Source organism: Sinohyriopsis cumingii, chromosome 3 (assembly GCF_028554795.1).
Source record: "Sinohyriopsis cumingii isolate HCF-2022 chromosome 3, ASM2855479v2, whole genome shotgun sequence".
In the NCBI taxonomy this organism is placed as follows: domain Eukaryota; kingdom Metazoa; phylum Mollusca; class Bivalvia; order Unionida; family Unionidae; genus Sinohyriopsis; species Sinohyriopsis cumingii.
Genome location: NC_142963.1, coordinates 50,693,282 through 50,837,460, shown reverse-complemented (window position 1 = coordinate 50,837,460; position 144,179 = coordinate 50,693,282). Strand labels below are relative to the sequence as shown.

General features: G+C 36.6%; 3 protein-coding genes across 8 annotated transcripts; 1 reads left to right on the top strand and 2 right to left on the bottom strand.

Annotated features, from left to right (window-relative positions):
- Nucleotides 1–33,326: 33,326 nt before the first annotated feature.
- LOC149802841 (uncharacterized) lies at nucleotides 33,327–35,238 on the bottom strand. Its single transcript, XM_089952295.1, has 2 exons — nucleotides 34,947–35,238; nucleotides 33,327–34,641 (listed from the first exon to the last, which is right to left on the bottom strand). Exons 1-2 carry the CDS (start codon nucleotides 35,216–35,218, stop codon nucleotides 33,654–33,656), a joined length of 1,260 nt encoding a protein of 419 aa, XP_089808421.1. The 5' UTR covers nucleotides 35,219–35,238; the 3' UTR covers nucleotides 33,327–33,653.
- Nucleotides 35,239–38,035: 2,797 nt separating this feature from the next.
- Nucleotides 38,036–92,251, bottom strand: LOC149802840 (putative RNA-binding protein Luc7-like 1). 6 transcript variants are annotated; one of them, XM_089952294.1, is made up of 12 exons: nucleotides 92,073–92,245; nucleotides 86,513–86,571; nucleotides 85,977–86,060; nucleotides 79,140–79,234; nucleotides 76,307–76,405; nucleotides 74,059–74,169; nucleotides 69,993–70,136; nucleotides 66,889–67,065; nucleotides 55,846–56,042; nucleotides 51,976–52,098; nucleotides 45,344–45,565; nucleotides 38,036–39,752 (listed from the first exon to the last, which is right to left on the bottom strand). In XM_089952294.1, exons 5-12 carry the CDS (start codon nucleotides 76,400–76,402, stop codon nucleotides 39,731–39,733), a joined length of 1,092 nt encoding a protein of 363 aa, XP_089808420.1. In that variant the 5' UTR covers nucleotides 76,403–76,405; nucleotides 79,140–79,234; nucleotides 85,977–86,060; nucleotides 86,513–86,571; nucleotides 92,073–92,245; the 3' UTR covers nucleotides 38,036–39,730. The 6 variants fall into 6 exon arrangements, with proteins under 6 accessions (XP_089808420.1, XP_089808419.1, XP_089808418.1 ...); XM_089952293.1 differs by having other exon boundaries at nucleotides 85,986–86,060; XM_089952292.1 differs by lacking the exon at nucleotides 85,977–86,060.
- Nucleotides 92,252–123,459: 31,208 nt separating this feature from the next.
- On the top strand, nucleotides 123,460–143,388 carry LOC149802839 (NADH dehydrogenase [ubiquinone] 1 alpha subcomplex subunit 6-like). The gene is made up of 3 exons (XM_089952288.1): nucleotides 123,460–123,640; nucleotides 134,241–134,356; nucleotides 143,083–143,388. Exons 1-3 carry the CDS (start codon nucleotides 123,511–123,513, stop codon nucleotides 143,209–143,211), a joined length of 375 nt encoding a protein of 124 aa, XP_089808414.1. The 5' UTR covers nucleotides 123,460–123,510; the 3' UTR covers nucleotides 143,212–143,388.
- Nucleotides 143,389–144,179: the final 791 nt, after the last annotated feature.

Sequence of the window (144,179 nt, the reverse complement as noted above, 5' to 3'; positions counted from 1 at the left end):
TTGGTTTCAGATCTAAGGCAAACCTGTATGAACTGCAAACAGACAGATGAGCCTTTGCCAAAAGTAGGATAAGATGGGCATTTGGAATAAAGAGTGGTCTCCATACAAAAAATAATGGCTCCATTTAGCAGCAACCCCACCCCCACTCCAACTTTTACCCTTCTGCTCATGCACGAGTCAAATAGCCAATGAAAAACGATGTTTCTAACACAACTAGGCAGTATGTTATTCAAAGATGACCGGGGGTTTGGTGTTTTCGAATCTATTCAGAAATAGCTTTCAAAATGTGTTTCCTACTCGATTTTCAGGCGAAAATGACAAAAGGCTCCAGAGGTTAATGTGTTAATAGTTCTCGACATTTATGTTGAATGTAGGGTCAGAGTCAGTTAATTGCAATTCAAAAAGATGAAATTTGCCGTGCGGTGGTGGCATATGGTAGCCGCTTACCAGAGGACCTAGCAAACATGCTCTGGTACATTGAGTCATACCTGCATGAAATCGATAGTAAAATGATTTATTGTTCTAAGAAATTGCGAGTATTTTAATTGTTTTATCTTTAATCCACTGACAGACAAAGCGAAATTACATTGTTGATGAAGTCTGACCTAGTACTCGCCATTTCTATTTCTAGTCACATTTCTAACAAATCTCGCAACATACATGTGAATGTCATCACAGGTCCAAAAGTCACCTGATATCAATAATAAACCCCTTTCCAATGTTGTTGTACAAAGATACGAACATATTAAACGAAAGTCACATACTGTCTGTAAAATAAAAGAAAGGACAACTAATTCTTAATATATTATTATGAGAACAACGAAGAGAAACATGTTGTCTCAACAGCCTGGAGAAAACCAGATTTATCAAGAAAAGAGCACGGGTCTGCGATAGTTTTGTTGTATCACTTGGCCTCCGCGTTGGCATGTGCTCTCTTCTTGATGAATCTGACTTCGTCAGACACCTTTGACTTTCAAATTACGGTAAGTTCAATCGAAATATGAAACGTTTAAACTTAGATTCACGTAATGTACCTTTATACAAATCATGTCTTGCTCACCAAGCAAAAGAAGTTTAATTTGCATACTTACAGCAATCACTGCTGACACGCTCCAGTGACTGCATAAGGGTGAAACCACAATTGGTTAAAAAATACTTGGTCCGTAACAGGTGACCCTGAGTACATGACATTTATATACGAAATTTGTCGGCGAAAATTAGAATGGCATTTGTGACCAGGTGAATGCTGAATTTTGGCAGGATAAATTCGCTGCCGAAGATTGCATGCGCTCTGTGCGGTTCCTCACTATGTGCCTTTCATGTCAGAGATATCGCGAAATTGAGAAGCTTCGCTTCTGGGGCCATCGTCGGTTATAGTCAGTTGCTCCGTCGCATCTGAAAATAGTGTAATAAAATACGCATGGGATTTGTTCGGCAACTTGCGTTGTGTTCTATTTCCGTTGTACTGTGGTGAATTTGATGCCGTTTTTGCCGGATTCTGGCACACTCGTACTCTGCGGCTTTACACTGAGTCTCCCACTGTATAATTCATGATCCTCAAGCAACTGCATGGTCACTGTACGGTAAAACGTTCGCGGACACTCTTTTATTCCCACACGTAATAGTGGACCCAGATGGGGAACTCCACTGGTAAATTAAAGCTGTCTATATTTCTCATGTCACTCAGCAACGACAAATCAACATTGACTCGCACCGATTTCGCGGAGGATGGTCGAATCGGCTAAAAGTTGCTGTTCCAAGGAAACACATTTTCGGCGATGTCAGGATGAAGTCGTTCAAATTTTCCGATGTCAGAAACCGGTATGGGAATTCTGGGCTGCTAAATTTAAGTTCAGCCATGCTCTGTTTGTATTTTAAAGGTTGATCTGTATTGTTACTCGCAGGACGCAGCACTGATAAGATCGCCTATTCGAAACATTGGTTGTCCTTGTTTTTCACAATTGCTACTGCTCGACGCGGAACACTTGCTTACGTTGAAATATAATTCTACCCGTAGAAAATCTTGGAAATAGTCAATACTAAACCTTCTCGAGTGTAATTGTCAAACCTTCTGAACATGGTTGCAAAACTTATGTCCATTTTATCCTTGATGATCCACTTTTGAAAATTATAATGGCACCATTGTGTAAACTGAAGATTTTATTTCGTCGGAACTTTAGTTTTCACGACATAAAGCGTTATAGTAAAATCCGTTCCGCAAACAATATTTACCTTGGACCTGGGCGCAAGTGGTGTTGGTCATACTTTCTGCGATGCTGACATGTGTTTCTGATTCGCTTGTTTGTATTTGGAATGATTGCCCGGTAATCTTCGAAATCACCAACGCGCTGAGAAAACTTGAATTCGAGAACTTTTTGACGACCATTTGCGACAGCCTTAGTGGCAGTAGTAGCGAGGCGGATGTGGTTTTCGTTATTGGCGACCACATGCAATATCAGCTTAGTTGGTCTGTGAATCAACCTTGCTGTTGTACGAAGCTGCCTCACAGACGGACGCGGCTGACCAGAAGGAAGCCCTAATAGTGCAAGTAAATCTGTCTGTTTTCGCTTCCTTTCTTGCATATTCATTCCGTGGTTTTGCGTTAATTGCTTGAGCCAATTTACGGTAGGCGTGCCTATATAAAAAGAAGCATCATCTTACGACTTATTCAGCAATGAAACATGTTAGTATAATTTTTACTTTACTATGATTACAAATTGCAGTCGCTTCAATCCTGGATATTATTTCATTCACTTCATTATCTTTTTCCTTAACTACATGCACGAGATTATTGGCATTTTTCTTAATGATATCGTCCATTTTTTTCCACATTCATGTTGGCAAATCTTTGCCGGTGCGCGCGATAGTACTCAGATGAGGATTTTTAAAAAGTCGGCATAGCTGATTACGCCCTTGTTTCGATTGCTTCACAGTATAATTGACCTTTCTATGTACACGCAACGTTATTTAATTGAATACTTGGGTGCTTCTTACTGTTCTTTTCTTATGTCTCCTTCGTTTTATCTCACGTGCGTACGGTGGTATCTAAATCAGGAGGAAATTATATACCTGTTTGGTTAGAATTCCATCAAGCGTCTTTCAATATTTCTGTGCTATGATAATTTGAATCTCAGCTTTGGATTTTGCACCACTGGACTTCGAAACTGCTTTGGACATTTTCTCGCCTTATATTGCTGCATTGTTTCTGCGTCGTATGACTCATGAAAGTAAGGCGTGGATCCCATTGATATATTATATGCCGAAGCCATTTTTCAAATCCTCGGATCTTTCACTTTCTTTGCTGTCTTCATTGGTAATTATACTCTCTTCGCTTGGTATTTTGATACCTTTGCTGGATATTTGCTGGGAGACTCAGTCAACATTAGCGATTTAAAGTTTTGTTGCACAACACAAACCAGCGACTTTTCACGCTTTTGCTATATTCTTCGTCAAGTTCCTCTCGTGCTCGCTCCAACGCGATCCCCAACTCGATTCATTTATCAAGAGACTCTGGATACGTATTTGAAAAATCACACATTATCTTTTGGGTCTCCATGATGAATCAGTCTAATGCATTTCAGCTAAACTATGGTTTAATCTTTTCTGTGACGTTACATACGTTGGTATGGAAATGCAATTATTGCCTTAGATACAGCCTGGATTTTTTTTCGCAATACGGTATGTGTCAAATTGTGCTACTGATGGAGAGATTATGTGTATTCATTGTAGCTATTTCTGAAATATAATATTCTCATACAAAAGGAAACAGTCTTCGTTCGAGTGGTTCCTGTCGATAGTATTTCGTTGAGAATGAATTAACACAGAATCTCCATTTCTGGATTAAACTGTCCTCTTACAACAAACTCGTGAGACAGAACACTACCGTTCCGAGAATTATAAATGATGCAGGTAGATCAGTGATCAATGAAGCAGCAAGGCTCTCACGGGAGGCTGTCTCCTGCGGATTTTAGATTTAGATTTCTGATCACATTTATAATTTTAAAAAAAAAAAACAGGTTGGAGACCCGCGTTCGTCGCCGTGGGGATTCATAGACGTTTCCAAAATTGGTAACGTGATGGGGTTTGGAAGGGGTGAACCTTGACAAGTAATAAAAATTCAAAGTTTTATTTTCTATCTGCTTAAGCATTCGTGGGATCTACTTTAAATAACATAAGGTCCTTTTACTCAAATGTCCTGATTCGCATTTTATTTAGAAACTCAAAATATATAAAACTTTAAAAATATAAAACTTTAGAGTGAAACTAGAGCTACTACGGCTCTCTGCTCATGTTCACTTTGTATTATACTTTTATTTTCACATGTTCCATTTACTAGATTTTAAAACATTTCATTTTCATTTTAACTTATCGACTGCTTCTTTTCTTGAGGCAAACTTGTCCAACATCCATCAAATATGTCAAATGTTCCAGGCAGCTATACGGTGTTACGATATAAATAGTAGTAGGTGTCAATGACTTTATTAATTTTACACGACGAAAATCTTTCATGAAAAAGATGACTTTGCGGAGAAAAGAATTTGTCAGGCTATACTGTCAAGTAATCGTTTCTCTACATAAATTGTGTCCACCCTGGCTGAACATGTAAACAATTGAATAGATGTTTCGTGAAGTAACTTGTTTTGACAGGGCATATTTCTTCATATTGAAAGTAGCATGAAAACGTTTTCAATGCGAAGAGGGTGACTTATCGTGGGAAAAAGACCCGTTTTCGCTATGAAGGCTTTTCTTCATGAAGATTCACTATATTGATGACATGAACGACACAATATCAAGGTTATTTCGGTCGGAGAGAGAGAGAGAGAGAGAGAGAGAGGGGTGGGGGTGGTTGTCGTGGTCAGACAGTTTTACTTATTATTTATCATTATTTTTAAACTGAAGGCAATGGCAGTGTGTTCAAAGAGATTAACTAATAGAATTAGCAATTACATATTAATCGAAAAATCAAAGCATCATTGAGGGAACGTCTTAAAGAATTGATATAGTTCATTCTGAATTTAAATGTTCTGTTCTTTATCACATTGTTCTTTTAGTCTGAGGTAGTCTATTAGTCTCGAGTTTATTCTGGTCTTCCTACCAAAACAAAATTTAACAAAAAATGTATCTGTCCTGAGACTGGAAGGTCGGAGGAAATTAAGAAAAGGTGATTCTGTGTTACGTTTCCTTTCTGCCATCGTGCGTGATCGGCATACTTTGAAACAAATAATATAAAAATTGTTAAATATAAATGAAACAATATACAACCTATTTCGTCAATGGGCTTGATTTTTTTCGTATTTATTATTTTCAAAGTATCTTATATGCACTATTTCTTGCTCCGATATGGTAGCATCAGTGTTTCCATCAACACGAATTGATTCCGGTTATTCTACTATAGATGTAATTTCAGTCTCTATTTTGATAATAAAGAAATACAAATGCATAGACTTGTCTTTTTTTTTATAATTATATGCTAACTTTCCAAAGTGATTTAGTAATTGTTTAATTATAATTACATCAAGACAGTACAATTTTTCTTCAGTTGAAATCTAACTTTGGACGCTAGTACTGTTGACTGCTATCTGCCGACGTTTGGATTTGGCCCCCTTTATTATACTCATTGAAACCCGTTGTTAAAGAATCAAGCCCTAAATTACGTGTAGCAATATATTTGTCACATTATTATCATAGTGGAGAAGAAAAAAGTGCATACAAAATTAAAGGAAAGCAATAATTCTGGCTGATGAACATGGACAGTAATATACAATTCTGATAGCTGTACGGATATAAATTAAAGGTAACATTTCTTGTTTAACAAGATGAAGGAATTAATGCATTTTAATGTATTCAAGACTGATTTCGTGAAATACTCATTTAGATACGCTATGTCTTGCGACAGCAGACAACAGACAGCAGTCGTATTGTCTTTCGGAAATCTTCGCAACTTTCAATTGTTTCTTTAACATTTCCATATTTTTCTTCCTTAAAATTAAACAACCTTGGACGAGTTCAGTAACCTGTTGTAATTCTGACAAGGGCAAATAACTTCAATAAGGACATGCTTACGACTGATCATAATAAATTACGTGTGTATCGTTCTACATGCCATCTTTTAACAGCGACACGTTCTAGTTTCCCGTGCTTACCCATGACGTGACGCACAAATTGTTTTAAATTGAAGTTTTCAATGTTATTTGTAAATGAATTTAATGTTGTCGATATAATTATTCTCTGTTTATCCTTGATTCATATATATATCTTTATATATTAGCCATTTCTTCTTTTTTTAGGTATTCTTCGCCGTTTGCTTCTTTGAACCCTCGATTTTTCCTAAAATATTTTGTCCATAGTCAAAATTCAGTAGTGGTAAACTAGTTAGCACCTTTTTTTATTAACTTGTCTAAACAATTCCCAAGCTCTTGTATGTAATCGTTTTATTTCATGTCCTTATATTGTTATGTATATCTATATTTGTTAACTCCTGGTACATTATTTTATTTAAGTTTTGTAATGTTTATTCAAAGTTTTATACTGTACATAATATCTTTAGTTAGATATTGCCTACTTGACACTGGGTCTGTTAAGAGCGTAAAATTACATAGGATCTATAAATAGATGCTTACATGTGTTGGCAGTTACCAATAATAATTATCGTAACAATAAGACTTAACGAGGCCTTTGATTAATTTCTCACTGGCTGATGGGGTTTGGATGGTTTTAGAAGGGATCAGTAACTTCTCATTAGTTGGGCTAGGTCATATGTATTGGAGATTTCGAGATAAATTGAGTAGTAAGATCGGTCACGTGGGATATATTGTGAAAAATGGTCGTAATAGAATGTTCTCATTTATTTTGTTCCTGTTTTAAGTCTGTAGACGTGTTTTATGTTGTACTTAGATTTTCTAGAGGAAAAATATTTGGAAACAGAAAATGCTCATTATTTTGGACCATGTTATTATTCTGGAATTTTTGTGAATTATTCAGAAACGTTCTGGACGACGCCATCTGGACAACATCGCGATTCTTGGCGAACTAGTACATTTTCGGTTTCGAAATACATACGGAACTTCTCATTCATTTGGGCTTTCATAGAAGTTTGTCAGGATTATTTTGGACTCATTTCATAATACTGTATGCTCCTTTCACATCTTCACTTATAACTTTGATAATTAAATTATTTGTTAAATTTTACAAAACATTTTGGTTTTGCTTAGTGTGTGATTGATACACGCCACGCGCAGAGATGATGACAGAACCAAACAACCTGTAACCGTATGGCGTATACAGTGCAACTGCTGTTATTATATTGTTTGAAGGTCAACTTGTGTAGTGTAATTTCTTGTTCTACAAGAAAAATTTACTTTGAGCTTTACATCGTATACGATTTAATCCCATGTATCTTCTTGTGACTTGTCGATGGAAACGGTAAGTTTTAAATTGCATTACTAAAGGAGTAGCTGGTATAAGGGAGATAATTCTTTATTATTTAATGGCCGTAACGCTTCAATAGTACATTTGTATATCTGTTGCAAAGCAATTCTAAAATCAATTTTAATTTAGTGCAAGGTCCACAAATGGATACAAGAAATGACTCAGAAATAACACACACACACACACACCCACCCACACACCCAAGATAAGGTAATTTTTTTAGGGTCCCCTTAGTCCCCATGTGTATTATCGTTCTTGACTTGAATCTGATTAAATCCCATATTTCACGCTTCTGGGCCAATGAAACTAATACAAAAACGTATCACTTTGTGATTGTCTTAGCACTGAGATAGGTTAGTTTAAACTTTGTATTTTTTTTAATCATTATTGTACTTTTTTGCTTGGTTAAATCCAGACAGGTGCTCAAGCAGCAGAGGGTCACTAAGAAAATCATAATATGGTTTAATTAATTCAGTAACAAGTAGAACATCTTAACGAAGGAATCAATATAAAAAAATTCAGAACTGTATGAAAAATTGGGAACATTAGGAATGATTTAAAAAAAAAAAAAGCCAAACAGCCCCCCCCCCCCCCCCCCGAATGAGATTTAAGATATGATGGGTGGAGAAGGGCGGAAAAAAACCAACAACCCCGCAATATATTTAGAAAACAAAATAAATTTATTAAATACATTGGTATATTAGAAATGGAGAAGTTTTAACAGAACGAGAAAACTTTCTTTTAGATAAATATTTGTGCTCATGAAGAAGGGGACGCTATTAGTTCTGAAGAGCTGAACCAAGGAGACCATCCTCGTCCGTCACCCGTGTGGCCATTTAAAGGTAACATTCGGAATTTTAAATCTAACACGTACTAAAATTAACGCCTAACGAAAAATCATTTGAAATTTGTGTGATATACACTGGAATTATATAAAAAGAATCTGGCGAGATCTCGATTTGTTTCTAATGAATTATTTAAACTAAGCATATCAATCAGATAAGATGCAACTTTACGCAAGGTTTAAGAGAACGTATTCCTAAAGAAAATAAACTCTGGCAATATTTAAAGAACTGGACACCCACAAGACTACTTTTAGTACCTTGAACTCTATCGGGAATTTTTTTTATAACAGCACTTTAAGGTAATACCATTTCTTCCTCTTAACTGTTGAGTATTGATGCCGTCTCTGATATTATTCAGTGAGAAATAAGAGTTTTAAATTAAATGTTGTGGTCCACGTATTGTCAGCTTGGCACGATTTTCGTTTTGTTCAAAGAAGACATCATAAAAAATCCATGTTGTAATATCATCCATTTAGGAAGAGTAATGACACGTTTTATGATAGTTGTATTGGGAGCCATATTGGATATACGACTGGAACCATTTTCATTCAGGACCACCTAGGTATCACAAGAAGTATATTGATGAAAACCCATGTTGATATACCATCTATTTCGAAGTCAGAGATAAGAATATTTTCAAGATATGACTTTCCATTCAGGACGAAGCATTAACATGGTTTTCAAGATTGCTACTGTGGCGGCCGTAATGGACGTCAAATCGGCACCAATTTTATTTAAGATCAATTGGACGTCAGCAGATCTTCTGACAAAAATTCCACGCCAGTATTAATTTCTGTTTAGGCTGAGTTGAGATAATTTTAATGGCGACCATACTAGATCTCAGATTACCACAAAATTTTTATTTAAGACCAACAAAACATAAGAAGTCTTCCATCCAGGAATAGCCAAGACACGATTTTCAAGATGGTTGCTATTCCTGCCGTATATGATCGGCTCCATTTTCCTTTAGGACAAACGAGACATTATAACAATTCTTTTAGTGAAACTCCATGCTCATATGACCCTTCTAATGTAGAAGTAACAATAACGAAATTTTCAAGATAGTGGACGTCAGATCGGCACCATTTTCATTTAGGACCAGCTAGATATCATAAGAAATCTTACAGTGAAAACCTCAGGTTGATACCACCATCCATTCAGGTGTAACAATAACAATAATTTAAAGATGGTCGTTGTGTGGTGGTCATATTTAATATCCGATCGACATAATTTTCATGCAAGACAAACTGGACATCCTAAAAAGTCGCCTGGTGAAAATGCCACGTCCATACTTCTATTTAGGTAGAGAGGTGATATCAAGATTTTTTTTAAAGATGGCAGCCGTAATGTGTGTCAGATGGACGCCATTTTTATTTAGGACCAACTAGAGATTATAGTAAGTCTTTCAGTGAAATCCCGATGTTGATATGACCATCCATTCAGAAGGAGTAGCGATAATAAGATTTTCAAGATAGCAGCATTGGTGGACACATTAGACATCAGACTGGCACTAATTTGATCTAGAACTAGACAGCATAAGAAGTATTTTAGCAACACCCAAATATTGATATAACCATACGTCCCCGTGGAGTAGCAATAACATTTTCAAGATGGTCGCCATATAGGATATCAGATCGGCTCCATAGGATCAGCTAGACATCATGTCTTTCAGTGAAGACTCCATATTGATATGAACATCTATTCAGGACGAGTCGCGATAACAAGATTTTCAAAATGACTGCCATATTTGATCTCCGCGCTGCACCATTTTAATTAAGAACAAACTAGACCACGGGATGAGTGCGCATCTGTAGTTTCATGGCAATTCTCCAAATAGTTAAGGAGTAGTGGTAAGAAACGTGTTCATGAACGGATGAACAACGGAAAACAGACCATCCCAGATGTACTCCGCCCCCCTCCGGCCAATAATAAAGAAATAACAGCTTCATGTTGCACTGCCAACATAATTTAAAAGTTTTAATTTCAGAGAATCAAAATAAATTCAGTAAGGATAGATACATTGGAGAAAGCATTCATTCATGTAAATTCTATAATTTATACACAAATGTAAAATATCTGGTTATTTAGCATTTAAAGGCTTGGGAGATAGCTTTTCATGCAATTTTCATGGTCATGTATATCCAAAGTTTTGAAATGCTTGAAGTTTGTAGCTTCTAACTGTTGAAAAGCCTTCTTTACTAACATCACTTCGACTGAGATGCAGGCTGACTTTCTATTGGTTTTTGAGGTTGAAAGATGTAGACAGCGACCCACTGTCTTTTCTTTTGTTATTGTAGGTGTCAAAATATTATCTAAAATTTTTTAAAAAAAATGCGTATATATTTTTTAATATCAAACGATATCAATATTAAAGCTATGGGGCAAAGGATAATTGACAGTGTAGAGCAAATTCACATTTATTAAAACGGCTCTTTCAAAACTAATTTAATTCAGACCCTCCAGAATCCATCATATGTTGTGTTCGATGAAATCATTGAACTTTATTTTGGCAGTAGAAAAGATTAATGAAAAGGGGTCAAATGATTCAGAAACTATTGGGATGAAAAAAAATAAAACTGGTAATAAGCCTATTCGACAACTCCCATGAAATAGGAATAAAAAATAAGTGTTGAACAAATTGATGGCTGTATCGTGCCGAGAAAAGGGGAGATAAGGCCGTTTCCCAAGAATTAAACATTTACATGAATTCAAAACGTTCTCACCGATTTGATAAAGAGAATCAACATTCCGTTTTGGAAAGATGTTCTGAAATTGTGGCTGAACGGATGTGATTCAGTGTTGGTACTGTAACAAAGACGCGCCCATCCATACATTATTCTATGAAGAAAAAGAAAAAGAAAAAGAAAGGAAGAAAATAAAAAAGGAATCAGAACTGTACGAAACTTGTAAGATGAGCACGGACAATTTTTGTCTTATGATAATTTCTCTTTCTAATATAACTGCACATCTATTTATCCGAGTTATCATGGACTTGCCGAATTTATCTGAGTTATCATGGACTTGGCGCTAGAAGAAATCGTGCAGTAACTGATGTTGTAAGATTTCCAAAACATTTCATAATATTAGAAGAACAATCTCCAAGAAATCATATTACACTGGAACATGTACTAATTAACTGTAATGCTGAATGGTCCATAACTCCTCAATGATTTTACAGACTCTTTTGACGTGAAGACGAGATGGTTCCAATAGCGCTAAGTAAACAATATTAGGTATCAACTCAACTATTTTATGCATAAAATCAATTCGACTAGTATTTCTTTGTATAACCTCTGCAATGACGACAGTGAAAGTACAGAACATCTTTTTACATAAAAAAGCAGCTTGGTCGTCCGTTACCACTTTTAAGACTGGAAGACAAATACAAATATAAAGATGCCGGAGTATGCTCTTTTATTTAGACAGCTACTTGGATAACTTTTGTAATAACAATTTATGACATAAAATTATAGCGATGCCCAGGTGATTTATACTGGCTGAATAAAAGCCTGCATCTCGTCGTGTAACCCTCCTAATGATCATTTATTTCATTTAGAAACACTTTTCTGCAAAATGTCAAATGGTTCGTCTTAAAACAACGTAAACTGATCGACTAGTCATCATAACAACTATCTAGCATTTTATTCTCTAAATGTGAAGACTCTTGACAAATATAGGGCAAAAAAAAAAAAAAAAAATAACCAGTATTTCTTTCCTTTCTTTATAATGCTCATTATTATACATCTGCTTCCCCCTTGCTCTAACGATACATTTCAAACTAAAATAATTCTTGAATAATAATCATAATAATCAACATTTTTTAAGATGTACAGTGGCGGATCCAGATATATCGGTTTTTTCGGGGCGGGGGGGGGGGGACTTAAGCAGGGCATAAATAGGCGAGGGGTCTATGTTATGGAAGTCTGGTGGGGGCCTAGGAGGCAAAGTCCCCGAAAACTCTTGCATTTTAAGCCTTTCCCCGGCATAATTTGAACCATCTGTGAAGAAAACAATCTGTAAAACTTTTCGTTGTTTCGCGCTCGTGGGGGGGGGGGGGGAGGGGAGGAGGAGTACCCGATTCGCCTCTGTTGTGGGTGACTGCCGAAAACCCAACCGTTTGCTATGCCCGTTATCGTCCTTTTATGCAAATTTGGCCAAAACTGGATGTTACATTTTTGTATTACGCATTTTTAGAGCCTTTCGTTTTCGAATTAAATTCAAATGGAAGCTGAAAATGTCTTGCATGACTTTTAAGTATGTTGTCTATTTTGAATGCTTATTAAAAAAAAGTGTTATTCAACGAAAAATCGGGAATGCTCATCTTGGCTGTGTGTGTGTGAGAGAGATTTGGATTTTTTAACGTGGCTTTAACAATTTTTCAGTCATATCGCTACGATGTCTGCAATATGGCAGTTTATAGTATAGTGATGTCTAATACTGGTGCAACCGCAGACGTAGCAAGCAGCAGGGAAGTTTAACAGACCTTTGCGTTTCGCCAAAATAAACCTTCCTACGCGAACTTTCTCCGTAGAAGCCTCGGATTTCATTTTTACGGCCTTCTACGGGAGCTAATTTTCATGCATTTCAGACTGAGTGCATCGGGTGGTCGCGCCGGTGTGTTAGTAAATATAGCGTTCGAGACAGGAAAAATAAATTAAGGGAATAATTTTTTGTTTTTTTGTTGTCATTAGGGGCTGCTTTGGCCAATTTTACGTCGCATTAAAATAATATACTTGAAAATAATATGAGTTCGAAAACTAGTACAGTTGGAGAGCCTCATTCTGCAAGATTAGCGCGAGAACAATTAGCGGCACTAAAGAAACTTATTCCAGTAAAAGAATTATTCAAGGAAAAGGTCCGAGCACACGAAGATGCAGAGCAGGGATTTACCGAGTTATCGTCGAAATTATTGAAGCCAGTTACCGAAGTAACCGAAAGAGTCTTTTTTGGCGACGAGGACGATCCGGATATCAGGAAACGTGGAATTCTTCCCGTGTTGAAAGGTATCGAGGAACACTCACGAGAATTACCGGAACGATTAGCAATACTAGCACAACAACACGGGCAACAACCAGGAGGAGGAACCCCTGCAATTGGTTTTAAAATAAGTAAAGGAAAACCTGGAGTAGGAAAACCTGGAGTAGGAAAAAAAGCGTTCCATCTCGAGAATTTAAGAGAAAATTTCACCGAGGAGGGATGGGGAATAATATCACAGCCGCTCTCGACGTTGTATAGTAATATAGATCAATTTGGTGAATTTGCGGAAAATTATTTTGATATTCGAAGAGGATATCTGACTGATATAGGGAAAAAAAGATACGCAAACCGTGAAAATTGGTATAATATGTTATATAAAGTTTACTCGGGAAAATCACAGGCGAGAGAAACGGATCCATATTACAGAAGATTTTTAACAGCCGCAAAGGAAACGTATAATTATAATAGGAGACAGGCGGAAGAAGGAAGGCGACAAAGGGAAGAAGAAATTCAACAAGCGAAAGAAAAAAGAAGACAGGAGAAAGAAGAAAAGCCTAAACCTTCACCAAGAAAAGTAAAACCAAAAGAAAAAGTTCAACCATAGGAGGAAGATATTCAACCACAAGAAGAAGATATTCAACCACAGGAGTTTGAATTTCGACCACAGGTGTTAAAAGAAGATATTCAACCACAGGAATTAGGGGCCAGACCAAAAGAAAGAATTCAACCTCAGAAAAAAGAGAGAAAACCAAAGAAAAAAGATAAGAGCGACCAGGAACCAATAGTTCAACCAAGCGACTATAAACGACCTGCGAGCGAGGGAGTTCGAACAACTGAGGAAGAAGTTTAATCTCATTTAAGAGGAAAAGTTGATTATACTAAACCTGCTAATATTTATTTGAGAGAAGACCATATCGATAAGCTCAGTAACGATGGCGAAAGATTAGATACCGCTGCGAATTATACTCCAGCGAATAAAAGATACTACTTGAAAAAAGAGTATATTGATTCATTTGGACCAGGAACATGGCCGCAGTTAATTTATTTTGGTAGCTTAAGAAAGCCCATGGATTTATTCGATATCGGATATTCAAATTTTAAAAAGGAGGTCGATGAATATAAAGAAACAATTACAAGAAGATCATCATTATCACAATATCCTGGAAAAACCGCGACACCAGGGGGGGATCCCCCCCCCCCCCAAGTACACCACCACCGCAAGATACCAAAATAGGAAGCGGATATACCGTTTGTCCTGACAGCGTTGTCAACGACGTATCTCGCCTCGAAATATTAATCGGAGGAAAACGAGCCGGAAACAATTCTTCTGAAATAATCAACGAGGCCTCAGATATTTGTCGGCGATTATTTCGCGGTGGCGTCATTGATTCTCACATTTACAAAGAACTCGTTGACGAACTCATCGATTAAAACAACACAATTGAAATAACATGATTGTTCACAAACATCAACGCAGACCTAGACAGGTCCGCATAGTTAACTCTCGATTGCCCGTATATAAATATATTCACGGTAACGGATTAGGTGATATTGTTGGAAGCCTCGTCACGCGAGTAGTCCCTAAAATCGGACCCGCAGCTAAGCAAATTGCATCAAAAGCAATAGGAAAGATTGGCGAGACTGTCATTTCTGGTATTGGTAATTTAGCCAGTAAAGGCTTCAATGTTGTCAAAAGCAAAATATTAAACTTAATGCGCAAAAAAAGCAGCCTGTCAAATTACCTAGCACCAGCGAAATGCCCGCTGATGTCAGTAAAGTTATAAACGACGCAGCAAATAAAAAAATAAATGATCTAGTACAGGAAGTTGCAAATACAAGTTTTATTTCGGGTAGCGGTCTTCGTTTTAGACGATAATTCTTAATAATAAATGTTCGCACAAGTGTCAAACGAAGTGTTCGACATGGACGAGCCTGTAGGTAGAGACACATCCGTGCGTGATTTCCAGTATTTTTCATACGACGCAGTTGAACCAAATACACCTAATCGTTTGGAAATTCAAGTTCACGATACGACAAGATATTTTCTTCCATCTGAGGCGTATATCGAAGTTACCGGGGAAGTTATTAAAACGGATAATACCGCCTATGCAGGAGATTTTAGGGTCGGATTTGTTAACAACGGCATTATGGCATTATTCAAGAGTGCCACTTACATGATCGACGGAAGAGAGATTGAGTCAATTACTAATGATGTTGACTTAGCAACAACGATAATAGGCCTAGCTAGATACTCGGATGATTTTACTAGATCAGCTGGCCCTAGCATGATGTTCGCCAAAGATAATTCTAATAACGCTGATCATAACCAGTATACCATCAGAAGACCGAATAATCACGCTGGTAATGCTCCCGCTGATGTCGAAAATATGATTATTGATATTAATCCTAATTATAATCTCGGATTTGCCACGCGAAAACTTATGCTAGAAGGAGGTCGAAGAAGATTCTCTTGTGCTATTCCGTTATCCCATATATTCGGATTTTGCAGACATTTCAGGAAAATTATCTACGGAGCAAAACACACCGTAACATTTGTCAGAAAAGGAAATAGCGATGATGCTATCTGGCGGGAAGGTACTATTGATCCCGCTACTAATTTGCCACATGCCAATGATGCCGCGAATAATGGCGGCCAGGTAAAATTACTCAAATTTACCTTGTGGATGCCAGCGATAACCCCATCAATAATCGAAGAAGAAAAATTATTGTCATTTATGAACCAAGGCGGTAAATCTGTCATGTCATGGCTGACAACAACAACAGATTCCACAAATACCGATATTGATGGTGATTTTACCTGGCGTATTGCATCGCAGCAAGGTACCTCTGCACCTAGGCATATCTTTATCGCTTTTTTGCACACGCGAAGGTATCATCAAATGTACAGCCACATGATATTTGATAGTATCCACGCAACAAATGTGTCTCTAAGAGTAAATGGCCAACAAGAACCATCAGAGGAAATATCAATTAATTTTGAAAATTATTCGACAGCTCGCGCGTATCATCGCTTGTTGTGTTTCATGGGTCGTGATCAAAATATCGATACCGGATTGCAAATATCGCAGCTGGATTTTAATAAATTTTATCCTATCTATTACTTTTCCCTGGATCATCTCGATTTGGTAAAACAATCCGTCGTCGATATCCATTTCAAAGCCAGAATTCGCACGGGAAATAATTTATATAAAGCAATCGCGGTGATTCTCAGCGATAGAACAATGATCTTGGAAGGCATCAGCGGTAGAATGAGAGTCATCGACGCTCCCGTCGAGAAAATGTAACAAAATCGAAGATTTTTAAGATTTCTAAATTTAGATTAAACGATTATTAATATGCCATACGAACACGTCAGCGTAACTCTGACCCCGGGTCAGATGAAAAAACTCCAAACAGCAACAGCAAAGCGATGCGGTGTGAAATTAACCCTGAAAAACGATCAAATTCAGGGCGGGCCTAACAAACGGTCGCTAACTAAAAATCAACGTGAACGTTTCACCAAAGCCAAATCAGCGAATTCTGGCGTTCATGTGAATCTCAGTATAGGTGCCATCAGAGATATGGTCAAAACGGGCGGAATTTTCCCTTTCCTAGCCGCTATTCCTGGATTATTATCCGGGGCTCTTCCGGCAATTGCAAAAGCGATAGGATTAGGTGCGGCCGGAGCTGTAGGCTACAAACTAGTACACAAAGTAATGGGAGGGCGATATGGTAAAAGAAAAGGGAAGCGGCCTTTATCTAAGACGCCCCCCGTACGGATCCGGCCTAAGATTAGCACGGCCTATTCAAATTTAGATTTATTCAACGAAGCAAACAATAAAAAATAAAATTTTTCAGAGGCGTATTTATGCGGGATCAACTACCAGAAAAACCAAACCCCACCGAGACAGGAATAATAAATCTCGATTCAAATACCGGCCCTGGCATACACTGGGTCGCCTACGCGATTAATCCTCGCGAAGTTGTTTATTTTGACTCGTATGGACTAGCTCCACCAAAAGAATTCGTCAATTACGTGTCAAAGTTAAATATTCCAATTTGGTATTCGACACTTCCAACGCAGACGTTAATGGATCCACCGATATGCGGCCCAGAATCTATTGATGTCCTCGACGCAATTTCAAAATCATCCGATCCGTATCACAAGATCGTATTTAAATACGCCGTAGATAAATATCATGGTTGATATTTACGGTAGATTTATCTACAGGAAGAAGGAAGCAGAAGTGACTGACGTCGATCTATCAAAATTCGCAACCAGGGATGATATTAATAATCTTCTATCGCTGTCAGAAGTAGATCCTGGCGAAGTTGCTGTTTTTCAGAGCCGCGAAGGAAGATTACAAACAAGCAACGTCAAAATAACTGATATAATCAAGCGAGACGAATATAACGATCGCATTAATCAATTTACTAGCCTGTCAGATTCGGTATCAAAATCCATCGCTGATATCGTCGATATTATAGCGAAGTTACCCCTGAAGGCTAATATCGCGGATGTGGAAAAAAAGGACAACGAGTTATCAGCAACGTTGCTTCTGAAGGCTGATAAAGCATTACACGATGATCTTCAAGAAAGATTGACAAAAAGATTAAACGGGCTAAATAGAGATCTTAAAAAACTCGACGATACCTTAACCAAATTTAGCAAAAAAATTGACGAGGATATAAAAACATCCGTCGATAATATCTCCACCGCCGCAGACGAACTTGCAAAGAAAAAAGCCGATAAAACATCGCATGATGATCTTAGCGATAAAGTAAGAAAAATCAACGATGATATTACTAATATTCTCGCCGATATTACCGAAATAAATACCGTAATGAGTCAGAAAAGCGATAAAACATCGCACGATGATATCAGCGAGAAAACGAAAAAAATCAACGAGGATATTATCAAAATCAACGAGGAAATTAACGTGGTACGTGAATTGGCGCGTCAAAAGGTTGATATATCGTTATACGACGGAGAAATTCGAGATTTAAGTGCAAAACTTCTCGACGCAACCACAAAAATTAGCGATATTAACACGAATCTTATCTACGCAACTAAAAGAGCCAACGATGCCTTAACGAATCTTATCTACGTGAATTCAGATATTGCCAATATTAAAGATGATATATCGTCAATGAATCTTGGAAGATTAGCGCGTATTTCGATACCAGCGGAGGTAGAAACAGAAAATCTTCCCTGCCATGTACCATTTGTGGTAAAAATACAAGATGTTGAGTGGACACCTGAGAATAACACATTTAGCTTTACCTCGCCAATTACTGGCGTATATCGAGTATATATTATCACCATGATGGCAAAATTCAATGTAATAATGGACGAAATTTCTGATTTTCGTGAATATTATCCTGGGTTTTTTGTTATGACTATATTTAAAGATACAACAAAAACTTTTAGGCTAGAACCACTAATTAGAACCATGATGATGGCCAATTGTCAAGTAATTTTCGAATATTTATCCGGAATACACGCAATTGGTTAGATAAACTAACTAATAAAATGACTGCATCGGACTACCGATACAATCAGGCGCGTTCATGGCAGGATTCGTTAAAAAAGCTCCTCGACGAATATCAGATAAAAATAAAAAAATACCAGCGTAGATTAATTGCCATCGATGTTGCTGTGTACGCGGTAAGTGCAATAATCGCCGGTGCGGGAATAATCTTATCCGCGGTAACAACAATCGCGCCGATCGCAGCAACGATAATAATCTCATCGACAACGACAATCGCCGGTGTTCTCAATATTATCGCAAAAAAAATATCTTCATGCACAAACGAAAAATTGTCTCTATACACGAGTAAACTATCCCAGGTCAACGAAGCGTATTCGAAATTATCGTCGTTGCTTTCTGAGAGTCTCAACGACGGCGTTATATCCGATCTAGAATTTTCTGTGATGGTAAATATCTACTCCGAGATTGAACAAATGAATATCAATAATGTCGGAACTAACTCAAATCGTGACAAACACGACACCGCCGATAACGACGCTGATATCGGCAAGCTCAACCAGGCCAGAATTTAGTATCGATTTTCCAATACCAATTAGCGTTAAGGAAATTGCGCTGTCACAGTTACGCGTCTATAACAGCTGGCCCAATGTTAGATCGAAATCATTTGGTAGATTATCATCGAATAATTCGCTTAATAAAAACCGCCCCGATGGAACTCCTGATTGGATCGTCGTTGGCATACCAACAGGCAGTTACGAAATTGAGCAAATCGATAAGGAATTTACATATAGGATATCAAATATAACCGGCGATGCTGAACCAGGAATAAAAATATTAGCACACGAACCAACGTTGTCATCGATAATCGAAGTAAAATCGCCATATGTCGTCGATATTTACCAGTCATCGATTAGGACAGTTCTAGGTTGGCCCGAAATCGCACCTCTGGCAAAACCAGAAAAATCTGATTTTATTATTCCAGGTTGGCACGAAGAAGCTCCTCCAGAACTACCGGAGCCAAAAAAATCAGATTTTACCACCGACGAAGGATGGTACGGAGATATCAAACACAAGCCTCTGATCCACAGCGCCATCAACCTCATGAATAACCACAAATTTAACCTGGTGGTGTTCGCTTTTACTTTTAGGGACGAAAGAATTCTCTCGTGGTTGCCTCTTCCTAAAATTCCCCCCGGTGTGAAAATCTTCGACGCTAACAATATTAACAGGACAATATTCCCCATAGACGGTATCTTGATAAGAAGAACCCTCGACGAATTTATTCAAGAACATAAATTACAATTAAATTTATTGCGGGAATCCTTTCATGAATGCATCTTAAATAAATCAGGTTCATGTAGCGAAATTATCGAACGCGTGAAGATTTTAAATCAACTCGAGAATGATGTTGAATATTATCACGACATGTTCATTCGGGCGATAATCGACGATATATCAATTGCCGATTATGTTCTTCCTATTAGCAAATTCGAGTTGATCAGAAATTCAGGAGAAAAACAAAAATTCATGAGAGTATTTGGATTAACCGAGGAAACTCTACCAAATTTCAAATTTCCCTATTATGATGTTGATGAAATGAGAAAATCCGTCACTGATACCATCGATGATTTATTTCCGAAATTACATGCCGCGTGGACTAAAAAAATACAATCAGAATCGATTCTCAAACATAATAATGATCCTGCCGGGCAAGGGCGGCATATCTCGCCGGGTATCGTCAATATAACGGAGGTCATCGCGATTTATCTTCACGCGGATGTCGTTGAAGGTAGCTACAACGTGGATTCGTCTGTGTCAGAGCAGGCACAGCAGGAATTTATCTTATACTCGTTTTCACCTAGCGCATCTCCGGGTTTTTTGATAATAAAGAGCCAGTAAATCCGTTTTATCTGCGATGTCACAATCGATTATTATCGAAGATAAATTTCAAACTAACCGATCAAAATGGACATTTGCTTGATATACGCGAGGAAACACTGAGTATCAACTTGCTGGTGAGATCGTAATCTTTCCGCCAAAGAAAAATGGCCAAAAAAATAAATAAAAACCAGGAAATTTTTCAAAATTAGTAAATTTCTTAATTTTGATGGGGTAAATACCCGTCAAATTGAGTAATTTATATAATTTCGTAAATCTGTTGGGGTAAATACCCGTCAAATTGAGTAATTTATGTAATTTTATGTTTTTGATGGGGTAAATACCCGTCAAAATTAAGAAAATTGCACAATTTCAATAAATAAATTATTTCGGTAAATAATAAAAAAAAATAATAAAAATTAGAATCGGAGATTCTTGAAATTAAGAAATTTGTGTAATTTTATGTTTTTGATGGGGTAAATACCCAACAAATTGTGTAATTTATATAATTTCGTGAATCTGCTGGGGTAAATACCCGTCAAATTGAGTAATTTATATAATTTTGTTTTTGTTGGGGTAAATGGTAGTCAGAAACAAGAAAATTGCACAATTTCAGTAAAATAAATAAAAAAATAATAAAAATTAGATCGGAGATTCTTGAAATTTTGTTTTTTTTGTTGATAGAAATGTTTAAGAATCTTAAGAATCTTTGACGCTAATTTTACTTTCATCGACCAGCTTTTTTAGCTGCCTGACGCGCGAGCTGGTAATTTTTCTCGCTTCATATTAGTCTGATAAACTCGACCTTACTTTTTCTACCAGCGTCGATAATTTAACGAAATCCTCGATTTGATCATCGCTGACAGTCGCAAGCGATTGGTACATCGCAATTTGGATTTTCTTTATAAACTTATATTCGGATGGTAGCGTGTACCTATATTCGAGTTTCCCTTGGACGATCGTCTCAAATTCGGACCGGATTTTACCTGCGTCCAAATCTGAGGATAAATTTGTTTTTTTTCAGATCCTCGATAGCTTCGATGATGTTATTTATATTCTCCTCGTTCATTTATATTATATTTGTAATCTTCAATTTCAAAAATTTTCGATTTCATTTTCCGAATCGGATATTATTGGAATATAATAAAATTCGATCCATGAGCCGAGTTTGTAGGAGAATGTCGCGTTGATTATTTTTTCTGTTGCACGTCGCACCGAGGCTATATGAATACCAAAGTATCTTGCAGCGGCCCTCATCGATGTGAATATGATTTCTTCATTTGTTTCTCGATTTATCGATTTAACCGCCTTAGCTGGTCGATATCCGCGGCCGGTGTTGCCGGATATGCAATTTTCACTCTGAGTTACCGCGCGAAGATTGGACAGTTTGTTGTTGAGCTTATCTCCGTCGATATGGTCGATTACCAAATTATTCTTGATGGGTCCATGACAACACTCGTATATGAACCTGTGGCAGAAATAACTTGTACATCTCCGTTTTTTGCTATTATTACCGACGGTAAATTTGAGATATCCAAATCTATTAACACTACCGACATGATTCTTCGTTTTAATATGTCTGACGATACCATCGGACGACGCTTCGTATCCCTCGATCGTTCGATGAGATTTAAACTCGTGTGTCATTGTTGTTTCAGGAATCGCTGATTTCAAGTTCATTATATAATAATTATATGTCTAAATCGTTATTTGCTTTGAATCGATTAATATAATCTTCTTCGCAGGTTATTACCGACGAGGATCTTTTTTCATAATATCGTCGTAATTCTCGATAATTCTTTCCTCCGCAGGCTAAACACAATCGAGTTTTTCCTCGCGTGCCAACTTGACAAACTAAACATCGCTGTGGTCCTTTACTGCCACGTCGAATCGCATGTATATGAGCGCCGCAATAATCGCCTCTGCAGGATTTATCACAGAATTTTGTTGAACCGATTGGTATCCACTTGCATTGATTCATTATAATTTAAACATATGTCTAAAATATAATCATGGATGTATTTGATCTTGATGAGGCAGAATATATTATTCCTGAGGCTGATCTGGCTAAGAAAGAATTTTTCGATGATGGAGCGGTTCACACTTGGTCGACTTGGAAAACGAACTCTGTTGATGCTACGATGAATCTGGAGCGAGCTAAGAAAATAATCGAGTACATAAAAACCGAACACAAAGAAGAGCGATTTATCTTTGGAATAAAATTTATCGCACAAATGCCCGACGATACTTGGATTATTCGCGATAAACGAGATCCAGTGCGTGGCGGTAAGAAAAACGTTATTCTCGATAAAAACTCTAAGCCCGGATTGTTACTTGGAATCGATGGCCCTTATTACGCTAGGGCATATCCATCTAGTGCAGTTGTTTATGGAATTTATCGCCTGAATAATAATCCGGATGTGAAAAATCTACCTGCGATGAAAGAATCACCGATGATAAACTGCGTGGCTGAGCGCGTAATCGAGCATATGAAAAACGCTCGACGTGGATCTGGTTTGACTCAATTGAGGCTAGATAAAATTAATGCGTGGGCGAAGACCGTCGCCGATGGTGCATCGGTGGACGATGTAGCTGCGTTGAGTAAAAAACTTAAATTTCCGATCACGGTGAAAACGTTATCGGGAGAAATATTATACTCGTCGCCATATAAATCCCGAGGAGCACCAATCGAGATTGTCGATCACAATTCCCACGCGTGGTCGCATTCGGTAATGATATTTCCGCGGGATCGTATTGTTAAATTTTATCCCGTTGACACCGCGAAAGATAATTCCGATTCCATGTTCAAATTTATCAAAAAATTAAGCGCGTCTGATCCAATATCGATATGGTTGTTTTCGAGCGAAGAAAGATACGATCAGTTTATTTTGCCATGCGGTGATATTTACCGGGATGAGATATTACACGAATCAATGAAAAAACTTGCGGTAAAATATTCGTCGAATCCCGATCAATTATTAACAAATTGCTTTACAATTCCGTCTGTGGCCGCTCATGCCGCTAGAGAGAAAAATTCGTGGAAGCCTACGAGGAACGAATTCCTCGCTGATATTCAACTTAGCTGTATCGAGTACGGCCATGGCGGATTGTGGAATACCAGGTATGATTTCGAAGATATGATCTCCGTTGACATGAGCGCGTGTTATCCTGGAAGTTTCCTTGGATATGGCGATTGTGCAGATTATTTTGCTAAATTCGGCCATCCTACCAGCGAGATGACAAGAGTAGCGATTAACGGACCGTTGCCTGATTTTATCATGACCGCATTCGCTTGTGTTACTTCGTTCGAGTTTGCTAAAAATTTACATAAAATTTGCTACATTTGGTTTGGCAGGCATTTATCTCAGCGCCGTTGGGTTCCTACAGTGTTATTGAGATATATGCTAGATTCGTCGATGTTAGTATCGTTGACGGTGAGCGAGGCGATTATATCCTACAGAAAACAGACCGATGTGTGGCTGCCGACAGACTGTGACAACGCGAAAGATATAGGAAAATAATTGGTAAATTTACTCAAGGCGGATCTGTTGATCACAAACATCGACACGCTAGATTATTTATCAACGACGCCGAGATGGATTTTATAATCGCCGATACGGTATCACGAGGAGTATTTTGTAATAGGGAGAATATTATTATTGATGGAGCAAAGTTAGGTACCGTGATTAGCTACCTTGACGGAGAATCAGCGCAATATACGCATTTACGATCATCGATGCTCGCTTATGTTAGCATAAATTTGCTATCGATGATAAACAAATTTTCTGATATCGCGGTAAGAGTCGCAACAGATTCGTTTTATATCGATAAAAAATACCAAGATAGGTTGGAAAATTTAATTACCGACGGTAGCTCATGGGGAACTTGGAGAATAAAAAACGAGGATATTCTAGATTATTGTGAAGACGCCGCCGTTGAAGATTGCGATGAATTTCACCGAGGTAGATTTGGAGAAATATCGGCGGCCGCATCTGCATTTGACCCAATTTCACGCAGCAAATTCGTCTACCTAAATGGTCCTGGTGGTAGCGGTAAAACAACGAGAGTAATAAATTTATTTACGAACTCCGATATGATTGTATTGACTCCGACACATAGATTAGCGCGAGAAATAAAGCAGCGTGGCGTTAATTCGTGCACGTATCAGTTATTTCAAATACAGCGGTGGATCATGGGACTCGGTTCGTATGGGAGACAAATATATCAACAAGATCATTATATTCGATGAGATTTGCACAGTGAATTTAGATATTTTAAAATCGATCTTGACTTGGTTGGAAGGGAAAAATACCGCTGTGATAATGTGCGGCGATCACGGCCAACCTAATCCTATTGATGGCGAATCGCCTCACGAATGGCTCAGAAACTTCGTTGACTATTATGAGGAAATCGACGCTGATTATAGATCGACGGATATTTTGTTGACCGAATTTAAAAAATTGATTCGATTACAACCGAATAAGATTCAATGTGACGTTATGAGGAAAATAATCGACGAAACTCCGATGAGCGATTTTCTAAATTTGTGGCGTCCTGATCATTTGATCGTTGCTAGTAGGAAAATTGTTCGTGATATTATTCAGGAAATGTTGTTCAAGCTGCATTGTGAGAAATTTCCAACACTGCAGGTACCGTTATGCTACAGGCCCGCTAATACTCGACGACAAAATATTAATATTATTTTGCCATGTGGAAAGGAAAAGATTTTGGTCCTAAATGATATTATCTTCGTTGATATTAGTCTTGTTAATGACGCGATAAATGCAGAAAAATCACCGTGGAAATTAGGCTAGGCAACAACGATACACTCATCACAGGGACTGACCGTCGATGGTCAAGTTTGGATCGTCGACGATAGAATATCTTGGTCAAATTTAGTGTATTTGGCCGTGTCGAGAGTAAGAAAATTATCTCAGCTAGGACGAATTCGAGTAAATCACATAAGTGACGCTGGTGGTAGTTGAGTATCTTCTGGTACTATTTGTAATTCTTCTTTGGTAAATCCGCGTTGAGGCGCTAACGAATCTAGGATATAAATCGCTGGTCTTCCTGACGATCTTGTTACGGCGGATATTTTGTGTGTTGTAACGCTCCAGGTTGGGTCGGTTGCTCTTTTTCTTCCTCCTTCAGCCTCGCCTTCTTTATACAAATATCTGACTGTGACGCTACCTAGTACAGGCTGAATTGTGGAATCTCGCTTTAGGGGTATATTCGATTTTGTAATTGCAATTGCGCTTTCATTGCTATCGTTCGAGTTACTTCGTTATTCAGTGCGTTAATTACATGAGGCAATCTTGATACCCAATCGTGAGATCGATTATCCTGAATAAATTCACGCGCGTATTGGTATCCAAATAATCGTTCTGCGAGAGTGTTATTGAATCTTTCGACGATAGCTTGATTGTGATGAACACCTACGATACCGCGTCGGATTTTCACATTTTTTTTTTTCATCAATGAAGTAACCGCGCCAAGAAATTCTCGACCTGGATCAACCTGGAGAAGATTCGGCCATGTTAACGGGGATCGGGAATAAATTTCACTAAACGCCTTAGCGATCTCCGTTGCTGTTTTATTCGATAATGGCTCGGCTTTTTTATACCTACTAGCGATATCAACGACTGTCAGGACATATTTATATGTGACTCCGTCGACGGTATCGTAAGGAAGAAACATAAGATCAGCCTGATGGACCTCATTAGGGACACTGACGGTGAAACTCGCGTACGGTATTTTTTTAGGCGGAGGAAGGTATATTTGCCAAATTGCCTGTTTCGATAACCACGATTCAGCGGTGGATTGTTTTACTTTAGCGGCTTTAGCGAGTTTGGCAATCGCTGATTTTCCTCGCCAGAATCGTCGCGGAGAATAATATATTTGTTCCATATTATTTACCAGCACCGAATACTAATTTACCTTTCATCGCGCCTTTTATCAACCAAGTTACCAATTTTTCTTTGAAACTTTTGTCAGGAATCGCGTTTAGTGCGTGAATTAGCCTGATATCAGCGAGATGCCTTTGTTGTAGATCTCCGCTGCTATATGCGAGATCGTGGTAGTAACAAGCGCTATCGATGGCGTTTACCGGATCTTCACCCTGAAATGGTTGGTTATTATCGTCGAGTCTGATATCGAGTCTCGTTCCGGGTCCACAATAATTGTACCCTGGTAGATGCTTCTCTCCGGGATATTTCGCCCAGGGCAGCCCAGGGTGATTTGTCAAGGAGGCGGCAATGTCTCCTCCGGTTCTTCTAGTTTTTTTTTTACAAATCTGAACTTGCGTGTCTTGCAAACTTTGCATTCTCCTGCGATTGCATTTCTGTTGTTGCGTGTAACGATTTCGGTTGGATTTATCGTAGCTGTGTGTGTGCGACACTTAACACAATATAGATCCATGTATTTTAGTAACATGAATGTAATTGATTTTTCAGCCACGAAACGACGCGAGCAGGTGAAACATCATGCGGCATTACCGAATTCGATTAGAATGATAATCATCGGTCCATCTGGATCTGGTAAGACACAATTGTTATTGAATTTGATCATGCGATGGCTAAAATGGGACAAATTGTACTTGGTTGCACCATCCGTTGACGATCAACGTTGTTATCAGGTGTTAAAAGAATTTAGCGACAATACCGACGAAGGCACAATCGAATTCATCACAGACATCAATGAAGCTCCATCCGTGGAGAATTTGGACGGCGATGTTAATAATCTTGTTGTATTCGACGATGTTATGCTGGACAAGCAGACCAACCCGGCTAGGATATTCTCGCGTGGCAGACACAAGAACACCGATGTTATTTACGTAACACAGAGATATACGCAGATTCCAAAGGTGATTAGGGACAATTGCAATATTTTATCGGTATTCAATGGCGTGGACACGCACACGCTGAGAAATATTCATCAGACTTGGTGTAACGGCGACATGGATATAAATAAGTTTAAAAATTTGTTCAGCCGCGCTCAGGCAACGCCGCACAGTTTCATCACGATAAATCTTCATGATCTACGAAGTCGGTATCGAATTGGTCTTGATCAAATTTATTCATGAAAAAGCAGCCCCACCATGCAACAAAAAAACAAAAAATTATTCCCAATAATTTATTTTTCCTGTCTCGAACGCTATATTTACTAACACACCGGCGCGACCACCCGATGCACTCAGTCTGAAATGCATGAAAATTAGCTTCCGTAGAAGGCGTTATTTCTGCTTTCTGAGGCTTCTACGGAGAAAGTTCTCGTAGGAAGCTTTATTTGGTCTGGAAACGAAGGTCTGTTAAACTTCCCTGCTGCTCGTAGCATGATGTCCCACCCAGTCACATTATCCTGACACTAGGCCAACCACTCCTAACACTAACCTCTTAATGCTGAGCGCCAAGCGAGGCAGTTAGTACCGTTTTTGTAAGTCTTTGGTATGACTGCCGGGGATCGAAACCACGACCTCCCGCATCTGAGGCGGACGCTCTAACCACTAGGCCACCTGAGCGGTCATCTTGGTTTTAATAACACGATCTCACAGGTATAATATCGAGATGGGCTTTATCTATAAATTTTCTTCCAGGGGGCCCCGAGTGGCCGAGTGGTCTAAAGCGCTCACCGTTCCGGATCACTGCCATCTCACCTCTGTCTGCGTGGGTTCGAGTCCAAGGCTCGGCTAGCGTGGGTACGTGGGAAAGCCTGCCAGTAGCTTCTCGTGGGTCGGTGGTTCTTCCCTGGGTTTTCCAGGGTTCTTCCTCCACCAGTTATACTGGCCGCCATGTATAGCCTATCTTGTGCTGAAAAATGGCGTTAAACTCTAGAACAACATAAATTTTCTTCCTAGTTCTAACTGGTTTCTTTTTTAAATAAAAGGTATTGTATACAATTTGCTGTGCTCTGATTATAATTCGTCTTGTTACAAGACAATATTCACCCAGGTGATTGTATTATTTTGTGGAATCAGATAGACAGGATACGATGTTCATATATTCCTTGAGTAATATAATGCATGGATTGGACATAAATGATTTATTCTTAATGCAATATGTAATGTCAAGATAATAAAGAATTAAAATGTTGAAAAAATGTAGTATAAACAGGTTAATCCGTGTAGCTGGGACTCAGTACCGCGATTTCTCTGTACAGTTTTGCCCCATATAGGTTCTGCCACAATAGCAAGTTGTCCCCGTCGACACGACTTTTAAAACAATTAATACCCTTTGAAAGAAAGCTCAGACCCTATAATGACAACACAAGTTTAAGTTAAAAAATTCAGTACACATTTTCCCTTTCTAAAGCTAGGTGTCCATGCAAAGTGTATGGTTTCGCACTCGAATGTTGTGGTTGTTGTTGTGGGGTTTAACGCAACTTTTCAGCACACGATATGCCATACATTGCGACCAATATTAATGGTAGAGGAAGAACCCGGGAAAATCACGAAAAAAACCACCGACCCACGAGAAGCTGCTGGCAAGCTTTCTCACATACCCACATTGGCCGAATCCAAGACTCGAACCCACGCAGACAGGTGAGATGGCAGTAATCCGTAACGGAGAGCACTTTAGACAGTTTGGGGCCCCCGAATGTGGTGGTAATAACACAGCTACAAACCCGCAGTAGCTGGTATATATTAATGCTTAAACTTATTTTCACGAACTAAATCTCCTTTTACATATCCTGATTGGCCTTTCAGGGTCAAATTGAATTAAGAACTAAAAACATAAAAACACTATTCAACATAGCATAGTAGACACCAAGCCAAATGTTCCGGGTCCAAATTGACAAACTTAATAGTATATAAAGAATATACAATGCCCATTCAAATTCGTGACAGGTTAAAAACATCTTTTTCACCTCTTAATCAGTTCATAATCATCATCAACACTATCAGCCTCATGTATTTTTCATTACACACTCAGTTCACAAAATAAATATTTTAACGTTTACCAAAACAAGTTAAAAAAGTAGTATGTATATTAATGATGACAGCTATCATTAAAATCCTAACAAAACAAAACAAAAAAATAATTTTAAAAAAATCATAATATAACAATTTATTTGTTTGCTCTTTGATTGTTTTAACCGCACTTTTAACACATTATTGGTTATCTCAGACTGAGGAAATGGAAACTACGTGCTTTTCCTAAGACACAGAGGTATCACTGGATTATGATAATCATCTCCATGACTGAGCCTTTAAACACAACACAACTTCCATATCTGGCTGAGGAAATGGAAGCTAAGTACTTTTTCCTAAGACACACACAGGTAGCCAATCGAGAGTACCGAACCCATATCCTTGGATTACGAGAATTATCTCTATGACTGAGCCTGCAAACACAACACTTCTCTGTGGACATAGCTGCAAACACTTCAAAGACGGAACAGCACCAAATCGAATTGTAAAACTTTTGAAAGAAGACTACATTTATGACTTTTATCATTTCCTTCTTCACAATATTACAACTACATAATCATGTGTCATGGGGTGGGAAGATCGGAAATTACATAGACCAGTATCAACAAGCTTGTCTCTATTGCATTATGGTGTCCACAGTTAAGATTTTGAAGTGATAATAATACAAGAAAACAAGAGGTTCATGTAGGCCTAATACCAGCTTAACTTCAACCGACCATTTCACTATGCAAGCTTATGTAGTATTGTAAGAAAACAACCTATGTAAACTGCCCACCATTTTTTATCATGTTGACATTAGCTGTTTAACTACATCCTGAAAAATGTTTCTTTCTAATGATGTATGCATAATTAATATACATATGCTTGCTCATAACTTAAGCCATCCAAGATCCAGATGAAATAAACCTCATTTGATAAGTTTTTATAGAAAATGATAAATACATTCTAAGGATCTAGCGAGGTAACAAGCTGAGGCAATCATTTATGACAGAAGCACCGATTCCAAGCTTGATCAAAATCAGACCTGAAATACAGATTCACGAGTAAGAAGTGATTATCCACTGATGGACAACCAATGATTGATGTGACCATAAAGGATGCATGGCTATCCCATAAGCTCACCAAGTCTCACAGCAAGGTATGCTAAAAACATCTTCCTTTCTCGTCTATACCAGCCATAGTCCATGTGTGCACGTGCAAGTGAGAGACAGTGTGTGTGTGTGTGTGATTTGGATCTTAAACATAGCTTTAACAATTTTTCAGTCATATCGCTATGATGTCTGCAGTTTACAGTGATGTCTAGCACTGGGGCATCATGCCGCAGACATGTAGCATGATGTCCCACCCAGTCACATTATCCTGACACCAGGCTGACCAGTACTAATACTAACCTCTTAATGCGCCAAGCGAGGCAGCTGTTAGTACCATTTTGTAAGTCTTTGGTATGACTCGGCCAGGGATCAAACCCACGACCTGCCGCATCCATGGTGGATGCTCCAACCACTAGGCCACCGGAGCAGTTGAGACATAGACAGAGTAGCTGGAAGCAAAATACATTTAAGACAATGACGACGTGGCATTGATGGAACCTTAGGACCTCTTCAATGACCTAAATGCATAATTTCAGCAGCCAAAAATGGATAATACCATGATTTGTGGGAACACAAAACAGATTATACTTCAAAAGAACTATTTTAAACTCGTTTTTATTTACAGTTTATCCCATTAATAACTATACAAAAAAAAAAAACTAATTCTGAGGAACATAAAAGTTCTAGCACATTCATATGAACTGTAATCATCTGGATTTATCTGTAGCTATGGACATTCTACACATCATCCTTATTTTATTTAGTTATGAATGATTTTGTTTTATGCCACCATAACATGAGGATTATATTGTGCTCAGGAAGGTAGCATGCTTTGTCTAAGGAAACACCATGATAGCCAATCTGAGCTGATCAAATGGTGGAAATCAAACTTTTACCTATCTGGTCACGTGATCAATACCGTTACCCTTCTGGTCACATGATCAATGTTTCACTGAGGCAATGTGGCTCCAACTTGTTTTAATTTTTTTTAAATGTACAAAAAAAAAAAAAAACGAGAACTGAAACTGAAGACATCTGCTTATTGTCAGCTCCAGAAGTAGTGTTAAGTGTGATAAATAGCCAAACATATATGATCTAGGCAATAATCACTATTTTGGAAAAGAAAAGTAGAACTGCAGAACTGTCAGTGAACTAACTGTGTAGAAGAGAACTTCAAAAGTTGGTGATTGCAAACAGAAGTTGTTAAGAGCAAAAGATACAAAGATACTACCCTACTTAGTTCCAAGCATGTCAGAAGAAGAAAAAAAACTAGTCATTAGAAACAGCATGGACTGGTAGATACTAATGGAATCCAATTTCTGGTTTAAAATCTTGAGAGGAAATGTTTCTGTTTGATTTTACAACATTAAAATCTTTCATAAGATGATTATAACTAGAATGTTCTTTATAAAACATTTTCTTCTGACAATGAAGTTAACTTTGTCCAAAAAGCTGAATCCGTTTTTAAATTTACAATATTTCATTTCAAGCAAACTTTTTAAAAGATAAAAACATAACTATTTACCACACTTCTCAATTTTTAAAGTATCCAAAATATAAATGCCTCTGAAGCTAAGTTTACAAAATGAATAAAGCCATAATAATTTTACTTCAGTGACTTGCATAAACCAAAACTAACCTGGAATCAAAACAATATAACAAGTCATGGCACACAAAAAACAACAATTACTAATGAACATTTTGAAAATTCATTATTTTACTTTACTTCTGATGTTAAATTTATCACTTAACTTTAAAACAAATCATAAATATTGGCACTCAGAAATTTACCATGAAATTTAACTGAAAAGGAAAATAAAACTTAGCAGTTAAAATAAAATGCCTTCAATGGTTCATTAACGTTTTATTTTTTCTTTCTTGTCTATTTTGGAAGGGTTTATCTTCACAAAATTTGTGGCAACTTTCTAAATACATGTGTACGTGCGTGCATGCTTGCATACATATATATATACATATATGGTTAAATTATGTTGAGCAGTTCTTGAAAGTCCTTATAAAAAAATGTTTGTAAAAATGGCTGACATACTTGATAGCAGTTGTTTCAAGAACCTGAAGGAAAAAAAATGTAAAATTTCACAGATGACACATTAAAGACAAGATAATAACATATGTCCAGGTGAGCTTAAAATGACAAGATGTAAAAAAAAATAACTGCTGAGGAAAAAGAACATCATGACGGATTGACAGTCTTGAGATACATATGATAAAAAAGATCAATCTGACCAAAGTTTGATCATGCTTTACAATAAGTTCTAGCAATTAGCATGAAAGCAACAATGATAAACATGAATGTATGTAAACTTCAGCAAACAATGCCAAAATCGAAATAAAATACAAAATGAATAGATTTAAAAGTTGCTAAAAGGAGTAAATAATATTTGTAAGACAAAATGACATAACACTTCTGCTCTGATCATTAGTATGACTTTCTGTCCTGATGAGCAAGATTAACATGAGTTCAGATGTAATGATTTATAAACTCTATGCAACTTTCAAGCAACAACTTCTACAAAAGAGAAGCTGAAATGTGTTTATGAGCTGAATGACAAATATAAAGACATTTTTATGCATTCTGCTAGAGATAATTCTCTGCTTGATATCAAGATAAAAAAAACCAACAATTTCCTGACATTTTTACTGTATGTTTTGCAATCAGCTGCATAAGTGAACATATTACAGACCTGTTTACCCATATATTTTCTTGTCAGTATTTTAAGCAATGACAGTCAGTATTTTAAGATGGCAGTCAGTATTTTCATTCAGTGTCTCTAACATCACAACACAGCACACGTCACCTGTGAAACTGCTCACAAATAGTAGACACTATCAATACACTATAATTACCATTATTTACTATTGCACAACATGCAGACTATATAATATTCTATAAATAAGTCTTAGTTTGTAAAGACGCTGGTATTCAGGCAATTCTGTGTATCAAGGCAAAATCGTCAGAAATTAAACACCACTGACTTTAATGAAGGCTTTAGTTAGTCTATGGGTTTTTAATGGCTATATAATAGGCACTCTTTATCCTATCCAGCTGGTCATCTGTCAACTCTTTGGTAAAATTCTTTGCTTTTGATTTCAGGACCAATAAAGCCTCAATGGTCTGATTAGCTAGTGAGGATCTCTGATCAGTAACATTTTTCCTAACACAGCTGAAAATGCGTTCACAAGCAGCACTGCTATGAGGCACAGTGAGTAAGCTCAGCATGACATCACACAAAGACTGGAGATCAGGTTCCTTGGCAGAAACAGCAATCCAAAATTCATCAATTCTGTTTTTCAAACACATTGAGATGTCCATTGATTGGTACCGGCAAAACTGCTCTATGATGGTATCAGCAGTTACACTTGGTGGTAACAAGCATGGAAATCTTTTCAGAAAGTAATGTAAATTTATTGATTTTGCTGTTACTTGATTCCTAGGATCCACAACACAAATGTGTTGAAGCAGGGGGTCTTGTAGTGGCAGCTTCACCAAAAGATAGGCACAGATTGCTTCAAAGTAAGCCCTCACCGAGGAATAAAAGTCTGTTATTCTGCTCTTTCGCAGATGATTTTCTTCTGCTTTGCCCAGGAAATCTCTTGCTTCTCCTCCAATTAAAAGGTCTTCATCATCCTTTTGTTTCTGTCGATCTTTGAAACGGACCTCCTCCACAGTATGATTCAAAATAGCATCTGGCTTAATAAAACGGCTGTATAGATCAGTTAAGAGATTACACAGCAATGGCCGCACCTCATGGATCATGGGGTCCTCTGCTTGTAATTTCAAAAGGACTTTTTCAAATGCCTTGATGGTATAGCTGAGAAATAAACAATACAGCCTGTTTGTCGGAGAACGAACGAACTGGAAAATAACATCAACCTTCTGTGCAGAGTAGCCCCTCTCTTCAGATTTTCCTGGTTTTTTCTTCTTCTGTTCTTCATGGAAGAAATGCTTCAATGGATCCCAATTTTCAAGCAGTCTTGCAAGGCATCTGAAAAACAAGAAGGCAAAAAATTTGAGAAACTGCATAAATCAATATATTTATAAATTTATTCTGACCAGAAATTGACATTAAGGGCATTGACTATATAGTAGATTAACTATTTAAACAATGTACATGTAGCTGAAACATGGAAATGATTATTACAGTGTAAATGAATTGATGGCATATAACTAATGAAACTACAAAGATTCTGATCAGGAAGTCAACAAATCGGAACCTTTCATTACATTCAAAACCTCAACGACAGTTTGCTAACAAATATTATTGTGAATAGTAATCCATCAGTGTCATACCTTCCAATGCTCAGCCATCTGGTTCTTCCATGCTTGAGCATCTTTTTTTGTTCGACGTCATATAGTCCCTGAAGTTCTTTCAGATTTGACTGCCGGACAGTACTTTTTTTAAAGAAGTAAAAGATGTCTACCAGGACTTCATCAACTGGTGGCAGGCACTCTGCACCTCTTTTTGCTGCAAGATGAACTAGGTGAAGGGTGCAGGCAGACAAGAAGACTTCAGGCTGTTCCTTCTCCACAAAGGATAAAACTCCTTTCTTCTTCCCAGTCATTACATTGGCATTGTCAGATCCAAATGAGATGCAATTCTTCCATGGAATCCCACGGATGAAAAGCTCTTTGTGCACAAGATCAAAGATCTTTTCACCTGAAAAAGACATATACATAAACAATCAGAATGCAAATGGTGGAAAAGATAATAAAGAAAAATAACTTTAAAGAAATTTTGACACTTAATATTCTCAAAATCAATACAGAGAAGAATGATGAAATTGTTTTGAACAGAAATAACGAAATACCATATCAAGGGAACAAAATACTAATGTTGTAAAATGAAGCACATAAAGCCTATACCTTGTAACAAAATGTTCAGTCCGATCTTTAGTTTTATAGATAATGATTTAAAGAAACTAGCAAGACAACCTATCATTATCAATAATCCCGATCTGAGCAGGTGTCCTTTGAAAGGCATCACCATCTCCTCCCTGAAAAGTAGTTTTAAAAACATGTAACTAAAAAATTTCTCACCAGTAGCAGAACCTTCACATACAGGTAGTGCCAACAGCTCTGAGCTGACCTGTCCTAATTCTGACTGCTTGGTTCGAACCACAAGAGGAAACTGTGTCTTGTCACCTTCATTGCTTCCATCAGTGGCAATGCTGAATGGGAACTTTATCATGCGTGCAGTTAGGTCACTCATCTGAATTGTTGACATTTCCTTTATAACAGCAGTTGCTTTGTTGCGACAGCACCTCATTCCTAAAGAACGCCAGCAATAACATTACAAAATGGAAACCACTGGCAGAAAGTTTATATTATGAAGCCTATTATTTACCAAAAAAACCAAAGCATTTCAGATATTATTCTAATATCTGCAAACTAATTAACTAAGGACAGAGTATAGCTAAGATACATACAACTGTAATAACGTGCATAACCTGAATTTTTTAATATATTTAACATTTACACCGAGATCATTGCATTTAGTATCTACATCTATGAAATTCTATCCTATTTTGATAATTTTTTTATAGTCAATACTATTTATGGAAATATTTAATGTTTAAACAAGTTTAGCAGCTTTCATGCATCTAGCAAACACAGCAGTATGGGGGGGGGGGCGGCGATTCTTTGACCTTAAACTGTGATTGTTTAGTTTCCGTTTTAATTTTTATTTTAAAAAACTATTTTTAAAAAAACAAGTTTGGATCTGATATGAAAGGAAAAAGAACCCACATCGGTCTAAGGACAATGTGTCAATCTGAAGTTATAAGATTAAGAGTGTGCATCTGTGTTTGTGTGTGTGAGAGAGAGAGAGAGAGAGAGAGAGAGAGAGAGAGAGAGAGAGAGAGAGAGATTGTTTCTAAGTACCTTGTGCAATTCTGGAATCTGGGAACATATTTTTCATTGCTTCCGTTAACTTGTCGGCTGTGCTCAATGACAAATTCATATTTACGATAATCTCACATAAAATCGCCTCAGCACGGGTTATTTGCTTTTGAAATATGTGTTGATCACTGACTTCCTTTCCCTTCATCATCGACAGAATATTTCTATTTCCCTTCACTAATGATGCCAATTTCGCATGATTTTCGGATTCCACATGCCGTGAACAGTCATTCCTTCCACCATGTGCGCAGGAAAAATCAACGTTGCAAACAGTGCAAAGCACAAAATGTTCTCCTTTGGACGATGGTTTCAGGCATGGCCACAGAGTATGATAAACTGGAAGAAAATGCTGTTTTCTATGTTTCGACTTTGCATTTTCATCATCAGAATCCTGCTGAAACTTTCTTGTCGGCGGCATTTTCTTTGTTTAAATAACCGGATGTTGAGAATGTTAAAATCAGTGATGTGGCGCAAATTGCGGACACGGACACGGACCAAAGAGACGAGACAACGAAACGAACCGGAATTTAAAAAAACGTAAAAAATAATTTAAAAAAATAAAAAAAATAAATGCAACCTCAAATCGTATTTTCAGATCAATGACCGTAGGACCGTACGGATGGGCCTTATTCCGTACAAATACGGTAAAATACGGATGGGTAAACAGGTCTGATATTATAGCAATTCACATCATAAATTGCATGAACTGACCTTTGATCAGAGCTTGCATATCAAATCATTTCTATGTGACCTGACACAATGAAAAGATGGCAATATAATTAATTCATTGACTAATACAGACTGATTATGCAGTCCTCATCCAGTACTAATGAGTGCAGAAGAGGTATAATGAAATAACTGAATAATTTAAACATAATTATACAAGGTAAAAACATCAGTAATGCATTCCAAACAATCTGGTCCCTGCTCCATTATGTTTAAAACTACCGATTTGGTACCAAAGCAAATGACCTCTATCAACCAATCACATTTCTTTAATCTCTCAATTTGATTCTTGGATCACTGTAAAATCTGGATGATAAGCACTTATGCCAAGGTTTAATTATTTTGTATCATTATTAACAGTGATAGTCATCACAACTGAACTATATGAAACGTTTTGCTATTAATGCTGTTCAACCAGATCCAACAATACTTAATATAAAGTTGAAAAAAGAGAGATTATAAAAAGGTACAAGATCTGGAAGAAAGTGCAATCTATACCTGCTCAGAATTCAATTTCAGCTGCAAACTGCTCAGACCCAGATCTGCTGTCACACAATGAACCGGCATTTTCGGGTCTGTGCAGTTTGTTAAGAGTAATCAGTAGAAAAACAAACATAGACCCTGGTCTGCAGGTACATTATGTGATGGCAGATCATGATCTTTGTTGTTTACAGTTTGACTTGACCTATAAGTAAGAATAAATGGTAGATAAATTGTTATGCTTACTGCAGAAAAAAGAACATGAATAAAAAATCTAAATAGTCTTGTTTTAATTTCTTAAAATTTGTTTCACTTTCACATACATATTTGCTCATTATATCTGGTTGTTTATGAGTTTAATAGCATTTTTCAACACATGATGGCCACGGGAAGCTACTGGAAAGCCTGCTCACATACCTACATTGGCCAAGTCCAAGACTTTAAACTATATGGACAGAGGTGAGATGTCAGTGATCTGTAAAAGCAAGCACCTCGGACCACTTGGGCACTCCAGGCCCTCTCATTTTATCTGGAACAAAAGTATTGTGATGTCCATGTATATGCTTATTTTCACATATGGACTTGTTATTTAGCTTGTACAGAATTTAAACATTAAGTTATCTTTATGAGAATTTTACTATCAGTTATATAATCTGATTGAAAACTTAAAGGCAGGTTTCCAGATCAAATGGTCAGGCCCATAGTGGGTCATGTTCAGTAAGCATTTAGTAGCACTAAACTGGCACAATGCTAACAGCCCTAATTTAAACATTGTTAGTGATTGGTGCTGGTGACATAAGCAGCAAGTGAAGTGAAGTGGCTTACTCAGCAAATTATTCAACTTTTGTTTCACTAACAAAAGAGATTGCCAACTGATACTAGCAATGCCAGGCTAGAACAACTTTAAATATGTGATTAATTTATCTTGAATGCTGTTTACATGCATTAAAACTATTTGCTTGATGAAAGTATTAAAGACTGATGATACTAGGTAAACATACATTTACTAAAGGCAAATAAAGTTTATTTGTTAATCTGTGAGTTTAAAATTGGAAAAATTAACTGTTATGTCAACTTGATATGCATTTGTCCACTGTGATAAAAATTGCAACAAGATGCAGCAAAGTAGACACAAATTGGGTTCTAAACAAACCATGAATAATACTATTTTTAATGAATGCAGCCCATGTGTGAGGATAGATTTGGCTATCTAAATCACAGGTGTCACTTAAATGACCTAACAGGTGCCATTTCTCTTTATTACCAAAGCCAGAAAGAATATGACACAGTTCAGTCAATCCAACTTTTATACCCATCAACACTTTCTTGAAGATTCTATTCACAATTTAAAACTTGTAACTGCTGTCCCCACACAAGTTTTACTTGTGCTTCCCACATACACACACCCTCATCCAGCGATAAAAAACTCAAAGCTCTAAGATTTGTGCATTATCAATGAAGCATCCCCAATCTTATCACTAGGTCTGAAGCCTCCTTTCAAACAGTGAAAGAGGAACTGAGTGACATTATGCAATCATAAACAAATGCACCATGTGTGACATAACACTTTTTTTTATAAAGATATGATTTGAGACAACTGAGCTGAACTGATTAAACTATTTATTACATCAAATGTCAACTTCATGTACCAACGTCCGGGACAGCTGACGTACTGGTGCAAAACGTAATCTGCACAAAAACACATTCATCTTTAACTACAAAAAAATCTGATTACTTAGATGTAATTTACAACTGCTTTTTAAATTGACAAAATGAATGTTTAAAAACTGACTCCTGACATTTCATAGTATATATGAATTTTATGGACAATTTTTAGATAATCTATGTAAGGTCCCACCCCAGCCCAATGCATCAAATGCTAGCCACGTGTGCACATGTGATTGTGGACCGAAACAATGAAGACACAGTTCATGTTGCATATAAAACTGTTGATGTTTCTGTATGCTGTATCACTCTGCTGCTGCTTTTCCTCTGCAAAATAAAAGATTTAACTTCATTATCATATTCATCTTCTCCCTCTTTTTGTATACTATCTCAAGATGGATGCAAGCTCTGGAATGCATAAGACTGTGTCATTTGTCTTAAGCTGATATCTGACATCATCATGCACCAAAACTTTTTTCTAACAATGAAAGTTACAAGTCGTATTAAACAGTTAATTCAAACTAATGATTTTATTTCAACTTCAACTGAAAAGACTGCTTTTTCAAAGAATCTGCTAACACTTCAATTCAAAATTCAACCCAATTGTATGTATATAACTCTGCAGGATATTATCTACTCAAAAAAATGACACCTCTTTGATTAAGTTCAAATCTGAGAGATTTTTAGATGTAAAAAAGAAATGCTAGCTTTAAAAAATCTGAATCTTAACATAAATATCGGAATACTTTGTTATCCAATGACTTATTTTAAGCATTCATGCTCACAGATTCAAAGTGTTCATTGGTTCAAATATACTTCCTACAATCATCTTTCTTGCCATGCAAAAAGCAGCCTCAGTCCATCAAGAAAATGACTCCAAAGATGTGGCATTCTGAAAGATTACATTATGCTTCCAGCAGTTTATGAGAAAAATAAAGTCATACCTGGCAATCACCCACAGAATGAAGAATCTAATATAAAGGCTTCAATCAACTAGTGACAAACAAAAAATTCTGACCAATCTGATCACCCAGCTTTGCGTTTACCTAGTATTTGTTCCACATGTGGGTCTGTCAAGCAGTCTGCTTGAAACAAAGTGGGTCACATGTATGACTAGTACTATAGAACATGTAGTTTCTAACCTTTATAACTTCAAAATCTTTTCAAAGTTTGAACAAATTTTCATCAAATATTAAAAAACCCACAAATATTTTCGAAAGGATAAAACTCGTTTTAAGGAAAAGAAATAGTTATTGTTTGGAATTAACTAACACTACATCCCAAATCAGCATGTAAAGATGAAAAAGAAAATATCTTTCCAGCTATATAAAATAAAGAAACTAAAAATAATATTTATGGGAAGGAAGTCTTCCAAGATATTATTGTAATTACCACCCTATGTCACACCTGGGTGGCTACCTCTATACTACATATTTTTTAATTTAGCTTGAATGATACATCAACAAGGACGTTCACATTTGCAGAGAGGTGTTTGAGGGCTTAATCATGTGATTTGGCAAGTATTTCTTGGAGAAATATAATTTACAACAGAAATTCCCATTTTCTTTTGAATACATTTACCCGATCACATTAAGATTAGGAGATTAAGTGAGAAGGAGACAATGAACTAGCATCCAACCTTTAACTTGGTCAGACATTATAGTTATAGCATAGGTCCTGATGCAAGGGGAAAATCCACTCTCTGAATGAACGACTGCACAAGAGAGGGAAAATCGCTAGTGACATGTGATTACTGTGAAGCCTTAAAAAAGAATGGACAAAAGTGTGGCATTTCCTTACCTAGTAAAATTCAAGGCAAATCCAGTAAAAGCTTTAAACTCGTACCCTGGTCTTAACAAGGTTTGGTGGGTGTCTGTTAAAATGCCAGAATCAGTTCTCTGTGAGACTATATAACACATAAAAACTAGAGAAAGCTAACTCTGCATGTCAGCCAACAATCTTAATAATGTCTTCTACAAAATCTATTTTCCTGAGTCAATATTTTGATTCAGCATATCTGATCCTGTCATATCTCAGATCTTGCCGAGTAAAAATGACCCAACCAAATCTTGCCTTTGGGGATGAGACTGACACAGGCAAAAAACAGAAGTCAAGGTGAGCTAGGAGGTAATTCTTAAGCAACCTGCTTAGTTGCATCCATTATAAGGCCTCCAAACAGAAGGGAAGAACCAAAAGAAAACAACTGAAGGGCCAACTTGATAGGACTCAAGATGACAAAAGGAAAGAGTCATGTCGAACTAAATCCAGGTTGTACATAGCAGTCTGAGTCATTTGCCATTGTGTGTTGTGCTGCTCTGTTAACAACTTTTGCCATGTGGAATATAGATCCTCAAGCATAATCAACAGCTACTGTCTCCTTCAATCTGATGAACATGACAAGCCAAGTCAAACGAACACAATGTTCCTGTGATATTTCTTGCCAACCTTGATGTTGCCTGGAATACTAAACAATTTATATTAAAATGCAGCAGACATATTCATTTCAGCTGTATCTTTGCCCAAATTCAGCATGTCTACATGACAGTTGTCTGTGTGTTTTGTGTACCAATCGGCCAGGAAGAAAATGCCACTGGCAGCCAGCTTTTTAAGACGAAGGTTTTGGAGTTGTGGAATGATAATTGGTAATCTACTTAACTTAAAGAGATTGAAGGAGCAGATGGTAGAAGGGATGGTTGTCCCTATCATCTGCATTCAGAGAGGCCTTTACTGATTATGCTTGGTTCAATGATGGCAGAGGTGGGGACTAAGCTGGAGACAAGATCCAACAGATTTCTTCGATTGCAATATAAAGCTAAACTCAGGCCTCCTCTTAGTAGGATACTGGTTCATAAGTTCATCATGTTGTCCCCTCATACATGGGGGGTGGGGTGGATGTTCTCATCAAGGAAGCTTTCCACATATGCATAAATCATAATCAATGGAAGAACTGAAGAGGTATTATCAAAGAGCATGTTCTGATATCTGACCACAAAATAAACCATAAATTGTGGACCCATTGTATGAATTGGCAGGCACAAGTTGACAATGTCTGGATTGCTGAGGGAGCTGGTGGTATGACCATATGAGCAAACTAACCAGATAGATCCCTACAGTAGGTCAAAGATGATGAACACTCGGCATGTTGTTATTTCAACTGTTATATCTGACCTCTGATCAAAAGTGGCAACAGATAACCAGTTGACCAGTTGCAGAGACAGGTCAGGAGCTGGGATGGCAGCATATTACATAGCTGGTGCTAAAGTTGTTAAACTGTTGAGATCAGCAAAAGAAAAAAATACAATAAGACTTGCATTTTGCAAATGATAGCTTCAAGGGATTTCCTTTCTCACCTGTTGCTTTGCCTTTTGAATCTTACATGAATGTGACTAGAGATCTTACTTCCTCTCTTTGGTAGTTGCCAGTCATAGCCTGCATGTCTGTGATGTGGTCTCTTGGCTCAAACCTTTCATCTACGACTTGCACAGAAATGGCAAAACAACCAAATCCATAATATCCCATTCTTCCTGCTCAAAAGTCCAGTTGTTTAAGTTGCGAAATGCAAAGTCCAAGCAATCTTTGGCTAAGGATGGGGCCACAGGGGTTTCCCCAACAACACTGGAAAATGACTCAATGTTGGGATAAAATCTTAGGACTTTCCCATCTGAAGATTTCAATCTTCAGCATTTTGCCCTGCCTATCAATTATTTCTGTAGAATTGTAGATATGCTGAGAGAAATTTTCTAATGTGGGGAGGTCCCAAACACAATATGTCCAGACAGGAGGAATGGCAAACAAGTCAATGGATGATGACATATAAGGTATATGCATGCAAAATTTCAAAGAAACAATTAATGACTTTGTAACACTTTTTTGAAATGAATAAATAAGGTATCTGCATACCAAATTCAGTATGCTCAGCAGGTAAATAATCCTGTCTATTTCTTACAACTACATTTCCTCAAAGCCTATGCAAATGGAAGATCATTTATTTGCACCCCCTCATACTTGTATAAGCATCAGTTTATTTACTGTTTCAGATGTTGCTTGTTCCTCACTGTAGTTAGCATTCTGATTTAATAACTGAATCGCCTCCCAAACTCACAAAAAACTGCTTATGATCATAAAATAAATAAGCCAAAATAAACATTTGAAAAACAAATAACCTACCAAAAATGTTCAACTTGACTTCAATAATTTGACAATATTTATTGTCATATTTGTTTGTTCTCCAATACTATTGATACTGAAGTTATTTCATGTGAATGTGTCAGTGTTCACATCATAATTAAGTCACAATAATTTGACAATTTTTGCAGGAAATATATTATACTTCTATCTTTTCATAACAAATTTGTAAAATAAACACCAAAGTACATCAACTATATACAAATAATCCCATACATTCACTTGTCTTTTTCTCCACTGGACTCAACCTGCTGATATGCCAGTCAAGCTCTTTTTGCGGCTTTGGCAAATATTTATTTAGCTTTCCATTTGTCACCGCTGATTTTTTTTGCTCAATGTGTAATCGTTTTTTTCCCTTCTCAAACTGGTACATGTATTGGCGATATGCAGTGCACATATTTTGACAGAGGGCTACATCTGTTCTCTCATGCTAGAAATTTTTCTTCTGATAGTAATTAATTGCACTTTTTCCCCGATACCTTCTGAGCTTCAATTTTTTCTGTATGCAGCTTCTTTTGTAGGTGATGTTCCAAACTCTTCCAACTGCGATTACCATAATTCAGATCTTTCTTGCAGAGGTCACAAAATGCCAGTCCTCTAGCGTTCAGTATTCTTATAAACTGACCAACTAAATTTCTGTCAACTTTTTGCTCCAGACATTTTCCATTTCCATGTTTTATAAACCTTTATCTAAACTTTTTGTGTCATGGTCTCTCTCAACAACTCAGGACGCCATGTTCTGCAAGCATACTTCTTCTTCCCACTGCCATCAGTTTCAATTAAATTAAGATTCATTGCATTAATTTAAACCTCTGACCAATCAGAATACTCTTTATGAGAGTCGTGTGCTAACTAATATATGGAACAAATAATTAACCAGGGTCGTCGTGGAATGGAACTGGACAGACTGTTTTAAACAAACCAGATCGGAGATGATATAAAAAACTGACTATATCAAGATTCAAATCAGGATAAAAGCAGAATTCTGCTTTAAAATGGAGAAAAATCATGCCTGTTTATTTGTATTAAATTTCTTCAAGAACCAGAAAAGTGTAATCAATGTACGGGCAAGCGTAAGACATAATCAGGTGATACAAGTATAATAATTATGCCAAAAGCGTAATGGTTGGCATGTATGCTTTTGCTCTATAAATTTCTATTATGGCAGATCAATGGATCAGTCTGTTATACCCTTCTGGGAGACATTAAATCAGAACCCCTGGATAGTTTCTGCAAACCCACCCACCCCGATCTCAGTCATATAAATGCTTGTATTCAAACACTAAATCTACCTTAGCATTGCCTGATGATCTCCAGCAAAATGGTAGATCAAGACCTAATTTCACAAACCTGTATTTTGAATTTTTGTGTTCAAACAAAAATAAACAGCATATTGGGTACAACAAATTGAGGGATACACACATAGTTTGCATCAACCTTTTCCACTGGATTTGAGCAGTTTCGAGACTAGCATTACTGTTGCAAGAAACCAGCTATCCTGTGGCATGGCAGCATCTCAAGCAATGTATTTGACTGAGAAATAACTTAAATTAGTGGACCGTACATTTAAACATTTAAAAGTCAATGTTAATTAGTAGGAAGTACATTTAAATCTTTAGCAGCTAATGTGATTTCCTTGGTATAAAGCCTTGTGAGCTCATAGTGTTTCATCTGTCTAGGGTGTGCATGCATTTGTGTAAATGGAATCAGACACGTTCACGGACACTACTTACTCTTGGGTATCAGCTTTCTTGGGCGATTTTGATCTTGATTTAGATCTGGACTTTGTACCATTTCGCTTTGCACTGCCCGACCTGGATCTGTGCTTTCGAGAACCAGACCGCGAATGAGACCTTCTGCTCCTTTTGCGATTGGATCGGCTCCTTGACCTTTTGGACCTGCTTCGAGAACGACTCTTTCTCCGATGGGAACGAGATCTGGAATTTGATCTCCTGCTACAAAATAAAGAAGTATGAGAAAATTATAGGCTGACGATGGCCTGCATGTCAAGTCTGTCCCTGAGCTACATTCCACATCCAAAGGGACTTTGATAAAATGGTAAAGAAATAAAATTAAAAAACTAACACCGAGGTTACTCGTAAGTATGGTTTGGGAAGATATATATATGAATATGCTCAGACATGCCACATTGATCACCATATCAAGCTTCCACCTAAGCAAGCTTAAAAACAAAAACATAATCAGAGAATTTCTTAAATGTTAACTAGAAACTTCAACTCCAAGGTAGTCTAGTGTCTTGTTGACAACCAATGTAACTACCAGTAATAAAATGCTTAAGTGTTTTAAATTTGCAAAATAATGGACAGTGTCACAAATCAACATCACAACAATGTAGTCTGTTCCTCACAGCACAAAAAATTTGATCTAATCTGTAACTCAGTAAATTATCAGTCAACATCATTAAATAAAGATAAAAAAAATAGTTAGTTCCACACAATAAATTTAAAGTGATTAGGTACATGTGCCTATATTTAATGATGCTGACCAGAAATTTTAACAGATAGGATAAAATTCATGATACTGTGTGGAACAAAGTATAGTGTCAACAGACCTGCCAACCCTGACGAGTCCGTCTCACTAATGCAGTTGATTTTTTCCATATGTTTTACCAGTTTTCAGTAAGGTGTAACAAAATATCATAAACTGCTACTGTAAAGCTCGAAAACATAATTAAAAGTTCAGTATTCGAAACATGCAGCGACGATAAACATTATGTTCAACTGAAAAGCTTGTTAAGTACACTTAGATTTATTTACCACTTGTACAGTTGCATAAACTTTAGTTCCAAAGCCTATGCAGCTCAATGGCTTGTTGCTATCTCTCAACTTGACACAATTCTTGGAGATTCTTTTTCCATTTCACATGACCATGGCAATCATATCTCCCACCATGAGGCACACACAAATTGGCACGTGATGTCCAATAAACGTAACTGTGTTCCTTCCAGCTTTTTTGACACACTCAACATAAACGAAACAACTGGGTTTGACTGTACTAGCAAAATGAAGCAATTTTCAATGTCCATTAGCATATTTTGTGTTTTGAATAAAAAATATCACTACCAAGAAACTTCTAGTTTATTTTTCAGCTAGCAATTTACTGGCATATAATTGTAACCTGCAAAATGCAAGCTTGCTAGCACCAATTTCAAGACCTGATGTGATGAAATTCCAGATGTACATATATCAGGGTTCCTACCACAATTTTTACAATGATTTAAGACCTTTTCTAGACCAAAAAATAAATTTTCTTAGACCTAATAATGTGAAAAGTTTATTGACCTGCATAACCAACATGATGCTTTAGTGTCAAGTTTGGAAGGCCCTATCCAGGTTTGGAAGTCATCAGCTTCTTCCCACAAGGGTTATAGACACAATGTCCATCATCATCATCATCATCATCATCATCATCAGTCTCATGACCTAGTGTGATTGTTGAGGCACTGTGCTGCTGAACATCTGACCAGTTCCCTCCACTTGTCTCGATCATGTGCCACCTGTGTCTCCGCAAAACTTTTCCTGGTCCATTCTGTGATGTTGTCAGTCCACTTTTTTCTCTGTCTACCTCTCCTTCTGCCACCCTGGATGCTGCCCTGCAGGACTGTTGTGCATAGACTGTTGGCTCTAGTGACATGGCCATACCATTTCAGCTTTCTCTTTTTGACGGTGGTGAGGAGGTCCTCATATTGGCCCACATCGCACCTGATGGTGTTATGCACTTCTTCATTTGTGATGTGGTCCATGTAAGAGATGCCAAGGATGGTTCTGTTGCATCTCATTTCAAGTGACTGAATTCTTCGTTGTAATTCTGCTGTCAGGGTCCATGCCTCACATGAGTACAAAAAGACTGAGATGACTAGAGCTCGCAATAGTCTGATTTTAGTTTTCAGACAGATATTCTTGTCTCTCCAGATGGGTCTTAGCTTTGACATAGCTGCCATTGTTTGTGCTGCTCTTGACAAAATTTCTGCTCTTGATCCCTCTTCAGTGATTATGGAACCAAGATATTTGAACTGGCTCACTGTTTCCAATTCATGTCCTCTGACTTCGATCTTGGCTGTGATTTGTTTGCCACTATTTGTCATCAGTTTTGTCTTCTCAGTGCTTATCTCCATGTCAAATCTGGAAGATGTTTCATCCAGGTTCCTCACTAAGGTGGCTAGCTCGTCTTCACTGCCTGCCAGTCCATCAATGTCATCTGCAAAGCGGAGGTTGGTGATGTTACGCCCTCCAATGCTGACTGTCCCACAGTGGTTTTCCAGGGCTTCGCTCATGATGCGCTCTAAGTAGATGTTGAAAAGCGTGGGTGACAGAAGACAGCCTTGACGCACTCCCACTGTTGTCTGGAACCAGTCCCCCAAAGCACCTTGGGCAATTACTGCACTGGTAGCCTTGGCGTACAGCTGCTTGATGGTACTGATTAACTTTTGACCCATGTTATACTTCTTCATTGTTGCCCACAATGCCTCATGCCACACTCTGTCCACAATGCCTCATGCCACACACAATGTCCAAGCATTATTTAAATATCAGGTCCACACAAGGCACACAAAAAGATCGGTCCAAGAATGTCAAATCAAATAAAATCCAATGAAATTAAAATGAATACTCACAAGCACAACACAAAACCTAATCCATGAAACAGGGTTAATACAGATCAGGACAGCTGAAATTCAAGGACTTTTTAATGACCAGTTTCCAGGTTCAATGACTACTTACAGTATCTCGTGTTCTGCTTAAGATACTAATTTAAATACAAGAAACAAATACAAAACCAATAAAGAAATAAATAAATGTTGTTGTTGTTGTTGTGGGGTTTAACGCCATTTTTCAGCACACGATAGGCTATATATGGCGGCCAGTATTAATGGTGGAGGAAGAACCCGGGAAAACCCCAGAAAGAACCACCGACCCACGAGAAGCTACTGGCATGCTTTCTCACATACCTACATTGGCTGAATCTGAGACTCGAACCGGCGCAGACAGAGGTGAGATGGCAGTGATCCGTAACGGAGAACACTTTAGACCACTCGGCCACTCGGGGCCCCATAAATAAATGTAATATGAAAGGGAAATTGTATTTAAAAAGAAACTTGTTGTAATCCAGATGTTAGCCATAGCTCGTTAGCTTCTATACTTTCTTCTCCAGCTGCAACTCTAGTGCTTTCACTTCAGAGATGCTACCATGATTTTATCTAATGGGGGGGGGGGGGAGAACAAAAAGGAGGGAGGAGGAAATAGCCATAGTTTTTACTATGTAACTAAAAACACAATATCCATCTATCTTTCTTCAAGATACACTCTGTTAGAGCCTAATGAAATAAAAAATCTTTAAAAGATGTTACCTCTAGTTGTATATGCATTAATTGGTTGATTGTTCTGAGCTTAATTTGTTCCTCACCAGTGTATGAATACTGTTCTATGCTTAGACGCCCCTGCTGATGGGGCATATATAAAGCTAGTTTAGCCATCTGGAACAAGTTTGGAAACTGTTCCTTATGTTTATTATGTACATTTTTTCATTGCTCATAGGTAGTCTTTTTGAAACTTAGCTCCAAAATAAGATTTTTCATTAAAACTTTTCTTAAATCACTTGTTCTAATAGTGCTATTTTGATCAAACAAATATATTACTTCATAATTTTATTTTTAGATTATTTATTAAATTGATCTGAGGCTATAAGGAGCTATGCTCAAGGTAATTTGAACGATGTATTTTTAAGGAAAACTGTTAACTTTCTTGGATTTACCCTCATTATTACATATTTATGTTTTTGTTTTCTTTTTCCACTCTGACTTTAAGATATTATGCCAAAAGCTGATTAAAAATTGAAATCACAATATTCTGACTTGGGAATTAGCAAACTTGTTAAAAATATAATCTTTTTATAGTATATTAACTTAAATAAATTTGTGATATCCCTACATTTATTCAAGTGAACTGAGAAGACAGTGAAACATATACCCATGTTATTCCTATCTAGGATAATTTGGCGGTAAACCGTCCACAAATGTACGTTAGAATTCACCTTGCATTGATTTGCTCAGAAAAAAAAACATACAATCCATGTGAATCAAAGAATATAAATCCATGTTACTATTCATTGTTTAAACTGTACTCTTTCTTTTCCTGTAAGCTAAGTAGTAAAAAAAAATATCCTGGCGATACATTAAGACACTTCCTCAAGAATATGAATGAGTTAATCCGTGTTTATAAGTCCTGAGATATTTGCAAACAATCGCCAAATGAACAGGCCAGAAGTTTACACCTTGTATGCTGGTGATCAGACCTATTAAAATTACGTATCTGTGTTTTAAAAGTTATGAATTTGTTATATGGTGTGCTTCAAAATGATGTCAGTTCCGGTTCTGATTACATGCATGACCAACTTAGTTCAAAGCTCAATTTCAGTAAAGCTGCATCAGCTAAAATTATAACTTTTAACACTTTTCTAGATCCAATAATTTTATGTAATTTATAGCTTTAAAATAAAATGCCATCACTATCATCAGCCAGCAGACTAATTTGCCTAACAATCATCAAATATGAACCCCACCAGGATTTGGCCTTTAGGATTGTCTATGTAGCCCGTATTTTAAATGTGCATTTGTAAAACTTCCTCGGAGCATGGTTCGAACAATGACAGATTGTCTTTTCCAGGACCCAATATGACAATTAAACTTAGTGAAGGGAAAGGGTGTTAATGACATCATGTGAAAGGGAACACAAATTTAAGACTTTTTACAGACTTTTTAGTCATTTTTAAACTTTTCCAGACCTCTTCAAGGCCTGGAAAAGCAATTTTCAAATTTAAGACTTTTTTTCTCCAGAATTTCAGACCAGTGCAAGAATATATATATATATACACACACACACACACACTCACAACATAATAATAACCACATCAAAAACAATGTCCTCTAGTACAACAAGAAAATGGATGAGAACCAAGCTGCCCAATGCGATTCAGACAAGTCTGAAAACAAGTTAATCAAGATGAAATCTTTTGCATTAGGTTATCTTTCTAAACCAATGGATAGCATTTTAAAATAGTGATGCTAATTAAAAAGTAAATGTAAAGAATTGCAAAAAAAAAAGGAAAAACATAAGATAAAGCCTTCCAAAAATAACCTTAACATATAGAGTAGTTTCTAGCTCAAGTTCCAATTTTTCAACAATTGTCTCGCTGGGTAGAACTAGACACCTCGAACAAGGATGTGTTTCATGATCAGGTTATGCCTTTCAAAAGTTAATCACAAATCAGGTATGTGATCCTACGTACATTGTTGCACCTAGAATCTCAAGGGCAGGGGACATAATCCACCAGTACTGATTAACAAAAGATAATGTTATTTGCACTGACAGTTTTGCCACCTTTACTTTTGTCATCTGAAATGCACTATCAAGATACCTTTGGACACACCATTATAAACAAGCTATTAGTTGTGAAGTCACCCATAAAAATCATTTACATGTTCAGATATCTCCTAAGAGTGGCTCAATAGAATTTATCATTTTGGATCATGCTCTTGTTTAACTTTAGCATTCACTCATCATCTACTAGCATTTATTGTAATAATTCCCATATTTTCTTACTTAGATTTCCTTCCAAACAAAATATAATTCAATGTTTAAATGCCAAACTGTATTCTGCAAGTTTTGAATCCCAAACCCAAAGTCACATTTGTCACTAATTTAGCCTCAAAAATAGTGACAAAAAATCTTGAATGTCCTTATTGCCTAAATGCACAGGAGTAAAGATCTGGGGGTCACAGGACAAAAGTTTGCATGAAACAACCAATCCTGCCCTTAAGGTGCAATACTGTATATATAACTGACATAATAAAACATCACTGATGGGTTTTATCCTCTGAAGCTTGTTTCTATTCCAACATTTTGCCCAATATATAGAACATACTAATGTATAACATTAGAATCTTCGATTTGGAAACAGGTGAACGCAGGTTTTATGTCTGCTCTTTCATTATCCCTAATACCAATGTCACTAGGGAGCCAACAATTCAGAATACTTTTCATCAGATTGAGTGAATAATGTTAGTTCACGATTTGCAATATTAATGGGGAGGAAAAATGTGTAGGTTATGCAAGGCTTTCATGGTGGAAAAGGAATCCTAAAAGACAATGAAATTTTGGAGTTTTTTGGCTTTTCATATTAGTATGGTTGCAATATCTACCGTAAAAATGAAGCTTTAACTACAAACCAGCTGGAGATGGTACAATGGGATGTTGCAATACTATCTCTAACCCTGCCAGGAATGCTAAAAGTATGTCATTTTCTTTTCTTTAAACTTTCATCATTTGAAAATGAAAATTAAGAACATTACCTAGACTTCCTTTTGGAGCGTGATCTTGACCTGGATCTTTTGGGGCGAGACCGTGACCTGGATCGGGACCTCCTGGTTCTCTTTCTGGAATGCCTTGACCTGGATTTTGACCTAGATCTGGACCTAGTTCGGGACAAAAATTGCAAAATAATACAATGACAGTTACCACTGCAGTCATACTAATGGAGACTTGCATCATTCTATAAATAACAGCAGGTATTAAGATGGCTGTACTTAAAAAACAACAACCCAATGTTCTGGTAAAAAAAAAACTGATAGGAAAATGATTCCAGCAAGTGGCAAAAGCTGGTCTTGGATCATTCATATGGTTGGCATCTGCCTAACAGCCAACATGTAGCAGCAGTCAGCCGAGAAATCTGGGTCAGAGGCTTTCTTTAGAAATTTCATCCAAAGCAAACAAACATTCCAAGGTTTCTGTAATTTATTTTATTTTCATGCATTATATATCAACTTAATTTCTCAAAATAATGAAAGGTCCTTATGCCAGAATGTTTTCTGTTTAATTTGGTAATATTCTGCTCACTAGTTTCTGACAAGATGTAACTTGATAGATTTTCTATTTTAGTAATGGCTATTATTTCTGACAGCAGACAGACATTATTTGTAAAAAATATCTGAAAGGCCTTCAAGCCAGGATGCATTCGTACAAAATCGGACTAATTCTCCTGAGAGGTTGATCTGAAGAAGTTGTTTGAAAAAAAACAATTCTACTTTTTTTTTATTTATCTGATGGCACATTTTTGAAAACTTGTACACATTGGAACCATCTTGGATATTTAGACCAAATTTGGCAAAAAAATATTTTTATACATGTCAGAGTCAATATGATTACAAAATGTCTGTAAGTGCAGTCAAATATTCTTCACAATGGCTTTTGACCTTGAACATGGTATCATGCACATCAAATCACTTCTTCCCACATCAAGATAAAATACCCACATGCCAAATATATTTAAAACTCTAACAAGTTTATTTGGGGTCAAAATCAGTTCAGTCAAGGTTTTCATCAGATATACACCCACAAACATAGTTTGAAAAAATTCCATTTGCAGGTTATGTTATTATGCTTAGGGCTGTTCCAGTAAAACATATCCCACCCAGGATAGGCACTTCAAAAAAACTTCTGTAGGAGGATGTATTTCAAACTATTTTGATCTGTCAGTGGAAGGCTGTTAGGAAAAACACTTCTGTGGTGGGTTGTGTTAACAAAATGAGAAATTGCTGGTGGGGTTGTCAGAACAAAGAAAAAAACCCGAATATATATTTAAAATCACATCTAAAACATTGGGTCAGAAAATGATGCCAGTACACACGAGTGCATGTAATTTGCACGAATTCGCGTACTTTTAAAGCAGTGATACGCATTCTGCAAATTACGTCAATGTCGCGGATATAAAACGTGCTTTGCACAGTATGCAATTTTTTATTAAACTTTTAACTTTAAAAGTGCATTTCACGATGTAATTCACACTGCCAGTAGCAGTCTCACAGTGCTTGATGCAACATCCAGATAGCTGGATACTTCGGTTCTACATAAATGGCTGTTAAACTAAATCTGTTTGGTTCATTGGGCCCTGGAACAAGCATTTTATGGTAGTTTTAACATTACTTTCATCATGGAAGTCTTCCAAATGTGTTTCAAAGAAGGGCCGCACAGGAAACCAAAATGGCTGAATCCCAACAGGGTTTGTCTTCAGACGACGTTTTCAGTTGGCAAATACTTGCTGGTGATAGCTATGATGACAATGAATTTCATGTATATCAGTGTGTGATTTCGATTTTTAACATAGCTTTAACAATTTTTCAGTCATATAGCTATAATGTCTGCAGTGTGGCAGTTTATAGTGATGTCTAGCACTGGGGCATCATGCCGTAGATGTCCTACCCAGTCACATTATCCTGAAACCAGTCCCAACACTAACCTCTTAATGATGAGTGCCATGCGAGGCAGTTTAACGTTAGTACCATTTTTTTAAAGTCTTTGGTAAAACTTGGCTGGGGTTTGAACCCAAGACCTCGTGCTTCCAAGGCAGATGCCCTAACCAATAGGCCACCGGAGCAGTCTCAAAATACTGAACTCCTTTATGAATTCCCGTAATCACTGATGCAGTATCAGCTGAAAACCCCCATACAGTTCTGCCAACTTATGTTTATTCAAAGATTTTTCAACCAAATAAAAACGTTTTCTCTGGCAGAATCTACTGCTAATTCTGGTAATGAAAGAAGAGCACTCAGACTTTGCCCTTTCCACTGTCAAAGTCTCTTACACAGACTGGGTACAACTCTTTGTCATAATCAATACTCCCGTCTGTTGCAATACTAAATGGCCCAATTTTCATGGCTTCTGCAATTTTAAGTGACGTATCTTCTGCTAAACACCTAACAATGTTAGATGATTTTGTTCTTGCACATGCATATTTTCTGCAACTTTGGAATCAGGAAACACCCATTTTGAACAAAGGACCAATGTAGTCTTCTAAAGCTAGGGATAGCCTGTGTTTTATTAAGAACTTGGTAGATAATGCCTCTGCATTTATAAAATTCGTGTCCACAATTTAGTTCTGCTGTAAATAAGAAATTACCTTAGTACTGGAGTTAGTAAAATGAGCTAATTCAAGGTTTCTTCATTTTACCACCATGACCAATATTAGAACCCTTTCCATGCAACCTGCAAGTGGCATGAAGCTGCCCTAGAATGGAACACTATATTGTGTAATTCATGTATTCATCTCTGAATCGGTTTTTCATCTTTCTCAAATCCATTTGTTAAATTATTTGTTAAATATTTTTTTCTCTAACACACGCATCGACTAAAATAAATCTGACCTGACTCTTAGCGCCAAATACCTACAGACTGCTTCTGTACCAGATATGAATTAGAACAAAGAATCTGCGAGCAAAGATTACAAGTTAGAAAACCAGTCTGTTCTCTCCTAACTAAGCCATACAGCTGCTATAAATAGAAATGTAGGTCAAATATTGAAAGTAGAAACCAGCATGTTTCTTGGAAATAGGGCGACTGCTATAAAAAAAGAACATAATACTGTTAGAAAAGTGCATGCAAGTATTAGTCAATCAGTATGTGGGTTTCATTTATCTGACTAGCGTACTCTCATGTCGTAGTTACATAGAAGCCATCTGTTTTAGAATACGGTCTGTGGGATTATTGGGATGTTAATTAATATGAGAAAACAAATTAATTTTTTTGGAAGGGGATATACACCAAAAATATTCATTCAAATACAGTTATGGATAAGGCATAATTTAGTGAAAAAAAGGTGTAACGATTACACCAAAAGCATAATGGTTAGCATGTATGTGTCGACTATGGTGCCATATTTTAGGGCCATACCATATGATCACTTGGCCTCATAGCAAGAGGACTTCAAATAACATGGCAGCTAAAGAATAAGCTAAAGAGTAACTGAGGAATATGTGGGAAAGTCTGTTCTGGGTGAAGAATTTTTATTTCATCAGAAGGATCAGATTTTATGTACATACTATATGCTGTGACACCCCATTTGATTAGGAATGCTTTTGATAGAGATTAAAATCTAAAACCATCGAACATTATCATTAGGATTGGAATCTCAAAACAAAAACAAAAAAACACACACAGAGTTTAGTTAACCAAGAAAACATTGTAAGAAGCAATTCTAGTTTCATCCTAATCCCCATGTCCAAAAATGGAAGGTTCTTGGTCATTCTGCATGTTTGCCTTGGACTCGTGTTCAGCAATATAAAAAACTTGAGTACTGTAGCTGAATTTTCTTTTTTTAAAATAAAGTTATTGAATTTCCTTCCAAGAATAAAAAACACACCAAAATGATAAATAATGCAATCAATAACCTTCTCTTCCGACTTCTACTGCGACTGCTCTTCCTGCGACTCTGACTTCGACTTTTACTTCTCTTCCTACTCTGACTGCGGCTATTACTCCTGCTTTTCTTGACAAGTTCTTCCTCCTTCTTTCGCTCCTCCTCTCGTGCCTTTCTAAACTCTTCCCTCTCCTTTTCACGTTGTTCACGCCGATCAGCCACACTTTTCTGTGAAGGGATATAAGGAATTTAACCGACCTGTTTATAACTGTTAACAAACTACTGTAAACAAACTGACGTAATAATATTAACCTCCAATAAAGGTACAATGAAATTTGAGAATACATGGAGAAATTTCAAGACAAGTTATGAGATTTGAATTTGCCAATGTTTTCAGTGCTCAAAAACTGGATGGCATGATGCCCAATGACTCATGTATTCTAAATGAGCTCTTGTCAAAAAATAAAAAATGTTACCTAATTTGCCAGTAGAAACATTTATCATGTGAATTACGTTTTTCATTCTGAAGGACTCTAAAGGCATCGTCAAGTTAATATTTCAAGATTCCTTAACCTTGCAAAATCATCTGCTTGCATCAAAAGAAATAAACTTGTATACAAAGCCAAGTTTGTGACCTACAAATTTGTAATAATACAATTCTCTTCTAGTTTTTCATTGGTTACCTATAAATTTTTGTCCCTTGTTCATGCTGAGAGCTTTTGCAATTGCTTGTAAATTAAGCTTAACCAGCAGATTAATGACTAATCAACAGTAAACCAAACTGAAGGTAAAGTTAACATGAGCAGATGTATATGGTACAATGTTTGAAATCATGTCAGTTATGAGCCCTACTAAAGCATAATGTTAATGAGAGGGCTGTCTCATGAATACAAAACATTTAGCACATAGTACACTTTACATATAGTGTGTGCAGTTTAAATATTTGATATTACCACTCATAAACATATCACTTTAGGTGATTCTGATTGGTGTAAATAAGCCCATGAAATTCTTGCAGTATTCTCTTTACTGATTGGCTGTGATCACGGGAAAATTTTCTTTACATAAAGCTTGGGGAGCTTATTCATTTTACTAACGCTATGAACATTCTGGTGGCCATTTTTCGAATAAACTGCTCAAAGGGAATGGAGAAAAAAAATGTAATGTCTTTCTGAAGATGATGAATTTAACCCACTAGGACTTGTTAAGCATGTATTGCCTATCATGTGCTGAAAAAAACCCACCTTAAACCCCAAACAAGAACAACAACAAATAAAATTAAGAATATTGGTCAATTGATATGGTGCACAAGGGGAGGGGTGGGTGGTAATATTGTAACAAGGATTTCACACTATATACAAGAGCAGTTTAAGAAGCATATAAAGTCAACTCTGTTTATAGAAGAAAGTAGACATAAACTGGCCTATCAAACCACAGTATTGTTTAAGTGGTAAAATAGCTCAAATGATCTAATGTCTCTTATGTGATGCAATTCTGACTGCCTCCTGTTCCAAATCAATTAATGCAAATATCTGGTCTCAAATACATTACAGTAAATATGGAATTTCTTTAGCCTTTAAATTTTTTTTCTCGCATGAATGTCCAATAACTTCCAGTGACATACCTATGGTATCAACACTGCTACATTGATAGTCTAACCTCAATGAATTAAACTATCTAACATCACATGGAACTTCCATACACAATCTTTGTTGTAAAATGATGTTCTCTGAGCCAATTGTTCAATTAAATCTGAAGGATAAAGACTCTTTTGATTCTAATTTGTAAAAGAAAATCTTTTAAATTTTATTGGTTATAAAACTGCAAAAAACAAAATCAACCACGTTTGGGACCATTTTTTTATGCATAACAAATGAAAGGTAAATCTGAGTCTGAATGAACAAAATTATTTCCTCTACTTTCTATTTCCATTAAAATAAAAAAACTGTAATAATCAGAATCTCAAATTGGTAATGATTTAACATTAAATTTATGAAACTCGTTTAAAAATATCCAGTTTTTGCGACCCAAGGCATGTGCTTTTCACCATTATGCTAACCCACATCATTTCTAAGGGGCACAGAGGACGACCAAAATAATTAAGTCCACTGCTGTACTGAATAATCCTGTCGGAAACCAACTTGATGAGTTTGACGATCCAATTACATAAACATGAAGTCAAACTAGATTCTGGCTGGTGATAAACTCCATACACAGGTGGGCAAAAAGCTGGGATGGATGAAGGTCAGACTTTGTCCCAGTTCAACAGAAAAATTTGATGATTAAAAAGTGAGAGAAAATCATTTCTGACTCTGAGAAGAATAGAACTTACCATATGTTTGAGGAGGATGTCATCCAGCCATTGTTGTAAATGAAGTCAACCAGGTGATGACAAAATTTGTACCCTGGTAAAAACCCAAGGGCTGATGTTGAGGCCAAAGGGTTGGACTCTGAACTAATAAACTGTGTCACAGTAAGCACAACTGAAATTTTGTATGCAGGGTGGAGTGGGACATGAATATATATGTTGGTCAGATCGAGACTGACAGCATACTTGTCCCTTCGGACAGAGAGGCAGATTGATCTCACCGTTTCTATCTTGAATTTCAGTGGGGCAATGAATTGGTTGTGGCAAATGAAGTTGATGATCAGCCTCAACTTGTCATTCGCTTTCCAAATAATTAACAGCCTGGAACAAAATACCAGCAATTGTGGTCTTTGCAGAATCTCTACACCTGCTTGTTGATGAGTGGACATGTTTACGGGTAATAGGTTTAAAGGTAGAGAAACTTCATTTCTAACAGCTCCTGTATAACTGCCTCCTAGGTAGGTTAGACTCATCTCTTGGCACTGGGTGAGGATTGATACTGGTGCAGATCTGACTGAAAAGATCCCTTGCACCAAGGCCACTTAACAGCCCTTCACGCTGGCAGGGGTAGAGTTGTTGTAGGGTTTAATGCCATTTTTCAGCACACAATAGGCTATACATGGAGGCCAGTATTAATGGTGGAGGAAGAACCCGGGAAAACCCCGGAAAGAACCACCGACCCATGAGAAGCTACTGGCAAGCTTTCTCACATACCCAAGGTGGCTGAATCCGAGACTTGAACCCACGCAGACAGAGGTGAGATGGCAGTGATCCATAATGGAAAGCGCATTAGACCACAGGGGCAGAGTGATTCCAAACGCCTGTGTGGTTTAGCGGCAAGTTGGAGTGGCAGTTCCTGAGCTACCTGCCTCCTAAATTCTTCGATTGTTCCAAAGCAATGATGACTCAAACTGGGTTGTCCATAAAAAGAGGTTATGATGAGACTTGAGTGACATGGACTGCAGACATGCTGTATCAGGTATAAGTTGGCTGAAACTGTAAAGTCATTGGCCATAGTATGGTGAGCTGCCCGATTATTGACCCTACCAAATTTGGTCACCACCTCCGAAGCATGGCTATTGCTGAGATTTATCTGCGAGTCTGAAAATGGCAATTAGGCTGAATCTAACATTGAAGAAGTAGCAACTACATATTGAACCAGCTCTGATGTGGAATGGAACACATTTTATCCACTTTATAAAACATTGTGCTGACATATGAACAGCTGCTATATTCTTGTTAAGGGATGGGAGATCAGTATGGAAGCATTTGAGTTTTATACCAGGGAGATGAAAATGTCATCGGAACACGGCTTTCAGAAAAGAAAGACTTAGAGTTGCCAATACTACCCAAAAGCCAGCAGGACAGTGTCTCTTCCTCTCCTTGAGGTCCTCTGATTCTTAAACTTTATAGTCTTGAGCAGAAGTAGGGAATGGAGGGCATTATGAAGTAGCCAACAGCCTATAAATGTCCTTGACGGTGGCTGTAAAGCTAAATTCACTCCTTTAAAACAGTCGGACCTGAGCATGGCTGATCTGAAGGAGTCTTGTCACGCTCACTGTGTATCAAGTCACAATCTGGATCTGCTTGCAGCTCAGGAGAAGTCATTCCAGAGAGGCATCAAAGACTCAATTCCATCCTCTTTGAAAATGTTTCCAGCTCTCCCACGTGGACATGCAATGAACATATTTAAGTCTGGCACTGATTGGAACTGCAGGCTGCTTTGCCTGGCGAATGGTGGGCTGAGTGCTTACTGTATAGAAGACAGTCTGGCTATCAAAGGTACCAGCTGCTCCAACGGCCTGGTGGAATTGTCAGATTTCTCCACATAAATCTCCATTTTAGTAAGGGTATGTTGGCGATGTTGCAGTTAGATGGAAGGATCTGTCACTAAGATCCTGTAAATCACAGTTGTTTGGACCATTTCAATGAAAATATCCCCATGCTGAACAGGCTGGTGATGGTGCATTTGTATTATGCATTGGATCCAAATGATCCAGTACAAACCCCATGTGTCCTGATTTAGAAGCCTGAAGACCATGCTCAGACAAGCAGTGCAAATTGTGCTTGCTGGGCTGCCTAAAATGGGTGGTGGTGAACTAGTTGGTTGGAGAGTTTTCTCAAACGGTCTCCCATACTGGAGTCTGTGACAGCTGGCTGGCCAGTAACAGTGTGGTGGTATAATGAATTTGATCCAAGGATCCGGCACAAACCCCATGCATCCAGACTTACAGGCCTTGAGGCCATGCTCAGATATACAATGGGACTTACACCAATGGTCTGCCCGAAATTGGTGGACACTCCTCCAGTGAGTCAAACTTTAGATTGTCTTCCTAGACTTGTTCCATCTTTCCTTTCCTTCAATGCCTTGTGGACTATTGTTCTGAACTTGCATTTCATGCATTTAGTAGACATTTCTCCTAGACACAAGAGAAAACAAAGCGTAAATTAGCAATTCAGCATCTTACAAACTAGCTAATACTGTAGCCCAGACTTCCTCTGACCACATATTACGAATGCTGCATATTATAGACAATATACACTTTGTATATACAAGAGTCATGGTAGACTTCCATGCTCTGAATAGCATTTAGATGACATTCTGAGAGAAAACAAAGCATAGAGTAGTAATTCATCATGTTACTAACTCACTAAACTACAAACACACAGAGGCTTTTCAATAGATGTGTACACTCAGGTTTTGATGTATGGAATTTAAATATGGCCCATTTTGACGAGTGAAAATTCTGACTTGTGCATCGATCTTCTGGTTTAGTTTCTTACTAAGAATGTGCTGTTGATAACAAATTCACTGTATGAGGAACTGACATCTGCTCGACAACAGTTTACACTTTGACGGCCAATAATATCACACCAATGGAAGACATATATGAACAGGGCAAAGCTAACGCAGGTTAAGCTGAATTAGGTTGAATTCTTTTGAGATTACATTTGAAGTTTATGATAAAGGAAGAGGAAACAATTATGATCAAATATCAGAACTGGTATAACTGGACATCAAATTATAATCAACTGGTCAGAATTGAGCATATGGCAGCCCACGAAGCTGGTTGTCAGGGTGTGGACCAACTTAAATAATGTTACTGGCAATTAATTTGCTTCATTTGGCAGAATGTTTAAAACTTCTGAATTATTTATGACTTCACTGGATTCATTTCTGATAACATATTGCCACTTGTTTGTGCTTTAAATTATAATCAGCTAGACAAAAGGAGAATATATGGCTTCTTGTAAAGCCAGTTTTCAGCATGTGATTGTGTTTTATTGTTGATCTGCTTCAAATGGCAAAATGTCTAAAACTTCGAGTGTTTTAATTAATGTATCATTCAGAAAAAATTGAATGGACACAACACTGTGCATAAATCTGAACTTTAAGATCCCAACAGTGCAAAGTTTATTTTCTTTTCTGGCTCAGTCTTGGAAACAACCTGTCAGTGGCCCTCAGACTCCAAAGGAACAGAATGATAGTGTCAGCTCCAAGGAATAGGAGAGTCAATCTCCGTGATTTAAATTTTGACCTTTAAGATTTTGGAGTCAAGGGTTAACTGACTCTTCAGTTTTGAAATCTATTGAGAACCCTGTGTGTGTGTGTGTGTGTATATATATATATATATATATATATATATATATATAGCCTGTTACTAACGGAAAATGAAAAAGTTAGTGTTGCATTCGATACTTACAGACTATGTTTTGAACTTTTGCCTTTAATGTATTGGTTGACATTTCTACAAAAACAACAGGTGAAGGGAAAACAAAGCAGCATTATAGCAACTTGCTAAAACCAACTCCATTACTAACTCATACTGACCTTCCATGAAGTCAATGATACACAGATTGAAATAGACAAAGTCCCTAAAAGTCTCAAATCATTCAAATTTCTCAGAATTGTAAATATAATGTACACAACTTGCAGCAGAATGATTAATCCAGACACTACATTCAAAAGGAATGTTGGATGGTTCAATTAGAACACAAAATGGCCTGGATTGTTGGAGGTTAAACTGTATGATGTTACCAATACAGCACTTAAGCTAATAATCAGTGACACCTGGCAGAGGCAAGGGGAGGTAATAGGCAAGTTATTACCTTTTGTCTATAGGAGATAGAAAAGATACTGTTCGTCCTCCAGTAGGCCGAGATTCGCGAGTCATCATGCTAATATTCCTAACATAATGTGATTGAGGAAGATATATGAAGAATAGAATTTCCTGGATTCAAAATAAAACCATTTCTTTCTTTCACCGTTGAGTGCAGAAAACGTCTCTGGCATTTTTCAGTAATAACAAGACTTTCAAATATGCTGCAGTACACATACTGGACATCTACTTGGCACCATTATCATTTAGGACAAAGTAGACATTAGAAATCTTTTGGTAAGAACTCCATGTCATAATGATCATCCATTCAGAAGTTGTTGTTGTTATAGGGTTTAACGCCATTTTTCAGCACAAGATAGGCTATACATGGCGGCCAGTATTAATGGTGGAGGAAGAACCGGGAAAACCCCGGAAAGAACCACCGACCCACGAGAAGCTACCGGCAAGCTTTCTCACATATCCACATTTGCCGAGCCTTGGACTCGAACCCACGCAGACAGAGGTGAGATGGCAGTGATCCGTGACGGATAGCGCTTTAGACCACTCGGCCACTCGGGGCCCCCCATTCAGAAGTAGCAGTGAGAAAGATTTTTAGGAAGCCATTGTGGCAGCTATATTGGATGTATGACTGGTACCATTTCCTTTTAGGACCAACTAGGTAACATAAGAAGTCTATCAGTGAAAACCACATGTTGATATAGCCATTCATTTGGAAAGGAGTAGAGATAATATTTCCAAGACGCAACTCCATTCTGGATAACTAGCAATAAAAATATTTTCAAGATGGCTGCTATGGCTGTGAGCAGCAATAATTTAAGAACAACTGGACATCATAAGATGAATTCTGGTGAAAATCTCATGTCAATATGAATTTATGCTGAAGCTAAGCTGTAATAAGATTTTTAAGATGGCTGTCATGGTGGCCATATAGGATGTCAGATCAGCTTCATATTCATTTAGGACCAACGGGATATCATAAAAAGTCTTTTAGTGAACTCATGTTGATATGACCATCCATTTCTGAGGAATAGCAATAAGATTTTCAATATGGCTGCTGTGGTAGCACTACTGGTTGTCACATCAGCACCATTCTCATTTAGGACCAACTGTGCTTCATAAGAAGTCTTTTAATGAAAACATTTGTATATGACCATCCATTCAGGATAAGTACATGTCAGATTGGCTGTTTTGATTTAGGATAAGCAAGGTATCTGAAGAAGATTTTTTAGCAAAACCCCATGCTGATATGACCATCCTTTCTGGAATAGTTTTAACATTTTCTAGATGGCCACAGTGGCAGCCATATTGAATGTCCAAGCATCATCATTTTCATTTAAGGAGCAACTAAACCATGGGATAAAAGTGTGTGTAAAGTTACAAGGCAATTCTGCAAGTAGTTTAGGAGAAGTAGTGATAACAAACCTGTACTAATGGACTGAAGGATGACAGGCGGATGACAGGCTGTTTCATAAACTCACATGGTTTTCACACGATTTATGACCAGAAGAGCTAAGTATGGAGTAAACAATGCTTGTAATGAAAGTCACTTATAATTTTGTATTTTTAAGTACACTATTCTGAAAGACAACCAAAGAAAATGAGTCAGTTGAAAGCCATTTTTTTTTACATTTTTAAAAAAAAATATTAGGGATAGCCATTTTCGTGTTATTTTCATTTTCGTTTGTACAGTTGTATAAGGTCTTTATATATGGATGCTCTGCTCTGCCAGTTTTTGAGAACTAGCTGAAAACAGCAATAGTTCATGGGCACTGGTTAAACATCTGATGCCACCTAACTTGCAGCCAGTAACCCAAAACATAAGAGTGATGCTCAACTGGATGAATTTTTTCTGCAAGGAATTCAATAAAAGATAACTATTTTCCATTGTCCATTTGAGATTGAATGCCGTTCAAATTTGGAGGACATGGCCCTTGTGTTTATATATTGGTGCTCAGATCTGAACCATTTAAATACTGCAAGAAGTGTCTGAGTGAAAACAAATCCATGTCAATGTAACTATTCTTGCAAGAAGGGTAGTGATTAACACAAATTTTGAGATGCCCAATATGGTACCATGTTGGAGGTCAGATGACCACCATTTTCCTTCAGAAACAGTTACATTACTTCCAATACTGGTGTTTAGATAACACTCCATGTCGATAAGACCATCCATTCAGGAGAAAAGATTTTCAGGATGGCCATCAAGTCCGCTGTCTGGGGGTTAGATAAGCATCATGCTATGGCCATCTTTTTGGGAAATGTAGCTGTTACAAATTTCTCTGAAAAAAATCTAGGACCATCTGGTCAGAAGAACTAGCTACAACATTTTCAATATGGTTATCATCATGGCCATACTGAAGGTTTGACTGTACCATTTACAATGCGTATTTAAATAATAAAGCAAGTCGTAGTGAAAACCTTATGTTGCTAGAACTATCAATTCTGGAGATGTAAGATTTAAAAGCTGGCCACTGACTATAAAATTGTATGTCTGATTAGCACCATTTTTACTTCAGATCAACTAGGTATTATAGAAGTCTTACATGCTTGATGGACAACAGTTTCATTTCAAGCATTTTTGTGTAAACCTCCTGTCATTACAATCATCCATTTAGTAGTAGTGTTAACAAGATTTTAAAGATGGCTGCCACACTGGCTATATTGAACACCAGACCAGTACCATCTCCATTTGGGACCAACTAAACAGCATTGGACATCTTTACATGAAAATCCTATGCTGATATCACCATTGATAAAGACAATAATGCAACAAGATTTTCAAGATGGCACCCACAGTGGCCATCAGATGGGAACCATTTTCATCTATGTTGCCTGATAAAACAAGAAGTCTTTTATTAAAAAAAACATGTCAACAGGACATCCATTTAGAAAAAGCAGCAACAGAATTGTGAAGATGGCCACTGTGATGGCCATAATGGATGTCAACTCACCACCATTCTCATTTAGGACCAACTAGATCTTGTTACAAGTATCAGTGAAAATCCCATGCTGATATGAGCATCTGTTCAGGAGTAGTGACAACAATATTTTTAAGACAGCGAGTGTAGCTGCCATATTGGACATTCTAGCAGAACCATTTTCATTAGAACCAACTAGACCATTGGATGATTTTGTATGTAAAGTAAGATAGAATCCTCCAAGTAGTATAAAGAATAATAATAACAAACTTGTGCAAATGTTAAGAGTGACTGACATCAAATGAAAGGCAAACTGGCCACAGAAAAAAATCTTCTGGTTTATAAACAGAAGAGATAATACACCCCTGCCTCTCACACATCCCACCCCTATCTTATGATGGAAATGAGAATACAAAAAAGTGGAAAAAAAAGGACAAAATCATTTCTGAAACATTTCACAGCAAATCACTAAAAACTGCAAAAGCAGTTGCGTTCACAAATTCTATAATATACTGCATCCAGCTACAAGTCAATAAGAGAATTAACTCTCACTACAGGAATATAATCAAGGATTACACAGCACACCTCTAACAAGATTTCATAGTTTGTACAGCTCAGCTTCACAAATGATATGATTCTGTAGCTTTGTAAATTTTCACATGACCATCTTGAAATGTACATAAAATTAATTTGTTTTGTGCATGAATCAAATGTACTGACATAAAGATCAACACCACTTGTTTGATACGTACTGAAAAATACTTATCTGCGACATGTAATCCACCAGGTTGGTCCTGTAATTTGGGGAGTGGGGTGGTTAAAGGGCCAAATGGTCTAAGGCACATAACTTTAGAGATCACTCACACATCTTACCCCTGTCAGCATCATTCTGAATCTCAGCACAACCGATGTTGCAAGTAACTTCATGTGGAGCTGTAATTATTCCTGGGGTCTTCCCAGGTTCTTCCTCCAACAAACTGGCTGCCATGTATAGAAATGTTTTTGCTCTTAACATGTGTTGAAAAAGGCATTAAACCCAACAAAAACCTAAGATAAGCTGGAATTATTAAGAGTCCATTTTTTGTTACAGGACTGGGTGTTTATTGGAGCTTTCATGTGCCACAGGTTAACAAACATCATCTAGTCTTTAAATTATTTTAATTTCTACTTAATGTCTGCTTATATGATCTGTCTACTGAGTAAAATGTAAGCATACAGTGATTGACTAACATGAACATTTTCACATGATGACCATTATATGTACAATGTCTCATGGTGATACATTGAAAACAGATTAGTTGTGTTCAGAGGATTCTGTTAAACACTACATCCTGCTCCAAGTTAAATACAGCAATAGCTAAAATAAAGACTTGGGAGCATTGTTATTTATCAATATGTGCATCTTCTAATGATGATCTAAATATGTACCATGGTTCACAATGATTTAATGAAAACAGAGGTTTGACTTGAAAATTCCAATATGACCCCATCTGTGCTAAGACAAACCATTCTTCTATGAATCTTTTCCCACAATAGGTACAACATGCAAATATGCTTGTAATAATATATAGATGAAATGGAAATCACCAAAATGTTAAGATCTAAAGGCACAAGTGAATCTCAATGGTATCTTTGACCCCGTAAGAAAACTTATAACATTCACTCACTTTTAATTCGTCCAGCTTCTCTCTAATTGTGATGAATCCTAAGTGAAGCTTCCCACCAAAATGATCTGCAAGTCGTCTGTCATTATCATGGATACCTAGGTAGGCAGAGCACACCTCACACACACGCAGCTTCTGTTGCTGATAGCTAGAGGCAGGCATGGAGTTTCTGTACTCCTGCTGCAAACAAAAATCAAGGAAACTTAAGCCAATAGTTATATGAAAGATGAAAATAGTGTGTGTGATTTAGATTTTTAATGTAGCTTTAACAATTTTTCAGTCATATTGCTACAATGTCTGCACAGTGGCAGTTTACAGTGATGTCTAGCCCTGGAGCATCATGTCGCAGACTAGGGGTAGTCCATGTTCTATTATGAAATCTGTACATAATGGCTCTGCATTTATTAGTTCTGCTTTAAAAAAGAAGTTACAAGTTACCTTGGTATTGGAGTTAGTAAAACGAGCTAATTCAAGATTTCTTTGTTTTACCATCATGACCAATATTAAAACTCTTTCCATACAGCCTGCAGTGGGTGTGAAGCTGCCCTAGAAAGGAACAATGACTGTATTGTGTAATTCATGTATTCATCATAAATTGATTTTTCTTCTTTTTCTAATCCATCTGTGGAATTATTTGAAAAACATTTTTGCTCTAACACATGCATCTACTAGAATAAATCTGACTTTACTTTTAGCGCCAAATACCTACAGACTGGTTCTGTATCAGATATGAATTGGAACAAAGAATATGCAAGTAAAGATTAAAAATCATAAAACCAGTCTGTTCTCTCCTCATTAAGCCATACAGCTGCTATAAATAGAAACTGAGGTAAAAAAAAAACAGCATGTTTTTGTAAATAGGGCAGCTGCTATAAATAGAACAGAATAATGTTAGGAAAGTGCGTGCAAGGCTGCAGACAAGCGTACTCTTATGTCGTATAGTTACGTAGAAGGCGTCTTTTCTAGAATACAGTCTGAAAGATTAATGGGATGTTAATAAAAATAAGAAAACAAATTTTTTCATTTTTCTGGGAAGGGGACATACCAAAAATGCATAGTCCGAGTATGTTCTTGCAGATCTTGTGACCTTGACCTTTGTAGTCTCAAGATGATACATTTTCTTCCTTGCCCCATATGCATGCTAATTACATAGTTGAATAATGGTAGATGGTTGTGTAGAAATTAAATACGGGACACATGACCAAATAGATAGACATCAAAACACAAAATGCTTCATGTTAAGGCAAGCTAATTAAAAAAATGCCAACAGACGATGTGTGCCACCCCATATCAGCAAGAGCTTTCACAACTGTAAAATTAACACAGTTCTGCAATTTAATGCACAGGTACCCGACAAAAAAATCTCGGGAATACAGACCCATTAGGAAGCATTTTCGTCAAATATAATGCAACTATGAAGCTGATAAAAAAAAGTTGCCAAAAATTTGAGGAAATTAGATTTCTCCTAAGAAATTCTAAGGGAATATTTTAACTTATTTTTTTCAAGGACTCTGACGCCCAGTGTACTTTAGGTATATTTATCAAAGTTCATTTAAAGGATTAGTGAGAATGTTGTAATTTCCTCACAAGGGACTTCCTAGTATTCCTGCAATAGGCTTGAGACTTTATAATAGAGAATATTTACTTTAAAAAAATGTTTTGAGAATAACAATTTATTTCTAAGAAAAATAAATGAATTTAGATCTTTATATGAAGAAAAAAACCAACAACTATAGATTACATAGCAAATAAGGTACAGTACATTCAGAAGTTCTTTAAATTCTTAACTCCAACTACAAGTACAACTACTGGAGATCAGAGTCTGCTTGTATGACAGTCACAAGTCATCATATGAGGAACAAAATACAATGGAAGGATGCATTCAAGTGGTATCTTAAAATCATTCACCGCAAAAGTATGCATTGTGTCACATATAATTTTTTATATATCTGCTGTCACGTGATTGCTTACCGAAATTATACAGGTACATTTACCCATAGATTTAAGTACATTGTGTAGAAACCAGCCTTTCTGTTAAAAGGCATACAGCCATAATTTACGTGCAAAGTTTGGTTGCGATGCCAAAAACGTCAATAATAGACTGCCAGCAAACTTATGAATTTTAGATTATATGACGGTCAGAAGCTTGGATATATAATAAGAACAAACTGTGATCATTTTTGTGTGCATTTTTCATTATCTTTTATTTCGAGAGTTTACGACAGCTGATTCACCATGATTTAAAGTAAAAAGATGTACCGCTGCTGCAGAAAATAAATCGGCAAAGAAGAATGATCACTGGAAAAGATGCAAACTTTTAAATGCTCTCTATAATCAGGTCTGCGTGCATTTATAACAATCTGACCGGTCATGTGTTGTAAACCACCCAATAGCAAACAGTTTTATTATGATTACATGACATAATGGTATGAAAAAAACTTTCATACATTCGTTTGTAGATTAAATTTATATTTGTCAAGGACTGAGGCTTATTTACAAGTACTTTTCAAGGTAAAAATGATTTTCAAACACTTTTCAAGGATGAATCGAAATTCATGTACTTTTCAAGGTACTGTGCGAACCCTGTATATTGTGTTCTCTCTCTCCACTGACCACCAAACGTTTGATCAAATTTTTTTTGAAAATCCACTGAAATGTCTGTATATTTAAACTCTTACATCCTCCCTGTAACCCAAGATTGGTTTGCTTTGGTGTTTTACAGCACAGCAGCATAAGCAGGTTATTTAATGCCAATGCAGTTGGTTAAAGTGCGCTTGCAAGGATAGTCATCTTAGCTGACCTGGGCCAATCCAATGGTAAGATTCTAAACAGCAACCAACCATTTAGTTGTGAGTCAGGCATGCAACCTAGGAGGCAGGAGCCAAGAGTAATATCCCTTTTTCAGATGTTATCATATTAGCAAGGTATCTTCAAAGTCCTGTTCATCTCCATCCTGGTCAGACAAATGAAAGGACTAATAACACCTCCAATGTTTAATTTGTGGAAATCAAATGTGTTTTCTACACAAGTAGTATATTTTTAACATTCTACTTGCCCAGCCAAGTAAATCTTAGGCAATGTGGTATTTGATGAGGGACTAAACCCACCTCTGCTAATGTTTTACTCTTTTTTAACTCCTCCATCTCTTCCATAAGCTGCAGACTGAGTTCCACATTTCCATCAGCTCCTGCCTGTTCTGCCTTGGCTAGCTTTGTCCCTATCTGCTCCCCTAGCTGGAGGATCACTTCAGCCTTGAAAAGTCAAAAAAGTTACTTTACTGTGTGCTCAAATGTTTGCAGACTACTAAGTGTTGTAATAAACTTGTACATACCAAGCCTAGTTATTAAAAGAATACAAAAAACTTATTAAAACATGATTAATTAAAGCACATACAGCTTCTCAATTAATTAAATATATCCTTTTTGAGCATACATACTAATAAATAACAAAAGTTCTACATAGACGTTTCCCAAGAAAATAGAGGAACACCGAGTAATTTGCTCTTGTTAAAACATGCCTCTTGGAGGAGTCCATGGTCAAACAACAGCAATCAGCACATTTTACACATACTAATATTTAATGTCCTTGCTGGAGATGTACAGAAACCATTGTTCTTCTTTCATCAATGTGACCTTGACATTTGAACATCTGATCTCAGCTATTGATAGGTTTCTGCCACACTCAAAGTGCAAGCATCTGCAAAGCTTGATTCATGCTTGTAATACAGAACAAATATTACTGTTCAAAAACTGTTTTTCTTATTTCAATGAGTGAATTTAACTCGGACTTTTTGATTCCAAAATCAATAGGCTTCTGCCTTACCACAAATGGAACCCATCCACAAAGTCTGGTTAAGGTTATGTGATGTAGAACTGATGTTACCGTGATGAAAATTTGTATTCTTTCAGTCTCAGTGATCATGAATTTCTGAGACCAGTAGGAGTCTTCCCCACACCAAGATGTGGGCTCTTGGTGGCTGAGTGATCTAAAGTACTCGCCTTTGACATTACTCACATACTTCACCTCTGTCTGCACAAGTTGGAGTCTCATCTCACTCAATGTGGGTACATGAGAAAGCTTGCCAGTAGCTTCCTCCACTAAATATACTTCCCACCATGTACAAACTGATACATGCTTAAAAATGGTGTTAAACCCTACCAAACTACCCCAACTGCAAGTTAGCACAAAGTATGGTAGCTGTATATAATGTAGAACAAAAGTTATTGTGTGGAAACCATTTTACTTCCGATCTTTTGATGCTGAAATTGAGAGGGTTCTTTCATAACATAAGTGTATGCATTCTATGCAAGGCTGATAACTGCAGATAGCAGAGAAACTGGTCATTGACGAGAATCCATTTTTCTTTTTTCCAGTCAGTGACCTTGATCTTTGACCATCTAATACCTAATTAATATGGTTCTATTTATCCCACGTGCAAACTATCCACAAAATTTTGTAACTGAAATCGTGGATAACCCAAGTTACTGTGTGAAAAGCATTTCTTCTTTAAGTTAGCTACCTTTGATCATTTTTGACCCTGAAAATGATAGGGTTCTTGATGAACCCATGTGCAATAGACAGTGGAGAACTCAATTTATTGTGTGTAAACATTTTTCTTCTTTCAGTCATTCTGACTTTGACCTATGAACTTTTAAGCACTAAATCAATAGGGTTCTTGATTTACCCCAAATGGAAGCCATTCACAAAGTTTGGTAGCTGCAAGCAGCGACTAACTTGAATCATTGCACAGAAACCCAATTGGTAAAGGATAGATATGCATCATAACAAAATGCAGTCTACCATATGGTGTGTGTAGATAAAGTACACTACTCTTCCGAAAAGAGTGGGAGGACAACGAGAAATCAATATGCATATCTTCTGATGATGACCATAATGTGAACAAAGTTAAACAACAACAAAATGATAACTGCAGGAATAGTTGCATTACCAAAATTCATCATATACTGCACCCAAAAGGGGCAATAAATTTGACAAAAATAGGAGTACAAAGATTTGTCAATATGCACTTTTTACATGATGAACATAATATATGCAAAGTTTCACAGTGATGCATAAAAAACGAAACAAGCCATATGTATTCACAAGATTCTCTCATGTAATTCATTCAGCTGCAGGACAAGAAAGACAATAATTCTAAGCACATAATAATTTCTCAACATCCATGTTTTGAGATGAATGGCCACAACAAATTTTATGGTGATCCATGGCAAACTGCAAGACCTGTAGCATTCACAAGATTGTGTGATGGACTTAAGGATGATATTTGGACATAAGCATTTTTCTATTTAACACCACCTGAAAAGAAGCAGGTTTATAAATATGGTGAGAAATTTGCTTGTGTACATGTACTCCACCCTCACGTGCACCCCATCCAAATCCCCAAGATTTAGATGATTCTTAAGTACAGTACATTCTCAGTGAAAACTGCAAGATTAGTTTCCTCCAGTTGCAAGTCAAAAATGGCAAAACAAACAACATGAATATTGACTGCTCAGTAAGCCTGGCTTTTTTACACTATGACCATATTATTAACCAATTATCACGTAATTCCATCAATAAATTTAAGACTAGTTGAGTTCAAAAGCTTCTGTCATATGTTTATGGATCTGTAACATAAGTATAAAAAAAATGCAGTAGCTCACCACAAATGGTTCAAGTACTATTTGGTCAATATGCATATTATTTCGCCTGGAATTCATAAAACTATCAAGCTTGCGATTTTGCTGCAATCAAACATAAGTGAATTTAATTTTCAAATCTCATTTCAGATCAGATTGGCTAATGATGGAAACTCAATCTCACACCAGTGCTCCAAGTTTCATGATCTCCAGGCCTGATGATGACTAACATATACCAAATTTCAAAGCAAATTATTAAAAACTGCAAAATGTCAGAGTCACATATTCCTACATACACTAAATCATGCCTCAAGTCAAATAAATTAATAACAAACACAGAAATTTGTTGTAATGCACATTTTCAGTTGATGACATAAAAATTTACCAACATTCAATGCAAGGCATGAAAATTGAAAGGCTAATTGCATCCAGCTGCATAAAAGGACAAACTGACAAGAGATACCCTTTATGTCCAGCCTGCTATCCCTTTCCATATAAAGTAACAACCTTTAAACCGCTTAATCTAGGAAGTGGACATGGACAGACAGACACATGGATATATATATGTATACAGACAACTATGGAACTCCTATGTTGAGTTTCTGCCAAGACAGGCTTTACAATGTAAGCAAAGATGGATTTGACACAAAAAAATGCAGGAGCATGGCAATTTGTCTATATAAGTATTTTCAAATGACGCCCATAACATTTACAAACTTTCAGTGGCATCCAATGAAACCTTTGAGATTAATTGCATTCACAAGATTCTGCCTTACTCTAAATTCAGCTACCAAAAAAATCTGACAGAAATTTGTAAGCACAGTGATATGTAAAGATGCACCACTTCATGTAATGACCACAATATCTGCAAAGTTTCTTCCCAATCCATAAAATGCTAAGTGACTAGTTGTGTTCACAAGATTATGCAAAGGTCTGAAAGACAGATGGACCAACTGACACATGTAATCCTATCCACCAGGGCCTCAGGTGATGTGTGTTAAAATGGTCATGTAAAACATGGCTTTGCCTGCACAATGTACCATAAAGTTCTTTTTATGACTTTGAAAAACTAATACTATAAGGAGTGTTCCTTCTAAACAAAAATGGTATCCAGGGAAGGCACATTTCTTAAAAATATATGCCAGGTTACTCTGATTACTCAGAGAATGCATGCAAAAATGATAAATTCTAAATCAAGTCTATAGGTGAATAATCCATGTTGAAAATGGCTTCCCAAGTTTTATTGTAACTATTTCCAGCTCAAACCAACTTTATCAGACATATAAAGGTATCCGAAGCAAATGAAAACTCCTTTACATGTCACATTAATTAAAATTATGGTTATTGTTAATTATCACATCTAATTTTCTCTAAAATAAAATAAAAATACTTTAAATTTTACTTTCTAACAACCACAAAATTTAATATTTCCATAACTGATGAAGAGTGTGTGTGTGTATATATATATATATATATATATATATATATATATATATATATATATATATATATATATATATATTCTTTTACCAACCTTTGCATTTGCCTCCTCACTAAGTTCTTCCTGAGTTTCCTTGAGTCTTCTTTTGGCCAGCTCAGTCTTCCTGTCACACTCTCCAATGAAGTTTTGCAGGTGCTCCATTGCCTGGTAGCAATAATCAAAACAAGCAAATTAGTGTTTTCTTGCCCTCCACAAATGGTGATGAGGTCCAAAAAATTTACGGTCATGAATTCATTCTCAGAACTTTGTGACATTTGTGGGCAATGAAGACAATGAGTTAACAAGTTTCACGGCTCGAGCTCAAATAAGCATTTGAGTTTAGGAACAGGAAGTGGAAAAATCATGAGTGACATATATCAATGACCATGGCTTTGGCTGTGGAACATGTTGCACTGTCTTGTTGAAAGGTACAGCACTGTATTTCAAACTACTTTTGAAACAAAACACTTTATAGAGTTATAGATGATAGAACATCATGTAAAACAGCACACATTTGTCTGTGACCTTGGAATCAAGAAACTAAATATGCTTCACAACACAGTCAAGTGGTGAAATACACGAGTCCCTTGAAGGGACTAACACTCCCCCAGCTGCTAAGTACTAAAACCATCTGACATTCATAAGCAACATAATAAATTTTGTGACCAATTTTTTTCCTTCCATGTTTAATTTAACTTGTTCAAAAGACATCTGTATGTGCAGTAAAAAATAAATTACTGTTATCTCCTAATCCACCCCTCCATGAAAGACACCCCCCATCTTTCTATCTTTATACCCTATGAAGGGAAGTAATTCTAGCAGATTAACATCCCATGTTCTCTAAAGGTGGCCACCCATATCTTCGATGATTACTAGTTAAGCTTGAGCAAACCTTATAACAGGATGCTAGCAACTGCTGGAAAAGGTGGACAGGATATATTGTAATACGAAGTTGCGTTTGTCATCAAATACATTATCCAAACAAATTAACATTAGAAAAGGTAAGAGAAGGAAATTAATGAGCATCCAATTTCAAACAATGTCACCCTGTGTTAGCTTGATAACTGCTTCAATGAAATAATGAACTTCTAACATCAAGACAACAAACCAATTACACATACATTTGTGAAGGTAATCCCTGTGGCATCCTGTATCAGGTCACTGATTTACATGCAAGTTTCCTAGGCAAATCCAGTGAAAGTTGCTAGGTCTTGTGTGATAACTGCTTCAGTAAGGTAGAATACAAGGACTTAAACTACGACAAGTTGACCCATGATGTTCCATTTTGGGAACGAAATGTACAAGCATGGATTTGTGACGTCATAATTGGGCAAGAAGTCAAAAGATCCCTATTGCAGCCAATACTGTCTATTCCATGATGCCTGAACATGACTGAAACCATGGAACATAATCCCTTGATTGTGACAGTGGATAGCTTTTTGTCCTCAAAGAAGAAAAGAAAGTTAGTTGATTGGGAATGGAGGCTAACCATGTGATGTCATTAACATGACACCAGTTAGTACAAATGAGCCATTTCCCCTCATATGCTTTGCAAGTGGAGGGCCTTCTAACTTTTACAATCCTTTATAAACTGAAGTGCACAACTCCTTTGGTACTGAGCATCCCTGACAAGGGCTAGGTGTGAGAGTTTCTCTTGACATGGATGGAATAATCCTGACTTGAGCATCATGGGAGTGACTCAAAAATTTCTGACATGTCCATAGACAGATCAAACAGATTATCAATTCACAACCTGTCGCACTAGATTGTCCCACGATCGGACTATTTTGCAAGCATTGCCCCTCATTTTCTAGATTAGTTTTTTTAAAACAGAAATGGTACAAGGAAGGCAAATGCCCAAATCTCCTTCCTGATATCTGAAAAGGTCATCAATGGCTCATGCCTCTTGAGTCTGGTAATGGATAAATGAAAATGGGTAGTTTCTTGTTCAACCTCATCACAAAAATGTCTAACATCAATCAGCCACATATGACACTGACTTGACTGAAGACGAACATATGGAAACCACTCCATATAAAGCAGATGATCACTCCTCAAGTGAACCTGATTCAATAAATAAATACCTAGTGAATGCACAGATTACAAAAATGACCACAAAGGCAGTGTGTCTCAATTGTTGAATGATCACTTAGCTACCAGTGGTTTCAGCACTACAAGCAACACTGTCAATTAACAGACAAGATGATTCAAAATAAGAGTCGGAAAGCTTCAGTGTTATGAAAACAATCGACCAAAAACCTATTTTTTTTTTTATATATTAAGTTACAGATCCAAAACTTACATCTATGTCATAGTAGTAGTCCTTCTTCTTGGATGCAAGTTCATAGTCTGCTCGCAGGGCCAGATCATGGACCTTGGGACATTCCCCCAGGTCCATACGCTGAAAACCAGCAGAAAAAAGTAAATACGATGTCAACTATCTGGCTAGATATTAAAATCTTAATTTGAAATATACTAAAAGGGATATCAAATTTTCATATCTGAGTATCAACATGCAAAAAAAATGCTTAAATGTTTAAACACAGACACTGCCAAGAATGTCTGAACTACTTCACATTTACAACAATAATGCTCATCAATGCAATCTATAGATTTAATGTTCTTTGCTTCTATTGCTAAGTTTCAAGATTGTTAGGCAAGGAATGAAAAGACACCTTTTAACAGGTATTTTCACAAAACTATCGTGTAGCTGGAATTATGTCAAGGAAGAGAGCATTCCATGGCATACTCCGCTAATGTTTAGCCTACTAGGTCTCACAAATAACATCAAAGTTCACACTATCTGACCTTTCGTTTGATGAAAATAAAGGATTCTATTTGGAATATTACACAGAACGAGTTGATAGTACACTGGACAAAACTTAACAAGCATAGGATTTATTAAATTCAATGGGTTATGATTATTTTCCATATGATTCATAATTCTTGATTTTGTTTTCATAATATACTAACAAACTACACAGGAGCTAACTGAAGGACAAGTGGTTAATTTAATTTATAGTTGTCTGCCTAACCAAAGACATATATTAAGGATGCAAAAGATCTTTACATGGCATAAAAAAGCTTCAATACAATTTAAGTCTTCACTTTCATCCTGTAATAAATAATTTGAGTTATGGTTTGAACATCAAGAATTCAAGTGGGGGAGGGGTGGGCAATAAAAATGAGTTACTTTTTATAATTGATTTAAAGACTTCACAATTAATCCTCCATCTATCTGATTGACTATCATAATCAGCAATGTGCTGTTCTACCTATTAATCCAAATCTTATGAAAAAATGTTACAAAAATGCTGACAAGCCAAGCCAATCAGATACACCTCATTAATGCCAATCACACTCATCATTGAGCATGCCCAAGATTTTGATTAAAAAAACATTTCAAGTCTAATCAAAATTGGATAACAAATTCAACCACAAAAATGGTAACAAGCTCAGACTATCAGATGCAAAATCACCTATTTAATATCAGTGCTCATGCTCATTATCCAACTTGTCAGAGATCATGATGAAACCAGCTAATACTCAAGTACAATTAAAATTAGTTCAAAAATATGATCGCTCATGATTGAACATGTGCAAGATCTTTATTTAAAAAGCTCACATTCCAAGTTAAATCAAAGCTGAATTAGAAAATTGGCATCCAGAATACCATGGAACTCAGCCTACAGCATTACATGTAAAACTAAGAAATATGCATAAATCTTGCTCGTTATCCAACCTGTCAAAGATCTTGAGGATAATAGCATACATGACAAGTTTGATCAAAATGAGAAACAAATGTGATCTCCAGAATGCTGACAAGCTCTGCCAAACATGTGCAAGATCATCACATTAATATTCATTGATCTCATTTATTACCAAACCGATCCAATATCTTGAGAATACAAGCGTACATTCTAAATTATGATACAAGGCGAGGCAAAAATAAGGTCTACAGGATGTCAACAAGCTCAGCCAATATCATTAATATGCATGAATCTCAATGATTATCAAACTCGTCCAAGATCGTGATGACGGAAGCTTATATTCCAAGTGGGATCAAAATCAAACCAGAAATGTACCCTCTAGTCTTAACTTGATTTACCAGTCACATGCAAGATCATTATTATTGATGGATCTAACTTACTACTGAACTCAACATGAGATCTTGATAATATCAGTTTATATTCCATGACTGATTGAAGTCAGACAAGAAATAGTGCCTCAAAGTGGTTAACAAGCTTAACCAATCAGATGCAAGGTTCCCTTATTACTATGTGTGGATTTAGCTCATTATCAAACTTGTCCAAGAACTTGACAATATGTGCTTATATTCTAAGTTTAATAAAACCAGAATGGTAACAAACAATTGTTGAGAGATGGACAGCTGACACTAGGTCATACCATAGCTTACATAGCAGTATAGTCAAGTGATTTAATAATAACTGCTTTTAGCTACCATAAAGACGTGAACCATACATTTATAAAATATATGAGAAATACGGTTGCTATGACTAAACCCTATAAAGCAACTTTCTAGTAAGAGATACTGTACATACAAGAATTATCCATAATTTTCCCCAAAATTTGTTCTTCATATGTGTATTATTTACCCACAGAATCAGTGATGACAACAATATATGTCTTGGAAAATCAATGCTTACAAAACTGTTCCAAAATGCAGCTTATACAAAAAATGCTTCAAGGTAGCATACTTACTGTGGTAGTGCCAAGTACATCTATTCAGAGATATTACTGAAAATGATCAATTCTTAATAACTAACATATTAGTTACATATTGCAATATTATTTTAGTGAAAACGCAGTGCTAATACCACCATCCATTGAGGACAAGTAGCCATATAAAGATGTTTATGATAGCTGATGGAACATGGATCAGCATGATTTTATAATAGGAAAAACCACATTATGTCTGGGGATGAAAGTGTGAAGTTATGATAATCCTTCCAGTAGTTTCTATAACCAGTATTGATAAAAAAGCATATGTATACAGTACAGATCTGTTACAGTAAAGGACATTTCCCTTTTAAAGACTACGTACCAAATCTTCTTGCAGTGGAGAAGTGATCATATCAGTCAATAACAGTGACAATGTGCTATAAAATACTTACCGTGCTGGCTAGGATATCATGGGGACAGCAACCAAGCAGGAAACTCTTACATACCCGAGGGTCGTCAAACTTCACCCGGTACCGGTTTGAGTCGCCTAAAATATATCCAGGGTCATGAAGAAACAAACAATTACAAGCAATGAATGTAGAAGAAAACATTCGTGACTTGTTTTCACACAATAACATTAAAAATATAAAAGATTTCGTACCACTGAGCTTTTGTAAGTTAAAAAAGCAGTGCAGAAACAACAAACAGGCTTGTTGATATGGAAATCATCTCCTCCATTTCATAAAAACAAAGACTTACAAAACAATTATATAAAAATTCATGCTAAAGTCAGTCACTAGATGCACATAACTGTCATGAGTGAATCTTTTTTAATAATGCTATTACAAAAGTATTGCTCACCCCTGTACAAAAATCAACAGGATATCAGCAATAAGCATTTAAAATCATTAGCACCATGCTAGTTTTTGTTTGATAAAGAAGCAAATATACAGAACTGAGATCACAAATTGTCTATCTTTGGCCAATACAAACAACATGAAATAAAAGATAATTAAGTTTGGTTTACTGTTCCTGAAAATGAAGTTATCAACTTGGTATTTTAACTTTCATGCTCACTATAAATGCCAAGATTTTTCATATATTTATCTTTCAAAGTATTTCCAGTTACCATAGGGAAAGTTTCTTACACAGAAAAACCTTTATGTTTAACTGTATTATCAGAGCCAACCATGCTAGGCCAATATAACTATACTATTGTAGAAACACATCCTATGTAAACAATCTCTAAAGTGTTATATCATGTTGATTTATCCTATTCAACTACATCATAATAAAGCATTCTTTCAAAAAGACAAAGGCATAATTAATATGCAGTGATTTGCTAACAGGCCCGTGAACAGCCTAATGAGATAAACCCATTTAACAAGTTTAACCAATCAGATGTATGGTATCTCATTAACATGCATTGAAGCACTTGTTATTATACATACTGTGACAATTATAATATAAGCTTAAGGTGAAACAGATCAGATTGGAATTCAGTCTCTCGATTGGTAACCAGCCCTAGCAATCTGATACAAGACTGACTCCTTAATATGTGCAGATCTTGCTCATAATCAAACCTTTCCAAAATCTTGATAATACACCTATCCCTCGGTAACTTTAGTACAGTGGTGTCCAAAAACAAAGACCGCACTATAAGCTAGAGCATGAGTTACCAAGGGACCTCCTGAAAAAATCAGCTAGACATCCAGAAAAACAGGGATGGGGTGGTGGAAACTGGGCTGTTTAATAACTGAAACCTTGTTTTATAATCACATTGAGAATAAATTTCAATAAAGCACTTTTTCTGATGAAGTTGTTTGTTATTCTGTATAAATTACATTAATTTTCAAAATGTCCAACATCTAAAAGATCGTTAACAATATTCTAACTGGTTTCAACAACCAACACGAGTATGCGAAAACATTTGTGTATTACATCACTGATTTTGGTTTTGTTGATTAGTCTGGTTCCCAGAGTGGTGTAAAGTATTATATATGTCAAAGCAGTCACCAAAGCAGGGAACCAGACTAACTTGATTCACAGCCAAACAAGATTTTCTTTTATGAAAAAGATGCCAAAATAATTTCATGAAACAATCGTCTGGGTCAAAGCTCAATTTTTTTTGTTCAGTTAGTAAAATACTGATGCCATTATTTCACTGTAAGTAATAGTGAAACTTTTTATCAACCTTGAGGATATTTTTAAGTGCAAAATCAGGAATTTCTGAAACGCATTTTCCCCAAAATGGTCCACATATGTGAAACAATGCTCTTTATTTTACGAAAGATTAATTTCATTTGGCTGCCTTGCTATCTTTGATCAGTTATGACTGAGTAGGTTAATTCAACGTAGTTTCATTAGATTACGTACAAAGTAACATTTATAATGGTGTCAACTGATTAACTGAAATGAGTTCACTCGACATACAACCAAGGTCAATGGCTCTTATGCATATCAGATTTCTATGATTTTAACTTTTTTTAAAAAATTCCACCTCCTTTATTTTATTCAAAAGACTGAGTTAATTAATTCATCCAACATCCTAATCATTTAAGAATATTAACCAACTTTAATCAAAATTGTGTCAGAAACAGTCTCTAAGAGATGTAAGAAGCTCAATCACCTCATGTACGGATCCTGTGCATTACAGAGCACCTACGAAATCTTGATCAAAAGTTATATTTTAGGTCCGACAAAAATACAATAAGAAATATAGCCAAAAGAATGGTAATACATTCAGCCAATGTGTGTGGATCCTGCTCCCTTTCAAAATACATATACAAGCCCATATTCCAATTTTGATCAAAATCAACTCAGATTTACAGTTTCCTGTGTCATAATAAACCAAACCAATAACATGCAAGATAACTTCATTAATATCCATGGACATCACTTATTATCAAAATTGTCCAAGATCATGACAGTATAAGCATACATTCAAAGATTGTTCAAAAGAAAACCCAATTTTAATGATAGATAGCCAGTGTCTTGTATTCTGTTGTACTAGAAGGTCTCATAATTTCAATATTCTGATGGCTTGTTAAGTCTTGATATATGTCTGATATTATGTGTGAAGGACTAATAAAAATTATATAGGACAAGTCAGATCAGGAATACGACTTCCTGTGTTATGTAAATTTAATTTATATTATGCGCATGCCATTTGTCTATGTTTGAGGGTAGAGTGTAAGTATACCTGACTATTGTCAATTTTTAAAAATAGTTGTTTACTTGAACTTAAGTACAAGTAATGACCTTATTTATAAATTAGTGAAATTTTTCCATCCGACATGACCCACATCCGGGGCATTTTATTGTCTTAGTTCATGTGAAATTAGTACACACCAGATGAGGTAAATAAAATTATTCACTCCTGATTCAAGTTGTCTAAATCATTTTACTGCTGTGTTTAGATAAATTGAGAAGAATCATTTATTTACATTATTCAAGGGAATTAAAAACGCTCATTGACTTTTTGAAATAAAGCATTAATTTGGGATTATTCTGAATTCATTTAAAGACATTCTAGATTATATCATCGTGATACGTCAAAACTGTTGGCACATCAACATTTTAAAGACCTGGTACATCGGCACATTTGAAACACTATACTTATGGACATATCATAAAACATTTAGGATTATTTGTGATTTAATTCACAGCAGGGTAAGTTTTTCTTAAATTTTCACTTTGTAACTTATGGAAATAAATCTATTTGTTAATTTTACTAAACTTGTTGGTTTTACTTCTTACTGTTACTTAGTTCAAGAACAAAGAGTTATAACACCCGAGTAGTAGAATGACAGTAAATTAGTTGCTTGATTACATCACTCGTATGCATGGATCTTATTCATTATTGAACCCATAAGATTTTCCCAATATAAATGCACATTTAAAGTTTGATCAAAATGGGATATGAAATATGGCTCCCAGACCAGTAACATTCTGAACCAATCAGACACAAGTTCACCTAATTAGTATGCATGGATTTTGCTCATGGCCATGTGAGCTAACAAGAATTCTGCAAAAACTAATGTCTCACTTGTTAAGCTGACAAAAATGCCAGATACCCATCCTAGTCACTGGAGTGTGAAACACAGGACAGTGTGACCACCTATACATTTAAAGCCGGAGTAATTATAAACAGTGCACTTTGCCCACTAAAGACTACAAGATCTGGTTAGTTATTTGGCAGTGACTTTGCCTTCAGTCATTACTGGACTATGCACTTGACTGGTTAGTGTTATTTCATCATACTAAGTACTGAGTGAATTTTTTTCTCTCCATAACATGTCTAGTTAACAGACAGCATGAAGATACCAATAATGGAAGAAGTACCAAGTTGAATTGCAAAACTGCAGTGTAGCAATGGAGACCAATATATTACACCACAAGCCACACCATCATCACACAAAAGTTGTACATATGTCTTGCTTATGCTTCACAGTCAAGGTAAGAAGTTGGGGTATCTATCTTCCTTACAATATAAGGACTACTTTGATAAAGCATGGAAAGTGTGAGGGAACAAGTATCACTCCTTGTGATGCAGTGATCTGACTTTACATGATAGCAATACAAACACGCCAGTTACAGTATCTTCATTAATTCTAGGATGATTAAACTCTGAACTTGATTTTAATGAGAGAATTAGAATCCACCATTGTTGTGACAGTCTCCTGCAAGAAGTTACTGGCTTTGTAGTTTCTACCACTGCTTTAAGAACGAAAACCAACAGCAGATGCGAGGCTGTATGGTAATGCAGAAGACTGCTAACTGTGGACTATCATAAACATGCATTTATTTATTCTATTTCCTACATGTTAAGTTATATCATTAACAAGTCATGTATGCGTGGGTTCGAGTCTAGGATTCGGCCAATGTGGGTATGTGAGAAAGCTTGCCAGTAGCTTCTCGTCGGTTGGCAGTCCTTCCTCCACCATTAATACTGGCCGCCATGTGCTGAAAAATGGCGTTAAACCCCACAAGTCATGTAACTCGTCTATCTATGATCCAGGTATCCTCTGGCCTATGAGAGTCCGTACATGTGCAATTGTTTTAAAAACCCGATTTTATATAAATTTTTAAAAAGTTCATTCTTTTGGGGAGGACTAAAACGAATGGTATCAAACTGAATTAGATACTTTTCAATGAAAATTAAAGGCAATAAAACCAAAAGATTTGAGTTATGTAACCACTCTTGAGAAATGTACTAATGTATTGGTTGGGAGTTGGTGGTACATCTAATTAAATATATTCAAAGCTATTCTCAATAATCCAACTGAAAATGTTTTTATTACTGTGTGACAGGCAAGATTAATGGGTTAAAATAATAATAAAAAGACCCCCTGAAAAATGGAGAAGGCTCTGCCTGATCACAAGTATATCTATATCTCTACCACAGGTGGTTTAGACCAGAAACAAGATTTTTTTTTGCAAGCCATTTCGCGTTTGGCCAAGGAACCTACTCCAGAGCAAAAGTTATTCTGATGAGTTTTACTGAGCCACAACAATTCTGACCCCAAATAAAAAGGTGTCTTCCATATCTTCTGTGCAAACCCTCCATAAACTGGTCAAGGTACATGGTCTAAAATAAAGTTATTATGCAAAGATCATTTTTCTTCTTTCAAACACAATAACCATGACCTTTGGACTCCAGAAGCACTAAACTTCTTTCATACCCAACATTAAAAAGTCATCCAAAACCTATGATGAAGTTACATGGTCCATAAAATAAAATTGGTGTATAGAAGAAATATATAAATTTTTTAAGGTAAGTTATAGTGACCCTGATCTTTGACATTCTGAACCTAAAAAGACACGAGTCTTCTCTACCCCCCAGTGCACAACATCCAATGGTTTGTCCAGATCTGTCATACATAAGTACCATTTTTCTTCTGTTGGTCACAGTGACCATGTTTCATCACTTGCAGGCAAAGTCTCAAGGCTTCCGACTTGGCCCAAGTACAAGCCATCTACAAAGTTTGGTCTAGGTATGTGATGCAGAATTAATATTACTGTGCAAGAACCATTGTCTTTTAGTCAGTGACTTTCTGACCCCAAATTCAATAGGCTTCTTCCTCACCCTTAGTGTAAGCCATCCAGTGTGGTAACTATAGATGGTAGAAAACTTGTTATTATGGAGAAACCATCTTTCTTTCATTCAGTCTCCTTGACGTTTGAACCCAAAATCAATGGTTTTATTTCTTCCCTAATCTATTTATAAACTGTTGGTGATGATTTATGTTGTTGTTGTTGTTATTATGTGGTTTAATATCATTTATCACAATAATATAGGAAGCTTGTATAACTCATGGAGGAAGAACCCTGGTGAACCCAAGGAAGAACCACCAACCTACAGGAAACTACGTGCAAGCTTTCTTAAGTACCCACAGTGACTGAGCCAAAGACTTGAATCCATGCAAACAGAAGCGAGTTGGCAGTTATCCTAAATAGTGATCACTTTAGACCACTCGGCCACTCAGGGTACCTGATGATGGAGAACACGAGTTATAATTGGTACCAGACAGACACAAGATGATCTTCCACACAGCAGGCATTGAAATAAAAATAAAGGTTGGATCAGCCAGCTGAGACTATACTGTTTGCAAAAGACCTAGTGAAAGAGGTACTATACCTGTACTGTTTCATTCCTGGAATCATAATTTACCTGTATGAATAGATGCAAGTATGAAAAAAAAATAGACCAGTAGGAAGAGAGAGAGAGAGAGAGAGAGAGAAATAAATGGGCACATAGAAAAAGTTGGATTTTAATCCAAACAGACACTACATGCAGCTTGATTAATCACAACAAAAACTGGAGGACTGATTTCCTCTTGATAATAATGCAGTCTTCGTCAACTATTAGGCATCCATCCTCTAAACCTAAAACCAAGAATCTTTTATACAGGTAGTTTCTTTCAGTAAATCTTTTAATAAGCTGCTCTCCTTAGATCTATTTCAGATTTTCATTCTGAAACAAGATAGGCATGAAGGTTATAAAAACATTGTTTTCTGCAACTCAGACTGAATTCTTATTTAAGACTGGCCAATGGCCTCAAGTAAATCTATCAAACAAGCTAGCCTCAGTTGAAGCATCAAAATGTTATTATAACCTTAGAGTCTGAATGTATCTCTGTTGATAATATTACTATGCAGATCTACAATATACTTCATAATTTTGACAAAGGCGAGTTATAGAACATGTCACTGTCAAGACTCATTTATGTTTAAATGGCAAAAGAATAATATTAGTACAAAACAACTAAAATTTAAGTATGGCATACAATACACACTGCGAAGTCCTACATAGCTTCATCGAGTCACCTCGACAGATCTTTGCTTAGACGAAGTACCTGTCCAAAACTCACCTGAAATGTAAATCAGCACTTGATCGCTTCCCTTTCTACTATTTCAAGGGATAGCATCAGGTACTTGCTTTATAAAATTGACATTTAGTAAAATAAGTATACAATTCCTTTTTTGACATGAATTGTGATTTATTCAATCTCCAAACAAGTTCATACACTTTCAATAATGATGTTAACAAAATTTAATAAAAACATTTTGAAAGAAATATTGATACGAACTTTATGAGGAAAAGGTATGTACATATTGTACACTGTGATTACCTGGATGAAGCGAGTAATATATTCATCTTTCATGTAGATAATTAAATGATAAAATATGCATGTGAAATTACATCCTACTAAGAACGAAAATAAAAAGAGGCATAAAAAACAATTCGGTTTATATAAAACAAACAGCTGCCCACAGGAAGCTGTGTTCTCTGCAATAAAAAGTTACTATACGTTCAACTCACGGCTTGGACTTTCACCAGCTTTTCAAATATGCCTGGATAACACCCCATTAGATAGCTCCCTTAAAAAATAGGGATGGAAATATCATAAGTTATGATGTCTGATCACATATGGCCTACAGATGTATTAATTTGCTAACCAAAAGCAATTAAGAACATCCCTACTTTACTTGCATATAATATTATCCAAAGTATTTGGAAAGCATCATATATTTATCCCTAGCATTTTGACATCTTGGCTAACCTCACTGATGTTGGGTACATTTATTCTAAATGTCGGTATCATATTTTCTATTAATGGACTCCAAGTTTCTGACCGACTAAGGAAACTGGATACTGTGCAATCAAACATTTAATTTCACTTTTCTGCTGAAACTTTTTTCCTTAAATACCTCTGAATAAAAAAAAAAAATCATTACCAATAGTGAAAGTGGTTACCTTTTAATCTCTATAACATGCTGGAGAATGAAACATTTACATTAAAACCTCATTTATCCAAAGACATCATTGGCAACGAAAATGGCTCAGATAAATAAAGATAAGTCCAGATTTTTGAACCTGTATTGTAAATACCATATGCATGTAAGTGAATTTGTTTGGGGACTTGGCAATGGTTTTGAATGTACCCAGAAATTTGGATAAATGATTCCTGAAGATTAAGGCTTGACTGTATGTAATTCTATTATAGTCCAAAATAATCCAGACTAATGGCACTTATTGGTCCAGTAATACTTACATTAGTTACATTTTCAGAATTTAAATCACGAAATAAATTACAATGAAACAAATAGTTTTTTTCCTTTTTTGCGACTATTGTGGAATGATTTAATCATACATGTATGGAAGGCTGCTGTAACAGTTTCTCTGAATGAAAGGGTAATAAAAAAATATGTCTGGTAAATGTATAATAAATAGCAAAGTCTATGAAAAGTTTATTTTTTTCAGCGAAGAAAACCTATTACAACAATTTAAGACTCCATCCTATAAGATCAATGCAGAAACACCCTAAAAAAGCCTCTAATAATCTATGACTGATACTTGTAACAATCTTATGTTGTGACAGCAAATTCTAACTTTTACCAACCTATTTTAGTAAAGCCCAAGGTAATACTGGAAACAACAACAAAATAATAGTAATAATAATAACAATAATAACTTTTGTTGCAGAATATTGTCTTTGATAACACACTGATGCATCTGTAGTATTCCATCTTTGGAAATATTATTACCAAGAAGTTTTCAAGATTAGAAATTAGGCCTGGATTCAACAGTTTTGGAAAATATGATCAATTCAGTAACATTTTTTTAAAATAGTAATTTAAAAAAAAATGACAATTCTGCATGACTATGAAATTTTATTTCCCAACGGGACCATGGCTCCATTATTGGCTAATTTCGGATTAAGGAAAGGCCACTATGGACCAATTTGAAAGGAGTCCTAAGTATTATTCCATATGATACCTTTAGTACACATCATGTCAGAAATTTACACAAGTATTATTTGTATCTGTAAAGGTGTCTAGTGTCCCTAAATATTTAGTAGTATATTTAAATTATGTAACACATTCCATATATTATTTGCTCATCTTTATGATTAAATGACAAAAGAGCTGATTGCTGGCTTTTTTAAAAAATTAAACAGATGAAGAATGAAAACAATAAATTTTCTTAATCTACTGGATTTCTCATTAGGATTTCAAAAACTTTAGTCCAGAATTCCAAAACCGAAAAACATTCGAGTCTGTTCAAAATTGTGAAGTTCTAATATTAAGATTACAAAAAGTTATTCACTCATCAAATTTTATTAAAATTAAGAAAAAAATTATGTGCTCAAAAGAAAAAACTTGCAACGGGTACAGATTATGATCAAATTAAGTGTCAATGACCTTGAACACTTTTATGAGCTAGCAAGGACGAGTATGCAATCAAAGTGTAACTAGACTTGCCCTTCCAACCCATGGCTGACAGTTCTGTATAAAACTGACCTTAACAATAAGCTTGGTTCTTCCCCACCCAAAAAGGTTATGTGGTATGATATAACTTGTGCATGTACAGACATGTATTTCATACAATGTTATGCAAACACTGCAGATACAAAAGACATGGTTTAATTTTCATACATATTAACTTAATTTAGCACAGCTTTCTATCAAAATGAACTTGTATGCTGTAATAGGAGCAAATTCTCATTTACAGACTGTTTTCAGCGATGTCCCATTTCCAAAAACTTCAATGGTCAACAACAAATGCTTCTGTTTCATACTTATTTTTTAACTCTTTATATCAGAAAGAAAGAAAAAAATCCAGTTTTTGGGATCTTACAAGATTAGTTTACACAGCTATGAAATATCATTTAAATGTCTTACTCCTTGCTGTAAATCTAAAGCTGCCATTAGATAAAAAAAGTTTTTCAGGTCAGCCATCCATCCATTTTTCACTGCCGACCATACCACTTTTTTTTCCCCCCAGGGTAAAAAAAAAAACAATTACCTACCCAAATTTTAAAACCAGTGAAATGGAAAAACACATTTTTGAATCATGTAAAAAACCACATAGTATGGTTTCTGGTCTATATCCAATAATAACTAAATACTGGGAGAAATAGTAAGCTTCTTAATGAACATGATGTTCCTCATGAAATCATCTAAATCTTGACTGATCACAACATTCTGAAAATCTGGTATTCCTTTTTTATTTTTATATGGTCAGGATAATCTATGGTTGGAAGAAGAAAAAAAGACATCGATTGGTCAGAAACCTGAGAAAGGAAGCTATTTTTCTTTTAGGTTTACTATGATGGTATCTAAGGTAGACTCCTCTTTAAAAGATATCTCTTTAATTCCTAACCTATCTTTCACCATTCATTTACTTGATATTTGCAGCTTTAAGTCTGGAGAAAAAGAAGTGTCATTTTAATTTCATTCCGGTACCATATGATGGAATCTATGTCTCAATGTTCTCTATCTCCATTTATACTGATATAACATAAAGATAACAAGGTTGTTATTAAAATCTGACATAATCCTACTAAAAGTGCTTAAGGATTATAAATGATTTGATTCCCTTACAAACACATGGAATACAATTTTGAATGAGAAGTACTCAGAAAATTCGTAATAATAATGCCTGGTTGAACAAGGCTGTTAAATCTCTCTTTTGTACACCTATCATTCTCAAAAAAGAAATCAGTTGCCCATTTTTAGCGTTTATTTTTAACAAGACTAACAAATAAATCATTCTTTTCAGTTAAAATGACAGTTCCAGCAATATACTTCGACAGTAATGTCCACCTAGTTCTAATTCTAAAACTTTAGACTTCATGCATATCTCTAGTGGAGGCAGTAAGCTTTGCTTTGTAACCTAAACCTATCCAACATTTTAACATCTGCAGAATGTTCAACTTCATATATATTTTAACTAAGAAAGAGAATAGTTTTATTAATATTTTTCTTCTAACCTGCTTATGAGATAACAGAGTTATTGTTTTGAGTCATTCATAAATCAAGTCATGTACATGTAGAAACTATAATTATTTCAGTATTCTTTATTAAGTGCCAAGTTTTTATAAAACAATACATTAAGTAAATAGTACATAATGTACAGTAAAACCTGTCCAAATGGTTATTTGTGTTCAGCAGCCATCTGGTCACAATGTCCATTCTACTCTCCTCTCCACATATTTCCTATATAAATGTATTTTATCTACCAGTCACATGCCTTCAATGTCCAGTGGTCAGGTGCTTCCTAATCAAACAATGGTTTCACCCTGCCTTAAACAGTCACTGAATCATATCAGCAGTCACTGCTTTATGCTGGCAAATTAAATACTTCCTTAGTTTGACGATCAAGGCAATGCTTAGATACAAACAAATGATATGAATCAATGCTGAAGTTATTCATATCTCGATTGTACTTAATGTACTCTAGTCACGCTGTCAAACTCAAAGGTGTCAACATGGCTTTGAAAGAATGGCACATTTTATCCTTACAGGAGAGGATCAAAGCTATTCATTTGCTGAATGGTAGAAAAGTAGTTCGATATCGCAGCAGAAATGAAAATCACCTTTTGTGCCAAGCATTTTCATCTATTTGCCTATCAACTAAAGCTATCCCTGAAGAGTTACATTCCTTTTCATTAAGGCCAGGAGTCATTCAATATTTAAAAAGTGTTTGTAAAGGCAGATGAAGTTTTGGTGCATGGGTCATGACAAACACCTATGTACAGAGGTCACCTGAGTACAATGGCCAGTTTTCCCTTTTCCCATGAGTGACTGCTATTGACAGGTTTGACTGTACATATTATTTAAAGACAATGTAAAATAACTTCTATCAACATGTTTTTTTATTATTATAAATAGCACTGTTAAACTGACACAAAACTACAAAAAAGAACTGAGAAAAGTCCTGCAGCTTCTAGGCCATTGCTTTGGAATAGTTTGCTTCTAAATGTGTGTTTGTGTGTGTGATCTGGATTTTTAACGTAGCTTTAACAATTTTTCAGTCACATCGCTACGATGTCTGCAGTGTGACAGTTTACAGTGATGTCTAGCACTGAAGCATCACGCCGCAGACATGTAGCATGATGTCCCACCCAGTCACATTATTCTGACACCAGGCCAACCAGTCCTAACACTAATCTCTTAATACTGAGCACCAAGTGAGGCAGCTGTTAGTACCATTTTTGTAAGTCTTTGGTATGACTCAGCCAGGGATCAAAACCATGACCTACTGCATCAGAGGCAGATGCTCTAACCACTAGGCCACCGGAGTGGTCTACTTCTAAATGTGAAGGAATTTTTATATAAAAAAAATCATTAAATACTGTTTATCAAAGAATATGAAACTGGCTACATGATATATCTATATGATTAAAAAGTAAAAAAATTTCCCTATCCGTCCGGTTTCTTCCATTTTCTGTTTTCTTAAACTAAAAATATTTTAGTTATTTTTTTCTTTTCCCTCTCCTATAATTTCTCTTTAATTAGTAAAAAGAAGGCCAATTTAAAAAAATGTGTTTCCTATTGCACTGGTTTTATAATTAGGGTAGGCAGGTCAATTTTGTTCAAAAACATTTTTAATGTGACCTTTTTGTAAATTTATTTTTTTTCCATGGAAGGAAAAAGTCCTTGGTGGGATGACCAGAAACACATTTAACCTGATAAGACAATAATAAGAATTATGCTGCTGGTTGTTTAGCCGCAAGAAAACATGAAACGTGTCTCGTCATGTTGTGTTGACTTCATTTCATCCCTGATTACCTGGTTTAAAGAAGAAAAAAACGGATTATTACTTCCCTAATGCTATGTCCTGCAAAGGGAGGGAAGGAATTTATACGTTGATGCGTTCATCTTCTGTTTTTTTTCACCAAATTTGGGTCCAAACTCTGGTTAAACGAGACTAATAACATTTGCGTTTTGCCACTGAAAATTCATTGAGTTCATAATGCAAAGAAATAAAATGTAATCCAAATTTAAAATGCTAGCATTTCGTAGATTTACTGTAAGTCGACGAAATTTCGGATTACCAAAAACGCCAAAAAATCTGGTTAATTTTCGTAACTTACCATCCCTCGTCGTGCCCATCAACTCATCCAACATGGCACGAATTTGATCATGAGCCGACATTGTAGTACCTAATGATATTTCATTCGAAGTAAATGTTTAAATTTTCAAAAAGAAACGCAAACTAAGCTGTGCCACATCCACCAAAATGGCTTTCACCGTATGCGTAGAGCAGTCTGGTATACCGTTGCATTCGCTCAGTGGATTAAGGTTTTGACTATGCCGATACTAGTGTCTTGGTAGTATTTATCTAGTGCTGTGCTCGATACATCCGGCTTTTCGTTTCATAACGAAATTATGCTGATTTATTGGGATAATTCTCATAATGAAAGTAAAAGTCAGAATATAAAATGTTAAACGTCGACATCTTGGATGTGAGGGCCTATCTTTAGGACTAATTATGGTTAGGGTTGCCATTGACAGAACTCACGAATACCGGACTCTCCTTTTCACATACGCAAAAGTGATTACGTTAAGGAGATAGAATTGCCGAACACCAGACTGTATGGTATAAAACCGGACAAATGGTCACAATACTACTACTACTACTACTACTAATAACTATAATAATAATTAATAATACAAAAGTAATAACTTTTTTGTATAAGTGTTACTTATTTAGGTGACTATAATCTTCCATATAGCTAAGGAACACACAAGTATTTAAAAAAAAACAAAAAAAACATCACTAAAGCAAAATACCTTGGGCCACTAAACCTCAACGAACTATGCAAATTTCTTCTCCTAAAACTTGTCTAAACACATACTTATGCTTCTACTCAGTTAGTATAAAGGGTGACTGCAGATCTCGGCCCATAACATACATAGCTCATTCGCCAGTCAGGCCATAACAAAGTCTGTCCATTAGAGAGATTCGGTCCATACACATTTAATTAAGGAATCATGACTGTCATGTCAGTTTCAGCAAACAATGTCGGTTTCGATCAAAAGTTTGTAGTTTTATGGGCGATTCATACCTTTGATCATGTATGGTTTTGTATCACTTGTTGTTTTTGAACAATAAATATTTGTTATAAACATGTATTATACTAATTAGTTAATCAATTTGTTTTTTACCCTTCCCGTGTGTGGATAGTATATTATGGTTTGTTTTTTGCTCCTCACCTATATGTTGATAGAAATTGTGGTTAGTATTTATCCTCCCCGTGTGTGGATAGTATATTTTGGTTTTGTGGTTAGTATATTAGGGGTTTGGTTTTTCTTTCTCCTTCTCGTGTGTGGATGGCACAGTTGGGTTTTTGATAGTATATTTTGGGTTTGTTTTTCTCCTTCACATATGTGGATAGTATATTTTGGTTTGTTTTAGCTCCTTCCTTTGTGGATAGTAGATATTGGGTTTTTGATAGTACAATTTTGGGGTTTGTTTATTTTCTTCCCGTGTGTATGGAGAGTAGATAATATGTGAAGTGAGTGTAGGGGATGTTTTCCTTACGTCCGTGCTTGACAAATATAAAGTCAAAGCGTTCGTCGTTCGAGCCATTCAGCATTAAATAAACGAATATGGCGATAGAGTTATTTAACAAGTTGAAGGACAGTTGGTACAGAGTGGTCCTTTGTGAAGTGGGGGCTGAACCAACTAAAGAAAGCAGAAGAACTAATAAGAAAAATGATGGAAGAAGAAGTGAAGAAGATAAAAGGCAGGTGGTCTAAGGAAAGAAAGGAAAGAGAAAACAGAAAGAAAAAGAGGAGTTTGACAGACTAAATGAAAACTAATGAAGGTGCAGAAGAAATTTAGATTGATGAGCCATCCTAACTGGATGCCAGAGAAAGAGAAAAAGAAGAAGAAAGGAATGATTGAAAAACTCGGTAAGTATCATGCAGTCATTTTAATCATCGGCCATAAATTTGAAAATAATAATGCGACCCAATTTCCTGGTCCTGAGACAATCAGACTTGAGTCAGTTTCTTGTAAGAAACAATAACATTAGTCACATCAAGGTGCGAGAGCACTCCCGTCTTTGACCACAAACCGCAATAGCACGATAAGGACCCAGCCGTGTTAGGTGCAGCAGCCTCGTTTTCTTTATGCTTACTAAAATGATGACAAAGATTTGAAAGAGAGTACTGGGTGACAGTCCTACTCAAGGACCCCAAAGGTGGCAGGGTCCAGTTTCGTAAATTGGCCCCTGGCAAATTTCTTAACTTAAGGCTATGGTGTGACTTTTTCAGCTATTATTGTTTACTGTTTATAGATATGGATATATTTGTGGACTAGGTGTTTTGGGCTTGTGTTGTTCTTGAAATTGATGTCAGGCATGTACACCTTCCATAGTTGCTCTGCAGTATGTTGATAGTGAAATACCAATAGTTGGCTAGGAAGAAGAGCTAGCCTCCCATAGCAGTAGACACGTGGGTTCAAGGCAAGCCGAGTATCTCAAAAACGGCTTGGATGACAACTATTCTGAATTGCATCAAACTATTTAGTAGACAATGGTTTTCAAAATTTTCATCCAGGGAAAGGGCTTGCGTTTGCACTGTGAGCACTACATGCTGTCAAAAATGGTATTTGGATGTGAAAAATGCAGGTATAAAATAGGGGTTGGGGTGCATAAACCTCTTCTGCTATGAACTGCCATTGACTTCTCTGGTCAAGTGAATACTATTCTTATGCTTTGTTTTAATATAGGTATCTAAAAATATGGACCTTTTTGACCTCACTTGTGTATTTGATTTTTTATGATTTTTTATACTAGGTCGCTGATTGCGGCATTAAATTTGTACATAAAAACTGGACCCTGCCCCCAAAGCGCAGTTGTTCATGGCGTTCTAGCTATAGCCTCAGCAGCAGAGAGGGTGAACAGACAAATGGTCGAAAAACGTCCAAATGTCAAAAATAAGCCTTCCTACAAATGATCGAAAAAAAGAAAAGCGTCGACAGATTTTAAAAAAGCGTCGACACTTTCTGAGAAAATCTCTCCGGAATTTGTCTAATTAATATTACTCCATTGTCGTCGGTGATTTTTTTCTAGTTTATTATGTACCTGTTTTACGCAATTACGTCTTCGCGAGGTCCCACCCTCTCTGATGTTGTTAATTTATCCAAATATTTTATCAAGTCCAATACGATATCTTGTTCGAGGATCGTGCAAATTTATTGTTATAAATCCATGCGGAGTAGCTTGCGCTCGTGAAAAGAAGTTTTTTAATTTAATTATATCCATGTCACCGCTGCACCAAGTTTGATGAATATTTCTCATCGTGTGTGTATCAACTCCATTAAATACAACTAAAATATTACAGTTATCTCTGATCACTTTTGGTATTTGTGTGTATCGTTGAGTAACATAAATGACATCAGTGTTTTTATGTCTACCTCGAGAAAAAAATCCTAGCTGGGTTTGTTTGTTTATCTAGCATCACATCGTCGTATACAACCAAATTATTAATAAATCCGTCTATGGAATCAACTGATGGTGCTTCATCAATATCGGTTATAAACTGGATAACATCGTCATCCAGTAATTGCGCGTTTTCATTAAAATCCTTGAGCACATCATAACATCGTTGATCATCAACTCACGGGGCTACCAAATACAATTTATCCCACTTTAACCATCTCATTATAAGATTAAGTAACAACTGTGTCGTTCCACTTCCAGATGGTCCTATTATTATCATTCTGATGGAATTCGGAACGCAGGATGATGCTTGACAGGTTCTCGTTTTCTTATCGCTGAGAAATCAATTATATCCATGCTGTATAAAATATATATGGATTTATATTGTGTGAAGTGCAGGACGCGTACCCCAACGGATACACTAACAACTATTACCACAAAAAATAATAGATCAGCGCTTACGGGTAAGTGTACGCGGTGTGGTACAAAGAAATTCAAATTTATCTCCACGCAGTCAGGTGAAAAACCAAAACCAAAACCAAGGCCAAGGTCAAAGCCAAGGTCAAGTAAAAAAAAAGCAACACGGGGGTGATATTGCAGCAAAATTAGGAAAATTACCGGGAACTCCGTGGGCCAAATACCCAGGAGAAAAACATCTACCAGGATATAATTATTGCAGTCCTGGTACTCGACTCGATATCAGGCTTGATAATCAGGATCAACCAAAACCAGGCGAGGAACCAATAAACGCTATTGATAAAGCATGTCATGCTCATGATGTTGCGTACAAAAGCAATGATCTACAACATAGGCATATTGCAGATGTGAAATTAATTCATGCGCTAAATTCTATAAAAAATAAAAATATCAAAGAAAAATTCGCTAATTGGTTAGTAAGATCTGCAATAAAAGGTAAATTAGCGCTAGGGGCTGGTAATATATAAATGGAATCGATTTATTATTCTCCAAGAGCATACTGGAAAGGTAAAGCAGCAATTAGTAAACTTGCTGATGCAGCAGCGGTTAAACATTCTACTGCTAAAGCGTGGTTATCCAAACAGGCAATATGGCAAATTTACCTACCACCACCTAAGCAAATTCACTTTGCACATTTCGATGTTAGTGTTCCTAATGAAGTTCATCAAGCTGATATTCTGTTTTTACCACATGATACTGTACGTAGAAAAACATACAAGTACGCGTTAACTGTTGTTGATGTTGCAAGTAGATATAAAGATGCAGAACCGCTATCAACGAAAACAGCATCTGAAGCAGCCGATGCGTTTAAACGAATTTATCAACGAGGTGGTCTGCGATGGCCACAGCTGCTACAGGTTGATCCTGGCAAGGAATTTCTTGGTCCAGTATCATCGCTGATGAAACAACATAATACCAAAATACGACGAGGACATACTGCAATTCATCGTGATCAGGCAATTGTTGAACGATTTAATAGAACACTCGCTGAGCGGTTATTTGGATATCAATACGCGAAGGAATTTATTCAGGATACGAGATCTCGTGAATGGGTTGCAAGATTACCAAGTGTGATAGCAGCGTTAAATAATGAGATCACTCGAATAACCAACATGAAACCTATTAGCGCAATTACAAAAAAAATATACCTACACAACGACGTGATCTTTTAGCACAGCCAGTATTAGGTAATATCACTGTCAGGTATTTATACGAGCCCGGTGAACTTGAAGGCGGTAAAAAAGAGCGACTGATCCTATTTGGAGTGTTACCACACACAAGATACCCACCGTAACAAGATCGTCAGGTAGACCCGCAATCTACAGGCTGGATTCAACTGCTCCTTAACGTGGATTTGTACGTGAACAATTACAAGTAATTCCCGAGGATACACAATTACCACCGCGATCACTTAACTAGCACCCCGACGTCGATTACATTCAAGACAGGTCAACATGATATTTTCTCGTGTATGACCAAGATTGTTATTTTTTCTGTCTACGGTAAATTGTCTTGGATCATTTTTCAGATACCGCCATAACATTATACAATTACAACTTGCACATGATTATTCTGTTGTTGTTTCAACGTGCTGATATATTCAACGTCGAGATCAAATTCTCGATTATTTTTTTTTATCAGATTATTTATAACCAGCTATTTTTTTCTTATTATATCATTGTCAATATCATCTCTAATCACTGACGAGTCCATGACGATTCGTCTCAGTTGAGATATTTTTCTAACTCGAGACACTGCAAGATAAACTAAGTTCGACCATTCGACGTGATCATCGGTGAGCCAAACAACTGTATCAGAGATAGTTAATCCCTGAGATGAATGAATCGTCATTGCGTATCCAAGCGTCCACGGGGATTTATCAGCACGTAGAGCATCTTCAACAACATCAACATCAACTGCGACAATATCATTCAGCACAAGATTCTGTTTCCTTGACTCGGTCTGTCATGGTATATCAACGTCAATATTTTGTCGTCGTGTATCTGCTGGTCGATAACATAACGGAACTGGCAATGTTGGATATTTTTCTTTATGCAACTGAAACAACTCTCGTTGAAGTGTATCACGAACTATCTTTCTAATTGCAACTATTAAATCGGTTGGTCGCCATGTTTGTAGAAAGTCGTTCATGGATGTTTCTGAAATTATTCCACGCATTACTTCACACTGAATTTTATTCGGTTGTAGTCTGATTAATTTTTTAAACTGTTTCAACGTTGCATCAAGTGCTCTATGATCATCTTTCTTCGTAATAATCGACAAAGTTCTTTAGCCATCCATGTGGAGATGGTCCAACAAACGGTGGTGGTTGACCATGATCGCCGCACATTATTACAGCAGTATTTCTTGTTAACAACCAATCTAGAAATGTTTTTAATGTTTCCAACGGCACAGTGCATATTTCATCCCAAATGATGATCCTTGGAATGTATTTCTCGCCCATCCTTAAAGAAGTCCATGTATCATCCTTCCATCGGAAGAAGCTGTGATAAGTACATGATTGTACTCCTCGTTGTTTCATTTCTCGCGCGAGTCTGTGTGTTGGTGTCAGCACGATCGTATCTGATTTCTGAAATAATTCGATCGCTCGAGTGGTTTTACCAGAGCCACCCAGTCCGTTTATGTATATCGATTTATATCTTGCTATTGGATCATATACCGTGTCACGGAATGGTGTAAATGTTATTCATTAAATACATGTACTCGGGTTTCGTTCTTTTCTCTGTACAACGATACCCGAGGGTGATTATATATATGGTCTATTGTATTTCGAAATCATGAGTACGATTCGTCCTATGCCACACGTGCAAGGTGCTTTCGATACGGCAAAACGAAAAGTCTAAACGTATAAATACTTTACTGTATGTAAAGGGTCTTTACAATACTAATGGTTTCGTCAGCAAGCGGCCTGCTTAAAGGATTCGCACAACTCCAGCTGTAGGGGTAGGTAATGTTTCGGTCTTAAGTGATAACTAGTGTATTACCATATTTACCTTTGCATGTTTGTTATATAGCTTTCTTTATACAGCATAATGCGTGCATTTTTTTATTCTTGTTGCAACGTAGTACAGGATTCATATTGGTAATGTAAAGCTACATTTTTTAAAGAATTGTTTACTATAGTCTTATCGAGCAGGGGAGGTTTACTTTTGAACCTGTCACTTTGTAATTGCCATAATAATATAATCTTTATAACTTACTATGTATGACGTCCTTACGTTATTATGTCTGTATCAAGTTTAGTACACTGTATCTGGTATATTTTCAGCTGTCTGAGGGTAGGAATATCCGGGGTGCTCGGTGTTTGTTTGAGGGTAGGAATATCCGGGGTGCCCGGTGTTTGTCTGAGGGTAGGAATATCCGGGGTGTCCGGTGTTGTCTGAAGGTAGGAATATCCGGGGTGTCCGGTGTTGTCTGAAGGTAGGAATATCCGGGGCGTCCGGTGTTGTCTGAAGGTAGGAATATCCGGGGTGTCCGGTGTTGTCTGAGGGTAGGAATATCCGGGGTGTCCGGTGTTGTCTGAGAGTAGAAACGTCCGTTTGTCCGGAGCGTTTAAGGTGCCGGAGTGTCTAATGTCTAGTGTCCGGAGTGTCTAATGTCAAGAGTTACTAAGGTGATCCAGCTGTAGAGTCGTCAAAGGACCAGCGTGTCCGGAGGGTCTAATATTTGGAGTGTCAGGAGGGTCTAATGGTCCGAGTGATCATAGTATTCCGAGGGTCCGGAGTCTGTGGCAGTTGTGAAATTGATTCGTAGAAGCTGTGGAGCGGATATGGTGCACGGGTAACGGAGTGTATCTCCATACGTGTATTTTATTAGCTGTAGGCTAATTTTGGGTTAGTAATACCCAGTGTATCATTCAGGACTGGACAGATAGATGGTATATCCGTTCTTGTGTTTAGCAACATAATTTCGCTACCTGAGCGAATACATTTTTACTATGAGTAAAAAGCTTACATCGTTTACTATTTGAGTGAACTATATTCATCTTTCCATTATTGAATCATTTGTGAATCATTTATCCTGTGTTTTTTTTGTGTTACTGAACTAATTTATTCGTATTTTTATTTCCATCTTTGAATCTGTGCGTTTTATGTTAAATAAATCCAATATTTGGATTATAAATACGCACACATCTTCATAATCTACTGCTCATATAAATCACCACATTAAACCATATATATATATATATATATGTGTGTGTGTGTGGTCAAAACGTGTTCTGTTGTCAATCCGAAATATCCCACCCGGTTATCTTGTTACATACCGATGGTAAAAACGAAGTTGTCGATGATATATCTGATCGTTGATTTTTATAATAATCATCTTTGATCGTAACATCTGCTGATTCTGAATAATCAAGTATATTTTCTTTCTTTATTCTCCATGAACCCCGCGGTGCATCATCGTCCGTAAAATCATCCAACAACGTTGCATATTTCTTATCAATATAGAATGAATCCGTTGCAACCCTAACTGCGGTATCAGTAAATGTATTTATCATAGATAGCAAGTGTATGCTCACGTAGACCAACATCGATGATCTTAAATGCGTATACTGAGGCGATTCATACAGCTTACAATCGTACCTAATCGTGTTTCATTTGATAAATAAACATCTTCGCGGTTTATAAATATATTTCTCGCTGCTGCATCAGCAACTATAAAATCGTATTCTGTATCATCCAGTATTAATCGTGCATGACGTTGTTTATGATCATATGCTCCACCCTGAGTAAATTTTCCTATTATTTTTCTTCCAAGATCCTTTGTTGTTTTATCGCTATTATTGAGTTTAATCTCGAGGATTCTAGGAGCTTCTTTGATATCATCCTTGAAAGCATCAGGACATTTTTCTCTAAATTCTTTAATGACCTCATCGAGACTGATATTTTCCCTCGGTGGTAACCAAACCTCGGTTTGTTTCTTATGATATAATTGCCTCACTAACCACCAACGATACCAATATCGCACAATCGAGCATATATCGTAATAAAACTATTGGTGCCCAGCGTTTTTCTGAGAAATGTCTACCGAACCAAACATAACATATCGTATGAAGATCCATAGCAAACTCGAATGATTCAACACAAGCAAATCCAGTTAGGTCAAAATCCGGCAATGGTCCATTTATCGATACTCGCGTCGTTTCATGTGTTGGATGACCGAACTTTGCAAAATATTTAGAACAATCTCCGTATCCGAGAAAACTTCCTGGATAACACGCAGCCATATCAACAGATATCATATCGTTGTAATTATATTTGATATTCCACAATCCGCCGTGGCCATACTCGACACAACTTGATTGTATATCCGAAAGAAATTCATTTCGGGTTGGTTTCCACGAATTTTTTTCTCTAGCAACATGAGCTGCAACAGATGGAACAGTAAAACAGTTGCTGAGCAACTCATCAATATTTTCTGAATATTTTTGAGCAAGATTTTTCATTTCTTCATGAAGGGATTCTTTACGATATATTTGACCGTTGGGTCGCACAAATTGATCATATTTTTCATCATCTGAGCTCTTAAATAACCACACTGACACAGGATCATTTTTACTTATTTTGTTAATAAAATCAAACATGTTATCATCATAAAATTCAACAGTTCGATTTCGTGGAAACACTGTTACTGCGCTAGTCCACGCGTGTGCGTTATGATTAATAATTTCGATCAAAGTTCCTTTTGATTTATATTTTTATTCATACAAAATCTCTCCTGTTATCGTCGCTACGGTTATTGGGAATTTTAATCTTTTTCCTAACTCAGTGACATCTTTGATAGACGCTCCGGTATCTTTAACTGTTTCGCCCCACTCAGTATTTTGTCTTTTTTCTGTTAAACCGTTTCCATGGGCCGCGTTTGTAAAATGTTATATTACTCGTTCAGCTACAGTTTATTTTTGAAAATTTCATCGGCGCCAGTTTATCAACGCTAGGTTTTTCATTTATCACATAGATTCCATAGATAACAGCGGTCACAGGATACGCTCGCTCATAATACGGTTTGTCAATACCGGTCAATAGACCTGGTTTGGAATTTCTACTTAGTATGACAGTTTTTTTATTACCGTGGACGGGATCATATTTGTCACGGATAATCCAGTTATCTGTTTCTGCAAGTATGACAAATTTTATTCTGAAGAGATAACTTCTATCATCGAGCTGTTTAATAATAGCTGCTGCTCTTTCGTCATTCATCGTAGCATCGATGATACCATCGACACGTTTGGCCTTGACTTTGTCATTGCGAATAATCTTGAACGTTGACCAGACATGAGATGCACCATCTGCGTAAAATTCTTTCTTGGCGTCGTGAATTTTATTGATCAAACCTTTATTTTTCCGATCAACCAAATCTCGTATCGGCACGTCAGGAGATATCCAGTCGAGGTTGAATTTACTTGTTTTCCAAGGCTTGATTCGGGATAATCTCTCAAACTCATCCATATTATATTTCAGACAAGTATTTAAATAAAAAGTATTATATATACAATGTCTCAATGCAAATGGTTGATGATCGGATTATTAACTCGTTGTAATAAACCCTGCAGGAAGGAATCCTGAGGACAACACATGCAAAACGTTCACCGTGGAAGCTTAGGACCAATACCATGTCTGCGATGTGGTGCTGGAGTACGAGAAAAGGCACAGTTGTGTGCGTGTTGTGGTGGTAAACGATACAGAGAACTTAAAAGATATTATGATAAAAAAATAACGACCCTGACAGAGTCAATGACAACGCTATAAAATCCGTGGAGGATTACCTAAGTTTTCAGACAAATTATGATTTAAACAAATGATATTATTGTATAATGGAGCAAAATAAATTTGTCCCACATCCTAGAATAACAAACTACGAATCAAATATTAATGGTATGATCAGAAAGTGCCAGAAAAAAGTACCAGTTGGTTATATTAATAATCATGGTTTTCTATTGTTTACTGCTGGGAAGAAACCTTATCTCTGTCTTCGATTTGTGTATGAATGTCACAAGGGGTTGATCAAAGGCAGTCTTGTGTTCGATCATATTGACGGGAATCCTCAAAATAATAATTTTTCCAATCTTCAAGCTGTCACCCAGAGCGAGAATAATACACGTGGTAATACTGGGAAATGTAAAACAACCGGAAATAGGGCGGTAAAATCTACAAACACAGAAACTGGCGAAGAGATTATATTTCAATCAATGAATTTAGCTGCGAAATATTTTAATATTAATCCGCCTTCAGTACAATTTGTCGCGAAAAATATAACCAAATCCACTTTTTCCAGTAAATATAAACCAATAATCACCTTCCAATATTGTTAATGAGATAAACTATCATCACTGTCAAGTAATTACCTTAAATTGTATTTATTAACTATTTTTTAATTATTTATCCTTTTATGTCAGAAAGCCTCACTTTTATACTACTTATTTTTTGACTCGTGCGAAAGCGAGATAATTCTCTCTCTATATATATTTATCCGTAGATTTCTGATTTGTATGGTCGTAATTAATCAATTAACCATCTACGTCGTAATTAATATCAATAATTATACTCGTAGAAAGATATTTATGGGTTTTAGCTTACAAAATAGAAGAATAAATTTTACATCGCACAATATAGTGGAGTTATTTTTGGATCTGTTACGAGAAATCGAGGCAGAACACGCAGTTTATATATTTACAATCTGTTTAGAAACCGCTGTTATAATATATAAATATAGAAACCGATCTGTAGGTAAAAACGTTTGATAATGCAGTGGTAGTATGTACATATAACGTACATAACGTATCGGACCGTAATACTCGAGGTCTGGCAATCGAATCCCCATGGCTGACAATTTTCGGTGGTTACGCATATTTGCGATTTTTATAATTAATTGGGGGGGGGGGGCTCCGCCTGAAGCCTCGAAACTCAACAGAAAAAAAGACACCCACCTACCACATCACTGGTGGTATATACATGTTTTGTATCACCCACGGGCTGATTATTGGGGGGTGGGTGTCAAAATCTGTTGAACGTAGAGAAAGCCCCCCGTATATTTTGTGCCCTCCATTGTAAATATTCCATGTCATTCATTCATTGTAAATACTTCAATTCATTCATTTATTATATATAATATAAATACTACGTGTTGTATTGTCATTCATTCATTGTATATATTATAAATACTACGTGTTGTACTGTCATTTATTCATTGTATATATTCCATGTCATTCATTCATTGTATATATTCCATGTCATTCATTGTAAATATTTCATGTCATTCATTCATTGTATATCTTGTGCTGTCCTTTAATTAATTATGTTTGTACTGTCCTTGTAAATACTATATGTTGTGCTGTCTTCACCAAACTCACCCTCTTGGGCCTCTAGACCGTTGTTTGACGGGTTAGGGGCTCTCATAGGGGATAGTGTTTCGTGTGCCCGTTGAACTTGGTAGAATGCGGTGGCAAGCTACTAATTCTGGGTTGTACTGTCCTTGTAAATAAGATGATACTATATGTTGTGCTGTCGCTGAAACATCCTCCTGAACTCGGTAGAACACTCGACTAGGGGTTCACATGAGGATATATTTTTTTCTTTTAAATATATATATATACTAAATAATGAACTATGAAAATATCAGTGATGTAATTGTTGCTATTAAAAAATTAGAAAAAGACAGTATTAATATATCTGATGAACTGAATCCTGAAAAGATTATTTCTGATTTTGAAATCTTACAAGAACGTAAAAATGGTGGTGGTTTTACACTGTCGTCTGAATACAAGTTCATAAAACGAATTCAGGCGGCAATGTTCCGGTCACTAGCTGCAGTAAAAGATGATCAGGTCAAGGAATTCGTTCCTCTCTCTGCCGCAGTAGAAAAAATTAGATCGGAGTTATCCCACGAATACGAGGCAAAGAAAACGATTAGTACTCGTATAAGACAATTAAAAAAATTATGTCAGCGAATAACTTCGTTGGTGAAACGACCGAACACGTGTAATATTTTATTTATTCAGAAATATTTTATCAGAAATATTTTATTTATTCTGAAATATTTTATTTTATCAGAAATATTTTATTTTTCATAAAATCTGATCGATTTGTATCATTTTGAGTACCAACCACCATATCAGAATTAACAAAGTGATTGATTTGCATGATTTTGAGTACCAACCACCATATCAGGATTAACAAACTGATTGATTTGCATGATTCTGAGTACCAACCACCATATCAATTTAAGATATTTCTGCTAAAAAAATATTTCAGAATAATAATAAAATATTTCTGCTAAAATAAAAATATTTCTGAATAATAATAAAATATTTTTTTTGTAGTATTTTTACAAAACTGATTTTGTTAATTTTGAGTACCCATTTACTAGTCAAAATTAACAAACTGATCGATTTACACGATTTTGAGTACCCATTTACTAGTCAAAATTAACAAACTGATCGATTTATACGATTTTGAGTACCAATCACCATATCAATTTAAGATATTTCTGATAAAATAAAAAATATTTCTGATACATAAATTCAAAATAATATATTTTTTGTGGTATTTTTTGCAGAGCTGATCGATTTGCATGCTTTTGAGTACCAATCACCATATCAATTAAAGAATAATAAGACTTTTTGTAGCATTTTTGCAAAACTGATCGATTTGCATGATTTTGAGTACCTAAATACTCATCAGAATTAACAAACTGATTGATTTACACGATTTTGAGTACCTAAATGCACATCAGAATTAACTGATCGATTTACGATTTTGAGTACCAATCACTATATCAATTTCTGATAAAATAAAATATTTCTGATAAAATAAAATATTTCTAATAAAATAAAATATTTCTGAAAAATCTACGATAAAAGTCTTACGACAATCTTACGATCTTACATACAGATTGAAAATCAATTCCTCCCCACGCAGGTCAATTAATCGTTCTATGTGGTCTGTGAGTTTGAAATTTATTCGTGACAAATACTGATTGTGTGTGCGTAGATAAACAGGATTGGTTGGCTCAGGGGGAACTTGTGGTGTAAACGTGTATAAAATGTATCCTTGTTGAGACTGATTTGATTTTCCGAGATCTATTTGATAGCTACCATCGATCATATCACAAACTAGATTAACCGCGATTGTCGATGTTATATTAACGATTCCCGGAGATACATGTCTACCGCCTCCGTGTAGATCATTATTATATCTAAGAATAAACTCCGGTGGAGTTATTTTTCTCCATGCGTCGATTATTATTAATGGATCGTTTTCGTTGATAAGATCCTTGAGTGATTTTGTCAAGTCGTCGGTGGCAAATCCTGGTAGTATAAAATTTAAAAAATCCGCTTCATTTATCTTATAATGATCAAGATAAGTTTGTTTGGTACTTTTACCCGTCTTAAGCGGAAGAATACTTTCATTTATAACATCAATAAAATATCGATTAACGTATTTAAAGTCTAATATAATTTGATTCAGATGTTGTATTGTTTCAATAATTTTCCTTTTCAGATCGTTATTAGGATACTCCAGGATATAATTTTTAAACAACTGTGTTAATGTTGTTGATGTATTTTTAAACTCGGCCTTAATGTCGTCGGATATAATCCTGACATATTTTTCACCAACAGTTGTGGCTGAAGCTGTCACATCAACAATAACAAAATGAGGAAATATTGGTGTAATAAGTTTTCCACCAGCAGCAGCAACAGAATCTCTCCATGCTGGATACTGACGAGAAAATCGATACCCTGGAACCGTTATAAGTTTTGCTTCGTCCGTGAGAAATTCAATTAATTTTGGTTCTTGTGTCCATGATATTCTGGCGGAATATCAGGCCAACCTAGTACGGATCTTATCGTGGACTGATAAATGTCAACGGCATAATCAGGAGAATGTATCTAAACCGCAGAAGATAGCGTCGGCTCATGAACGTTAATTGATATTTTTGATTCTTTTCCGGTTATTGATTTTATTCTACGCGCAAATTCTTCATTGATTTGTTCGATCTCATAACTACCAGTTGGTATTCCAACAACAACCTAGTCAGGTGTTCCATCCGGTTTATTCTTATTAGCAAATACAAGCGAATTATTTGCTTGTGTACCATTAAATGATTTCGATCTGATATTTGGCCAACTATGGTATACTCGTAATTGTGCTAACGCAATTTCATTTGCGCGAATCGCAGCTGGAAAATTGATGCTAAATTCAGGATTAATCGAGCTTACCGAGATCATCGTGGTCTTGTGCGGGGTTGTGTTCGTCACGATCTGCTTGAGTAATTCCGTCATTATTAATACTCGTACCTATAACAGCACTGTTATATATTTTAATCATCTCTGAAAACTCGAAATCAGATATAATTCCATCACTGAGACTCGCTGATAAGAACGAAGATAACTTCGAGTATGCGACCGTCGATGTATGTAATTTTATCATGTAATTGGATAATTTTTCATTCGTGCAAGTACATATTTTTTTGCAATGATATTGAGCACACCTGCAATCGTTGTTGTAGCTGAAATACAAATAGTTACAGCTACTGGTGCCATCATTGTCATTGTTGATAATATCACACCGGTTCCAGCAACAACAGCGGATACTGAATAAACGATTACGTCAACGATAACTAGTCGTCGTAGATATTTCTTTACTTTTACCGTGCATTGTTCGACTCGATCTTTCAACGCTGCCTGCCATTCACGCGCTTGATTGTACCTATAATGTTGCGATGCAACGTCGACTGAGGTACTCATTATATTTTATGCAGTAACCAATTGAGGTGTTTTAGCTACAAATTCTAGATACCACAAGTAAGATGCTGCGGTGAATTTCTTATCAGCTGCTTCCAAAATAAAAATTTCTTCGTTTCCGCTATTTAATATAACAGATACAACCCCGGAAAACAGTTGAATGACGCCATGGATACGTTGTAAATATTTCAAATTTTGCAGCACTGAACACAGACAACCTGTACACGTCAGTGACTGTTGCGGTATATTTGATAGTTTTATTTTGCTGCGACCAGGTTGTGAATCCCGATGATACAGTGTATACGATATTTGTAATATGTCCGGGAGTTATTCCGGCTGAAATTTTAATCAAACTGGTTTTATTAATGATCTCAGGAATCCCCGCTACGATGTCTTGCTGTGTTTGTTTGATCGTGTCGATGTTCGTCTTGATATCAACGAGTTTTATGTCAACGGTGTGGGAGCGCCGAAGAATTCTTCTGCGGTTTTTTGATGGTTTCTGCGAAATCTTGCTAAAGCGCCCACGTGAACGTCATACTCGGCCCGCAACGTGGATAATTTACCATCTACGGTGTTGTAGTTGACGTCGACGTAATTTTTTGTTGCTGCGTCTTCGTCGGATGTTGGATCTCTTAAACTACTATCCTATTCCCGTTCATGCTGAGTTCTCCCGTCATTGTGTCGCCGGTATTTTTCACGCGATTAGCAACACTTGCTGATTTCTGATGGTTGTAAACAATATACTTGAATCCCTGATTCTGCCGCTCTCAGTAAACACAGGGATATTATCCGTGACCGCACCGAGTACTCGTCGAATTATATCATTCCATTTGATATTGCTGGTTTTTAGTTTACCATATCGATCCTGAAAAATAACAGCCTCATCTGGGTCAACTCCAGCAAGATTCATGATATCAGCAAGGTCATCCTTAGTCGCGTAATTCGACAGATCAACGTCGTCGGACTTTTTCTTAACATGTGAAGAAGATCTTCTTCCGTAAATATCAACCATTATATAAGATCTAAGATCTAAGATCTGTTTAAAACGAATCGGTTGCTTGTATAATCATGCACGGCTTTATGTGGTGGTTTGGATGATTTTGATAATAGCGTTAAGTACATTAATTACTTCACGGCCGCATATTGGCGGATCTGTCATTGTTTGTGTGGGTAGCGTTGAATACCAAACTTGCGCGTGAAGTGGTGCAACATACTTGATAAACTCACGCAGTGGAGCTAACCCGTATGAATCAAAATAAACGATTCCACGTGGATCAACCGCGTATTATACCCAGTGAGTACCGGGTCCTGAATTCGAGTCAAGATTAATAATACCTGTTTCGAATTCATTCGGTTGTTTCGGTAATTGATCTCGCATAAAAACACCTGAAGTTTTTTATTCTTAGTTTTTTATCAGCATCAAGTAAATCAAAATTTGATGCTGGAGAATCTAACGAAGTGATCCTGGAAGCCTCAGACCTTTTCCCCAACGAGATCCCGGTAATCTTAGGCCGCGTCCTTTTTTTGTACCCCTTTCCTGTTGCTTTCTTTAGAGCCATTCCAGCAGCGGTTCCAACAGCACCTTATGCGGTTGCTTTTGCTACGGCTGGAGCGGCAGCAGCTATTAAACGCTGGAATAGCCGCGAGAAGTGGAAAAATACCACCGGTTTTAATTGAGTCCTTAATCGCACCCGCAGAGAGATTAAGTTTGACGCATGTTTTTGATTGTTTAGCGTCGTTGAAATGTTTAAGTTGACGTTCTGATAATGATAGTTTATTTTGACCACCCGTGATCTGATCTCGCTTTAGTGATATTTTCATTCCGCAGTTTTTTGCTGAATTTGATTGAAGGTTTTTAATCCGACCAGGAGTCAGACTGACACTATCGTGATGATATGGTATTTTATGATAAATACTTGCCACGCTGCAAATAATGATTAAAGATTTTTCACTGGTGCATCAGCGACTCTCATTCGACCACTACCACCTTCAAGTAACATGGCTTTATCGCTGAGTATAACCGCGATTGCTCTACAATTAGCACCACCTGTATTTAACGTTGCTTTAAGATGTATATCAACGACAGATTGTTTTGATAGATCAAGATGCTCCAGTGAAAAATAATAAATCGGATACAAAGTTCTGAAATCATATTGTGATATTTGCAACCCAGTATCTACATTTTGATCACGTCCCATGAATGACATCAAACGATGATATACACGTCGTATATGATTTTTTTCATAATTTAGTTGTATATTTTCTGTTGGTTCTTGTTGTCCGTTTATCCGTAAGGAAATATCTGTGACACCTAGTTGGTCAAATAACATATGAGTACGTTCTTGATTACCTAAACGATCATGGTGCTGAAACGCAATAAAAATATGCCGTGGTGCAGAAACACCTTGTTGTGATGCTATATGCCATGTAAACTGACCGTTAACGCTAGTTTGCATATTATCCGTGCTTGTTGTTAACCATGACAACAAGGATTTACCACCATGAAAGAAATCAATTTTTGTTCTTCTGCGATCGTTGGAGTCATTACCGGCATCCACAGTGAAAGTTTCGATAATACTACTTTACCAGCATCACCAGCAGATCTCCACAGAGCATCGTTATCATCAACCTTTCTTACAAGAACAACCGCGTGTCTAGCTCCAAAAATAACCTTTCTAACATTTCTACAAAATCCAAAAATATGCGATAGTGGAATTGTACATGAAAACTTTTTATTGGCTCCTAGCAACATATTTTTACGCGTTGCAAATCCCAAGTTGAAATTTGGGTTAGCACCATGAACCACTGGCGCCACATCAGCATCATCGGCAGCGGCAGTGTGTTTTTTCGGTTGTCTTATATCATACGGAATATCATCGGGATGATTAGAATTATCTTTTACAAACATCATTGTGGGACCTGCTGATCTTGTATAATCATCAGAATATATTGCTAGAACAATTATTGTTGTAGCAACATCGACATCATTCTGAATTGATTCAATATTTTTTCCATCGATCATATGTGGCGCTATTAAATAATGTCATGATCCCGTTGTTGACAAAACCAACTTTTACCTCATCTTCGTAATTATTATTATCCGTTTTTACAATTGTACCTTCTACCTCAATAAAAGCCTCAGCGGGTAAAAATTATCTACTTGTGTCATGAACTTGTAGTTCAATTCTTCCTCCACGTTGATCTGGTGTTCGTGCGTCATAAGAATAAAACTGATAATCACGTACCGATTCATCTTTAATGACAGGTGCTTCCACATCAAATGCTTCGTCGGATACGCGCTTGAACATTTTATTATAATTATTTCCGTTTAACACGTTGATTACCGCGTTCGGGAAATTCCACTTCGGGAAGTTCCACTTCCTGATATCAAACTTGAAATATTATTCTTTGGTTCACCGAGTCCTTGATCTGCTAACGCTGCCAGTTTTTGATTTGCAGCTTGATTTATTATTTTACTTACGTCTGCGAGCATAATTTCAGTACTTGGTAATTTTACTGGTTGTGATCTTCGTCGCATTATTCGTGCTAGTCTATCTTTGATCGCCGAGAACACCTTACCAGCAACATTGACAATTGCACCAGGAGTTTTTTCAGGAACAATATCAATAGCTTTCATCGATACTGTTTTGCAAGAGGTGCTACTTTTGGAGCTATCCTTGTAAATTATCCCCGTACAACATCACCAAGTCCATCTCCGTAAATAGCTATGTAGATTGGTAATCGTGAGTTTACCGCTCTGACCTGTACGGATTTACGATGATTATTGTGTAGTATCATCTTATTTTATTTACCATTTATCTAACAACTAGTCACTGTAATCATCAACAAGTTCATCGATAAGTTCTCGGTAAACGCCGATATCCATGATACCACCTTGAAATAATCGCCGACAAATATCAGCTGCTTCATTGGTTATTTCTGGTAAGTTATTTCCGGCACGTTTTCACCCATGAGAACTTCTAACTGTGACACATCATTGAGGATATTATCAGAACAAACAAAATTATTTCCCAGATCACTCCCCGTTGCTCCTTCTTCTGTTGTTTTCTTAAATAGTCTTGAGGGTGATCTTTCTTCTTCTGTTTTTTCAAGTAGCTCTTTCAACTTTTTAAGTCCCGACTTAACCTTTTGCTGCAGTATAGGGATTTGATATGAAGGTTCCCGCGGTGAAGGAGATTGTTGTTGTTCTTGTTTTATTTTCTCTCTATAAAGTCTTTTTACTTCTTCATCAAGGCTTTTGTATTTTAAATCATCATCTCTAGCTTGTTTTTTGTTTCTATATACACGATATATCCATCTAGTAAGATTATTATCACTTACTTTTTTATGACTGGGTTTTAAAATTTCAGATTTATTAGATATACCAGATAATATTTTTTCTGGTAATTTTTCTCTTTTAGTATTTCTAATATCTTCGACAACCCCTTCTTTAAATCTTGCAATCAAATCTAAGTTTTCTTTTACTGGTTCGGGTTCAGGTGCAAGTTTCTTTCTCAAGTCGGCGACTTCAGTACGAAGTTCTCCAATATCTTCAAGTATTTCTTCACCAACGGGTGGAGGCTGAGCCGCAGCTATATTAGTTGGAAGATCTCGTAAAATCTTTTTTGTTTCTTTGGTTCTTCTTGCTATTTTTTCAGTCTGCGCTGCAGTTTGTTCTAATACCGGAAAATACCCTTTTTCCTCTTCTCATCTTCTTCCTTAATATCTCCCCATATAGTTTTTTCAACAGCCGCTGCAGCTTTCTTAGTAGCTGCAGTGACGGGTTTAAATAGTTTTTCAGTGTCTTCTTCGTACTCAACTTGTGATTGCTGCTGCGCTTGCAAGTTTTTTCTAAATGAGTCTCTGACAGGAAGAAATATTTTGATTGCTTCTAATCGTTCTCGAGCTATCCTTGCAGTATGAGATTCCGGATGTACCATTTTATTATAACATAATGATTTAATTACAGCAGCAGAGAGGGTGGGACCTCGCGAAGACGTAATTGCGTAAAACACGTACATAATAAACTAGAACAAATCACCAACGACAATGGAGTAATATTAATTAGACAAATTCCGGAGAGATTTTCTCAGTAAAGTGTCGACGCTTTTTTAAAATCTGTCGACGCTTTTCTTTTCTTCGATCATTTGTAGGAAGGCTTATTTTTGACATTTGGACGTTTTTCGACCATTGGTCTGTTCACCGTCTCTGCTGCTGCCTCTGTAGTGCGGAACGCTGCGCACAGCCACAAAGTGAAAGTATTTTGACAATACGTGACAGTTGCGGACGATGGGCACGACTACTTGCCCTCTCTGGCGGTTGTTTCTGCTGTTATAGATGTCAAGGCCAGTATAGCCACCGTAGTACGGAATGCAGCGCACCGTCAAAAAGGGAAGGCATTTTGACCAGACGTCACAGGTGCGGACAATGAGTTTGACTACATTGCCCCATAGAACGGTCGTAACCGCTGTTATATATGTCAAGGCCATCAATATCCTTCAAGATAATTGAACTCTTGACAGTTTTTCTGAATCGGTCACGTCTTTGATGGTTATATCAGTCGCGTGGACTTGCTTCTCCCTCATAACTAAGTTTTGTTAGACCTTGTTCTCAGAAAAGTTTTCGACGTGTTCAATCACCCTCAAAGGGGACAGGGGTTGTTATGGTCGGACTCTCGAATAAGGCTTATCAATACCGGTATTGCTTTTCAGACGATTACCTTAACTTTGGTACCCCACCATAAATTCAAGGTCACCAAGTACAAGTGAGCCATCCTCTTCGATGTGACACGTATTAAAGACGCATGCAGCTCCGTCGACTTCAAACTCGTCTTTGGCATCATGAAGAAGACGGTACCCATTCCATGCATATATTCTTGAGTATAGGCGCACTGTTCCGTCTACATCAAAGGAGGCTTCGGGTTCCTCTAAGTTAGTATCGCAAAAGCAGCAATATTCTTGCTGCGAGTCCTACTCTGTGCGGTCGACCCACTTAAGTCAATAGACTTCTTGTCGGCGGTCGAATCACCCCTAGGACTGCTGAAGTGCTGTGCGGACCCTGGTGTGAGCTGGTCGAACCCTGTCAGTGTTCCAAACTCCTCGCGCAATACGCTTGCTGTGCATGTGCCATCAATATGCATATCACTACCAAAGAATACTCTCTAATAGGGGTATAAGTAGCGAACGGGGCCACTTTAGCGACAATGGGAATTAATATTACAATATCACCCTGGGCAACTATAGCGACATTTTTAAAATCACCATGGGCCACTATAGCTACAATACAAAAGGTTGACTTTTGTATAGGGACAGTAGGAATGAAACAGGTGAAGTGAAGTCAAGGTACTGTAGATTGGTAGCAATGTAGCAATTGGCTGACCTCAGTTGGGCGGAACACTGGCAACAATGTTGCAAGTGGCTGATCTGAATACGCGCTACCTAGGTAGAGACAAATACAGTAGAGACATAAACATATATAAAACATAGATATTGATGTTAACCAATCTATCTATCACACAAACAACTATACAACCGATTAAAAAAATAGGTAAGAAAGGAAATCTTGTTGAGGCACATCAGTGGTCCTTAAAAATGGCATTTGGGTTTCTTCTAATTTCATACAAACCTAAAATATACTATCGACACAGAGGGAAGAGGAAAAAACAAACCCCAAATATACTATCCACACAAACGTTTGCGATAACATACAAATCCCAATATCATATCCACACACGGGAAGAAGAAAAATCCCAAAATATACTACCCACACATGGTAAGAAAATAAAACCCATATATAATATCAACACAAACGTACTCGAACACACACACACACAGAGGGAAGAAGAAAAAACAAACCCAAATATACTATCCACACATATGTACATGAACGCATACAAACACACACTCTACTAGCCAGACAGAAGGGAAGGGAGAAAAAACCACAATATCTACTATCCACACACGGGAAGGAGAAAAAAATGAACACAATATCTACTATCCACGCACGGGAAGCACCCCCCCCCCATATACTATCCACACACGCGAAGAAGAAAAAAAAAAACAAAACAAAAACAAACCCAAATATTGTATCCACACAAACATACGCGAAAGCATAAAACCCCCCAAATATACTGTCCACACACGGGAAGGAGAAAATAAAAACAACACAATATCTGCTATCCACACACGGGAAGATAAAAAAATCCAAATACTCTGTCCACACACGGGAAGGAGAAAAACAAACCCAAATATATAATCCACACAAAAATACGCGAACGCATAAAAATCCCAAATATATTATCCAAACAAACGTACGCGAACACACACACACACACACACACACACACACATGACACAGAGGGAAGAAGAATAAACAATGGTCTAAATATCTGGGAGGACCTACCCCCAAAGAATTAGCCAGAGCCGAATTTTTCTACTTTGGAGAGGGGGATAAAGTCACATGCTTTAGTAGCAGTGTGTCACTTTACGAGTGAGAGCAAAAGTATGTTCGATGGTCTCCGTAATGTCACTACCTACCTTTAGTGGTACGACCTCAGTAATCTCTGGATTGATACTTTACAAGAGAACATTTATGGTTTGCCTGTGGAGTTGAGAGAACGCATTTACCGAGAGTTGGCTAAAATAGAAATGAAACGCAAACTCAAAATCATTTCTCCATTTTTAAACTATGTTCTTTTCCTAACTAAACGAAGTCCGATTATGGAAGGACACTAAGAGACTGTTAGTATATTAAACACTGTCCCTATGTCACCTTTGTTACCAAAACATGTTGTATAGTGACTTGTTTATATTCCACTTTGACCGTTTTTATGTCTATTTCATCGCCGTACTTAACCATTTGGCTTTTATGTATTTGGGTCTTTCGTGTTGTTCCATTTTAAGCATGTGTTGAAATAAACGTGTCCTGAAAGTATAAAAACTCGTGTCTTGTTTGTCTTCGTGTCAAAAGTGACATTCCCTACACTATGGCTAACTATGCTGTCTCTGCTCTCTCTCTCTCTCTCTCTCTCTCTCTCTCTCCACTTTCGAAGTCAGTGAAGAACACTTAGATCGTGCTAGATGGGAGGCCTTGTATTTTCGCCATCCCTTTAACATCTTAATTGCCGGGCCTAGCGGTTCAGGCTAAACCGAATTTGTCAAACCCACAGAAAAAGAAAGAGAAAAGTCCCCAGAAAAAGAAAAGCCCAAAGAAAACAGCTTCTACTTGCAAGAGAGACACTTCGGCCAGGAAGCAACCTTACATTCGCAAACGCGACCTGCAGTGACAGTGAACGCGTCTCCAATAGCCCCAGGTTCTTCCGCTTCTCCGTTGCTGATGATGCCAGCCAAACCCAATCTGACACATGTTCATCCTCATTTGATGAAACAATGTAAACCCGCGTATCCAAAAACTTTTTCTCCAGCGATGACACCCTCCTCCTCTTTAGCTTTGTGTCAGCTGCTCACAAAGTACATGCCCCCAAAATCAAAGTCCAAGAGAGATCGGTTATGTTACAGGGTTAATTGAATTTGTTCAAGCAAGAACTGTCCCCATTCAGTCCGTTGCGAACCCCTCCAAGACGCGTGATGCCTGTCATCAAGCTGATACGACGTAAAGACAATCAGTGGCGACGCATTCCAGTATACAAAAGACCTGCGTTAAAAGATGGAGATCAGTGTTTTGTGATCCTGAACGCACAAAGATGTCAGATATAAGAAGTGCACACCACTATCTGCCTAAAAAAGGAAAGAAAAGGAAATAACGTTCTCCTCGTTTAGCAAACATTGGGACATGTTGTCTGTCCTGTCCAAAGCTGCTTCACCCATGCGAAAACAACTCATTCAAACTGCCTCCAAAGACGTCATCGATTCCGTGTGTGAATCTTGCCTGAATGTCTTGAAAGGTACGATACCTCTGTCTCCACATCAGAACGAATGCTTATCCAATCAACGACACGTTCTTTGCCAAATGGCCGAAAAGAAAATACTCATCCGTCAAAAGATGTTGGTACGACGCGGAGGAATTTCGTTCATGTTATTAGGATCCTTGTTGAAAGGAGAATTGGGAACAATGCTTAGAGAACTCATGGGAGCAAGATAAAAAGGGCCAAGAAGATAAAAGTAAAAATATGGAGTAAAAATATGTCAGACGTGACCATCGAAATCCGATGAAAGGACGAAAACTGGCTCTCATGCCTTACAAAAGATGGATGGAATACCATGATTGGCAAGAACAACGGAACCTTGTGACCGTACTTGTCTCCGTACGAAGCCACGGGACAATTAGGAACCAACACCAGTCACGGCATTACGTACAAGGATTATGCAAAAGGTTACACTTTGTGGGCCTTTGAGTTCACTCCCGACTAAGGCAGCAACGAAGGACATTTCAACCCTATAAAATCCGGCTAAGTTCGTGTGGAACTTTAGTTTGCAAAGCCAATACCCGTAAACAACACGGTGAACGTCATCTTGTATGACGAATTCAACAGTGCGATAGAAATCAACAGTTTAAGAGAAGTAATTCTAGATTATTAGAAATTATGGAAGACACATACCTCCTTGAATGGTGGATAATCTATGGAAATGGAATTGGAGGATACCGTGGAAACCGAATCCCAAGACAAAGTCGAAGAAGACGTGGTGATGAGTCCAGATGGCCAGAACAAGAATAACATTTAGTCTTCTGTTTTGCCAATCGCATGTCAGAAATAATTACGAAATTAATCAAGAAAGATTGATGTGGATGTCAAAACGATCATCCCAGTCAAATTCAACACGATAAATGTATGATGATAAGTGAAGAAGAAAAATTGAAGGAGTATCTGGAGGAGGCTTGGATTCTTACCTTGGAAGAAGCCGTGCTGCATCAGTGGTATTAAGACTTGCGTGATCATTCCTCACCTCCACTGATGGCTGTAGAGATCCATCACATCGAAGCTGTCTTGGCCCAGAGTGCGGAGAAGAAGCAAAGAACGGTTACTTGTCAGAGTTTTTCAAGCAAAAAGTCAGGATGCAATAGATGACTTATCATTACCTGTGGAAAAAACAAGAAATAAAAAACGATAATACAAAAAATGGTTACCTGGGAACTTTATTACCTTTTGAACTACAGTTGATACACTGCTTCTTGAAATCCAGTGGTGTGTGCCAAAGATGAACTGCCTCTTCGCCAACCTCAAGACCATCAAGTTTATGTCATCAGCACAGACGACAGTCATCTCCCAAGAACCCGCTGGGTAGCCCTCTACTTCCCTAAAGAGAGTTGTGTGGAGTATTTTGATTCGTATCGTTAACCACCTTTGGAAGACGACATCATCGACCTTATGAGAGGAAATGCCTTGTCGACACGATTCAATAATGCTGTGTGGACAATATTGTGTGTAATTTCTTCATTAACGCAGTCTTGGATATTCTTTAGAGCATTTAGTGACTTATTTTCATCATCACTCTTCAAGAAACGATGACAAAGTAGATCAATAGTTTTGTGACTAGTGTGGCTATCTCTTATCTTTAGCTAGGAAACGTAGTGTACATCAATGGCCTTATGACTTCCATCAGTGGAAATTTCACTTCACTTCACAACGTTGTCAACCTTGCCAAAAATAGTTTATTTGGTTGGAAAATTGTTTGTTTGTTTGAAAAATATATTTATGGTTAATTGTTGATTGTTAGTTGTTTGAATAAAAAATGTGTTTTGAAAATTTTTTTAAAAATGTTGTCGCTATAGTGGCCGGGGGGGGGGGAGGAGTCTTCGAATGCTAATTCCCATTGTCGCTAAAGTGGCCCCATTCACTACTGGTATACGAGGACTTTTTGTGACACAAGACCAAATATTTTTTAAGTACGCTGTTGAGTATTTTGAAAGCAAGCTTTTGGGACACCCTATGATCCACTAAAAACCCACACAACTAGGCTTGTGACTGTGTCTCAACCAAGAATCGGCTAAAAACAAAAGCTAGGTTAATGTATTGTCTTTGTTTTTGCCTATGGAGTCCTCATAACTAGTAAATGCAGTTCCTGCGCCAACCAAGATCCATTGATAATTGTGTCCCTCCAAATTGGGAATATTGTATCCGTCAGACTTATGTTTAAATAATAAGTCTGTTACAGTTTTTGATAGTGGCATATTTCCCGGCGGGCATCAGGACGGCCGATCTCAAGCATGCTCTCTTTTGCGCAGGCTTCTGTACATTCTTTAATTCACTTTCAAAATTTGAAATTTGACACACGTGACCCAGAGAACATTCTTTTGGCTTTCTTGATTTCCATACGATCATTATCTTTGTCCCCGGTTAGACCAGAGGCTGTACGGCATTCAGCCCTTGTAAGAAACAATACATATTTGAGCTTGTTCTTCTGCTGGCTAGACATCATTTTCTGTATGTAAATAGTCCTTTTCAGTTTCTTTTATTTTCTCTAATCTGAAAGTTCCTTGTCTTTGTGTGTAAGGTGGCTGATGGTGGGCCCAACATCAATGGCCGCAGTGCTTTATTTCATTATTATCACTATGGCAAACAAACTTATTATTAATATTTTTGGATGTTCTAGAGTCCCGAACATACTGAGGTGGGTGGTGGGGCAGCTCTTATTCCTCTAGAGAGACTACCAACAAGATAAACATATTTTTTTAGGCATATTAAGTTTTGTTTTTGTGTTGCCTGTGGCGGGCGTGGGGGATGGGACATTTTATAAATGAAGACCTGCGTGGTTTGTGTTGAAAGTGGGAAGTAGTAAAGGAAGGCTCTGCGTTTTCCCATAGTTAGATCTGTCATGCTGTCTAGCTATGCTGGCTACTTCTTTTTCTGACTTGGCAGTGTCATATTAGCCTATTCCTGCCTAAGCTTGTTAGTTTGTTTAGTATTTTGTTTGGTACTTTTTAATATGATGCTTTTTGTGATATATTAGATTTGACATGTCTTAGTGTAGGTTTTAGATTTTATAGTCCCTCAATTTTAATAGTCTATTTCATTGTCATTGTTTGACTTCTATTTAACTTCTACTTGCATTATCTGTTGTAGATTTATAACGTGTATTTTCCATCGAGTATGCTGCGTTTATGCTGATAGAACAGTATTAATATGCGCATGACGTTTATTATGCTTTTAGTTTGCTTGTTAGTTTTATATTGTGCCTGTCATTTTTATGCTTGTTCGTACATTGGTGACGTGTATTGAAGATTTGTGGGTTGGTGTTTATTAGTGTGTGAATACTAATATATTCAGGGTTGTGACTAACACAATGTTAGTCACTTGCATTAAAGGAAATAATACGTTCTGAATTCAGGGGAAAAAGTTAAACACATAGCTCTTTCAACAAATATTAGTAAAATATATTTAATCTTTCAACAGATATAATTCTACCAGTTTCGTTATGTTATAATTTTCTTTATTATAAAAATTAATACAACCTCCACAAGATTAATAGAATATAGACTATGATATTGTATTGAATTAAAACATAAACTTGACAGAAGCCAGCTTCACTTTTTAATATATGAGTGTTATCTAGTACGAATACAATATAGTTAACAGAATAAATATAAATTCTACCTAAATCTAACAAAAGCATTAACATACTCTGACCAGCGAATGTAGACAATGTTATCACACGGGCTCTTTTTTCAGCATTGTTTACAGCGTTTTTAATTGTATTATTCTCAATAAAATAACTAAACTATTTCAGTTTTGTGCAAAGACGAACGAGCTGCTTTGAAAATATTTCACTGTTAGATTTTTAAAACAAGATAAACAATATTCCTTTGCTTCATTGGATCTGTGAAATCGTGGTTTTATTTCCTTAAATGCATTTTTATTGCTCAAAGTACCTGGCATCTAATGAAAAAATATCTTATTTGCAATAAATTTAAAGGTCAAATTTTAGTCTAAGACGAAATTTAACAATATTTCACATAATCTGAACTAGTCTGTAATTTGGTCCGAATATGCCTGGTTTGATTCAGCCATGGTCTAAATCAGTCTGCACCCGTAATTATGTTGTATATAAAGCTATGTACGTACGTATATATTGTATACTATATTTTTCATGTTGCATTCTGTACATCTTAGATGCTTTTAGTTAACTCTTTCATTGCACGTGTTATAACACTGGTCAACAGTGAAATCATTACTGACTTGAAAAGGCCCTAATCTGTAGTATTTTGGTGTGCCGAACACGAATATAACCGTGAAAAATTTGTATTGGCTCTCGTTTTGAAGATATTCATATACCTCATTTTCTATGTTTCACTGTGTAAATTTCTCCAGTAGGACTGCAGCAACATCCGGAATAATGATGTAACATTGCATAATACCATCATGCTCACATCATCCACAGTTGATTGCATCATTTTCTGATGCAATGCAATACTAATGCCATGCGGCTGCTGAAGTAAGTTGACGTCAGCAGTGTACTATACATGTGTAGGCCTATTATACTAATGCCAGGCGGCTGCTGAAGCTGACGTAAGCAGTGTACTATATAAAGCCCAATCAGATAGGTTCAGCATTTAAAATATTTTAGACGTTGTGCGAGACAGTTCAAGCTACTGTTACATAAAACTTATTATTTTATCCATTTACGTACAATAAAGAACAGTAATGCCTCGAAAGTGTGTTAATACCGCGGACAATTTTTGCTATATTTGTGGGGAAGTGACATTTGCCAACCAGAAGAAAAGTATCAATTCTCAAGTGAAGAAGGCATATCATCTTTACTTCGGATGCAAGGTTGGTGACCAAGACAAGCCTTGGGCTCCGCATATATGCTGTGCTACATGTACAACACAGCTTTCACAGTGGTTGAATTGCAAAAGGTCATCAATGCCGTTTGCAGTCCCAATGGTGTGGAGAGAGCCAAGCAACCACCTAAATGACTGTTACTTCTGCTTGGTTCCTCCTCTTTCCGGCGGAATAACGAAGCGAAAGAAGTCGAGAATAGTCTACCCAAACATTCCGTCTGCATTGAGACCAGTTCCACATGGTGAGGGACTTCCTATTCCAGAACCTCCAGCAGAATATTCTCTTGATTCATCTGACGAAGACAAAGGTGAGTCGACCTGTTCTTCTCCTGGTCCATCAGCATGCAGTGATCCAGATTTTCACTGTGGTGCATCATCAACCCCACACAGAATAACACAGGAAGAACTAAATGACCTGATTCGTGATTTGGACTTATCAAAGAACAAGGCAGAATTGCTAGGATCAAGACTCCAACAATGGAATCTTCTAGAAGAAGATGTTACAATTACTGCATATCGAAAGCGCCACCAGCAATTGGAGCCTTTCTTCAGAAAGGAAAGTAATCTGATATTCTATTCCGATATTGAGGGCCTCATGAATGCTTTAAAAATCACTCATGACCCACAAGAATGGAGACTATTTGTGGACTCTTCGAAACTGAGTCTCAAGGCTGTGCTTTTGCACAATGGAAACATTCTTCCATCTATTCCAGTAGCGTATGCTGTCCACATGAAAGAGACATACGATAACTTAAGGCAGCTACTGAATTCCATTGAGTATAACAAGTACAGCTGGCACCTCTGTGGTGATTTGAAGGTAGTTGCCCTTTTAATGGGACTGCAGCAAGGATATACAAAATACATGTGTTTCTTATGCGAATGGGATAGCCGAGCAAGGGAAATGCACTACATGAGGAAGGAATGGACTCACAGGCAGAATGTAGCCATTGGAGAGAAGAATATCCAACACCCAGCCCTGGTTGAGGCTCAGAAAATCTTGCTACCACCCCTTCACATCAAACTAGGTTTGATGAAGAACTTCGTGAAAGCCATTGACCGGACTTTGCCAGCATTCCGATACCTGCATGAAAAATTCCCTCGACTCAGCGAAGCAAAGATTAAAGAGGGAGTTTTTGTGGGTCCTCAGATTCGAGAGCTTTTCAAAGATGACCGGTTCAACAACTTGCTGGAAGGTGACGCGAAACAAGCATGGAATGCTTTTTGCCTAGTTTCTACAAACTTCCTCGGAAATGTTAGGGCAGAAAACTATAAGGAACTAGTAGAAGACATGTTGATGAAGTATAAGAAACTTGGCTGCAATATGTCTCTAAAGATTCACTTCCTTCATTCCCATTTGGATTTCTTTCCTAGCAACTGTGGTATTGTTAGTGATGAACACGGCGAACGTTTTCATCAAGATATCGCAACAATGGAACAAAGATACCAGGGAAAATGGTCCACTACAATGCTGGCTGACTACTGCTGGACACTCCTCAGAGATGCTCCCGAACAGCTGTACAAGAGACAGGCGAAGAAATCTAAGATGTAGTCAATGACTTGATTTTTTATAGGTAGGCTATTACAGTTGACCTTTTACTATTGGAATGCATTTCGTTATGTAAACATTAATTTCTTGCAGATTACAAAAAAACTAGAGCCAATTTTGCAATTTGACTGTCATATTCGTGTTCAGCACATAAAAATTGATAAGAATTGACTAATTTTATTTCAGTAACATGACTTTTGTAAAAATTTGTTGTCCAGTGTAATTGTTATTGAACTATTTATTACGTGTATCATTTGCTTTTGTATGAATTTGTAACTTATAAATTCTGTATTTTACAAACGCCATACATTAATGACTCATATTTTTTTATTAGTTAAAATAGATCATATGGCTAATATTATTTTCTTTATTGACACAATAAATAATTGTTTTAGTTGTAGACCTTGACAGTACATCGACGGTACGTTATGCGCAGAACGCATTATTAAGTTGTTGGTTTCAAAAACCAATAAAACAAAACATAAATAACCAGTCTGAAACCTCCATTCTCGTGTGACTAACGGTAAAGGACGATACTTTAACCACCTTGGAAAATGGCATCTTCCAGGGTAGCGGTTGTCGGGACAAAACAAGTAAAACCAATTTTGTCTGCCAATAAGACTGAAGCAAAGCGGCGTGTATTAAATCTCTACAAGGCATGGTATAGACACCTGCCGTATATGGGTTAGTTAAAGGAGACTTAAGATTAGAGAGTCGATCTATCCGGTGTCATTTGTTTTAAACTTGGTTTGTTTTTATTTATTATCAGAAATATACTCCATTCAGATTGATACCCATCATTTATAGTTGAGCCCACTTAGAAGCAAGACATAACATTCACTTTTCTTGCGGGGATTTTCTCGTGATTAACAGTTTAGGTTTTGGTTAAAGTAATTTTAAAACCATTAACACAAAAACGCCAAATAAAAGTCAAAACTTTTGCTAATTTTAAAACTATAAACATTGTAGGAAAACATGTAACAAATACCAAAAGATGTTTTTTTTTTTGTAGTTGAACAATGAAGACAATAATTTAGAAATTCTTTCTTTGTAAAGACAGATGTGGACTGAAGTCATCTTGGTGTTGTGTGCAAACAGCAGAGAGCAAGAAAACGGCTCTCTTGAACAATTATACTAACTTGTTAGTGGGTTTTTCTTCCGGTGCAGTTTTATGCAGTAACTGGCCCAGCACTGTATACATTCAGATTCAGATTCATAAGTTTCAACATGAAATTGAGGTAAGACTATGGTATGAAGATCAGATTTATCCTGGACTACTCAGTTTTGATGCAGTACTTTCATCTTTTCTGAAATATACTTCTTTCATAGTTATATCTCTCATTACTTTGGAAATATTAGTTATTTTAGCAAAGTATGGGTTGGAAATGACATTGATATATTTCCTCTTACTCTTCTTAATGAGCTTTCATCCAGACTAAGTTCTTGAAGTAAAGATATGTACATCACCTATTTTGATGCACCTCATGGTAGTCTATTTTTTTCATGTGACACTATTGCACACATGCACTGGAGAAAATAATACATTGCAGAAGAAGATCAACAGCACACACAAAACTCAATTGTATATGGAAATTGACAGTACAAAGTTTATTTAGCATTCCTAAAGTTTTGTATTTGTCATAACATTCATTATGGAACAGATTTTGTTGCAAAAACTAAAACAAATCCATTTGGGGAAAATCAGTTTCATATCATGATTGAAATATTTATTTATGATTTAAATTTTTATAGATATAGTGTGTAAGTTTTTTTAAATACTTAACTGGCATTATTAATGTACAGAACCCCAGTCTTAGAATACACTATTTTTTTAAACTTTAAAACTGGTTTGCATCCATTATAATTTATTTCTCTTAAAGTGCAAATGCATGTAGAGACAGAAGATGTGATGTTCCAAGAGATGGTTTTAGTTTCATTTATTGTAATTCTTACCGTTATTGAACCAATTTATGAATATTAACTTGGTTAAAATAAGTTAAATATTGAGATTCCCTTAAAGGCTGATTGAAAATCCTACCATAATTTTTTAAAAATAAGAAATAGTATACAAACTGCTGAATTAGTATAGAAATATATAATAAAATTGTTTCATGTAAATTTCCACCAGTTATAATAATACAAGAAGCACCTCGGAATATCACTAATGACAGATCCATATAAAACTATAATGTTGTACAGCATTCTAAACAGTGTTACTGATGCAGTTATCAGATGTGAGAAACATGGCTAACACATGTTGAGTAGCAGACTGGATGCATATTATAGCAGGAAATTGATTTGCTGTGTCAGAATAGCTGAAAAAGATTTTATATGGACTTACTAATTTGAGAAAAAAAAGAATGAGTGAGATTCAGTTTTTTTAATGTTATGTAATTTTGTTTCATTTCACAACTGAGAATAATAGGATTCTTGACAAATGATTCCATGTGCATGATCATTGTAAACAAATGTTGTGTTTGTGATGTCAATGAGAGGCGTTTTCTCTTGAAAACTGAGAGTTTATGACACAGCATCAAAATAGGGGTAACATCAAAATTACTATGTAAGATTATACTGGTGGGAGACCAATTGTTGCCACTTTTTCCAGGTTTCTTGAAAGTTTTTCAGTGGCTGTACGGTACATAAAAGTAGGGCCCTTACAAATTTTTGTCAGCATGTTAAATGCGAATTAAAAAGATGATTTGTTTTGGTAGGTAGCCAGTGTTTGTGATGAATTTTGCGATAGATTCAGGAACAATTGTCACCACCTTGAAAAATTGATAATCTATAGTATTCTCACACAGTCCCATTTGTACGCTCCTACTAATTGTAAAGATAAATCCATCAAAGACATTTAAAAAAATGCAAGAAATTTTGTCCTTTCATTCATTGATTTATAACTTCTAACCTGATTGTCGGGGCCCCGAGTGTTCAAGTGGTCTAAAGCGCTCTCCGTTACAGATCACTGCCATCTCACCTCTGTCTGCGTGGGTTCGAGTCTAGGATTCAGCCAATGTGGATATGTGAGAAAGCTTGCCAGTAGCTTCTCGTGGGTCGGTGGTTCTTTCTGGGGTTTTCCTGGGTTCTTCCTCCACCATTAATACTGGCCACTATGCAGAGCCTATCTTGTGCTGAAAAAATGGCGTTAAACCCAACAACAACAACAACTAATCTGATTGTCACCAGGGACACCATCTTTATATGCCATATGTGTTAGACGCCTTTCAAACTCACAAAGAAAGAAAGAACCCTTTCATTGGCAGATATTCATCTTTTTAAACTGATTAAAATAGTATTAATCAGAAATAATTTTTATTATTTTAAAAATGCTAAAGTATTGTTGTGTTTCCCGATTACCATTAGTGTCTTTAAAACAAAATGTTACCATTTATTTATCTCTCTGCACTTCTCTCTCTCTTTCTCCAATGAATTGTCAAAATTCTTGTAGAAAATATAATAAAGCACATAAATCTTATTGGCTATATGATGTCTATTTAATCCGGAGTAGATTAAAATTGTCAGTTTTAATTGCATTTGAATGCTGTATCTCTGCTTTGATTGCCATTTAATATACACACATGATTTGTGAACAACATAAATGTAAACTAAATATGTATGCTTTTTTAATAAAATATTTTGGCATAATTGGTAAATGAAATTCTTATAAAATGTGTAATAAATGTTATTTTGTATGGTCTGACACAATTCTTAATTTAACTCCAGTCAATAGTGTTGGTTTCACTTTTCCTTATGAGGAGCAACTCTTGTTCTTGTATTGTCTTTCTAAAAGAGTTATTCCCCATTCTTTGCATTGAAAATAGTCCATGCTTCCTGTAGAGGTGAAATGAGTCATCATTATTTCAATGCGTCAGTACTTCTGCTGTGATGATACACATATCAATACAAGTGATGGAAAATCAATACAAAATAACACTTACCATATGCAAATTATTTTAATCTTCACCAGCAAAAATGTTATTAGTTGTTTGCCTTGTTGCCTTGTTATTCTTCAAATTAGCGAATTTATCATAAACAGCTGTTGCCGGCACTTGAAACCATTTTTGTAAGTTAAAAAGAAAAGGACATGGCAACATTCACCACTTGCCATCTAGAAATTAACATGAAATGGCATGGTTCTTAATAATATATTCCCCCCTGGTAATTACTTTTACTGCAAGAGCTTGTTCGGTATAAAGTTGTCCGAGTTTACTCTGACTTTTCCCACCCAATTTTTTTTATATACTTGGACATTTTATGTTGGAGTATAAGGTCATAGCCAATTGCCTATCTTAAAGTTGGAATTCGCAGACACCATGCTACGTCAGCATAGGGAAGCCGCTTACTAGCCTGACTACGGCTTCGGTGGCCCAGTGGTTAGAGCATCTGCCTCGGATGTGGGAGGTCATGGGTTCGATCCCTGGTTGTATCATACCAAAGACTTACAAATGGTACTAACAGCTGCCTCGCTTGGCGCTCAGCGTTAAGAGGTTAGTGTTAGGACTGGTCAGCCTGGTGTCAGGATAATGTTACTGGGTGGGACATTGTGCTACATGTCTGTAGCATGATGCCCCAGTGCTAGACATCACTATAAACTGTCACATTGCAGACATCATAGCGATATGACTGAAAAATTGTTGATGAATTTTGACCTGGAACTCACCATTTGCATTGGTAGTCAAATGAGATAAACGGTTGTTAGGCTAAATTTGATTGGCACATTGTACCCTGGAATGATCATAATGTCATAATTTTTGAACTTGCATCAAGGAAGTTTACAAATGTATGTTTAAAATGATCTACCTAGAAAACCCCAAGTGGCTGATTCCCAGCTTGGTTTATTTTCAGATGAGGACTTTGTTTGGCAAATACTGGATGATGATAGTTATGACAATAATCTTTAAACGTTATAAACTATATCAGATTATTGAAGTTGGATGGACAAAAATAGACAACATGATGGTCAATCACACTTTCAGCAGATGAAGAAAAGGCAGAATACCAAGCCTAATTAAATTTAAAGACCAATGCATTTTTCATTTCTTTTCGCAAACAACTTAACCCTGTGAAATCATGTGCTACAAAACAATATTTCTGTATCAGGGTTAAGATAAACTGAATAAATAAGAATGAAAAAAAATGAAATTAGAAAGTATAGATATTTTGATCAAATACCTGTCTGGTGGCTCATCTGATTAAATGGAGCAGCCTTATATGGCCTAACATGTTGAATACAAATCACTGACAACTAGCAGGTAGTGTTTGAAAGTATTTTTGTTGTCTTGCTATTGGATGAGAATGGCATATAAATAGGAGCTAAGTATATGTTTGTCTGTAATCAGTAAATCACATGAATAGGCACCACATAGCACTGAGAGACATTCTAAAGATGGAAAGACCATCAGGTTAATATGTGTATCAGTAATGTATCGTATTGTAGGCCATGTATTGTGAATCATATTGATAAATGACATAGGTGTATTGTTTCACCTCTAGCTCTCTGGCTCTAACCCTTTGCCTTTCTTTGCATTACAAATTGGAATCTAAAGGTGCTGTGGATGCTAGATATCATTTATTATATTGGAGATAATTGCTCATGCCAGGATGAACCTTTTATATATTGTGTCAAGTGAAAGAAGCATCCAATTAATTCAGAATGCTTTGTTATGGAAAATATGGATTTTCTCATTTACAACATTTATTACAGAGGCAGTGGTGACATTTAGGTATGGTTTTATGATGTAGTTTTTGTTCACCTATTTATGGTTATTGTGTCCCATGACTCTTGTTAGTACATGGAGTTGAATGAGACTAATTGGAGATTCAGAGGCCTGGCTAGGATTTGAAAACTAGGATTTAAACCTCCTAATTTGGTAAAAATTGGAGTCCCACCAGTGAAAGTTGCAGTCCCCATAATCACGTTGGACATCATACTTGAAGTGGATAAATGTCCAGATTAGAAGAACCTTTGGTTGTCATTGAGTTTAATTTTCCAAATTCTCTACACCACTGATATATAGCTCTTGTTTGTCATGAGACTGAAATTTGTCAATTAAAGGTAGGGCTTTATTGCAAACACTAAACCAGGCATCATACACTTTCTTACACTTGGCTACTGTTCCATCTGAAGCATTAGTTCTAGCAACTTCAGCACTCTTCTCAGTTTCATATTTTTTTTTTTGTCAATTTGCCATTTAACCCCCAAATACTAATTCAGATTTGCAAATGGCATTTCATCTGAGTCTCAATGTGTCTTGATTTTGAGGTCACACACACTGCTTATTCGGCTACAATAGGAAATGAACATAATGAAAGCTAAAGTTGTTTATTTGATACACTCTTACAATGACCACTTGTACATCTCTTGGTCTTTCTGGCTCTGATTTCAGTCATTGTAAATATCAGCACATTTTCCCCACCACTCGGCGGGGCCCCAAGTGGCCGAGTGGTCTATAGTGCTTACCGTTCCAAATCACTGCCATCTCACCTCTGTCTGTGTGGGTTCGAGTCCAAGGCTCGGCTAGCGTGGGTACGTGTGAAGTAGCTTCACGTGGGTAGGTGGTTCTTCAGTGAGTTTTTCAGGGTTCTTCCTTCACCAGTTATACTTTCCGCCAGGTATAACCTATCTTGTGCTGAAAAATGGCGTTAAACCCTCGAACAATGACAACAATCCCACCACTCGGCAGCTAGTTGAAGTCTTTGAAATCCGATTATTTGCACTTCTTGAAAAAGGAGCTATGAAGAACAGCACTAATTTTTGAACTTTGAAAACAGTACATTCAAGAGATTGATGTCTGCATGCCCACGTTATCAATTGTAAATAAATCATTCATAAGCAATCTCTAATATATTTTGCTTACAAATAAAAACTTTTATTTTAATGCCATAATGAATTTTTCCAAACTTAACTCTTTTTGCCTTTGAGAAGAAAACTCCCAAAATCTGAATTGAGATAAGAAAAGCTTTAGGATGGCTAAATTTAGATTTGTTTAAAATGTGATTATCCATATAAATATCTATTTTCTATATGCTGTGTCATATATTTTTGTTATGGATGATACATGCATTCTAAAGGGTATAAGTGGATTCATGTGAAGTGTTGCTGTGTCATATATTTTTGTCTTGAATGATACACACACACAGTCGAAAGGGTAGAAGTAGATTCATGGGAAGTGTTGCTGTGTCATATATTTTTGCCATGGATGATACATGCAGCCTAAAGGGTAGAAGTAGATTCATGTGAAGTGTTGCTGTGTCATATTTTTTTTGTGCCATGGATGATACATGCAGCCAAAGGGTAGAAGTAGATTCATGTGAAGTGTTGCTGTGTCATATATTTGTGCCATGGATAATACATGCAGCCTAAAGGGTAGAAGTAGATTCATGTGAAGTGTTGCTGTGTCATATATTTGTGCCATGGATGATACATGCAGCCTAAAGGGTAGAAGTAGATTCATGTGAAGTGTTGCTGTGTTATATTTTTGTCATACATGATACATGCAGCCTAAAGGGTAGAAGTAGATTCATGGGAAGTGCATGACGAGTGAGGTAATATAATTACGTTCTGGCAAGGGTCACATGGTTGTAAGCATGCCAAGAAAAGTATGAGCCATTATATCACTGACATGCTTTACTAAAATGAAATGAGTAGCAATTTAAATGGAGTATATTTTTGAAAAGGTGAAAGTAAGTGTTTAGGCGTATCAGAACCATTGTCTTTGGGATATTATATACATACACATATTAGTCTGTTGTAATTGGCAAGGCAGCTTCCAGTTTGGATGACAAAAATTACCCACATAATTGAGAACTCAGTTTTAGACAAGGCACAATTATAATAATTTGTCTTGTAAAAGGTTTAAAAAATGTTGCTTTTTCAAAAATGTGTAGGGAGTGCATGTTGTGCATGTTAAGAGGATCAGAGGCAGTTTAGACACTTTATTGTTTGGAAGCATGCTAAAATTATGTGGTAATTGTACAAGATTTGGGGTTTACACTTTGCATAAATACCGATTATTCCATACTAGAAGAGATCATATGAGTAAAAGTTATGGTGCAAAAATAAACCAAAGTATTGTTACTAATGCCTTTTTCCGAAAGGTTTTATAGATAGCTGCTTAATGTATCATGTAAGCTTATATTTCTAAACTCCGTTTTAAGTTATCATCATACTTAGCATGAATAATTTTGAGTGAAGACAGTTCATTCTGCAACAGGCTTGTTCATCCCTTTGACATTGGGGTTCTATGTAGTCATTGAAAATGTTTATGGTTTTGGTGCAAGATTTTGAATTTGCATGTGTTTCCTAAACCCAATTGATTGATTTTGTTCATGCTTTATGAGTCATTATGAACTAAGACAATTTGTTCTGCAACTGCTTTCTTGCCATATTGACCTTTGAATCAAAATCACACTCTTGAAAATTTTTACTTTTGGATCAATCATTATGAAACTAAAACAGATTCATTCTTTGAAATGCTTCCTCAACCTTTTGGTGTCAAGGTCACATTTTACAGCAATACTTTGATCATGGGCTTGGCAAACAGGCCATGGCCACCTTGTTCAACAATATTTTAATCTGGGGTTCCTGTGACCTTCTGGCCACCCTACCCCTGTGCACACAATGCTTGAGATATTTGGACAGTTCTTTTTAGTGGATGGTCAGCACATGCACTATATAAAAACAAATGGTTATCACGCATGAGATGCCAAAATTTGATAAGTGGACAGGTTAGCATTGTGGGTATTCATAAGGGTGAAAACACATTTCATCTCTTTAATAGGCTGACTCTGGTTGTTTCTGATGTTAAATAGTCATGATCCATAATCTTTCAGCTTACAGTTCTCACTATGTCACTGGTCAGATAGTCACATAATTTGAACAATCTGTATGGTAAAGGCCAATGAATATTTGATTATGTCTGATTTTATAAGCCATGTCATATGATGATCAAGTGCTAAAGACTAACATCTGTTAATACATTTGGACTTATTATATGTTGGCCTCTGAAGTTACAAATTATATTTTGTCATATCTGAGAATATAAATATTCAGCTTATCAATATAAGGCAAGTAGGGTTTGATGCAAGATTACATAATTTATAATTTGCTAGCCCCAGCATGAAGTGACTGCTCTATACCTCTCTTGTATGATTTTGGAAAACTCGATGTTTTTTATGGGGGATTTGTTCAGATATCTCTTCCTAAAATAATTGTATAAACATCAAACATGGGGTGGGATAAGGCGAGAAAAATTGAAGTAACACAAAATCTTTTACGCATTTCACAAGGGGAGCCATGATAGCCCAGTCGATTGACCATCTGACTCTTAAGCCAATGATTGTGGGTTTAATACTTCCCCAAGCCATGCCAGGCTGGCTGTCTCAGTTTGTCTTTAGAACAGGTATTTAGCTTCTGTTCCCTTGGCATGATATAGCTATTAATGCATTAACAGTGCTGACAAAACCACAAATCCCCCTCAAAATAATTCACCAAGTATTGTTTCATAGCAGTTCACTTTTGGTTTAAATACTTGTGCCAATAACTTAATCTATGGTAAACGTGTACTTAAGTACAGTTTTTATTGTACTGAGTGCTGGGCAATATCAGTACTTTAATGACAATATTTTATGTGATGCAATATGGTTGTACCCTTCAAAACTGTTATGGAATCATGGTCTGTACTGATAGATACTTGTTAATGTACATATCACTCTGTAGACTACGGTTATTGGACGGTGTAAATAACCTTGGTAATCATGGAGAACTATTGAGAAGTAAATTATGGTTATGACAAACTGCATGATGGCACAGTACTGTGTTTCGCCTAGAGGTTCAAGATTCGAGTCAGAAATCCCCCTAGTGTCAGAACAAGATGTCAGACTGAGTAAAAAACAAACTCTTTTGTCTCATTATTTTACGTATTACAAATTTGGGAATCTCTGATACACAAATGAGGGTAAAGGGAAACACTGGCATATCAAGGTGTATCTGTAACCTATGAGTTGACGTAACTCCAATCTAACTAAAATCAGAACTCCACTGTCATGGGTGAAGATCTGATGGCAACCGATTAGGGGTCATGTTCCGGTAACCTTTTGAGTTAGCCAGTGGAAATGCAGCTTTCAGAAATTTGAAAGTTAATTAAATCGATAGGCATACACTGATGCTCTTCAGCTATACTGCTTAGTCTCCCAAATGGGAAGATATAAGACTTCATCTGACTCGCTGTTCAAATTAGCGATTATGATAATAACATGTCACCAGAACATGACCCGTAAGCAGTCACTGTCGGATCCTCATTTTGGACTGTGGAGATCTGATTTTAATCAGATTGACGTAAATCTGTATTGTGATTGGTACAGTTTATTGATATGGGCAGAACTCTATATGGTAAAAGCATATGTTTATATACAAAGGATTTGAAATTAGCATTTTTGTTCACTGATCATAGGATCAACATAATAACATTTTCTCTTTACTGCATGAATGCAATTCAAACAAACTGATTGATCAGAGTTTGATTGTGTCTAAAAATATATATGTACTGACATCAAAAAATGTACTTGTGTAGTTTGAATGTGTATGTGTAATAAAACAGTAAAACCTTTTATCTGGTTTAATGCAAATTATTCCTCGACTAGGCCAACATGACCTTTTTTGATTGGCCAAGTTTGGCACTAGCTTAACTTTATGATACTTAATATCATTAGAATTGAAATTAGGACATTGGTGAGGATACTAGTCTGGTTCAGGGTATGTACTGTTTGGTCTGCTAGCACACTTATTTACTTAATGCATGGAAGAACTCATGGCGATTTCCACTTCAGGTATTCATTGTAACTTGTTAATTTCATGGTCTTGGAATGTTCTCAGTTAAAACAATACATATTAATTGCCCATTAAAGGAAATGCCACCCCAAGATTTGTTCCATACATCTGACACAAGACAGTTTGTTAACTTATAATGACTGGTAGAAATGTTTATTGGTTCAGAAGATCTGTATGGGTTTATGTGATCCATTGGATACAGTTAGTAAAATAAACAAATGTACCACTGTGTACATACATACTGCAAACACATATTTTTGCACACTATATTTTTTAATTATTTGTATACAAATGATCACATATAACAGCACTGTTCATTGACTGATATGGTACATACATATAAAATAATTAGAATAAGCGTAGTTTTAAAATTGTCATAAAAATCATAATTATAAAATACATGTAGCATTTAGAGACACTGATTAATAGGTTTTCTATTTGTTTTGTTTTGTTTAGTGAAAGAATACGATATTGCTGTCACAGTACCAGAGACCAAAGCAAAACTTAGGGAACTGTTTTTAAAGAACAAACATGTGACTGATATACGAGCCATAGATCTCCTTGTTATTAAGGTAAGGGAAGTTGTAAAGATGGTTTACTTTATTTGTTTGTTGGTAAAGTGTGCTTAATTGAAAAGCTTCTAAGATCTGCCCTTACATATCGGTATTTTTTATGATTCAGTAATTTTATTGAATTTCTTTGGTGGTTTTCACATTACAAATTTAAAGAAGCCAAATGTTTTGTAGTGCTGTTCAGATGAGTCAAAGACAAAACATCTAACTTGTTAGCAGCATGTTCAGAATATAAAGTAAACATTACATTTACTATTTTATCACAACAATATCCTAAATTTACAGTGTGTTTGAAGTATCATCAATAAAAACTTTTCGATTTTTGTATATGGGTAAATCATATGTCCTCCTGTGATGATACTGAGATGGTTACATAAGGCTTTGACGATCCATGACATTTGTTTATATTTTGCAAGCTATTTCTTTAACTATTCCCATTGTAATCGTGGCAAATAATGGTTTGTTTTATGTTAACCATTCAGATATTTGAAATAGTGAAATTAGTCATGTATCATCACACACTGAGTACCTGCATAATTTGCTTCCTTGATGTGACCTGGAAGAGGGTGACTTTATATTTGCCCCAGCCTATAAATCTGGGCCAATTCTGGTTGTTCCAAGCAAAGTTTCGTTTCATATCACCAGGTTGTGCAAGCCTTGCATATTTGCTGTTTAAGATCAGATTCTAAGCTGTGTATGTTTTATTACCATGATTTTCCTCCCCCAAAAGTAAATCTACTGTTGCATTAAAGGCAATATAATAATTGATAGCAATTTCATTTTTAAGTAATATTTATTTGAAAGTCATGCATAAGTAATGTGGATCATGTAATTCTTGGTATCAAATTATGAACAATTGGTATTGCACAGTACTGTGAACTCAATTTATCAACTATGACAGTTTCAACCATAATAACAATTTTTCCTCAAAAAGAGCTATAGGAAAGACCAAGATTTTGAAATGTGAAAATATTTAGCTTTAGTATTTCAAAAAGTTTTAGAATTGAAGATCTAGATTTAGTGCAAGTGATTTTTGAAAAGGCTAACTGTTTTTGGATCAGAAAAATTATTTCCCATTACACTGTACTATTTTAATATCAGTAATACACTGCCTGTTGCAGTTGCATAGCTTGCTCTTTCCAGAATGGAAACTACCATCATTGATATAATGAGAATCCATCCCCTCCTATGGTGACTTTCAAGAACTTTCTGGAAATCAACCCTGCAACTCATGCATGTCTGATCATTCTCATTCCTTTTTCTTGATGTCTCCATGTTTAGTGGTGCAAATTACGTGCTAGGAAAAATTGCTTTTGCTTTGCTAAGTACAGTGCAGATATTTAATACACACATATTTATTGTGTGCATTTACTTGCAGTTCAAGTGTTATTCCTTTGTCAGAAATGGTTCTTTTGATAGTTTTTGACATTTTTGGTTACGTTCATAGCCTTGTCATGTACGTAACAACCCCCCTCCCTCTGCACCCTCCTCACATGCAAACACACACACACAGGGAATTTAGGAAATATTTTTTGCTGTGATTTAATTAAAGTTTATTTTCTAAAGTTCAGGTAGGTACTTCATCTCTATAACCCTTGCTGGATAGGCTTGTAGCCTCCATTTCCTTAATTTTGTTAATTGATATGAATTTCCCATATAGACCTTATTTTCTTCATTTATCCAGAGGCCTCTGGAGGCTGAGTGGTGTAAGGCACTTGCTTTTACAGATCTTTCACACATCTAAGCACTGTCTGGGTGGGTTTGAGTCTTGCCTATACCAATGTGGGCATGAAAGAAAGCTTTCATTGAGTCATTGGTTTTATCCTGGGTTTTCCCATTTATTTCCCCATGTATACTTGCCACCATATATAGCCTAACATTTGCTGATATATTGGGTTAAACCCCAGTAAGCAAACAAACATCATGTTTACTGTGTTTGACTCACAGAATAGGGTCTCACAGCAGAATTGTTGTTTATTTGTGTGTTCAGTTGTACAAACTGCATATTTTCTATGTGGTCTTCAAGGATAGTATTCCTTTTCATTTTCATATTACCTTGCTGGTCTTTTTATATTTGTCATCTCCAGTACTTTATATTTGTCATTTCCAGTACTCAGAATTAGATATTGCTGAAATCATTACGATTAAATCATCAGTCCCCATCCTCCAATGTTGATACCTTTGGCCTTGGTTTCACACCCCTGTCTGGTCTCTTAAACCACCCACCTTTGATGCTGGGGCATCACAAGTGGTTATTTCTACAGGCAACCTTGGGTCATGACACTGGAGGCCTTATAGCTTAAGGTTAGGTCACTGGGAACCATTGTTTCACATGCCAAGCTTTTATTGGCCACCACCTTCAGCCTGCGAAATGAGGACTGTTACCAGTTGCACTCGAGCACTAGCTGAAGGCAGTGGCAAAACTTTAGCATGCCTTGTCCATACCTGTGACATTATCAGCTGAGGTTCACTTCTGCAGGGATGTTTCTTTTGGACATTTCCAAAGTCTTAATAAAGCATAGTAAGAACTTTCTGTGGGCTGTTCCCTGGAGGCAGAGATCCTCTTTGGAGGGCCTGTTCCCATTGTGATTTTCCAGGATCTGAAGAACCAGCAACACTGGTGAAGCATAACAGATGATAGGTGGGTTCTGTCTATTATAAATGTTGAATGTTGGCTTCAGTCCGGGAATTCCATCTTCTGGTAAGGAAATAAATGTGGATCTATCCAGTTGAATTTTGTTGTGGTTAAAGGAAGATGTACACTTTTTCGCAGAAGGGCACAGTAGAGAAGGTGTTCAGCAATCAGCCACCTTCTACTTAAAGTTTTTCAGAGTCCCCAAAAATGGTGGGTGGTTACGATTAATTTCCACCTTAAGCAAGTTCTTGCAGGAGATCTTGCAGGATGGAGACCACCCCAGTCAAGAATGCCATAAGGCCTGGTGACTAGGATGTCTCCATTGACCTTCAGGATGCATACATTCACATACAATATTAACTCCTCTGAGTTTATTTCGACACGAAGGTCTTCCAATGTAATCTGTGCCATTCAGCGAAGCTTCCATGCCCAGAGCTTTTACCCGGGACATGAAAGTAGTTGCCATCATCCTAAGGTCACTTTGGATCATTATCTTCCAGTAATTTGATCACTGGTTGATCCACAATGGTTTGTCCCTCTGACAAGGTCTGGTTCACAGTTCAGCCTTAGTAATCAGACTATGCTTTATACCCGTCCATGAAATTGGAATTGTTTCAGTTCAAGATGTCATATACTTGGGGATGAATTTCCTTTTGAACAAAGAATTAGTCCCGGTCTCATGGGAAAGAATAGAATCCATGCTCATTTGGATGTGCTCAGAGCCCATGCCTTGTTGGCTGGTCTATATCTGTTCTTTCTGGGATCTTGAACACCACAGTGAACCTGGTACCCCTAGGCAGACTGCACTTGCACCCCCACCAGTTTCACATAGCAAACTGGAAGCTGGACAGGGATTCTCTTACAGCTTATATTTCTCAGGGACTGGATATCCATGTTGTCTGATTTGGTGGTCAAATTGGCACTTGTTAATACCGGAGTTCCCATGCATGCTGCCAAACCCTGCTGCTATTTGTTTACAGATGTGTTACATTCTGGGTGTGGCATTCATCTGAAGTCAAAAGGGCTGATTCAGGGTTCATGGTCCATGGAAGAATCTGCCCTCCATGTCAGTAGTTTGGAAATTTAGGTGGTGTATTCTTGGTTGATGAGGTGTGCCTCAACAAAATAAGAAGTTGCTGCATGATAGTCTCTAACAATGTCATTGTCAGCGTACTTAAGCAGCAAGGAGGCCCATATGCCTCTTCTATCTATGTGGAGGTTTGGAACTTCTTTCAAAGTGCAATCACTGTAAGGATTATGCTCTGAGTTTGACACATTCCTGGCAAAAAAAGAATATTTTGGCAGACAGTCTCTTCAGGAGGGGCAAGAGAGTCCTCACAGAATAATACTGGCACAGTCCGTAGAAGATTCCATGTTCAGACCTTCTGGGAGACTCTTGGTGGACTTACTTGAATTAAGGCTAAAGAAGCTCTCCTTTACCTTTACTCAGTCCAGACTAGAGAAAATGGGCATTGGATACCTTTAGCCTGAAGTGGAATCATCTGTTCACTTGTGCCTTCGCACCCTTCCAATTCGAAAAGTACCTTAGCAAGTAAAGACCTTCATTGCTCAGCTTGTTTTGATAGCCCCTCTATGCCCCCAGTGATCATGGTTCAGCAGTCTTCTTGACCAGCCAAGAACATTGCCCCGGAGGAAAAAACTTGAGTCACAGCACAGAGCTGTCTTTTACACAACATCACACAGATTCTTAACTTCATTTTTGATCCATCTCATTCTATCCACCAGGACAAATGTTTGAGCAAAGTTGCCAGTTGCTTCATTCAGGCTAGCATACACTTTGCATCCAAAGTTTGTCATGTTGAGTAGATAATCTTTTGTGATTTGCACAGTAGGAAACATTGTTATTCTCGGTGTACCTCTATGTGTTCAGTAGCTATTTGCTTCTCATCATTGTTAAAGAGACAATGCTAAGTTTTTACTATCAAGGACTATAGACCATTCTTAATGAGATCCTCATGAATATTAATATATCGCAAAAACAAGGCTAAGATAGGCAGATTGAGAAAAAAATATGGCGTCCTCAGGGATGGTCCTGGCTTTTAAAAAGATGTCGCCAAAAAAATCGCCAACCTTAATATTTTGTTGCCAATTTTCAAAAAGTGTCGCCAGAACAAGTAGTGTACATTTTTTCAAGTGTTAATTTAGTCTATTAATGTAACAGGCAATGAAAATTACAAAAGATGGGTTAGTTAATACTCTAATTACAACAAGCATTAACAAAATGTTACAAAGTGTTACATGAAGATCCGTCGCGATTTTAGGGCTGCCCACTTGTTGAATGTAGTTTCAAAGTCTAAATTTCACATCTGTACATGCTCATTCTCATTAAATTCTCGAGAGATGAGATGCAGAGTTTATTTCTGATGTCAGTTTTTATGAGGTTCATCTTACTGAATCCACGTTCACAGTCTACAGTGCTGACAGGTGACACCAGTAGTCTCTCAGCAGCCCCCCACCTAATGGCTAGCTTCACAAAACTTGTAGTGAATTGCTTCCTAAATCCCAAGAATGATCACTGAATGCTGTATAAATTTTCTCGACAAGCAAAATAGGATCTCCATTCCCACGAATGAAACTTACATGAGCCAACACCTGGCAATATTGGACCGTATATATAAGCATAAATTCACACCCAATTTAGGGATTCTTTCACTTCTGTATTTTGAGAAAGAAATAATTATTATTAATTATGCAAAACCGTTTTTGTTTTTGCTGTTTCTTGTTGCGGAGTTTCAGTCTCTGCAGCGGTAACACGGATTGATGGCAAAAGGAAAAGATCAATGAGTAAAATGCTGTACTGGCGACAGATATAATTGTGATTGAGATTTTTTCCATTTGCTTTGTATTTATACACAGTAGTCGGTACTTCAAAGGTTATCAGTTTTCTATGAAGGTTCAGCAGAACTATTGTATTGGTATATGTAAAAAAAACAAAAAAAAAACACAAAAAAAACCAGAAGGATTAGCCATTCAATTAACTGTATCTGTTCTATTCACGTCTTCAGAAGTCCGGTAGCATGATTGACTGTATCACAGCATACAGTACTCAGTCCAGATGTCAGCATAAGCAGATTATGATGTAACAATGCACTGACTGTAAAAATGGGGTTGTCAATACGAACAAAGGATCGTTTGTGTAACAGATTGATTCCAATGCATTGCTTAGTCATGTTTGTGGCTTCCTTTCGTTCTCCCTTTTAATTTATCCAGTCCAAATCCATGATTGTATGTACAGATTAAGTAACCAAAAAGTATGTCGCCAAAAAAATCGCCAGATGGGATATTTTTGTCGCCAATAAGGAAAAAAAATTGCAATTTACGACATTGGCGAAGCCCAGGACGATCCCTGCATCCTACTGTATATCGAGTAATGATTTGAGCTGTTTGCCAGATATTTCTTTTACATTCGTTGAAATTCTTCCAAAATGTTGTTATCCACCTTCTCTGCAATTGGTTGTCTCACTGCAGGTGGTTTTCTTGCTTTCCCTTCAGTTGTCCAAGTAAAAATTGATGGAATAGCATCTCGTTTTAAGCAACATCTGTTGGGTGTCCATCAGTAGTCCTGTTGTTTAAAGTGTCTAGAACAGACTAGTGTATTTGTGACAATCTAACAAAAGAAAAAATAAACCATGAGTTAATTGCAATAATTAGTTGTAAAAAAAACCAAGTTATTTCAGCACAGGCCGTTGAAATTGTATCACTAGTAAATAAAAATGCCAGAATATGAAGACAAAAGGGAGGGAAAAAATCACACACACACACACACACACACACAAACATACACACACATATATATATATATATATATATATATATATATATATATATATATATATATATATATATATATATGCTTCCCTTTGGAGGGGGATTCTCTGACATTAACTTACTACAATGATAGAATTTCAATGGCTTGTGATTTAAGTGTGCGTTTTCCCTTACATTTACACATCAGTATCTTTTATCAACAGTTTCATTAATTCTTATCCACTCTCTCTCTTTCTCGTAATTTCATTCAACTTGTACTCGTATCATTTTCATTGTACTGGTGCTATCTCTTTTCTCTATCGTGGTCATTTACATTCTACTTTCTATTTTTTTTAACAAGGTAATAAAGTTCACTTTTTCTGTACTTACTACTCCTACGTAAACTCATAATTTCTTATATAAATGCACTGCATGAAGATACGCCCAGTTTTCGATGACCCCGTTATGTGGAATGGGACTAGGGGTAACATTTTTAGAAACCTGTCATTAGAAACACATACATGCAATCATTTGCTTCATCGACATAATCTACTTTGCGTTTGGATTTCTCTTTCTTACATCATTCAGTTGCAAGAAAATATAAACACACCAACAATCATCCAGTTTCTTACCTTAAAATTTGGCCCCTCATCACAACATATTGCAACAATCCATTTTCTACGAAGCTCCATCTTCTTCACTGATGGAATATGGTGGAAGCTTAAATCTATATGAATTCTAGCATTCCCATTGCACAACGGACACAACAATAATTGTCACGATTTTTTCCATTACCGGTATCAACTGTAGCAGCCATGGTTGCGAGGTAAAATGAAGCTGGTGCCTATCTTAGCCTTGTTTTGGATTCGTTGACCCAGGGTCACATGAATACATGAATACATTCAGAGAATGGTCTGTTGGGTAGTCCTTTCCAGCACACTGAAATTTTTAAATGGTTTCAGCCTTCAGTTCAGCATGTCATATTGCCAGCCTGATTAGGTATTTGTAGCTGTAGAGACCAGTGTCTCACTCTCTAATGTCCAGATTGAATCTCTTATGTGCCTTGTGTGTTTTGACTAAATAGCCCTTTTAACCTTTTGGTTAAACTTCATATGAGAACCTTACCTTAAAGATAGTTTTCTTACTGTCCTTAGTGTGTGCAAGATAGAGGGGCAAGCTTCATGCCCTTTCCATGGAACCAGGCTGTCTATTGTTTGATGGCAATTAGAAGTCAGTTTCTCCCCTTTGCCAGCCAGATTTTGTAACAAAAATCCCCAGCTCCCATCATTAGCTATGGTTTTTATACACATAGCCAGTCTCAGTCCTATCTGTGCATGGTAAAATCAGATTAGACTCTTTCCATTTTTTCTAAAGGTAGGAGGCATCTTTTCCTTCCTCTAAAAGGCTGAGCTGTCATTTTTACTTCCTCTATTTCAAGGTGGATTGTCTTGACAATCAAGAGAGGGACCTTTTATTACCACATGGGCCTGTCTAACTCATTTGTCTCATTGGAGGATATGAAGAAAGCAACATTTTGGTGATCTCACATGACCTTCTATTTTGGTTTCTTTGTGCACCAAAGTAAAGGCAATTTTCTATGGACACGTATTCATGACACAGAAGGTGGTCCAGACATACCATCTTACAGTAGTGGACACTTCTACCATTAGGTCAAGTATTTCATTGTTTTTCTTTTCCAGTTTTATGGATTATTAGCCACAGATTCAACAGGCAAAATCAGATGTGCAGAAGCAATAGTGAACTTTTTTCTGATATTAAAAGGTACTTGTTTTTTTTGGGGGGTAAGGAGGGGTAACTGATGTTAAAGATTAATACTTGCCTATTGCTGTTGTCAGATTAATTTCTTGAAAAAGAATGAGGACTTCTGGGCATATGCCAGGTAGCAGGTTTGACATCCATAAACTTCTGGAAAGTCGCCCTTTATGATGGTGAATTCTCATGATACAAACAAGGGTAATTTCCATCCCAGAAAAAATATGCTATACAGTAGCAACAGGTAAGTATTACATCATTTTAATTAGTTTTACTCACCAAAAAATTACATTTTGCCGATGGGATAATTTTTCTTTTTAATGAGTGTTCATCTGTCTATCTGTCACTCGGGTATTAAGTTACGTGATCAGATCAGTTTCTCATGATTTATTATCTTTAGGTCCATACAGTTTCTTGGCTTGCCTCTTACTGAATGCATCACCATTCCATCAAAAGTAGATTGGAGTGACCTGTATGTATTTCAGACTTTTGGGACCAATTCTTCAGGTATCAACAGGCAACACATTATTTCTTTCAATTTTATTTACAGGGCCAGATGGATTTAGTGGAGACTATGAGGATATGGAAACAGAAGACACATGTAATGATGTTTTTTAAGGATACCAACATTAAAAAGCCAACAGAATTCTTAACCCGATTTTATGAAGGTCATGATTGATAAAGACAGTTGCGTTGCTTGTATTGTGCTTGTTATGCTCATTTAGACTCATGTAGAATTCAGTAATTTTGAAGTTGTCCTGCTTTGGATATATATTGATTGAGGTATGACTCATTTGATTTTGAAAACGTATCCTCAAGACATCCTGCAGATGCAAAATAAAGATTTGTACAGTTATTTTTGTTTTGTGCTTCTTCAATTCTACATGTATCATGGAGAGACTTAAAGTCAGGTCCAACTGCAAATAACATCGACCTTGATCTCCATTGCACAATGCACAGGCATTTTATGGTCTATGTTTTTTGTTCTACTTATTACTCATAACAAACTGCATACACTTATATTTGGTGGTGCATTATGCAATGGCTGTACAGTTTGCAGTTGGACTTATAAGCAAGTATATATGGTAACTAGAGGGAATGAAGTTTCTAGTTGCCCGGAGACTACATTTTGATAAAACTGCACAAAAAAAAATGTTTTCTTCACATTTTATACCAAATTTTGAGCAAGTGGTGCAGATTTTAACTTATCAAGTCAAATTTTTGGGTTGTTTTACAAAGAATTTGTTTCCGACCCCAAATGTTCTTTTCTCCGAGTGTATAACAGACAGTGTCATAGATAAGGTTGACAGTACTTGCATTGTGCTGCTTGGGTTATAATTGATTTCACTGCTGCTGGAATTATGGATCTTTGAAACATGATTTAGTCTGATAAGCATAGCTAGGCAACCATTTTACAGGTTTTGATGCATTTATCAGAAAATGTGGCATGATATCACACAGGCGACATGTGATTGTCACTCATGGGTACAATACAGTAAAATTCACTATTGCAGATACTCCTGTCATGGATTTATTCTTATAAATAATGACATTTCCAGTATTGTATATTGCAGTCAGTCATTGTCGAGTCCGACTATGTCACTGTTTTCTGTAGATTCCTCGTCTTGTAAATGAAGCAGTTATTGT

Bases quoted from the DNA above. Each gene is read 5' to 3' on its own strand.
- LOC149802839 (XM_089952288.1), top strand. From the start codon at position 123,511: ATGGCATCTTCCAGGGTAGCGGTTGTCGGGACAAAACAAGTAAAACCA. The intron at 123,641-134,240 runs GTTAGTTAAAGG...TGTTTTGTTTAG, and splicing joins TAGACACCTGCCGTATATGG to TGAAAGAATACGATATTGCT. The intron at 134,357-143,082 runs GTAAGGGAAGTT...TTTTATTTACAG, and splicing joins TAGATCTCCTTGTTATTAAG to GGCCAGATGGATTTAGTGGA.
- LOC149802840 (XM_089952289.1), bottom strand. From the start codon at position 79,325: ATGTTATTGTGTGAAAACAAGTCACGAATGTTTTCTTCTACATTCATT. The intron at 56,043-66,888 runs GTGAGTGAATGT...ATCCCTTCACAG, and splicing joins AGAAGCTGGACGAATTAAAA to AAAAGTGTGGCTGATCGGCG. The intron at 52,099-55,845 runs GTTATTGATTGC...GTCCCGAACTAG, and splicing joins AGTAGAAGTCGGAAGAGAAG to GTCCAGATCTAGGTCAAAAT.
- LOC149802841 (XM_089952295.1), bottom strand. From the start codon at position 35,218: ATGACTGGGAAGAAGAAAGGAGTTTTATCCTTTGTGGAGAAGGAACAG. The intron at 34,642-34,946 runs GTATGACACTGA...CTTGTTTTTCAG, and splicing joins AGATGGCTGAGCATTGGAAG to ATGCCTTGCAAGACTGCTTG.